The sequence below is a fragment of the Gymnogyps californianus genome, chromosome 6, assembly GCF_018139145.2.
Source record: "Gymnogyps californianus isolate 813 chromosome 6, ASM1813914v2, whole genome shotgun sequence".
NCBI classification, from domain to species: Eukaryota; Metazoa; Chordata; class Aves; order Accipitriformes; family Cathartidae; genus Gymnogyps; species Gymnogyps californianus.
In genome coordinates, this window is record NC_059476.1 from 34178231 (window position 1) to 34322409 (window position 144179).

At 40.4% G+C, this 144179-nt stretch overlaps 2 protein-coding genes across 4 annotated transcripts; one reads left to right on the forward strand and one right to left on the reverse strand.

Moving 5' to 3' along the window:
- Positions 1 to 5081: 5081 nt before the first annotated feature.
- CDK1 (cyclin dependent kinase 1) lies at positions 5082 to 14326 on the forward strand. 2 transcript variants are annotated; one of them, XM_050898980.1, is made up of 8 exons: positions 5082 to 5116; positions 6296 to 6346; positions 7795 to 7951; positions 9085 to 9208; positions 9601 to 9771; positions 10357 to 10520; positions 10650 to 10791; positions 13979 to 14326. In XM_050898980.1, the coding sequence occupies exons 2-8, from the start codon at positions 6310 to 6312 to the stop codon at positions 14090 to 14092; spliced, it is 909 nt and encodes a 302-aa protein (XP_050754937.1). In that variant the 5' UTR covers positions 5082 to 5116; positions 6296 to 6309; the 3' UTR covers positions 14093 to 14326. The 2 variants fall into 2 exon arrangements, with proteins under 2 accessions (XP_050754937.1, XP_050754938.1); XM_050898981.1 differs by lacking the exon at positions 5082 to 5116 and adding an exon at positions 5671 to 5724.
- Positions 14327 to 38257: 23931 nt separating this feature from the next.
- On the reverse strand, positions 38258 to 64326 carry RHOBTB1 (Rho related BTB domain containing 1). 2 transcript variants are annotated; one of them, XM_050898839.1, is made up of 10 exons: positions 64098 to 64326; positions 63636 to 63739; positions 50366 to 50551; positions 48188 to 48601; positions 47634 to 48118; positions 47086 to 47204; positions 44516 to 44666; positions 42677 to 42765; positions 41066 to 41171; positions 38258 to 40546 (listed from the first exon to the last, which is right to left on the reverse strand). In XM_050898839.1, exons 1-10 carry the CDS (start codon positions 64287 to 64289, stop codon positions 40377 to 40379), a joined length of 2016 nt encoding a protein of 671 aa, XP_050754796.1. In that variant the 5' UTR covers positions 64290 to 64326; the 3' UTR covers positions 38258 to 40376. The 2 variants fall into 2 exon arrangements, with proteins under 2 accessions (XP_050754796.1, XP_050754795.1); XM_050898838.1 differs by having other exon boundaries at positions 47634 to 48601.
- Positions 64327 to 144179: the final 79853 nt, after the last annotated feature.

Here is a 144179-nt window from a genome sequence, read left to right on the forward strand (position 1 = left end):
CTGCTGCAAAGTTCATGGTAAAACTTCCCCTGATTTCAAATTCAGCCAAGGTTTCCTCCAGGAAGATACAAGCCCATGAATAATCACCACACTGACATTTCCTTCTCTCTACAATTTCATTATTTGAAATGAAGGGATGGTTTATGATATTTTCATTATTGTAATCATATCAATGTTTAGGTTTTTTAGGTAAAGTGGTTTAGTGCATGCTACACACTATGCTACAAAAAACAATACTTAAAAATAATCTGAATCTAAATTAAAGTACTTTAAATGCATTTTAAATATTTATATTCATGCTTTCGGGAGACAGTGACAATTTAATTCTTTTTTCTTACCAGCTTCCATCCTTTTGCTTTATTTTCAAACAGTTCTCAGGAGCTTTTTGCTTTCTGGCATCCTGTCAAAATGCTAATACAGGATAGGTGCAACAGAGGAGTTCTCTATGTTTCTTGATAGTAGGAACTGTCCTGCATAAGAAGAGGCATTTAACAGGTTAAATGCATCACCTGAGCTATGCATTAAAGAGACAGCATCTCTCTAATATTATCTTCCTTTCCTAAATGGTACTAAATCTCTCCTACTGTACTTTTGCATTGTCATACTAACAAAATAATCTTTTGTTTTTAATAAATGTTAAAAGAAGCCAATCAACGTTTGTATTTATCTGCTTCTGAGTACAGTGAACACAACCTATTTCAGATACGCTCATTGGTATTCACAAGCCAGTTGACCTTTTTTAATCACATCATTATGTAAAAGACAGAAAACACTTTCTCTCTTCCTTACAGTGATGTTATTGCTGAGGAGAATATGATTAATATACCAAAGACAAGATGATATTGACTCTTGCAGCTGCCCTCTACTCAGCACAGAAAGAGTTGTTCAGAATATTACACTGGGTTCTTAGCCATGAATACAACTGTAATACTATAATCCAAGCTTGGCGTTGTAGGTCTGACCCTATATGCCTTGCACAAATAGCATTGCAGTTCGAGTAAGTGGAAGTTTTGGATGCCAAAGAGGTTTTAATATACCTGTCCTTTGCCCATTTGTATAAATAAAATGGTAATTAACGTCATATTGTCAAGATAGACCTAGATTCCTTTTCTGTTTGCCTTTGAGTTTTCCCTTGTGTCCTGGTTTCGGCTGGGATGGAGTTAACTCTCTTCTTAGTAGCTGGTACAGTGCTGTGTTTTGAATTTAGTGTGAGAATGATGTTGATAACACTCTGAGGTTTTAGTTGTTGCTAAGTAGCGCTTATCTTAAGCCAAGGACTTCTCAGTCTCCCGTGCTCTGCCAGCAAGCAGGTGTGCAAGAAGCTGGGAGGGAGCATGGCCGGGGCAGCTGACCCCAACTAGCCAAAGGGATATTCCATACCATGGAATGTCATGCCCAGTATATAAACAGGGGGGAGTTGGCTGGGAGGTGTGGATCGGGAACTAACTGGGCATCGGTCAGCGGGTGGTGAGCAATTGCATTGTGCATCACTGTTTTTTTTCTTCCCCCCCTTCCTTTTTTGTTATATTCCTTTTCATTAGTATATTATTATTATATTTCATTATTACTATTGTTAGTATTATATTTTACTTTAGTTATTAAACTGTTCTTATCTCAACCCACGAGTTTTACTTTTTTTTCCTCCTTTCCTCCTCCTCACCCCACTGGGAGGGGGTAGGGGGAAGCGGCTGCGTGGTGCTGAGTTGCTGACTGGGGTTAAACCATGACACCTTGGTTTTGTACTTGGATCCATGTTTTGCTGTAAAGGGGAGCAGCAGTCTTAGGGATTCCCACATCTCTGTGGGAACGTACATCTCTGTCCATCTGTGACTCAGTTGTCAGCAGGCTCACTGCTACTATTCCTTCAAGCAGAAGAGCAAATCCCTACAAACACCAAAGTCAATACAAATGTAGTTGTATCACTTGTCTCAAGCAGTATCATTAGCTACTGCCGTGTCTAAAGCAATGATCAACCCGAGATAAGCACTATCCAGTCAGAAAAGAGACATGATTTATATCCTAAGGATATGCAGACAACAGCGAGAGGGAGGAAAACGCTAGGTAAGCAGAACTGTCAGACTGATATTTGACAAATTAATGCCATGACAGCTCTATACTTACATGTACTCTGCCTTACAAGCAAGCTAGCTAGAGCTTACTGTTATACAGAGAGGGACAGAGAAAGTGAGCGTGGAGAGTGCGGGCATGGAGCACATAGCACCTCTGTTGGTGTACGCGGAGTTACGCCATGCACAACTGTGCTGTGAAGTGACAGGGACAAGCTGAAATCGGCATAAGCTGCTTTTGGTCAATACCCACCGTCACGGCCACTGAGCGCTCTTAGCACGCACTAAGGGCGAAGCAACCTCCACCGTTCTTGAAGGAAACCACTGCACACAACGGCATTCTCTGTTGCTATAAGGCGTTAGTACACAGCTGCTAGTCCACCGAACATGGAGATCGCGGCAAAATAATTTCCCTGAGCTGCTTACCTGTGATTAAGCCAGCACTATTTGTGCACTGAGGCAGAGTCGCAAGAGCAGACGCGAAGGCAGGGGCAGTTATGCTGGGCTTCAAGTGCAACGGCAATCAGACGGATCTCAAAGCCATCCACCTCCTAGGTTTTTTCTAAACGTATCAGAAAAGGCCAAACTTGTCATCTCAGGCACCAGTCAAGGGGACCACCGCCTTGCACAGATCACGGCGTTGTATGCCGCTGGCTTGCAGAGCGGTCTCCTCGTAAGGCTACCAGGCTCCTGTGTGAGAGACAGCTGTTCTCCTTTGACCAGCTTTCCTTCTGGTACCTTCTGGTCTTCACCATTCAAAACTCAGGAGAACATGGGATATATGGAAAAAGACTTATTCTCAAAGAATTTGAAAATTCAGTGAGCACTCTGACAATGAATGGTTAGTGTCCAACAGAAATGACTGTATGAGCACAACTAAGAAATATTTGTGTATTTAAACTAAAGCTGGTTAAAACTGGAAAAAAATAAAATGTCGTTTTCAAGAAAATTCAGATCGGTGTATTCAGTACTTTCAGACACAGTATATTTTATATATAAATATAATCTGTATATATTTTAATATAACTTATATTAATTTATAGTACTAAATGTTCATGATACTGCTAACCCCCCCCAAAGTTAACTAAGGTTACCATATGTCTGAGATTTCCCAGACATGTTTTCTTTTTATCTGATGGACAAGGTGGACTTTGGCCACTTTCCTAAGGTCTCTGGACAAGGATTAGTCCAGCAGAGTCAGCAGCAGTAGCTCCGGTCCTGTGCTGGCTATAGAAAGCAATCCCCCCAAAGCTGTCGAGCATGCACAGCCTGACGGTGCTGCCCGTGCAGAGTCAGGCCCGGGGGACGTCACACACACTTTGCCTGAGCTGTGCAGCCGGTCCACATGCTTTACTGAGCCTGGGCTGTCCTGGCTGTGTTGGACTTGTTACAGACAGAGGGAAGAGTTTCTCTGCGGCTGTGCAGGGCAGAGCGCGTTGGGCTCTTTTCCTATGAATTGCACAAGATGCGAGGCCGTATTGCCACCTGGGATTTCCCAGAGATACAAAGCCTTGTTCTAGGCAGGTAAATCTCCAGCAAATGCTGGGAATACACGATTCAAGGTAAACAGAAACCTGTGAGCATGCGCACCGTATGCTGCAAAAATTCCCCAGGAGGGAGGGGAAAGCGGAGGATTTTTACCCCTGAAATGTATGTGTGTTGGGGGGAGGAGCTGGACGGGCTGCCTCTTGCCTTTGCCATGGGCTAGCGAAGAGAAGAAGGAAGTGCACCATAAACAGTCCTGCCTGCTGGAACCGCCCTCCCACAGAAATGCTTTTAGGGGAGAAGCTGTACGTTTTTGTATACAGCAGCCTGCCCTGCTTACATTTAAGAGGAGCAGCAATGCCGTCCTTCAAGGATGTTGTAAACCAGTGCAATGAAGTAATTAAAAAAATACAGTTACTTCAACAATGTGGAGTGGTGCTTGTATCTCACTCCTGCAGGGACCGTAGGTTTCCACAGGAGCGTGTTGGCCCAGGACTGTCGGTGCTGATGAGAAACGGGTGCCAGAGTGGGTCAGCAGCATCACAGAATCCGCAGTGAAACTATCCTGTAGGGGAAAGACCTATAAAACTAGAAACACATTCACTTTGCAAATCTATTTAGCATTGAAGTTTCTAAGTAACACAATTTTGCAATGTTTGGAATAGTATTTTCCCAGGCTTTTTTTTAATATAAGTGTATTGCATTACTACTTCCCTGGGTACTGATGGAGTGAGGTTGCAACTGCCAGAGCACTCCCTGAGCAAAGCCCGCAGGTGCCTCTCTAGTTACGTCCCCGACTCTTCTTTCGGAAGCTGTGAAGCCCTTTCGGAAGCATAGGGACTAATTGTTCTTAACCTGGGAGCCGTGATACCAAACTTTAATTTGCTGACAGGCATATGTCCCAGCTTCTGGGGAATTAAGTTACCCAATGACCTTTTATTAATGCGTGTACTTTAAAACCAGCTTCAAAAGTCACAGCAGTACTTCACAGATCCGCACCCTTGCAGCCAGAAAGAATGAATTTATTCTTTGGCTGGCTGTGACGTCTAAATCTGCAAGGCTTGCTTGATTAAAAGGAGCAGCTGCAGCCACAAGCTTAGCTTGATCCAAATATGATTATATTCCCCATACCATGCAAACAGCCTAACGTGTTATTTGAGCAGCGACCAGTTCACCCATTAGCGCCGTCCCAGCGCAAGCCATTGCACGAGTGCCCTGGTATCTCACCATTTGGGCAAAAAGGCTTCAGACTATAGGGAGCCTCCCGCCCGCGCCACGAGTCCTGCCTCCCCCCGCACCGGCCGCGAACCAAGCGGACGCCCGGCGCATCCTCAGCTTGCCGCGCCCGACCGCGCCGGTTCTACCGCGCAGGCAGAAGCCGCCTTTCGGCCTCGCTTTGGCGCCGCCGGAGCGGCGCGCGCTGATTGGCCGCTTTGAATCATCTCAGCGCGGCGCCATTGGCGGGGGGCGGCGGCGCGCGGAGAGTTCGAATGTGCCGTGCCCGCCCCTGAGCGAGCCCGGGGACGGCCTTGCGGCAGGGAGCGGGCTCGGCGGCGGCTCCGCAGGTGAGAGGGGGAGCGGGGGCCGGCGGAGCGCTGACGGGAAGGCGCGGGGGCTTCAGCCCGGGCAGGCCGGCGCTGGCCCCGCGGAGGGACGGGGGAGCCGCTTTTCCGCGGCCGTTGGTGCGTGCGGCCGCGTAACGGCTGCGGGGGGAGGCTGTTTTTCCTCCTCCTCTCGCGCTGGGTCGCGGGCTGAGCCCGCCGCTCCCCGCCCGGCCCGGCAGCTGACGGGCTGGTGCGGGGTCGGGGCTTAGCCCTCGGCCGGGCGGCGGAGGGGGTCCCGCTCCCCAGGGGGGCGGCGTGCTGGGGCGCGCCGCGGCGCCCCCCGTCCCTTCCTCACTGGGGCAAGATCGCCCCCGAGACTCGGGGAGGGAGGGAGGTGGGCAGGGCGCCGGCTCCTCGAGCAGGTACTCGGGGCTTCTGCCTGCGCGGGGCCCTGCGCCGGCGCCGGTTTTGAGGTGATGCGACCCGTGACAGCGGGGCAGCAGTTGGACCGAAATGGAAGCGTGCTCCCGGCCTCGGTTGCGCGGTTAGCGGGCTAGGGCCAGCGCTCGCTGCCCTTCCTCGCTCGCTTAGCGGCTGCCTGAGCTCGGAAACCTCCTCTGGAGCCGCGGGTAACTACAAATTCGCTCGTTACCTCGTAACGCTTCCCAACCTGGTGTTAAAGTTCAGCTGCACTCAATGAAGGAGGTCAAGGGCAGCACGGAAGGTGTGAAGTGCCAGTCCCACCAGGTGCCAATGCCTCCTAGTATCTTGTGCCTGTTAACATAGCTTAGGTTTGTAGCTCTGAAGACTGCGCTGTGTACTTATCAAATGATATGGGGCTGGTGTTCCCTTACGTTGCTAACATCAAACCTTGTGATTTTAGATAGTAGGGTTCCTGCTAGTGAGTAACTACATAAAACTACTGAGTAGGGTGTGTGTTTTCAGTTGCTTGGAGGAGCTTTCTTCACAAAAGCATCTTTCTCCTTTGAGTTGATGCCTAATCATACTTTGCAACATAGTTTTTCTAGTTGGAACCCTGAATAAAAACCTGTGTTTTTGCTGAGGAGAATGGTAAGTGTTCCATGTTACATCTTATGTAAGACAAAACTGGCTTGCAAAGACCTCGCATAATTTCAGTGACTTGGCTGTGTTCAGGACAGCAACAGTTCACCCTCATGGTTTTTTTCCTCTTCATTTCAGGGATAACCATAGCAATGGATGATTACACAAAAATAGAGAAGATTGGGGAAGGTAAGTATAGAGAACCTCATAATGTTCCACAGTTTGAGTTATCAAGTGTCATAGAAGCTCTGTGCACTCTGGCTATTAGAGGAACTACTGAGATTCAACTAACTGGCAAAATAAGCCTGTAGTTAACTGCGGTAATTATCTCTATATGTAAAAGCTTTCAGACTGCCCTTCTTTTGAAGATGACATGGTCTATTTGAAACAACTGATCAGTGTTGAGAAGCGTCTGCCTTCAAATTGATGGCTAATAGTGTAATTTTCCTCCGGGGGGGGGAGAATGTTCTGAGGCCTGAAACAAGCTTTTCAATTTAGGAAGCTCCTCCATTCCTTTGTATATGAACTTGTGTACCAGTTGCTCCTGAAGTTGTACTGCGTGGTATACTTATTTTGCTTGGAGCTGCTGGTGAGGAGTAGTGGTTTGTGGATTGTTCTGCTTGGATTATATCTGGTCACTACGCTTGTCAAGGGAAAGAGCAGTTTGTAAACCTCTGGAGAAGTGAATTTTAACAATTAACTTATTATAAAGCACTAAGAAGATTGCTTCAATGCAGGTGTTAGTCACAACCCCCCTTTCACTGGAAATCCAGCCTATGTTAAATGTAGAAGTCAGTGTGTTTTATAATGCTTTAGCCTTATGGAGACTTGAGAATTTGCAGTGCTTTACTCTGAGAAGGTGCTCGCTAAGGTAATCGCAAAATGTATGGGCTTGGATCTTAAAACAAAGCTTCGTAACTGAAGCCTTGTGCGTGACTTTCTTCCTTAAAGAAACTAGTTTGTTTGAGCTTAATCTGAGGGATTAATGCTTCAAGAAGGGTGAAAAGAGAATACTTAAGCTGTCTTGGTTTGTTGAGGGTTCTACTTCTGTGAACACTGATGATTAAAATAGATTATTGATTTGAGATTTACTACTGGTTCCAATTTTAGCTTCTGCTGAGACCCACAGCACTACCCTCTCTCCTGCACTGAGGATTGTGCTAGAGGTATTTCTATAGATCTGACCAATGGAAGGATAGATCTCTCATTGCAGAGAAAGCACTACTTTTTTCACAGCTAAACCTTTAACCTTTTAATATGATGTATCAATGGCAAAAACATAACCCCTTGGGAATGAAGAGGTATAGTGATCTTGCCTGAAAGTTAATCAACCTGAAACTCAAATAGTATCTGATTTTACAACTATATCTTCCAAACATTCAAGTTTCGTATTTAGGCTACGAAGTACCCTGTTCTAACAAATGATACTGTTTATGGGTGGCATGCTTTAAACAAACAAAACTGTTGCACGGTTAAACTGCCAAAACTAAGTAGTAGTTCATAATCAAGCTAAACAATTAAACAAAAAATACTTGATTGCAAGGACTCTTGCCTATGTTAGCAATTCTTATTTGCAATGACTTATCTGTACCTGAAGCGGGTGTTTTCTATATGTGTTTCACTGTCTTTTTGTTCAGGTACCTATGGTGTTGTGTATAAAGGTCGGCACAAAACCACAGGCCAAGTGGTTGCAATGAAGAAAATACGTCTAGAAAGTGAGGAGGAAGGTGTTCCAAGTACTGCTATCCGAGAAATTTCTTTATTAAAAGAGCTGCATCATCCCAATATAGTCTGGTATGCATATACTGGTATTTAGTAAACTCCTTGAAGGGCACTAGGTCCCTTCAGATAAGGAATTATTTTTCCACCACTCCAGTGAGGTGAGAGCTACTCTGCTTTATACAGTGTCTGCTTTGCAGCAAATAGCTATAGTCCCAAATCCCACGTTTATGCCAGTTTTCTAATTAAGACTTCCTCAAGCTGCCTCTTCCCATTCTAGGAATATAACAAACTTTTGTTGATTTTTTTTTTTTAATTTATGTAAATTATCTTCAGAGCGGTTATTGTCAGAATGGAGACAGCATACCTCATGAGAACTGGTTGAAGCTGTTACTGTAGTCAGTCTCAGAACTTCATTTGCCACCTTGGAACAGACTATTTGACCTTAGTGTTCTTATGTGAGCCTCTGTCATCAATCACTTCCTTGCTGTTTTGTAGCAGAGATTTACGTGTTGTGTTATGATGCTGTCATAGCTGGCACATCTGAGCTATGAGTGAAACTTCCATCAGTGACTACTTGACATGTAGAATTGATCGCAGCTGTTGTCTTCCCCACAAAATATTTACTTGCTCTTTGATGCAGCAAAATAGTTTCTCTAATGCGCCTTAAAACTGGCCAAGTTCCAGCCACGTAGTGTCTCAATGTATGTATGCTTGGGTTTAGGAACCCTTATAATCTATTAAGGATGAAGGAGATACTTAAAAACCTGTGCAAATCCTGCTGTGTCTACTAGGTTCCTATTATAATATTCCCTTAAACCATCCTAGTAATTCAGGCTCTGCTGTAATAAGCCAGCTTCAAATGGAAGCTAGGCACCAAAACCCAGAGTCTTTTTTTAAAGGCAACAATATCTTTTCCTCAGACTTCCTGTGTCTGATACTAGGCATGAGGGAACATAAGTTTAAGAGGAAGCATATAGGTTTTTATCTCAGTCTGATGCTGATATACTGATACATATCAGATATACTTGATTTTTCAGATGACAGTGTAACTCGCTAAGTCTGTTAATCTTTGAAGACTGAAAGCTTTTGAAGACTTTCATAATAGGAACCTGGAAATGTCAGCTTGTATCCCTGCTGTGAGAGGGGAAATGTAACCGTGAGTCCATGCGTTTTGCAGTGGAGTTGATTGTATACTCAATTTTTAGTCTTCAGGATGTTCTTATGCAGGATTCAAGATTGTACCTCGTCTTTGAATTCCTTTCCATGGATCTCAAGAAATACTTGGATACTATTCCATCTGGCCAATATTTGGATCGTTCACGTGTTAAGGTAATGAGGAAAATTTCTTAATATAAGAGAGAAATTAATCTAAAGATGACCTACAAAGCTATAAGCAGCTCTTATTTTCAGTATAATTAACTCCTTGAGGAGAATGAAAGGTTAAAGAAGCAGCTGTGGATAACAAGATGAATGTGAGTTTTGCTCTCAAATGCCACTTCAAATTCTTTTAATTACTGAAATTAAACTGCCTTAAACTAAGCTTAAGTGAAGAATTAATTTGTGTGGCTTTGATATTAACTCAATATCTGCAATGCTTTGGATCTCCATTTCCTAGTCCTATGGGGAGAGCTAATGTAAGGGAACAGCTTTATGTTGCAGAACACTAACTTGTACTAAAGGTTACTCCTTTTCTTTTTTTCCTCTGACTTCACCCTTCCTAGAGTTACTTGTATCAAATCTTGCAAGGTATTGTCTTCTGCCATTCAAGAAGAGTTCTGCACAGAGACTTAAAACCTCAGAATCTCTTAATAGATGACAAGGGAGTGATTAAACTGGCAGACTTCGGATTGGCTCGAGCCTTTGGAATTCCGGTGCGGGTATACACTCATGAAGTGAGTGAGTTGGAATATCCTCTTGGTGATTTGGACAATGCTTACTAGCTTCCTGGTAATAACTGAACATGAAACAGCTAAAAAAGAATCACAGAGTTTTTGAAGTCATAAACTAACAGTACCGAAAAGTTTTATATTTTGGTTTAGTTTTATTCAATGGCTTTCCGTCTCCCTGACTGTGGTTTTGCTCTAAGGTTCCAAAGCATCTTATGAATCCCACTATTACCTTGACAATGAATCAGATGGGCCAGAACTTGTTGCTCAATGTCTTGTAAGGGCATTTTTACTTCACAAAGTACTTGAGCTTGTTTGAGGGTTTTAGTGGCTAGGTGCTAAAGGCTTCCTGCTCTTTGGGAAGTAGCGTAGGCAACTGCTTTGCTTGCAGTTGAAGCTACTGCAATGGTGTTTGTTATGCTTATCTGTAAATGAAGTTTGAAATTAGTGTTTTCCCTAAAACTTCTAGCACCGGCTGTTTTTTAACCAAAAAACTGTGAATGCTGCTTAATAATGAATGAGCCATTGTGCTTGCAGTCAATTAGAGGACCTCATTCTATAAACTTACAAAAAAATTTCCTTGTTCAATAGGTAGTGACACTGTGGTACAGGTCTCCAGAGGTGTTGCTAGGATCTGCTCGTTACTCTACTCCTGTAGATATATGGAGCATAGGTACCATATTTGCTGAGCTGGCAACTAAAAAGCCGCTTTTCCATGGGGACTCGGAGATTGACCAGCTCTTTAGAATCTTCAGGTATGTCAGGCTGAACTTTTCCTTGCTACTTGTGCAGCATTGCACAACAGTGCTGTGTGCTAATTAAAACCATAGTAGTGCATACAGATTTCAGACTAAACTGCTTAATATTTACTTATACTTGCATAGAGCTTTAGGGACTCCCAACAATGAGGTATGGCCTGAAGTGGAATCCCTGCAAGACTATAAAAACACATTCCCAAAATGGAAACCTGGCAGCCTTGGAACACATGTCAAAAACTTAGATGAAGATGGACTCGATCTGCTGTCTGTAAGTACTCTTTCTTAAACTGCTGATTAAGACACTGAACAGGTCATTCAAATACTCTAGAATACATAAAGCTGTACTAATCAGTCTTGGCTAGAATGAAGATATGGAGATCTTCAAACTATCAGCTGTGGTATGGGCTGTCATTCTTGTAGAACTGACACCTTCTGTGATACTCCTTTCATAAATAATACATGACTAGACTACTTCTCATTAAGCAATTATGCCTCAGCTTTTTTTATACTAATAAGCCAGGTACAACTTGAAAGTGAGGATGAGCTCTTACAAACAGGTCTAAGTGAAGGCTTCTGCCTACGAACTGTAGCTGTCGTCTTCTGGTGCCAGCGCTAATCGTGATGTGGCTGTATGACTGCTGATGCAGTTGGAAATGTTTTTCTTTTATGGTAGCATGTGGATTAATCTTGGTGGGCTCATCTTGGTTAAGCTTTCATGGTTCTCTTAACTGAATGATGATGGAAACAGCTGAATTTATTGATTAGCTTGAAACCAGGGGCTTAGTTTAAGTCAGTCTGTAGTGTCTGTCTCAATTGCCTTTAAATTTTGAGTTAAAGATTTTTGGCTGTGGTGGATTAACTTTTAATTGGTTATATTTTGTGTCTAGTGTGAGTTTACTTTTTAGTTCTGTGGCCATGCAGTTGAACTACCACACAGCTTTTATTTGACAAGCTCTTCATCAGGCTTTTCCATTTAGTGCTCTTCCAGCTCATGTGCTGCCACTGCAGAATAATTTAGGTAATATCTTAGGTGTGATCTTAGATGCACCTAAGTATAAGCATGTACCTTGGTGACTTATCCTTTGGCTCTCCTAAAGCTGCATTTATACAGTGCAGACTTGCATATGGGAGTGTGGGGTGGGTGCTCTACGTGTCTTAAGATAAGTGGAAACTTCAGAACCATCTTGGTACAAGGGGAATCTTGTACAGCAATTACCTGTGTAGCTGGCTCATGTTTTTAAGCAGTCACACAGTAGTTCGTTACCCATATTGGTATGGCTATGGCAAAATACTCTGAATGAAGCGGTGTTACCCAAGAAGCTCAAATGGCCACAATTTCTCGCAATTTTTCTTTGAGAACAGAGCCACAGTTCAGACTGACATCCTGAACAACATTTTTTAAACATATAGTTGTTTTGGATAGCTCTTGGAACCTTGTAGCAGTATTGTTTTACAGAGAGAACTGACTTAAGCTGGGAATAAGTCCTCTGTGTCCACTGACAGCATCAGTTTGAAGTAGAATTGTTACTGATTGTATTTATAAACTAAAATCAATTGAACAGGCAAGTGAATCTTGTTGATACAGTCATGTAACTGGCCTGCTAAGTACTCGTCTGAGCTTAGTGGTGGCTTCATTGTGTAAAACCAATGTTTTGGGCTGCTGCCAATAAAGGCCAAAAAAATTACTAGTTCCTCAAATGGTGTTAATGCAATACTAATCTCGAAGCATATTAAATTCTGTAAAATCTTGTATAGTTTTGCCTTAAATTAATAAATGTTGACACTTTAGCTTCCTATTAATGCCTGGTGACAGTGGTATGGCTGAATTCTTAGGCATCTGGAATCCATTTAAGTTTCCTATGGCACCTTTAAGCCTGAAGCAGTAATATAACTTTAAAGGCAACAAAACTGAATATTTCATTCTAGAGCACAAGCTCAGATGTGTCAATGAAAATGTTAATTTCTCCTTCTATAGACTAATGTAGATGGAAGTAGCATGTAAAATAGCTATCTTTGAAAATGGGTTACATATTTTTGTGTTAAGACCAATGTTTGAGTGAGGTTGTAAACTTAAGACCTTCATAAGCTAAATGACTTCTGTGGCCAGCATTTCAAAGCACTTAATGGCTGTCATCAAAAGCTTTGGTCTGTTGGACACTAAGCTGCAGGAAAAACTATTTTCCAGACTGCTCAGAGAAGAACTGGTCACTTAACCTATCAGCTGAAGTGCTGTAGTCTCAATGTCACAGCATCCCTTTTCCAGAGAAATTTCCTGCTTTTTGTCTGAGTCAATTTTAAGAGAACCTTTGATATCAGTATTAGCTATAGGATACTGTTGTTCTGGGCTATAGCTAATGGGAACCTGTCACAAGGTAAAATTGGACATGCAAGGTTAAATCTAGAGACAGCATTGCATTTGGCAGGAGTTCAGAGAATATAAATGCAAATTCAGTGGTTTAAATCAACTTGGAAGACTCCCTGTAGGATGAAGTCTAAAGATAGTTAAATGTCAAGACTGAATACTGGGCAGAGTAATACTGGTTAAGTTTTTTTTCTGGAAGACAAATTTGTGGGGATGGGGGAGAAGCAGCTGGTAGAATCCTGATTACTTGAATTGGAAATGTATTTTCCTTTAGTAAGGAGAAATAAAAGCAAAAAGACTTTGCAGAGACTTTGCCAATTTTAGGTCTAGTAGAAAACTGCTAAATGCTTCATTCCTTTGTGCTTTTTAGTCCCTCATTGTATGATATAATCTGTAGATGCTTTTTTTTAAACTGCTAGAAAAACAAATCTCTTGCCTGTTCTAGAAAGTTCTGGGGGCTATTTTAGGGGCTATGGCATGCCCTCTATTTGCTCTCATCAACTTTATTATTGAGGACTTCAGTTGAATAACTTATTGCAAAGAAACTCAAGCTTTAAAACTCTGGGTTTCTTCAGTTCTACCTGCTTGTATACTACTTTCCTGTTTGGGTTCTGTAACTGAGTGATCACTCTTATATTTTAACTGTAAACCGCTGCACCAAGCTGAGTAGAAGCAATTTGACATCAGTTTCTTCAATGTCAGTTTAACAAAACAAGTGTAAGACTGCTTGTCCTTGTAAGCATTTTGGGTTTTAACAGCCTAAAGCTTAATTTCCCTTAGTTGAGAAGCTGAGACTAATAATTATTGCCACTTGATGCCTGGTTCTGGATTTAGTTGAGTGCATACGGTACCCCGATACATTGCTTGGTTACTGAATGGGAGGATAAATGTGTTTCTTCACTTCCTGAGATGTTATGCACTACTACTGACTTGTAGGTGGAAATAACTTCTCCTCTATGTGAAATCATGGAACATAGGGGGAAAACTTGTCTTTATGGTTACTTGATTATTACTATGGTTAAACATCTACCTGTTTAACATGATTTTAGTTCCTGTTTCATGAGGGAGTAAATGTGTTTCCTTTTTCTTCCAGAAAATGCTAATTTATGATCCTGCAAAAAGAATTTCTGGCAAAATGGCCTTGAACCATCCATATTTCGATGACTTGGACAAATCCACTCTTCCTGCTAATCTGATTAAGAAATAACAGACCTTTGGACTAAATCAACCAGAGTGAAATAATTGTGATTACTTTTACTATTAAGTCTGTCTAACTTCCATGTCTGTCTTTCTGCTCTAAAACTGTGGCTGTGTTTTAGTTTGTTTTGGTTTAAGTGTTATCTAAATGTAAATATTAACCTATTAGTGCTGAGTTCAAATACAATGCAAATATTGCTGCCATTAATGCAGTGAACTTTCTATAAATAAAGCTTTAAATGCAGTGAAGGACTGAACTTACTTCTAGACTATGGGTGCTCTGCAAAAGGACTCTGTTTTCTTTGGAATGTGCTGGTAAGGTACCACTTGTCTAAAAAAAAAAAGTGGCTAACCTAAACTACTAAATTGCTGTTCTAGATATGATAGGAAATTCCTCTGAAGTTTGAGTTGTTTCAGTATAATGTCAGTTAAAATTTTACTTGAGCATGGCAATCAATGTGCCAAAGGACATGTAAATTGAGATATTTTGAACTGAAGAATTGCAGCTTACCACTTAAGCCAAGAAGATGGCCAAACTCATTTTAGGGTTTGAGTTTTTGAAGGTATTTGCAAATCAGCTTTTGGAAAAATCCTTGCTCTGTATGCTTTTCTGTAATCTTGAAGGCCCAAGAATTTACCTAGATGTTGGCATGTTAACTTGTGAATTGGCATAGTTCCAACTCCTGGACCAGTTAAGGTATGATATCTTAAATTTTACATGGACTGTCTATATATTAATATGTAACGGCTTAACAGGGCCCCTTCCAACTGCTAATAGTAATACAGTTCTCTGATTCTTATTAAAGGTAGAGCCCCCAGAATTACGCTTGAATTTGAAAACTAGTCTGCCTTCATATAGGAATAGTCAAGTAAGTGTTGACTTAACTTGACTGCTAGGAATTGTAATCATAGACTGAGATGCTACATGTCTATAAACTCTCCCATGATTAAAGCAGGAGCTTTATAAAGCTCCCCAGCATTTAACTCTACAGGTGAGTATTGTAAAAAGTTCAAACAAAATTAAAAGGTGTATACTAATAATTGATTGTATGTTAGATTTCCAATTGCTACCTCTGTTCTTGGCTTTCAGGTACATCAACAGGGACAGGGTGCACATCTGTCTTAAGTTTTATTGGATCTAAGCACTATGGTGTGCCTTTACTTGCTGGTTAGGGGCCAAAGCTTGCAGCAAAGTGTGGAATAGTAATGAAAGTATTTAAGTTTCTAAATCAGGCATGCGAAAGGACCAAAATGAACTCTTCGTAAACTGAGGTTTGTAAGAGCCCTGTCCTACAGCTGCTGAAGAGTGAGACTTTGAAACAAAAGCAGTGGAGATGATGACATCCTGTCTCTCAGCTGCTTATTGTGTCTATTGATGAGTAGCTGAAAGTATTAGTGTTAGACCTAGTTTTTGTTAACAAGTAGCATTTTTAGATGTAAATACTAGTTGGGGTGTTAGCATTGTTCTATGCAGAGTGGTTCTTAATCTCTAGAAGTATCTGGATACTGTCAGCTTAATGGAATCATTTAGCAGTGGAGAGCCAAGGAGCAGAGATTTTTTTGAAATTGCTTATACAGAAAGTTACTTCTTAATTGAAGGCAGAGGGGAAGAAGATTGCTATGGCTGACTCCTTTCTATTAACACCAGTGATAGGATGCAATTTCAAGACAAATTAAACTAGGGACCTAATTTATCTGCTTTTGAATGTAGTAACTTGACATGAGCTTTACAGCTGGTTACCTCAGTGTAGAAAAATGAGGGGAACCTGCTAGCAACTGCTCTGAAAATCAGAAGTTAATCTGCTCACACAAATACTGGGGACCTTAACATTTAGTGTCTCTTCATAGTGGGCAGACTTTTATTGAAGTTCTTTGTTTGGAGAAGAACACTTCAGCTAGGCAAACTGAGATTTTTTGTTGCTTGCAATACTGGTAAAGCCCTATTTTTGTCATGTAAGTACTGGTGTCTGTCTCAGTTTCGTGTGATAGGCTGAAGTGTTCACTGTATCTTAACTAACAGATTTCACTACTGAAATTTCTAAAGAAAGCTTCTTTTTAAACAATAATTTATCACAAGTCTGCAATCTTTCTTGTTTACCCAGGCACTGTTATGACTGGTGTTGTAACCCAGCTGGCATTGTAGCTCTGAATGAACTATTACAGTACTCCTAGCAAATAGGACAGAGAAAGGAACATAACACTGTCCATCTGTGTCTGAGGTCAGATAAGGTGGTGAATGTCACACCCAAAGACAGGACACACTTTAATAGTTCCATTCTGAAATACAGTGCAAAGTTATTAATGATGCAAATAACTTACCTTAAGGAAAAATACGTCATCTACACTTCATAACTGCCCTGCTGTCTAGACCTAGTATGTGGAAGGTTTGTGATGCTCAAGTTTTGGCCATCCGAAACTCCATTTTATACTGGTGAAAACTCGAGGTGCCTTGCACTTTTGGGATTTACCCCACTGGGTAATAATTGGCAGCCCTATTTATTGATAGTGCTTTGGCTGTGTATTGTGAGAACTGAATTGCCATAGTACATTTGTCCTTCAGTTGAGGCCATTGTAGTGCTTGGCAGTGTTTCACTGCCTCATAACTTTTATTAGGATGTTTAGACAATTGAATTGTACTAAACTAACAGTTGGATATGGGCCCACCAGGCAATGGCCAGCATATTTTTCATAGCCGCAGATGGAGAATGATTAGCTGAAAATAGAAAACCTTGTACCTTTTCTGAAGTGACTAGAAGTCAACGTATTAAGTGGTTCCCCCCTCCCCACTATATGTGCAGTAGACTTAGTACTAGAAGTTACATAGTAATGAAGTTACTAAGTGCCCACTTACTGTTATTACCAGTAAATAATGTAACTATGTTGAATTTAAAGTTACCTTTATGGGCTTCTGTAGTGATAGTAAAAGCTCCACAAGTTTGCAGTAGCTTTCTTATGAATGTTGTGAGAACTGGGGGTGGAATTACTTTATTTAAAAGCAGTCTGTTCTTGGTTGAAATAAAGTTCCATAATGTTGCATCAGTATTACCTCTGGTGCTATGGCTGCTGCTTGGTAACAAGTTTTCTACTAGAGCACAGGCAAACCCCAGCAGGGAATGATAAACTTAACTTGCTGTTTTATTTAACTTGCTTGTCCTCCATCCCATTAAAAAGTACTGCAGATGAAAAAGTTTGGTGTATACAAGAATGGGATTTTACACAGGATCAAACTAGGGTTTTGGTGGGTTTTTTTTTTAAAGTTTCCAAGTGCTAGCAAGCTTTGTTCTTTTCAAAATAGCAAACCACGTACTAGATAGTTGTAGACTGAGCTCAGCTGCTTTTATTTTACTCAGACATAATTCATTTCAGTGAGAATATGGTATTACTGTCTGCTGCTTTTAAAATAAGTGGCTCTTAAAAATAGAGATTTTACAGGGAACAAAGAAAAGAGGAAGAACCTTTACTTTCTAAATCCTTGAATGGGGTAAATACTGTAAAAGCTGGTGTAAAAAGAAACCTGTACCTCTTCATGTGCTGGTGCAGATGTCAGTGTCAGGTGGTCCTTCCTGGGCCAGTACTTCTAGCAATGCCTTTATGCTGCAGGGCTCAATGAATCCATCCTCTTTTTAATTTGAACAGGTAGAGCAGGGTTAGCTGATAAGCATGCTCTGCTGCAGGCTGAACCTGTTTCAAACAAAGTTTCATTTACAATCTGTTCTTTTCTAGTGACTTATCTTCTTGTGGGTGTTTTCCTATTATTGTTTATGCGCCTTTATGGCACCTGGAGATGGAACAGGGTCAGCAGATACCTTTTCCTGAAATTGCTGCTACCAAACATGCCGAACTCATCTCTTCATGCATTTTCCTTTTATCTAGATTCTTATTTGACAATCCCTAGCAATTTGATCATAACTGTGGTATCTCTTTTTTTTGCTTATTTTCTTGTCTTAAATATTTTCCCCGTCATACATCAGCCACTTCTAGAGTTGTGTTTGCTTTTGAAAGTGTAAGTCTTTTTAATTTTCTCAGAGGGTCTCATTCTTAAAACCCATTGGCTGTGTGTCCTGTTATAAATCATATTCTGTGAGTATTTACTGGGGTAGGAGATGCAAGGATTTTCATGAAAGAGAAAAGAATATGTTTCAGGTAAAGGCAAGTCCAGGAAGATTAATACCTAGCACTTCCCACCTATAGGCTGCAATGCTCTGCATTAGCATGTGCCATCTTAGAGTAGCAATCGGGCTGAGGCAGAGAGAGGTCTTGTGTTCTGTCTGGAGAACAAAATTTTCACTCTTAAGTCCTGTACTTCAACACAGTTGTGTTTTGTGGTTTTGTTTTGGGTTTTTTCCCCCCCTTGCTTGTGAGGAGAGCCAGGAAGAGTTCTTGGGGGGATCTGAAGGAGGAACTGTTATTGATTGGAAAGAAGGGGTCTTTCTAAGCAGGTAGGAGGCTGCTCACAGCACAGGACAAAAGAAACGCAAGCACCAGAAATAATGCAAGAAAAAAAGGGTGATCTGAAGGGAATGAACAGTGTGGAAGACATGAGAAGTTTCCTAAATACTTTTTCAATGGAGAAAGTTTTCAGTTTGAGACTCTTGCCGTCTGCTTTCTGGTCTAAACCTGATGTCAGAACCCTTCTAAGGGCAGTGTAGCAGAATTGATCTCTAATTTAGAAAAGAAAACCAGCACCATTTAAATCTTAGTGGGAGCCAGGAGGCACCTCAAGGAGGGAAGACTTTTTTTTTTTTTTTTTTTGCCTCTGGAAAGCAGAAGCTCCTTAGAGCTAAGTCAGGAACTTCTTCCTGTCCTGAACTGCCCTGGCTTTTGTTCACCAGCCTTGTGCTTTGCTTGTCCAAATGGGTCTGTGTGCTGTCTTTTGCACCCATGCTGCAAGGGGCTGACCTCTGCTCTAACCAACTAACTTGTTCCCAAAGCAGTGTCTGTTTAAGGCTTGGTCTGACATGACTGTTCTGAGCCTGGTCAGCAAGTTGCAGCTGACTTATTTGTAACCTGCTCTGTTGGCTCTACCAGGCCATCTGGCAACATTTGATTTAGAGGGGGGAAAAAAAACCCACAACAACCCTCACCCATAATTTACCTACCTACCCAGCTCTGAAAGAGTAAGGTTAAGCATGGTATCTCATAATCCCTATCCATGTCCCTCACTAGGTGGATTATAGTTGCCCCTGGAGGGTTTGATAATATCAACCTTAGGTGCTGTAGAAATACGTTAAATATCTGTCCTAACCTAAGTTACAACTAGTGGTAATTTGTCAGTACTAGGAAAGGGCTACTCTCAATTTGAGCTGCGAAAGAAAAACTTCAGCACTTAATGCAACTGCAGTTACTAGAACCAGAGAGCGTATTTACTGTGTCTGGCAAAGCTGACTCCACTGGAACACCACGCAATTTGCCAGGAAATGAGAATGTTACCTGCTGCTTTACACTGCGTGCAGAGTTAGTGCCAAAGGGAATAAGGTTAAGGTAATGATGTGTGTGACAAAAGGAAGGAGGTTAATGATTAAAAAAAGATCTTATTAAATGAAGGAAAATGCTGCACATCTCTGAACAATTAAAGTTGGAAAATGTCCCTTATGCATAAATCGGTTTCTGACTGAAGACTAAAGCTGCTGTTAACTAAATCAACAGAGCAGCTCAGGGAGCTACCAGGCTTTCAGGGGCTGAAGAGGCACTGCCTTGGGACAGTCCTGCAGCAGCTGGTAAATGCATGCTTGATCTAATTCCTATGGTGCCAAAAGAGGACTGACTTTAGCTTTTCACTGCTGTGTGTAGATCTGTTTTCAGCATCTGTATGATCAGTTTTCTCCAGGAGAGAGGGGATGTCAAGCTATTGTGACATTGCTAAAAAGGATCAGGTAAACTACCTCCCCCTCTATTAATTACTGAAGGAACCTCCTGTTTGTCCTGGAACATGCACTACAAAGTGCTCCTTTGCTACTTCATCTGTTGAAGCACGGGGTGGGTGTAAGATTTATATTGGCCCAGCGGGGATGGGAAATGTACCTGCTGGAGTCGTAAAGAAGATATCTATTCAGCTAGATTGCAGCTGCACTTGCTACACTTAAAATTACTTTTAAGCAGCAAATAAAACTTCTGCAGCAAATGATTGAGAACTTACTAGCGTTCTGCTATCAGTATCTGGGGTTACTTCTGAATAGCCAGTCTTGAACAGCAGTATTTCCTGCTTGGTGTCTACAGGCCTGCATGAAGATGTAGCACTACTACTGGCTCTATTTGATTTTATTTCACATCAGCTTTGTAAAGACGGAGCGAGAATAAGGAAACACTGATACAGAGGCCATACTTCATGAAGCCTGACTATTCATTCTCAACCAAGCTCCTTGCCTTATTTTCTGACAAGCTGCATCAATTTATGGGGTAATGTAAAAATTTCCCATTGCTTTGACCACCAGCTGCTCTGGCTTACATTTGCTGTGTCAATGGCTGATTTCAGGTAATGAAAACGCTTGGGTTTGTTCCCACTGTGTATTCCTGCATAAAGTATTGTCTCCTCACATGTAAACAGCAGCAGGGTACTAAGTGTTCACCTCTGTTGTTGGGCATATTTTACTTCAGCGTGGTCTGCTGGCTACTTCAATGTATTCTCATTGTGTTTGAATCAATAGCAGTCTATTGGTGCTGCTGTTGCTAACTGATTAATTGACTGATCTCAGACATATACATCCAGTATAGGTGGCTGGCTGCCTTTAATGGAAGAATTGGGAGTGGTAGCTGGTCTCCCCTAGTTGCTAAAATGACAGGTTTTATGCCTTTGGGCATAACTAGTGGCTTTACAGGATTAGTTATATTCAGTTCTTTGAATTTAGTAAAAGCCTTTCTGCTGACCTCTACGGTTTAGACTAGACTGTTGGAGGAGGTTGTTTAAGAAAATATTTTTAGTAACCTATCAAATTTAATTTTTAAAAGGTCCTGCCTACAACTCACAAAATATCCAGTATGTGCTAGGCAACGTGTTTGTGACAGTCAAAAACCTGTGATCTTGGTCATTTCCAGCATGGGTCCTTAGTCCTGGAGGAACATGCTTTTCCCATGACAGCTCAGACTTGCTTAGCAAACAATGCCCCATGGGCCCTTCTCATCCAAGCAGGGCCAAAGGAGCTTCCCTGGTTTTGATTTGCTCTGCACCTACTGCTTGTCTCTGTATAAGACCCATTAACTATCACTTTTCCTGCCAGTTGTTGGTCTTTCAGAAGAGTTATTTTTGCCTAAAAAAAAAAAAAAGAGAGATTTTGTGCCTGTATCTTTAAAAGTTCCTCGCTGCTATTCCCTCCATTTCCAACTGCCCTTTGGTGCTATTTTTCTTCCCTTCTGTTATCGGAGTCTAATGACTTAAGAGGCATCAGAGATAGACCTTTTTCAAGGCCATTCTCCTTGACAGTGATTAGAGGAAGAACATCATAACCAAACCAAGGGCTGGCTCTACCTGTCTTGCTTCCAGCGGGGACTAAGGACAATGAGGAGGGTTATCTAATACCTGAGGTTGTCCCATCTTGACTTTCATATCAGAGGAGAGCTCAGGCTCTAAAATGCTCCCAATTGGTGGCATGGGGGGATAAAAGGAAAGGTCAGTTCTTTTCCCCCTGTAGGCTCTCTTAATGGATCATACTGTGAACAGCTTACTGCTGTGACCTAGCAGGTCTTCAGACACCTGTGGGGATCAGAAAGGATTTGACTAGTTGAAGGCAGGCAGGGAAAAGACTAAATCTCTTGGTGTCCCTCTTCATGGGTCATCTTTGGTTGCTTCCCACAGGATCTTAACCTTTTTTGTGTTATCTCAGAACAGTCACACATCACTCAGTGTGAGCAAGTCCCTGAGCTTCTATGCTCCATTTCAACCCCTTGCTGTGTAAACTGTGGACAGTAGTGTAAATATTTCACAGCTGTTTGAACTATGTTTGCTCTGGGCTCTGAACATATAATACTTTGTATGACAAATGTGCCTGACACCTGCCAATTTTTTTCCCCCCAATACAGGCATGTGTTTCTGAAATATCTTTTAACTCACTAGCTGCAAAAAAGGAGGAGGGGTTCTCTTCTGTTAGATTTGTCTTGACCTTATTTTAAAACTATAATCTGAGGATGAGGAATTATAGCTTCTATGAATTGCCTCACCCAGCTCAGAATCTCATCCTGAGATGTACTGGGACTACTGACTTGCTGGCAAGTTAATAGTTACTCAGCATCCTTTGGTGACAGGGAAAAGGATAAAAGGAAGAAGGGAAACAGTGTAGAACATATAGAATTGGCAGATGGATGAGAAAGCTTAAACTATTTTATGTTCCCATAAGGGGAAAGAAAGATTTATGGGGAAGCCTTTCTCAAAAGTTGTCTGAGAAATAATCATAGTTTTAATAGTAAAATAAAATTTAAAAGACTGTGGGGAAATGTGATTTTTTTTTTTTTTTTTTTTTTTAAATCTCATTGCAGAAATTTGGTACTTTTCCCTGGATCAGTGATTAATACATCTTATTTTCTTTGTTAGTATTTGGGGCTTAGTAAATAAATGTATGCAAATAAAAACAATGGAGCTGTAGGAAACATTATTTTAGATGAACTATGACAAGGCATAGTAAAGTCCTGATGTGTATTTATTATAAAAACTGTATTCTCTTCTTATTCCTAAAGTTTCTTTGTTTTGCCTCCCTCTTGACCACGAGGTGTCACTCTGGTACCTCAGTACTGACAACCACTGCAGGGGGGGCAGGGAAGAGGAGAAAAACTGTATCAGACTCTCCTGGCTCCATGAAAAATTGAAGGGTATTTATTTTCTGGTAGGCAGCCAGGCTGAAACTACTATCTGAATTGAAAGCCTTTCATGAAACATCTGGGCAGTTAAATTTTGCTAACTTCAAAGATGTCCAGTACCATACTGACATACTGATTTCTTTCTTTAGTGAAGAATCACTTAGGCTAACACACAAAAGCCTCTGTAAAACTATTTTATGCTGAAATTAATGATCAGAATGACTATGCTTAAAGCAGCAAGTATCACAGAAGTGCCAGTCAATATAGTTAAAGTACAACAGGCTCATAATCAGTCTCACAAATCCCTATCAATTGTCCACAGTGGCCAGCTTTGCAGTGGATTTTTTGAAGTCTGCACACTTAATCTCTAGATTTCCCATTCTGTACTTGATGTGTGTGCAAAATTGTGCCTCTGTTTTTGTTTTGCAGCCTGTCATTTTCCAAGTACCTTTCATAAACTTGACTAGATTCTGTGCTGGTTAAAAAAAAAATAAAATCAAGTTTATAGCAGTTGAGAATCTGGTCCTCAACACTGACTTTAAATATAAGGTCTTGTTTTTACTTGTTGATATGGTGTTCTAAATACAAAAGCTTTTGGCTAAAAGCAGAACTATGTAAAATACTTCCCAGATGACTCTATCTGCTCTCAGAGGCATGGGACTATACAGTTACATGCCTGGTAAAATTCACCCCAGTGCTGCTACGTGAAGCATTAGGATTTTTTTTCTCTCTTCTCTCAATGTACAGGGTGATGTACAGATATAAAACTAACACAACTTTACACTAATAATTCTGTTCACTGAGCTGCTTGAGGCAGAAACGCAGGTGCTCATGTGTAGATGTACTTTGATAGTTATCCTCAGGAATGGAAAAATACACTAATCACTTCCCAGTTCTCATTCAAGTGCTTATAATATGGTCTAGGTAATAGTGCATTTTACACATAGTCAAAGAGCATAAATAAATGTAAATATACAGCAGGTGTCCTCTCTTATGACATGTGACCTTGCCAAAGTACTTGTTCTGGTAAGCAAGTGGAGAAAAATACTAATGCTGCTGCTTTACAATGGGGTATTTTTCAGTGAAAGAGATATAAAAATCACACATAACATACCCTTCTCCACAAGTAACATCAATTCTAAGGACAGAGATTGAGTACAAAGAAAAAGAGATTCTTTAGTAAAATCTGTCATTGGATTAACTCAGAGAGTCACATCATTCTTCAACTCGTGGAAACCCTGCCAAAGATCGACTCTATCATTTAACTCTTACTGCACATCTTCAAAATCCCAGACCATAAGCCAGGCTGTGCTCCTTTCCAGCAGGAATGCTAAACCTCACAGCTTCGTGTGTTCAGTTTGAGAGATGTGTTCTCAGTCACAATACGTTGCAATGCAATGAACACCACACACAAACTCAGATGCAGGAGAGGCACTAGCAAGCACTGCAGGTGGGAATGACCCTGTGTTTGGGGAGCTCAAGACATCACTCAATTTCTTACTGAAAGGCTACAGGAAAGAAATCTATGGAAGATGCTTTTTTCCCTAGGAAATGATTAGATGTATCCTAACTAGAGTCCTCTGGCTGCTCCTGCCATGTACAATAAAAACTAGGCTGGTCTCTTCAAAGCAAAAAAACTAGAGAAATAAGGTGGAGTTTAATTTGCCCTCTTGTCAGTAAGAAGAATAAATTTTAGCTCTGACATTATGGTCTACTGCAATTAAAAAACATTTTATATAGGTGAGTAAATTGCTATGTATAATCTTCTCACGTAATGCATGTCACACAGTTTGAAAATACTTTCTTAGTTAAGAATAGCCCTGGCTTAGAAAAAGGCAAGTTTATGGATAATAAAAAGCAGTGCTTGTCCAGGTTTTCCCTTCTTCAAGCTTTGAACAAACATCAACTGCTTTAATTAGCCCTCAACACCTCTATATTGTCATTTGAACTGAAATTGAGAGTATTCTCTGTATATATCTACCAGTTATTTTAAATAGAGTGTTTGCAAAGCAGAAGATTCTGTTTTGCAATCCTGCAACCAAGCAGCACTAAAAAATGTTTTTGCTTTGGTTCCACTGTTTGTTTGATTTGATTTCTTTAATTCTCAGGGTAGGAGTAAATGGACTTAAAATCCATTTGGTATTTTGAAATCTGGAGAGTATCTCCTAGCTGACGAAGCCAACAGTCTCAGTAGATGTGATTTAGAGAAGCCCCTTAGTGTCTAGGGAAGATTTACACTAGCTGTGAATTTGGGCTTTGGTGTTTCTAGCACCATTTCTTCAATGAATGAGCTTCATGTGAACATGGCTCTTTGCCTGGGGAAAGCCACAGTCTGGGGGAAGCTAAAGCAAAGTTGCAGGCTCTGGGCCTTCTATTTGTAGACCACACATGCCAATTTTCCTCCTAAAGCCTCATTATTACATTTACAACACAAATCTGAGCTGAAACAAAACTGGAAACTAAGCTGTTCAGTTTTACCTCCAGCAGAGAGCAAAATAAACACATTCCTGCAGTGTGCTTTTCCATGGCCAGACTCAAATTTCACATCAAACAAATCTAGCAAGTGACAGGTCACAACACATGCCTTTAAAATACCAGGCAAAGGAAAGCTTCTTCAGCAGCAACCAGATAAAACCAAACCAAAACCCAAAAATTCTGAACAGCCTCAAAGGACGCTATCAGCATATTCAAGGCAGCTGCCAGTTCAGTAACCAGACCACATTCAGCCATGGTTGGTTATTCTTCAAGTCATTCTTTGTGTTTGAATAGGGACTGTCTTGCTGTCTAGCTCTTAAGCCCTGCCCCGAAAGTATTCTGTTACTTCAGGTCTCTCGGGAAAAAAAAACCCCAAACAAAACAAAACCAACATGCCACTGCATTTCAATTCTGGCTTGCTAAGATTCAGGAGGAACACAGAATGAGGAATAAGCTCACAGGCTTCCTTACTTTACCAAAGGCATGATCAAATGAAAAGGTTATTCTGGGATGTGACATTACCATGAAGCAGCTGGCCTATACTAGGTGATATATGCTTTTAGCCTATGACAAATGGGAGGTAATCCAAGTTTAGTTCTTAAAAAAAGAAAAATATTAAAAAAATCAGTCTGGTCTAAGTAACTGAGCCTTCAGAAAGTTCCCTGACCAGCAGGGAAGTTTCTCACCATCTGCCCCTACAATTTCAAAGTGACAGGCTCACAGCATTTGCCATGATTTTGACAGTGCTTGACTTTGCCATTTTAATAAGTTGGCTTCCAAAGGAAAGCTTTTCCTGTTCAGTGAAATCTCTTATAAGGGCCCAAAAAACCTTTCACCTATTGTGGAGTTAAAGTCAGCTTTTTAGATCTTACCCATGGGATCGTGGAATGAGAGCATGGGACTTATTCAGAAGAGTTTCAGGCTATGGGAGTTATACGCAAGCTGGAGGAATTGGTCAGTGTCAGAAAGATTTGACATTAAAGTAAGTGAAGGTTTATTATTGTTACTTTATTATAATTATTTTAATAATTTCTGGCTATTAAATTATGAGCTATGTGATCTCTATTGGCCCCATAAGACTTTCTGACCAGTTACAAGAGCCAAACTGAGACATCAATACTGTAGGCTTAATGACCTATGGCTACATGGGATTATCGGTGTCTCTGCTCTCATTTAAAAGGCTTCTTGTTTCATTTTAAAGTCTCTAGGCCTCACAGAGGGACTGGAAGGCAAAAAGCCCCACCATTATAGTAACCAACTGTACTGGATTCTGGCTCGTCAGCCTGGATCTGCTGGCAGGACACGGCCACTGCCTTGTGCAAAGTGCCTCAGGTACCAGACTGACACGCAAACCCACGGGCCCACACCAGCCCTCTGCAAGGGCCCGGAGAGGAGGGCATGAGGCTTGGCTCAGCTGCCCCCATCCACGCGCAGGGACTGGCCTCCCCAGCGCTCTTGCTCTGAGGTTCATGAGCAGCTTGCTCCCAGCTGCCACCCTGGACTGTCTCGTGTCTGCCAGCAGCGGTGTGCTCTGGAGGTTGCTGCCCCACCGGCAAACCCTGCTTGTGGCAAGAAAGGAGGAGGCAGGAGCAGGCAAAGGGAAGAGACCCAGACAAATCCACACAAATCTGTTTTATAAACCGCCAATCACTTTCACAGCAGGAGGCACCTTCCCTACAGCAGGTAAAAGTACAGCACGAGGAGCGTTCACCTAGACCACATACCAGATTGACAGAGCATCCCCGAGAGCTTCATCATGCTGAAGAAAAATATAGCTCCAGAGAGTCTCAGATGAACACATCTAAAACACATGAATGTCCCTAATATTTTCTTTGCATATTTAGTCACATGCATATATTCCCTACAAAACTGTAGGCTGTTAACAAATGCAGCATGTATGATATGGGTAGATAGAGCACCAAAGGAAATGCTTTGCCAAGGAAGTGGTGAACCTGCCACCTGTACAGCAGGTCACAGAACAACTATGAAGGATTGTTTTCCTTCTATTGTGCAAAGGACAATAACACCGAAGCACACTTTTTCCTCACACTTTGCTGCCTAATGGAATAAAAAAAAAAAAAAAGGTTATACTTGAACAACTTGAGGAAAACTTCAGCTGGAGACTGAAGAGAAGGAGCAGCATACAGAAAAGGATTAAACACCACTCTCTCTCTCTTTTCTGGTCAGCAGAATTCTCTTACTTTTTTTCCCTCAAGATCCTGTTTGAGGCCCTCTTCGAAGTCCAAGCTCCAAATTTTACGTAGGGCTGTAGTAGACGACTCCTTACAGAAGAACATATTAAAGCTTATGAATAGATCTCCACTAAAAAATAAGCTTAAAAATATTTTTTTCATGTAAACTATTTTATCTTGCACAATGAAAGCAAAAAGACATTACTGTTCTTAATAGAACACAATTTCAGCAGAAAAAGATGGAAAGAAACAAAAATTAAAACCTATGCTGTATCTGAAATAAAGCTACTCTCCTAGTAGGTTAAAGCCCACTGAAATAAAGCCCAGGGGAGGAGGAAGAGGAGGAGGAGAGGCTGCAAAGGCCTCTGGGGGACAGGAGGGCTATAAAACCTGAAGCAGCAGCAGCAAAGCTGGCCACTTCAGAGCTTGTTGATGGAGGGGAGAAGTAGTACTCAGACCTAAAGGCAGCAAAAGGTAAACTGCTTCACACTTACCTGGCTTAAACTGATCTTTTTCTTCTGTTGTATAAGAAGTGTAAGCTAGAAAATGGGATCCATAGCTTCCAAGATCTATTGAAACCTTTCTTCCTTTGTATGAGATCTTCCATCCCATGACAAGTCAGTGGTTACTTGCTGTTAGCAGTTTAGGTCCGTTTGTTTAACTTGTATGTTTGCTCATAAACTGAGCTAAGGGTTCCTTACAGCTTCCTCTGTCCTGTTTTGGCATCCAAGACTGGTCTGCTAGAAACCTTCTCTTCCTGGTTTCACTGGGGCTGGCCTTGTGCTGGTTTGTAACACTGTAGGATGCCTCTTATAAGGAAATATTTGTAAGCTCCTATCGTCTTTAGACTTCAGTCTCTGCTCCCTGCTCCTATACTACACTATTGTGTGAAAGAAACAGGTGTTTAACTAAGGAACAAGTAGTAAAACATCTAACAACTGTAGGGATGAGTTGTCATGTGGGATATCTTGACCATGAATCCTAGCTGATCACTAATAGCAGGGAGAATGCCTTGTTCAGAGTTACGGAGGGTATTGCTGCTGTAGCTTTGTACAGTGATTGAGGACAAATAGGCGTGGGGCTCTCCATGCAGCTGATGTACTTACAATTAGCTTCCACAGAGTATTTTTATCTACTACTTTTTCCCTGTTCAGTGGGGTAATCTACCTACTTAAAAGTGGTGTTATGGTGCTAAATTAATTAATCTTAGTAATATGCTTTTATAGCACTGCCTCATCTACTACAGAAAAGTTAATGATCAGCCACTCCTATTGCTTGAATCAGGCTTTCAACAGCCCATTGAGCTTTTAATTTACCCTTTTTAGATGTTGTAATGCATTTTTTTTGTTTGATACATTTTCCTCTGCTCCTCGCAACCTTCAAAACCCTCAGCAGGTGGGTAAAATATCCCAAAACAGAGGAACAGAGCCTCATATTTATGAGGGAACGTGATGCTCTTTCACAACTGGCCACACAGCTATTTCTAGCTAGCTATACAAAGGCAGATTTGATCTGAGGCAGGCTTTAATATGTACAACTCAGCAGAAAGCAGAGCCAAAAAGAAGACATCTGTGCAGCTGGCATACATCCAAAGGGAATGGTGTAAAGGTTGTCCTAACAGCTCACCTGTGGTACTGCCTAATGAGCTGCTCCAGGGCCTTCCTGCAGCTGGAGGTCAGAGGGTGATGGTGCAAGAGGAAGGATTAGGAGCTGTGTGCATGCAGGCTTGCAAACACCCTTCTCAGCTAAGGTGAATGCAGGTGAATCCACTCATGGTGACAACTGTGCATGTAATAACAAGTCTTGGTTTCTCCTGGGGTTGCCTACCACCTACTCTTCAGCCTCCTCTAAATATTATTTTCCTTTTTCCTCTCCCCAGTCCAAAAGGCAGCGAAGTATGCACAGTATTTCCAAGGGCCTAGTCTGCAAAACAGGATGCCACTGATGCAGGGCAAGGACAAAAGACTGACTGACTCTCCCTGAACTTTAAATCCTCTGAACCTATTCTTAGGAAAAGTTGTGGTTTTTGTTAACCACCTTAGTACCAATAGACTCAATGTTTATTCTATTGACCAATATAAGTGTTCTGGCTGAGGTCTGGGTCTCTAGTAAAAAAACTGGCACTAAGCCTTACATAAACATAGTTCTCAGTTAGCTGAACCTGGGCACTTCCCAAAAGGCATTTATGGTAGATCAAGTGCTGTGCTGTGACTGCAAGCTGGTATTGGTATATCTGGGAGGAATGCGTTGCCCCTTTTTTTTCCTTTCACAAGAAATAGTGAGGACTGGTCTGTGTCTGATGGCTCTGACTGTGCCTTGTTCTGTTCTACCTGAAGTGCTGCACAAGCTCTCCATCACTAATGGCACTTGCACAAAACTGAGTGAGTTAAGTTTTCCCTGTACTCTCATGTGAGTATACCCAGTTATCTTTAATCACACTTAATGCCCACACTTTGCTACATAGCTTAAGAAAAGCTTAAGCTACAAGAGGGAGGAAGATGTATGGGGAGGAAAGAACCATTTCAATTTTAAAGGCAACAGTAGACAGAGCCTAAACTTTTAAAACTATATATAAAATATATGGATTAAAATATGTAACTTAAACTAAGGGCATGGAGCCAGAAAACCAAAGGACAGCAACTCAGAGGGACAGTTGCAGCTTGCTGTTTGAAGGGTCCTCAGCTGCTCTGGACAGAAGTGAGAAGCTCCTGCTGCAGGGAGGATGCCAGGCCCTATACTATGTATCTGGAGCTGAGAATTGAACTGGTGATTGAACTGGTGTGAGGTGGCAGAAGTCAGCAGGTTTGAAGCCTCATTTTTAGGTGAAAAACTGCACTGTGAAAGCAGAGAGCTACAACAACAACAACAAAAAAAAGGACAACACTGATCCACTAGCCAGCAAAGAACTCATCAGAGACGTATAAATACAACTTCACACACTTTAATGTGTAAACCACTCAACAAAATAAATTATGCTACACTGGCAAAGTGGTAAAAGGCCTTAAGAAAATTGAAAAAGCTTATAATAATGAAAGATTATTCCCAGTGCAATAGAAGAAATGTGTATCACACTGAGTGACAGTACTTTGTCAGCCTTGTGTGTGAAAATAAGCAAAGTGAGTAAGAAGCAAGACAAAGAGGGTAGGCAGAAGTGGTGCCTGGACACAGTATTTACCTTGGCTTTCTACAGTCAGCAACAGGCTGATGGCTACACTTAAGGTAAGACATATCTCCATATCTCCCTACTATCACTGCTCACATCAGAGTGATTTATTTATTTTTTTTACCTATGCTACTGTGCAACTCCAGAACTGGAAACTGATTAACTCCCAACAGTCAAAAGGGCCTCCTAAAGAGCAGGGCAGAGTAAGAGACTCTGGGGGTCACAACACAAAGAGCTGAATCTAACATGTTACTTAGGTACTTGATTAGGGCAAAATGATTCAAGATGCTTTAAAATCCCTGGCAGACACTGTATTCATGCTGTGTATTCTCATGTGATTTAGCATCATCCAGAACAATGACCAGTGTTTGCTGTAGACTGTGAGACCAGATTTTGTCATTAAGCATATTGGGCAGGACTAGTCTATCTTACTCCCAGGAGCTAGTACCTGGCTCTGACTCCTGCGCTCAAAGGGGCTTCTGTTTTGCAGCCTGTCTATAGACACAATCACTTCATGGATCTGACCTCTTCTAAAAGACTAATCCTTTGCACAGAACAATGCAGGAACACTATAATCTTCCAGGAATGGATGAATGATGAATTCCTCTTCCCTTCCCTCATCCCCCTTCGTGGGCTGAGCCTGTACTTGCCAACAGGTAAGTGATGACCTCTTGAACTGACACCAGATAGAAGACCAACCTGTTCAAATACAAGGGACTCTGCCTGCAGCACAGGGAGAGAAAGAGCAGACTTGGGTATTTCTGCAGTGAAGTAGGAGTCTCCTCAGTGAGGGTCACAGGAAGAGCCAGAAGATCACCAAAGGTCTGCTCAGCCCCAAATCCTGCCTCTGACAGTGGCCAACAGCAGATGCTTTGGGAAGCATAAAGCAAAGGTAAGCATGAAATGGTATTTGGTGGTATGCTCCCAACTTCCAGTGCCTTGGGCTTAAGTCCCTGAAGCAGAGGTGATGATCTTGTATTGGACCGCTTTCCTCCCCAAAGGTTTCTTTTGGGAGCTGTGTGAGCTTCCAGCCAGTGTTCTCTGGCAAGAAATTTTGCAGCTCAACTAACACTGGTGTGGAGAGATGCTCTGGACTGTGAACCTGCCATGTGCTAGTTTCATTTGATGCCATTCAACTCTCATACTATGGGAGTGCTTAGTTACTCCCTGATAGCCTTTCCACCTTCCATGAGTTTGTGCTTATCCAATTCCATCCCCCACCCCAGGCGGAACACAGCCCTTAATGTAATACAGATGTCTGCTGTCTTAGCAGGCTAGAAGGACTAACTCTTCCTGAAAAGCATTCTGGTTTCCTAGAGCATGCCACTGCCTACAAATGTGCAGACAACTCAGCACAAATACAGCGATTGTGCCAGCCTGCCCTCCCTATGCCCAGTTACAGCCTGTATCAAAGAATGAGGATGCTCATGAAATGTCAAGTGGCCATATCAAATGGTTTTGACTTGATTACTGCTTCACTCAAATGCTGTCAAATCAGAAGATGACAGGGTAGCTGACTGCTGAAGGGAGAAGGGGAAAATGTTGTGGCTGCATTTTTGTTCCTAGGTATTGCAATTAAGACCAAAAGGCAATTCAAAGAGAAGATCTGTCTTACACTGAAAGGAAATAGCAGTGGATGAAACAGTGAAAGAGCAAATTAGTTGAACCTGTAGCTTACACCTGACAGTCCATTCAAGAATTGATTATGATTAGCTGTGCACCTAAAGGAGAGAGATCAGGGGCAGGTCTTGATCACTTGCATGACCCTGGCAAAACCACTTCTGTTTTAACTCTGCTGCAAAATAAAGATAACAATCCAGAGCCAGTATGGTACAGCTTCTGGATAAACGTCCAGGAGATGTAAGGTGTGGTAGAGTAGTCATGGACTCTTGTGGATGGTGGATAGCCTGCCAAGATGTGGCTTAGTGAATGGGCAATAATCCCCTTAAGTGCAGGTAATTCCATTAAGTGCAGGTAGTGCAGTAGAGGCACACTGAGGTGCTGCATGTTAACCTGCAAAAAGCACAGGTGACTGATTTTTTTTTAACGCATGCTACCATCAATGCCACCTGGATTTATTATTGGCATTAAAGCAGCAGCATTAGATCATCATGAGAACTTCCAATAATGGAAGGTGATCAGCAAAATGGCATGGAAAGAACCCTATTAGATAGCTCATTGCAAAGCAGCACATGGATAGGTGGGAAAAGGTCCACCCTGCACTGAATCCCAACGTTTTTGGAGCATAGAGATCAGCAGTGCTGGGTCAGACCAAGGATTCATCTGTCCCTTATGCTGTCTCTGACAGTGGCCAAAACCTGATGCCCAGAGAAACAAAGAACAGTAAGTCCAGTTAGCGATACCTCTCCTGAAAACTCCCAGCTATTTGCTTGACTTTGGAAATTGCTTAGTCAGACATACTTTCTATGTATTTATTAACTCCCAGTAAACTTCTCATCCATGAACCTTTCCAGATTACCTGGGAACTCGTGCAAGCTCTTCACATCCCCAGTGTCACGTGGCAAGTTCTGCAGCTCGGCTGCTCTGCATGGGCAGCCTGGCTGACAATGACTGAAAAACAGCTTAGCAGGAATGAAAGTGCAATGGGCAGAACTGCTGGATTTCTCTTTGGTGTCTGTGTACCCAGGTTTAAGAAAACAAGCTTTTGAAGCCTGAGGGGAGAATGTAGTTCTAACTAAGAAGTTACCTCCCTGGTCCAAGTCTCACCCTGTGTTAATGGGTTGGGAGGGTGAGGAATGTCTCCTTGGTATTTTTTCCTAGAGAAAAACAAAAGCTGTGGAGCTAGAAGAGAACAGCAAGGTCATCAAATGCTGTCCCTATAGTTGCAGCTTATGCAGCAAGTGCCTGCCTTTTACAGGTGCATGGCACACGTGCTCCATGTACCACTACTCAGTGCGGGCCACAGAACCCTTGCTGGAGCCCTACAGCAAGCTCAGACCAACAACACCTATTGTAGTGTCTAGCCAATAGGTAGCAGAAAAGATTGAAGGTGAATCATTTTATGGCTTCTAACAAACTCTGAGGCACCAGCCTCCTTGCCCCTCTGTTCAGCTATGGAGGAGCAATCAGTTCTATTAACAGGAAAATTCTGCACTGTTGAATACCCCTGCACTGACCTTCAGTCCCCTCCTCACCTTCAGATGTACTGGAGAGGCCTAAGAAGAAAGGAAAGCAAGTCTTTAACTTGATTACCCAATTATCTTTTGATAATCAGCCAATTATCTTCTGATGCAGTCATTTTTATTTCTTATTCCTCCTAGCAAATTAGCTTCCACAAAACAAACCTTGCTGTGACTACAGCAAACAAACAGAACCCCCTGAGCAAATAGAAAACCCCATTAAGTGCAGACATCAGTCTCTACAGCTCATTACCACTGTTCCTTTTCTTGCCTTGGAAACCTGAGAAAGGAAAGGCTGTGCAGCTGTGGGAACTGCAGTTCTCCACCGACTGCAGCACCTGCCAGAGAGATGCACCGTGTCCCACGGCCAGAAATCACTTCAGTGTGCTCAAACTTTACTGTCTTTGGCCGGCTAAAATGAAGGGGGAACAAAGCTGGGGAGGACCTGCCTCTGCAGACCAGCCTGAGGAGGCAGGAAAAGCTCTGTGTACCCCTCGGACAGCTACAAAGTAGAGGCAAACCTTAATCTCCGAAGAAGAGTACTAAGTGTGTGAGTACTTACACTTGATTGAGGTTGTTTTACAGAGTGCTGTCGGATGTCTTACAGACCGCAGGACTAGTGACACTCGATCACATCCCCTGCAAGCCAACGCAGCTCTTCCCACAGACTCTGCTGTGCAGGAACGGGGAGAATTCACAGAGCTTCCCTGGCCTCGGAGGGTCCCTGGGGGCTCCTTAGAAACCCCCTTTCTTTATACTGCTTGTGGAAAAAGGCATCATCATCTAACAAACTTTCATCACATGATGAGATCTGTTAATTATTTAAAAATTAACCCCAGATACTCTACAATTGAAAATGTAGATGTGATATAATCAGCATAGGGATCTACAAAACTTTGCAAGCAGGCTGTAAGTCTAACTGAGGACCCAGGAGAGAAATCTAAAGAAATTTCTTTGTAATATGTAGTGCACAACTAGTATTTATAATAGCTGGGAGGCAGGGGCAATCACATCTGATCATCCAGTCAGAATGACCAGCTTATATTTAATGACTAAGATGCAAATTTAATCATACACTCTTAAACTGCTGCTAATCGTAGGGTTTGTTTTAACCTGTGAGGATAATTTGACTACTCAGCACTAATACCTGGAATGCCATGTAATCCTTATTATACAGCCATAACTTAAAAAAAAATTAATCTCCATGGGGAATAAAGAATCCTTTTTTAAAAATGTTAAAGGCAAGAAAATTTCTTAAGAAAATCCTCCCTGTGAAGGAGCCAGGTGACGACACTTATCTAAAACTTCAGAGCAGCCAGAATGGGGTGGGGGGAAGAGACAGTCCTCCAGTGTCACTGCTCAGACCGGTGCAATATGGAGGGATGGTACCCAGCTTGCTAATTTTACCTAATGGTGAAGGCTGCTTTTCTTTAAAGCTGAAAACCAGAGCTGCTGTCTACATACAGACAGGGAATCTACCCCTCCCCAACTTAGTATCTTTAAATGGTACCTGAAATACTGCTGTCCAGGCTGTCACGCAGCTGGTCCCTCTGTGTTCTGTGACTTGGTCTCTGACTTTCTAAGTGTTTTTTGAAAGTTGTGGGGTTTTTTGGTTTGGTTGTTTTTTTTTTTTTTTTTTGTCTTGAAATCCCTAAACAGGCCAATACCTGGCTGCCACAGAGCTTTGTTCTTCCACTATGTGCTGTCCCAGCGAAGGAGACTGGCTGGAGATTCTTCATACGTTGGGGTAAGGTCCTTGCTGTTCTGGAATATCCTTCAACATGAGACAAAAATAGATATACCATGTCCAGCAGATGGTACTGGGCTCCTCTGCAGGCCAAAGGACAGATTGTGGGGTACCAGTGCTGTACCGGAAAGGACTTGAGATAAATCAGCAATATAATATAACGTTTTCACTGTAACCTGTGCCCCCCCCCATGCTGTGGGGGTGGGATGCAGGACCTGCATCTGGGAACATTAGTTGCTGCAGAACAGCCCAGCGGGATGTTGTAGCTATATGGCCTGCTTACAAATGAAATAGTAAGGCTGAACAATTAGAAAGGAGTCATCACAATTCTGTTGTCCCATGCTAACTGCTCTCTGAATCATATCTTTATCTTCTCCGTTTGATTTTCTCTAGAGCTGGGATACATTAGCATAATCATTCTTGCATCTTCTGATGTTCAAATTTTCTTCTTAGCCTCCTGCAGCCTTGATCCAAAGGCTTTTCATTTTTCTACCAGAGATCAAGATTTTTATGTAAGCAGCAGTGAAGGATTTAGTTTGCATGTATAAATATACAACAGTCTCACTACTCTGGCTGCTAGTGTAAAGTGAATCCATGACATGGGTTACATTCTCCTAGCTAAAGGCAAAGGCATAATTTAACTGACAATGAATTATCCTATTGTAGAGCCTGCAGGATGGGGATTATTGCTGCTAACACACTGTCTTATCCTGCACGCAGTACACAGAGCAAACTTCTGTTAGCAGATTTGGAACACAGGCAAGTGATAACATGTAAATTCATTAGGTGGCACCTGAAAGCCTGAAGTGCGTGTGGTATCTCATCCATTTCAATAGGAATTTTGCCTGCAGGAGAAGTAGACTCATGCAAATGCTGTTAGATCATTCTAATAGACCAAAAATCTAAGGGGATTGAGGAGTGGCAAGCAGCCACCTTAAAGACACCTCATTGCATAGTACATACCTTGGATTCCAACCCAGAGTAAATAAATGCTGGCCTATTCAGTGACAAAAGTATAAAAACTTGATGTAGAAAAAAAAGGGACAGAATAGGGACAAAACTGTAATTTCATCTGACAAAGCAAATCTCTTCACCAGACTGTAAGCTTAAAAAGTCTGGAAGAACTGAAATATTTCACCATCCTGGAGTTTAGGTACCAAAATTAATCCTATTTAGTACATTAGAGCTTTACCTAAACTTCTTTGTACAGAAGATGGAAGACTTGGCCCTCAGTGAAGGATTTCCAAGATGCCTGCAGCTGGTCTCCCGTGCTTGTTACAAACCAAATGCTTCTAGGCATAAGTTATTCTTGAGGGACACCTGTGGGTAAGTTGCTGCAGAATTAGGGCAATAAAGCACTGTGCTGCTTTTCCCTTACCCCTTCTGGTACAATCTTGCTTTCAGTGCTCAGAAGGGATGTCCAGATTAGTCTCTTCTACTAGGCAACCCTTCTTAATGTACCCACATATTTAGCACTATCTAGCTTACCTTTGTACACTTTGAGGCCTGATCTGACTAAAAGACAGTGATGAGTAGGTCTTCAGTGAATGAAATTAGTGAGTTGTGGCTGAAGTCTGGCCAATCCCATCTTACTCACAAAACACTTCTATTCCTGGCTTTGGTGTGCTATTTGTGGGTGGGAAGCCACAGAAACTGGTTTGTGTTGTGATGCAGAGGAACTTGCTTGCAGAAATTCTGTCTTAAAGAACAAATAGAAAAACACTGTTTCTAAGAAATAAGCTGAATGAGACTCCCCAGAAAGAAATGACATGCAACTTTTAAATGGTCATAACATTTAAAAAACAGTACCCTGAACAGCAACAATTCTGATTTGCTCCTTCCTTCCATGCTAGTGGTTTTATCATAATCAAGAGAAACACTTTTACATCTAATGTCACCACTTTTTCTGTTAAGCCCATTACCTTTTCTAATGGTAAGTTCAAAGAAATAAAATTTTGCTTCCAAAAATAAATCACTGAGATATGTAACATTCTCATAAATTAGCACTTCAAAAAAAAAAAAAAGTACACTGTGTGCTGAATGTGCTTACTTTCAATGTCCTTGGCATTGCTTAAAAGCTTTAAAAAAAATCACAAACATGGCATTCTTTGCATGACATCTTGCAAAAATCCTCTAGGAAAATCACCATCTTTCTACCTCTATCAATTAAACAACCTATATTCAGGGACGTAGTTGCTGAGAGTCTACTAACAGGTAATGAGGGATTCTGTATAGTGGTTGACAACTAAGGCAGTGAGAAAGCAGGAAAAACAATGTTTGTACAAAGTTTAGAGCATACTGAAAACCTTACAGACTTCCTGCTGTTTACCTGCATTTTTCCTCCCCATGTCTGTCATGACTAATTAGTTTCATGTCCCTTGGGTAATATCACACTAATTAAATATCAGAAACCATGGGGAAAAGCGGTAAGAGATTTTTTTGCTATGCAGCTTAACTAAGTGACAAGCACCAACCTTCCACCATCGTATACAAACACTGTAGGATTTCCTTGTGACATCCCAACCATAAATCCTAATATGCCATGCAAATATCAGTTCAATAAAATTCAATGAATGATACCACAACTAGATGCTTACAAGCAGCACTAAAAAGGGCAGCACCTAATGCAAAATTTAGGAAGCTTCTTCAAAGATCTGGGAGACAATTTGTAACTAAACAGTTTTATTGACTTTTTTTTTCCAAAATAAAAAACACAAAATAACCACCAAGATTAAAGGCCATAGACAGCATTAACCAAATGAACCAGCCACTTGGTTATAGTAGCTGATAACTAGAACAATTGGATATTATTGCATATACCTCAGGTTCATTTATATATCCATTACAGTTTGGCAAGATTACAATCATACAGTAGCTTTGGTTGTATAAAACCTAGTAGCAATACTTACTTAAAATGTGACTGGTTAACATTTTATGACAACAGATATTTATCTCATCTTAGTCTTAACACACCTTCTCTCATTCATTTTTCTCCTCCACACTATACATTATCACTGACCAAGAATTAAGGAGACATATTTGCAACCATCATTTATAGCCCTTCTTTATCACCGTACGGTGATGAATCTTATAGGGGTAGGAATCTGTCACTTGCTTTCCTTATAAAAGTTTGTAGAGCAGCATCTGTTTCCATGCTGGGTGGCTTCTACCATCCTGTGGTAGCATCTGCCAAGAATTAGTCCATTCAGAATGCAAATATGTAGAGGTGTATATGGCTTTCAGTCCAAAGCCTTTCCTGACCTACAGTACTGGGGTTTGACTGTACTGCCTTGCCTTTGAATACAGAAAAAACCACAAACAAACAAACAGCTTTTCACATTGGTATGCTGAGCTGCCAGCACAAAACAATGTTAACAAACCTAATACACAATACTACCTTGGTTACAGAATTGTGCCTGAGATACTGTACAGGGTTGCATGTGTATGTTCTACAGTCTATGTATTTTAGTTTTGGTCTTTTAAAAAATGCTCTTATCCTTATGTAATCTAGTGTAACACTGCAGCTTTAGAGTAATGGTTGATAAAAAGTCATAAACACACAGGCTATTTGAAAACACTGGAGGCTTTTTCTTTTCTTGCACCATTTGTGCAGAATTCCTGCCTTTCTGCTGTCATTTTGCCCCCAGCTTTCTGGGAATACCTACTTCCAGGGGAAATATATCATCTACTCAAAAATAACCTAACATTTTGAGTTCTACCTGGGAAAAGCTATAAAAGAATTTGGATCAAACTGAAGTGATCTTGTGTGTGAAGACCCTTCTTCATTTACAAAATGCTGTAACACTAGATAACTCCTACTTGTTTTTGCAGCCCTTTCATTTGCTTGCACTGAAGCAAAAAAGAATTCGGCATGAGGAATGGCTGCATGGTTAAGATCCCACAGAACAAGGTAACTGCCATGCAGTAATTCAAATGCAAGCAGTGTAACTGCTTTTTGCATTCAGATCCATACTTGTATAAGGATATAAATTAATAAGCCCTTCTAAATGATTTTAGAAATATCCTCTCTGATCTAGACATATAAAACCTCTGAATACTTAGAATCACTAGATTTCACATGGCCCACATAGTCATAAGTATTTGCACTTACATGGCAAATATTAGAAATACATTTGCCTGCAGTTGAACAGGTAATTGCCTATTATTCAGCTGAGCAAAGATCAAGCACTCTGTATCTTGCAGTTATTGGATCTTATTCTAACCCTTTACTTTAGAAAGGGGAAATAACCATCTAATTATATTACCAGTGCACAGTACTTAGTTTAAAAAAGACAACCTATACTAGGCAACTAGATCTTTTCCTAAAATGACTTTTTATGAGATACTCTAAAAGCGGTCTCTTATGACTGAAGATTGTCTACTTCACTGTACTCGCATAGTAAAAATAGTTAAAATCTAATTACAAAGCTGCTACATGGTTATTTTGTGGTCCGTAAAATAAAACAGTATCCAGAATTTTATCTGAACAAAATACACCAGACAGTATAAAAATATTTCCCAATTGGAGATTGAAACATTAACGTTGGATTTTTTTTTTTTTTTATAAAAAGAAATGTAATAATGGTAGACAGTTATCTGCTTACTAGCCAAAAATACACATATGACTTCGAGGAGCTGTTCCAGGCTCACTTTCAGTGAGCTTGTGCTTTTGACCCTAGCAATAATAAATGCACACATGGAACAAAGTTTCCTGAAAACCGGAACTACATCTTATTTCTAACAATAAGACTAATTTCTGACACTGGCTATGGATTTCCACTCATTTGCTTTGTTCAGGCAACTACAGCAGAGGAATTCCAGAAGCACCACTTCCGCTTTGAATGGTGTTTATTCAGTGCAACATCTTCCTTTTCTCTTTCTTTTTTAACTCGTTGGTAGTGGTCTTCTTCCTTTAAATACCACACAGGCGGCCACCGATGCCTCTCAAAATATTCTTGATTATCTGATTAAAAAGAAACAATCAAAAAGCCCCCAAACAAGCCAATAAGGTACACAAATCCCAGAAATGTCTTGAGTGTCTGCGAAAAGCTATGCAGCTAATCATTTATCCAGTCTCTACATTAGCTGGCTTATCGGGGATTCACCCCGTTTCCTCATATGCCTTACTTACAGTGTGAAAAGACTTTGAAAGTGGTTACGCTCAAGATGCCTTAGTCCACCAAAGAGTGTAAAAAAGCAAGCCCTTCACAGAGTGTATTTTTCATTGTGGAGCCTGACAATAGCTCTGTTACTTTTAGCATCACTGAAATAGGTAAAGAACATAATGCTTGCCCAGGAATCAGGCTAATGATTATGACCTTTCTTTACAGATAAGAATTTATGAATGCTACTCAAGATAGTGCAGAGGTTCAGTCTCACGGCTTAGCTATCTGAGCTCATCTTTCTCTTCATGTTTAATCAACTGGGTGGGGAGAAAGAAGGGGAAACGTCATGAAAACTGGGGAGGAAAAGTTGCCCATACCTGAAGATTTAGCTTTGATTTCCTTGCGGAATTTGGAGCAAACGCTGTTGTAATTGGTGCAGATGTAGTGCAAGCACCAAGCTGCCAGCTGGTTAGCATTGTGAAACTGTAAAGAAAAAAAAAAAGAGCTTATTCTGTTTCCTGAGGTTATCATTCATTTTGCAGCCCAAATTAACAACTAAAGCTAGAATGGTCCCCAGCGGATTGTATCTGGCAGCACTCACCCAAGCATACAGGGGAGCTTTTGAGGCTGAAGTGGCCTCTAGATGCCCTAGACCTTGTTGCACAATTCTGCTGGAACAACCAGTGGCCCAAAAGGCTCATGAATAGGTACTTAGCATGCACAGTATCTGGCAAACTGCATTCAGTCCCACACAGGATCTGAACCCAAGGCATGCTGGACCTGAATTTTCTGGTATGATGGTACCAGTCATATATCCCTATCAGTTACTGCAAACCCTGCTCTGAAGCAACTCCCTGGAACACCATGCTCGTTGACAGAAATCAAGTATTACTGAAAGCTCAAAACAAAATCTTGTACAAGCTTCCTGTGGTCGTAAGGAAGCACAGCTGTAAGGCAAGTCAAATTCTATCGCATGTGTATCTATTTTGGCATTCTGACTGTCTACTATGATCTTGGGTTATAAACACATCATATTGATGTAGGTACTGGCCACAGAGGATATCCTAACAGGAATTAAACACATTACTTCTGTCTTCAACCAGGAGAAAAAAAAAGCAAAAATACCCTTCATAAAATCAAAATTAAGTGAAGCGAGCTGCCTTTTCTTGGAAGGGGTTCAGTCCTGGTTTTGCAACAGCATTATAGGTATTGCAAGAGAGGCACTTGAAAGCAGCTGCAGGAAATCTTGCATGGTGGCCAGCTTGTGCTGTATTTCAGTGCTACTTAAACCCCAGACTTTAAGCCAAGCTGCAGCCAGACTCATCATTAGTGTGAAATCAAGAAAAATAAAATTTTAAAAGTATTTTAGCTTGTACTACTGTATCTGGGAGACTGCTGTATCACTCCTTTTGGAAAACAGAGGTGTGCAGTTTAACTGTGAGCTGGGGTTCTCTCTTTTCATGGTTTCCGGGACTCAAGAAACATTGAAACATGTTTGAACATAAAGTAGTAGGATTTGCACTCACTCTGAACTATCAGATGACTGGCTCTGAGTAGCCAGCCTAAGTGTCAGGCCTAAGAATACAACAAATGTTGCCTTTGCAATACAGGTCTAACTATATCTACAAGAACTGAATTGAAAGTAACCCAAGAATCAGTCACTATTACAAAGCTGAACAGCTTCATTACATTGCATTTCATGTTACTGAAGCATGGCCATGAGAACGTGGAACTTGGAAGCTCCACAATCAAGAAAAACTAAAATATATATTTGAAAGACAACTCCTCCGAGATTATTTAAATAGATGTTTCACCTTTGAACTAACGGAAAAACCTTCTTTAAAATAGAAGATAAAACTAAGTTTTATTGTCAGTCACTCTCAGAACTGCAGACTGAGCCACTTAGAAGCAATGCTTAGAACCAGTAAGATGCTAAAAGCAAGTCCTGTAGTTGGCCAGAATATCTTTAAAAAACAGTGCACACTGACCTGTGCCAATTCCAAATAGGATAGTACTTCTCCATCTATTGCAATACCACTCATCGAGGCTTTTGTCAGCTCTTGTACTGCATGATGTTCTGTCAGAGGAGAAAACTCATCACTCACATGGGAAATGGTCACATACCAAGGTCAGATCATTCACAGGTAACAAAGAATCAAGAAGGCATGTCCTTCCTCCTCCTAGTGTTAACTCTAGCATTATGCAAGTGGCACATTCACCCAGGTATCCTGAGCAACTTCAGATCTGGGTGAAGTCAAATTCTGGCCTTTAGAGTTGTGGCTGGAGATTCTGCATTACAGGTACAAACTGTCTTGCTCCAGTGGAGCACAGTCCATATGAGCATTTGCCCCTCTGCCTCAACCCAAACTATCTATTTCTGGTTTCACACACAATTCTTACCTCTTTCTTACAGAAAGCGAGCCTGCAGTTAATAACCACTTATAGAAGGACAAATTTCAGCAGCCACTAGTCTCTTTCTGGCAGAATGGATGGGTGCCATATTCAATATAAATTAGAAATATGGATCAGCTGTCTCTTTTGGGTAATCCAAAAGCAATAGCCAAGTTTTCAGGCAACAGTCCACTTGCCATTGCATTGTGGATTTATTAATGAGTATACCCACAGCACTGATACAGAAAAGTACACTTCAGGCCCTCTTCAGGGTCTCAGATCAGTCGTTCCTAGGGATCCAGATGAAGGCTGACCAGTGCTCGCAAAAGTCACTTCAGTTCAAGAGTCTCCTTTTCCTAGAACCATTTCCTAGAATCTTAGAGGTGTGAGTGTTTTTTGGGAAATGTTGTCAGCTGATTTGATTCCACTGGGTTCAGTTGTTGGCAGTAGCCTTTGGACTCAAAATTATTTCATCAAGAATTAAATGGAATGAAATATTCTTAATACTATATGTATGTTTATGCTGCAACTACTTAAAAAATAACCAAGACTTCAGTTAAAATGTGCGTATAAAATCAGGCAATAAAGACTTGGTCTGTCAGAACCAGTGAAGACAAGGTACACAGTCCTGACGCACAACTGCAGGAGAGCTAGGATTTGGTATGTGATTAAATTTTGCCTAAATATTGGCCTGTAAATATATGTAGCTTTGCTTCATCTGTCTCTGAGTTTTGGCCTTGGCCATGTCTTCAGAACAATGCCAAGTTACATACATAGAGACAAACAAATAAACAAAAAAACCCCAAACCAACCCTGGAGGTCTGGGGTGTGTATGGATTTAATTTTAAAACTAAGTAGTATCCTATCCTGTAATTTTTCCCTAAATATGTGATTGAAAAGTTTTTCTTCCTGAAATGAGGGTTGAATCCCCATGTATGTACCAAAACATCCAATTCCCATCTAGGCAGTGAAAAGGGATCCAGACAGCATTTCTAAAAAAAAGATCATCTAGATCAATTTTGAATTGGCTCAGTTACTCTCTTCGAACAGAAATGTACAATAGAGCACTTCATTCATTACGTAATGGAAAGCCTGGGGTCCATCCTGTTTTCAGGTAAATTAGCAACAACAGAACGGATATTACGAACCACAGACATTATTATAAATGCTAAAGAGAAGGTTTACTCTCTCTGTTTTTAAAGCACAGAATACTTCACTGTTCTGAGCTCGTTTAGCACAAAACTAAAAAAGGCAAGAGAAAGGCAAATACATTTTTCTAAGTGAAAATATCAATTTGTATTACAATATCCCTTTCAGAAAAAAAAAAAAAAAAAATTTCCCTGACACTTGAGAAAATCCTGTGCGTTCCAAAACCATTAAAACATGTTTCAGCCATTGCAGAAGACACTGCATTGAACAAGGCCACAAAATCTTACCTGCTAGCGCAACCAGGTGAGGAAGGCAAAACCTATTTGCCAATGCAATTAACTCAAGTGTGTCCAGTTCCTGACTAGAGGACAGTTGCTTGGTATACAAGTAATCTAAAACTGCTTGCATGGAAGTCTTGTTTATGTTGGGAAGAACTACCTGGAAAAGATATTTAAGAAAAGAGTCTCTAATAATTCAGGAATGTTCATATAGAGGCCATATTTCACTTCTGTCACTTTGCTGGACTGTCTCTTTTCAAGTCATTTTAGAAATGCAGGGAAAACATTTTTCAAAACAGAAATTTCCCATTAAAGTTCAAGAAGCTGCCAACAGGTAAGCATACCTCCAGAGTCAGATCCTTTGGCAGCTTACGTACAAGCAACTCGGTACCAACTTGCTGGAATTGGATCCACATCAAACAGTGAATCTGTTCAATGCTTTCTAGCCTGCAAATGGACAGCTATGTGGGATACATAAAAGCCACTAAGCTCTTCCCATGCCAAACCTCCCTTGGCAGACTTCTTGAGGAATGTAATCTATCTGCTCCTGGCAAAGGATATTCTGGGGATTCTGAGAATAACAGAAGCCAAAGGATAGAAAAAACCCACCCCTCTCAGCCTGTTTATAAATAACCAAATTATCCAAGTAAATGATAGTTGGGAAGGGACTGAGAACTGAAGAAATGAGGCAAAGAAAACGTAAACCATTTCTGCCACACACGTGTGATTAGTGTAACCACCACATAATGAAACTACCAAGACTAGGACAAAAGCTATCTAATTTCTCGCCAGCACAACCCTAATTCCATTGCACTGCAGTGAAGCCTAAAAGAAGAGGAAGGAGAGTTAGAAAGCCTCACTGTAACCTATCACTGTATCTTCTCAACTACAGTTTGCACACATGATCACACCTCCAAAGAACAGGGTAAAACTGATTCTTGCGGGGCTCAAGGTTGCGGCAGGTAAGTCTGCTTCCAATACACAAGCTAGTCGATCCCGTTAATCAGCAGTTTGTAATGTACATCTTCATAACTCAAGAAAGAGATGCTGGCACTGAAGAAGGCACTCTGGTATTCTGAAGAACTTGCAGTAAAAAAAAATGGCAGAGCAGAAAAATAATAATAAAATTATGATGAGGAACTAAATGTACATGCAACTTAATCTGACTGCTTGGAAGCAGTCAGTACGTACTTCCTGCTAGAAGGAGGTTAATCGTTGTCACGTAGCTGGTTGTTAACCTTTGGGGGCTTGTGAATTTTTCTTTCAGCTCTGCCTGGATGGGTGGGATTCAAACCCAGATCTGTTAGTGCTAAAGCACGAACCTCTTATGCATATCAGCCACTCTGGGAAGTAGCTCAGTTCTCCAAGTAAGAGGAGCTAGTTGTGAAACTCATTCATTATTAATATATTTTTGTTAGTGCAGAGAACAGTAAATTCAGTGAATGAGTTTATAAAATCTGTCCCAAACACAGAAAAAGTAATAAGTAAAAAGTAGATGGTTTTATTTTTTGTAAACCAAAGGAAACCATTCAATTCATATCTACCTATATTTTAAAACTTTCAAAAGCATTACTGAATGCTTTAAACTCCACAAAATGGAAGCTAAATATTTTAAATTGGAAAGATGAGCTAAGACTCTTAAGTTAATAATTAAAAATAGGCTGGAAGAAAATAAATGTATATTCTTCATTGCCAAATGTTGCTTACTAGAATCAAACTATGTATTTTTAATGAACCACTTGTTGAGCATGCCTCTGGGAAAGGAATTATGTTTACAGCTGTATTAGAAGAAGCAAGAAAAATCTAAGTAGAACACAATCTTCCAGAATATTAAACACAAAAAACTTGAACTTTTCTTATGAGCAAGACCCATAAGTATGGAAAGGAACAAGAAAATCAAAACAAAAATCAAAACAAAAATCAAAACCTGGGTATGGATAAGACACAAGAAAAAAATATCAGCAGTGTTTAGAATTTGAAAAACAGACCGTGAAGGCACCTGAAAGTACAAGGCTTCTGTTGCAAAATCTTAACTCAAAGCATTGAGATCTTTTATACTGTATTTCATACCTGCTTTACTCAAGAGGATGAGCTGACGCACTAGAGAATCTGAGCTTAGTTTCTACTGAAGTAGTGTGAAGCCAGCTCCCTTTTCTAGTTTAACACTCCATGTTCTTTAACCCTTTTTTCCCTTTAATTCCTTCATCAATGCCCCTGCCTCAAGTATTCTTTGTAATGCTTCTAATTGTATAAATACATATTCACACAACTTTACAACTTAAAGAAATTCACAAATTCATACTTAATTTTTTTCCCCCCATATTTAATATTTTAAAGGATTTCAGGTTTAAACACATGCTCCAGCATTGGAGGAAGTCTCACGCCTTGCAGAAAATATGTTATCCTCCTAGGCATCCTAATTTAATGCCTTAAGAAGAAAAGCATCCCAGGTCTGCAAGGGAAGAATAAAGAATCATTCCAGGGATTACTGCAACCTTTCAAATACATACAGAATGATGCTTCCATCACCCTAAATCCATCAGACATTATGAGCAAAATGGACAAAAATGGACAAATACCTCACTGTTGGAGCTTTCAATAAATGATCCTCCAAACATAGCAGACATCCATTCACAGCTACAGATCAGCAGTGGCTTGTGGGCATTTATGGTTCCGTCGTCCAATTTAAATGTCACATCTGCCATGGGAACAAAGAAACAGGCATGCTGCAAGTCTGCATTTAAAGTGAAACTGTCTCTCAAGAATGTATGTTTCACTTGCACATTGCTAACCAAGGACTTCTTTCACTTCCCATGACCTCCACCCTGAAGATAACTCTAGCGTTTTATATACCTTAATGAAAAGCCTCACTTAAAAGGGGGATATTGGATGTTCAACACTTTGGAAAATTGGGTAACTTATTTAAAAGCTCGTGTGTAGATTTTGAGAATTAAACTGCAGAATCCCAGGTTGGAACAGTTGGCCAGTACTATAACACTATAATATTGGGCTCACCCCTCCTCTCGGAACAATGTAAGCCGTCACAGTTTTTGAAGTCTGTGAAGCGACAGTAACATGAATGTGAAAAGAATTAGTGCTTTTCTTGTTAAAGCATGTATTTACTTACCAGAAAATGTCCCTTTGCAAAGGCACTCTTTTATCCGATTAGCTTTTCTGACATGAAATGCTTTAGTAATCTCTTGATTCATGAAGGCTTCTTTATTCATAATATTCTCCACCATCATTCGCAAATCAAATACTTCCAAGATTTCAGCAATCTGAGCCAGTCTTGTGAGATCTTTTTCATTTTCATCCAGTTGCCCTGTGTATAAAAACTGCAAAACAGTTTTAAAAGGTCCGGCCTGCACAGATGAATCCATTTTTACCACAGTTACAGGACACATCCTATTCGAGACAGGATTGACTTGCATTTCCTTGTGCACACTAACAAACCCCTTACCCCAGGATGACAGAGGTCTTGCTACAGAATTTGTTTCACCAGGTTCGGGTTCTAGCATGTTTAAAGAGTCAGTACTTTCTGGTGGGGGAATTTTAAGATCAGCAGATTTCAAGGATGTCTCATCACTGTCACCATTTGTCTCAAGGTGATTTGTCAGAACATCCTTATTTGTATGTTCTTTATTACACTGTGTTTCATCCAAGTCTGCACTTTCCTCACATTCTGTTAAGAAAAGATCATAAAACTTTGAAGAGGAGGTAGCTAGGTAAATCTTGTGAGCAAAAATGTAGTCCTGCTCCTGGAGAACAAACATAACATCTGCACACAGTGGCCTGTCCAATAAATATCCGGCTTCATTCATGCTCGGTACGGGACACTCAGGAATTTTGATAACCGGAGGAGGGGCTTTTGGAGGTAGGAATGGAGCCTGAAGCAAAGGTTTTTGGACCTTCTTCAAATGAGATTTCCAGAACTGCAGGTGTCTTCTGGAGATCAGGGCAGCTCTAATTGCATTGTCAAACACATCTTTAATCCCAAACTGGTCAAATACACTGGTTTCATAGTATGGTATCCCAAGTTCCTTGGCAACCTCTCTGCCTCTTTCTGGTGGCAAAATGTCTCCTCTTTTTATCGGCCTAGGGTTAAACAAAAAATAAACCTTCTCACACACAACAATCATCACAAAGTTACTCCAGAAAGCATAGAATTTTACAAAATGTCTCAGCACCTATTCTGAGATAACTATCATTCAAATGAAACAAAATAGAAAGCCTACAAAGAGCTTTGGGAATCTACAACCATGATGCCAGAGAGTTTTAGAATAGCACATACTTGTAATTTTGTTTAAGTTTGGTGGTGTCTTTGCAATGTTACTAAAAATATGTAGAAATCATTTGCACAAAATGGAGCAAGCCTTCTCTCTGTTAAAGGGAAATTTACTGCAAAAAATGTTGATAGGATGCTTGAGAACATTCATTATTTAAAAAAGTTCCTAACATCCCTTTCTACTCAGATATTCTGTCAGTATCTTTCTTTGCATCCATCATTTAAACTCAAATGGAAATTCTCATGACACAGAAATGCCACAAATATAGCTAAATATGAAATGAGAAATATTTCTTAAGCTTATGCTTTTTAAAGAAAATCATAGTAGCCTGTGACAAAAGTGTAACTGAACACACACTTCAAGAGAGGCCTGTTTTGGCTGTAGAAGCCTTATGCGGGAACTCATGAATTTCCAGAGCAGAGCAGCTCTAGTACATGACGTAGGGTAAACAAACAAGAAAAAAGTCTGGGCTAGGATCCATTTTCCCAACAAAAAAAATCATCTCATCAGAAGACATGACCCAACAGTGTGTTCTCTGAGCATACCATATTGGGCAGACACAAGCTGGCACAGACTTAATGCACTCCAGACAACAGCTTGCTTTAGTCACCAGCTAGTAATCAGCTCAGGTGGCAGAAGTCTGTGCTAGACATGCAGAGTACTGATTCAAACTTTATTAATGGTGAAATCAGAATGAAGGACTAGGGCAGAAGGAGGACTTTGAATTTTGAAAAAACATTTCCTTTTAAAGAGTCAACCAAAAGGCCCACCCCACCCACACAATGGAGAAACGTTTAATAAACAAACCAACCTATGAAAATCATATTGCCGAGTCAAGAATTCGAACGCAATGCAATGCAAAGTTTTCTAAGAGCCCATGAAATATTAATTCAATCCCTTTACGGAAATTTGTTACAATACAATCTTTAATTACATGATCATGGATATTATTTCCATGAATCTGGTCTCATTCAAATTCACATAAAATGAAGAAATTAGAAGTGAGCAGGTAATTGTGGGATTGTTTTGCCCAAACATGTGAATGCTTGTCTTTTGAATCTGGGAAAAACAAAGCTTCTCCAGAATGACCCCAAACTCTCTTTTAATCTCAGAACTTTAAAAAATTTAATTTGCAACCACTTTATTTTCTGCCATGATCTAGGATTACATTTACAAAAAAATAATTGAGAATTAAGAAAACTTGAGTAGAATCTGTCAGTTTAAAACAGTACCTGACAGTAGTGACAGGGTAGGACATGATACACATGTTCAGATGGAAAAAGCCATATATGAAAACCTCCAGTAATCATTATTATCTCTATATTATCATAGTGTTCAGGCACCCAAACAAGTTTAGACGTCCAATGTGCAAAAATATTGTGGGAAACATATAATAACTGTGTGTGTTAAAGAACTAACCAACTGAGACAACAGAATTAAAAAGAAGAAAGCACATATATTATCTTATTTTACAAAAAAAGGAAACTAGGCTCTATCATTTCTCTTTTGAAAGTACTGTACCTGATTACCAAGGCGATTTTTTTTTTAATTCTTATTTTTGTTTAAACTTTACCTTGCCAAAGGCCGTCTGGCTCTGTTAACAGCCTCAAGATCTGCATAGCGGAGATCTAGTTGGCAGCCCACCAGAATGACAGGTGTGCGAGGACAGAAGTGCTTGATTTCTTGATACCACATCGTTTTCACATGATTCAGGGAATTAGGATTAGCAATCGAAAAGCACAGAACAACTACATCAGACCTAGAAAGGCAACAAGAAAATATCCAATTAAAACCCAACAAACATGCTTTCCACTGCAGCTTCACCTATTTTCATCACTCTAGCTTAAAGCTACTCCACTCTACACTTTGAAAAATGCGCTGACACCCAGATGTCAGAATACATGTGGTTCGTGCAGAGGTTTGATAGAAGCTACACATTTCACTGCAAAAGCATGGGAGCACAAAGCCACATACCTAGGAAGCACTGCCCCTCTATGCTGAAAGATGATCCCTGCAGATATGAACAGAGCGCTAAGAAGAGAGGTAGGGCTTGCCATTCCCTACTTTTACACTACAGTTATTCACAGGCTGTCATTGCTCAAGAAATAATTCTGCCGACTGGACACCTAAATTGCAATTCAAAGATCATTGGTGTTTCGGAATTAGAAAGGAGTTATGCAAAACTTCAGAACAGGCAGACACAGATCACTTCTGAACTTGTCATGGAGAAATACCTTTACTGCGCCGTTTTAGATACTGAGCTGGTCTCCTTTGCAATGCACTTTGCACAGCAATTCTCTAACATCTTTAATAAATAACCTGTTAGAAGGGCAAATTACTGCAGAACGACCACGTCTACAATATAAGCAAAAATAAACGTTACAATGAAAATAAGGTCAGTAAAGTGTAGAATAGGACAGTGGCTTAAATCAGAGTAAGCATGACAATATTTGCAGGACTTAAAGGTTTTAAGAAAACAAAAAGAACATCACTAAATGAACTTGCTTTATAAATGGTAAGTATGAGGATTAAGGTTGACAGTTCATCCTCTAAACCACCACTTAACTCTTGTCAGAGCTACCACCCTAAGGCAGAGAAATGCTCGAATACTTGTCTCAGGGCATTCCTAACTTGGGGCAATTTCATTATTCATAAACTGGGATGGGATGTTACAAAGCAGTTCTCAAGCTCTTGGGTCTCTCATGGGAAAAAAAGAAAAGAAGAAAAAAAGTTGAATTGAAACTCTTGAGAAAAATTGAGGGGAAGGGACATTTTGAGGAGGCAACCTATTGCTACAGAATCGTCAGCAGGATAAGCTCAGCAATACCATGTCTATCTCACTTCTATTATTCTTTAATTTAGCACAAATGTGTTGTGTCTGCAGTTTGTGTAATGTATAAAGCAGCAGCAGTGAATCTTAACATTCACCTTTTAAATAATGAAATACCTCCTCAGTACTGCTGCTTTCTATATTTCACTGAGAGCACAGATACATCCAGCAAGACCGTTTCTAAAGATAGCTACATACAATACGGGTACCGCTGTGAGCATAAATTTAACGCAAGAGAAATGCTCCTGCTCCAAGTTTGTATCTTATATAAACTGCAACACATCTGTCATATCTAAAAACAAAGCCTTTTCAAACTGGAAAGCTATCTACTAAATAGCAAAGTACTAAATAGCTGAAACAGCTAATATACTGGTCTTCTATATAACTGAGGCAAACACCCTTTAAACTTAAACTTGCTCTATTCAAGGTCACATAAGAGTAAAACCTAGGCCCCAGCAGACATTTGCTTAGCTCCCAGAAAGGAGAAATCAATGTACAGCTAAGATAAAAAAATTTGTGTTACACATATTCTAATCTGGTCAATTGTTATTTAATTCAAGATCATCAGGACTGCCGGAGCAGGAAGCATTGGCTGTCTGGCTGGTCCTAACTACGACTAAGCATCTTAGACAGACTGTCTTGTGTCCTTCAGAAATTAACACCTAAGCCAAGTAATTGCAGTCACAAGTATCCAACCCTCTTGACTCTACAAACCACAAGACACTCATCACATCTCTCAGAAAACCAAAAGGAAACAGAGCTCCAGCAGGAGTTCACAGGCAGGAGATGACAACAGCTCCCCCATGGTGCTGCTGCTGACTGATGCTGGGCTGGCCACAGACGTGGGCTCCTGAGAAGAGCCAGTGATGATCTGTTTCCTTGGACAGGACAGGCCCACACTGTCCAGCAGACTGGCCCCAGCACAGCCCTGCATGCATTACAGCCCTTGCCAAGGGAGTCTCACATTTTTGCCAGAGCTGCATGTGGTTCTTGAGCAACTCTGACCTTCCCTGGGCAACCATAAAACTGAGCTGGGAAAGCTGGTTTCTTTACCCATAACTCACAACACACATAGCTTTGCACTAACAGGACATTTCAGTCTTACTGCTTTGTGAATGAAGTGAAAAACAGAATAAAGAGGTAAAAAAAAAAAAGTGATTTGCGTATTATTTATCCTGTGTTAAAACCAGGACTTCCCGATAAAATGAATATCCCGAGAGCTGTACTGAACGGCCCTGTGCCATAAACAGGACGGATGGGAAATCACTGGGTAGTGACAGAGTTCACACGCTGAACCAGCACCACAGCTGGGTCTGCTAGCTCACAAAATACATCCACCTTATCATAATAAATTAAGTTTTCATTCAAGTCATATGCATGATTTGCACTATTAGTACAAACTGGAGACAGTAATATATGAGGAAGATTAACTGTCTACATAGGACTGTGAACATTTGGGGAAAACAGTCCTTTGGAAACTTTAATTAAAATACCTACAATTCCTTTTGATGTTAAAGGCACATTTACAACTTGCTAACGCCTCAGTATAAAGTTTGGTTTGACATTTGTTCATAAAAGCCAGAACCTGTCAGGTTAAAATAATGCATTAATATTTCCCAAACATTAAAAATTTACCAATGTTATTTTAATATTCTCAGGGAACATAAAAGGATAGGATTTTTAAAAAAAGATAATCTAATTTATTGCCATTTTTGTGCGGTTTGGTTACTTGGAGAACAAGAAAGGATGAATCAGGTTTACTTCTGCTTTCTTCTTTCTCTCTGCAGCAATATATTGACAAATACAAGCTGCTTTTTTCTAAAAAGAAATTTCATAACCATTTCCCAGTAAAATTCAGGAATGATTCAAGAAACACTTCCACAGACTTGAATACAAAAAGTGCTTTAGAACTTCTCCATCACATTCCTCCTAGAGCACCATCCAATTGAGATGGGTAATAGATAAGGCACTGTGTGCATCCACCTTTGTTAAATACAACAAAAGTGTATGATTCCACTTACTGCATATACTGATGTTTGATACTGAAGTATCACAAGAAACAAAGGTAAGTATTACAAATAACTCAGCAAAGAGAAACAGTAGCTTGGATATCCAACACATTGTCTTGTAGATTCAGTAGTACATGTTGGAAATGCATAACATCTATTTTTATGTTCTGCTTATAGGTTTATCAGAAGAAATTGTGAATCATCTACTCTTAGTATTTGAAACATCTGAACATATTTAAGTATCACCAAACCTCATAACTTCTGTGTGACTTGCTCTAGCATGTGATCAACCACCAGTGAAACACTCTGCATCACCAATGTAAGAAAACAGGTTTCTTTCTACTCACTGGGGCTCCAAACAGGGGAGAACACAACATAGATGTGTGGGACTTGGCAGGTGGAAAAGGGGAACAGATTCTCTCAGCTGTAGGCAAATCAACCACCACTCACAGGTCTGTCACTTCCTGGCTGACCAGACTCCTGCACTGGAGTCTCTCATTAAAGCGTAAGAGCAGTGTAAGAGCACTTCAAATGCTCCCCTTGGAGCCGCAGAAGTAATTCTTAATGCAAAACATACACACCTGAGGTCAGCCCAGCTTGGTCTAAACATAGCTATGGACTTCCTATAGGAGGCTCCTGTGGGCAAAGAAAGAACCTTACCACCATTCTGAGAAGCAATACATCTACCTAACGTAGCTATTACCTCAATGCATTCAGCGATATTTTCCCAAACTTGGATAAGAAGAACTTTTGATGGAAGCAACTACCCCTTTTTAGACTTCAGAGAATGAAAAGAAACCCTCTACACAACCAAATCTCTGGCAGGAATCAGCACACGGTGTGCTGCCACCCTTTGAGCTCCTAGTGTGTGAATTATGAACTGTATCAGATGTACAGAGAGCAGTCCAAGTCACTGCTGAAAAGCCAGCAGTATAGCACTGACAAAGACAAGACAACTTTAAATTATCAACCTCAGGCTTCAGCAGTAGTCAAGCTACAGGTAACCATTGTAACCATCTGGAAGTTACTCTGCAATCACTACAATGAGAAACTCGTGAGGTGGGGGAGAAAAAGCAGTATATTAGCTACGTAACAAGCTTTTCTGATGGAGCTGTTAGAAGCAGCAGAGAAGTTAATGTTTTCTAACTAGAGCCATTTTGTGTAACAGAGCACTCCACTGGTTTGGGACTGAGATTTTGAAAGACTCATCTGCTTACATGCTATGTGTGTTCCAGAGCTGGCGTAATGAGCTGCACTGCAGATGTATCTACACACCACATTGCTGATCCACCTCTCAACAAGAAACTGCTACATATTTTCCATCTTCACTAATACTCTTATTTTAGACAGACCTTCAAGGAAACAGCAATATTAAATGATATCTCATATATTCCATGGCAAGTGTGTTTAAAAGTTTAATGTTTCATAATCTGAATCTAGAGTTACAAACTGTAGTGCTGGCTGCAGATACGCTAACATGGGTTTATGTCTCATTAAAGAAACAGGCTGCCTTCTGAAATGTACACGCTGCATTACCTAGGAAGAAGTTGTTCCCTCTAGTTTATAATTTACAAGTTACTGGGAAAAACTGCTGCATGCAAGAATTGCTGGTCATGTGTAAGGGGTATCATTTGCCATACAGTCATAGAATAATACTGTTGGGTTTGGAAAGGGGAAGAAATAAAGCTGTGAGGAATACAGAATGTGAAGAGGAGATGTCTCTGATCTAGAAATCAATACAGGGAGTGGGAAAGAGGAAAAGGAGGAAGACTGAACTGTATTGCCATGCTATATTATTATCTTTCTAGAGGACAAATCAAAAGTACGTATTTTGTTTCAGAGAGCGTAAATGAGACGCAAGAGTTATATCTGACAGTATCAGTTTAAGGATAGACAAATTATATTTTGGTTGACAAGAAGTCTGTTGCACATATTTAATCAAATCAAACTTTAAGAATAGACTTGGGGGGGAACCCAGTGGAATTCTCCTATTATAGTCTTTATTTTTCCCTATTTTTAGATATCAGCTTTCTCTGAGAAGCAGGGTTGAAGTAAGGGAGTCTATTAGAATTTTACAGAGCAAACAATTTGGTAGAGGTTCATCCAAATTGTTAGACTCTCTTGATTTTACCAGAACAGCTAATCCTTAGACACTTATTCATCAATAAAAAGTTGTTTTGCTTTTACTTCTTCTGCCCTCATTTTTTTTCCTTACACACTTCCCATAATTTTCCCAAGATTCCTCAGAGACCTGCATCACAGTTGAACTTATCCCACTTGAGACCAGAATTTGACAAGAGCTATCTCTATTGTCCAACTGCATAGTCCTTCAACCATCTGAAAGGAAAGATTGTGTAGGGCAGCAGCCTGAGTGCAAATACCAGCTCCCAGGTTCCAAAACACAGTAGGTTCAGGCAGTAGAAGGCCCTCTTAAGAATTGAGAATCTCATTTATGGCTGAACAAAATCCTGCTACATCTCCATGTCAATTCAGATACATTTTGAAAAAAGAGATTCATTCAGTTATGCAACATTTTTCATGCATGCATCTCACTGACCTGAAAAAAAAACAGTGCAGAAAAGCAAGGCTGATAATGTTCTAAGTGGACTCAGTTTTTAGTAAATGCAGTTGCAGCCATCACATGAAATGAGAAGAACTTCATTAAGTGACTGGTGACGATAACAAAATGACCTGAAGACACAGGACTTATGTGCACACACTCGAAACAGATGAGAGGCTAGGAAAAGTAAAATGCAGGGGGTGCCTGGCATGTGAAGAACTGAAGATATCCAGGTAAGGCAGGGCAAGACCATGCAGTGCCCTGGATGTGAGCAGGAGAATCAATTAGTTCTATACTTTACCGACAGCAGTGAAGCTTCTTAAGTACTGGTGTAATGTGCGAAACTGTCAAAATGCCCTGAAATATATTCAGATTTTGTGGTGAGTAGCATGCAGATCTATTTCTAAAATTTCTGTAATGTCATCTTTAGTAGAAAACAACAGTAATAAAAAGAAGATAAAGCTACCTTTAAGAAAATTGCATATTTCAAGACTGTGCTTCAAAAGTGGAAAGAGTGTTCCCATACATTCCTTACAAAAAATACATCATTCTTAAATGTTAAGCATTTTAAAATCTCTTCTGTTTCCTTTGAGGTACTCATGGGAAAACAGTGGTGCATTTACAGAGAATGACAAAAAATGTTTTGATATCACAAAGAATGGTTAACATATCTCATTTTCCATTGCAGAAATGTGTAAGAACTACTCTTATTGTAAAAATACCTGACCAGCAATAGTGCTAAAAAGAATGGCAAAGTCATGTGGAACAATGTAACACGAGGAAAACAATTTTATTTTTAATTTAAAGGGCTGCTTACACAGTCTTGGAATTTGGTTCATTTTATTGCTGGCTATAAGAAGTAAATTCACCCATAATTCTGGTTCAGCATTTACATATGAAAGATTCCATCTTAGTGCTAAATAGAACTTTGCAGTTGAAACAGGCTGCCTGCAAGGTACCCTAGCATGATTCTGGGCCAAATTTTGCCAGTAGACTCAGTAAAACTCTTTGGAATCAGGTATGTTTGCAGTATACACATCCACGATAACATACCAATACATGCCTTTTTCCCTTCCCTGGAGCAGAGATCTCGATTACTGCATTTCTAACACAGGAACAAAAATTCTATGATAAATAGAATTCTAGAGATAGTTAATTGAGGCTGAAATACTGAAATATTCTGTGTATCACATGCAAAGTCGGGGTTTATAAAAGTAAGACACAAAGCCTGAACACCAAATCAATGGAGAAGGATGAAAGAAAATGCTAGAGCAAGAGAAGGTACAGGGCTAGCTGCAACACATCTGATCAACCCGGGGCAAACACCAAAATGCACAATATCATGCAAAGGAACTGATAAGAATATAGCTAAAAATGCTTTTGTAAGACATATCAGCTGACTGCTGTCTCCAGACAGCAGTCAGAAAATAAAATGAGAAATAGATTCACAAAACAATGGAGAAACCAGAAACATACGGAAAGGTGGGCTTTTCAAACTTATTTTCTGTTATTGTAAGGAGGCAGCTTACAGATGAGAACTACATGCTATCTCTCTACAGAGAACCAACTAACTTTCATCAAAGATACTGCAGAAGAATAAACGAAAGAAGAAATGAACCCTTTCTTTACTCCTGTCCCCATCCTCTAAAAAAACCCAGGAACCAATGATCAATCAGAAAACCATGAGTTTAAGAGAAGAAGAGATTTAGTTAAAACATCACTTGAAGCAACATGTTTAGAAGAAAAAAATTATTTCTAAAGTAGGGGAGGGATGTAAGGATGGAAAAGAAAAAAAAAAAAAAGAAAAAGGAAGACCCAAAGCTAGGTCCCAAAATTCAGTAAAAGCATGATTCCTTATAAGTACTGATGAAGAACACAGATAGGAAGCCAGGGACAAGACAAAGAGGGAGGTAAAAAAACAGAGAAGATGAAAGAATGATAGGGTTTGGTTTGCATCCAGTATGAGAGTGACTTCTGAAGTCACAGAAGACATAAATCTGAACATTAACATGCTAGATGCATCTCTTTCTCTGGGGAGAAAATATGGACTTTCATATTTTTTGCTTTCTTTGGGCTATCACCAAAACCAGTCTCCTCCTCTTTTTTTTTATTTAAAAAAAACCGTCAAGAAATTTTAACTGGCAAGTCGATGTCACAAAGTTATCGATAAGAACTCAGTTTAAAACAGTTATATCTGGTTGTGCAGAGTGGTTTTCATATTCTGACACACGTATGAGGAAATCCAGACTGAGATCCTGAGACCCTTGGAGTAGAAAACAGCTCAAGAAATCCACCTAGCACCTATTCACAAAGAAATAATTCACTAAGGTCAAGATTTTGATGGAAAGTCACTTCCCAGGTTTAGCATTTCCAAAAGATTTTGATGTTGCCTTGCAGTCTTTTAGAATAGAGCCCAAATGCCCCCTTTCCACCCAGCCACTCAGCCACTGACTTAGGAGAGAAGGAAAAATGGAAAACTACATAACACCACAAATAACATTTGATACATACTTTTTCACTCTAGTCAAGGAAGGCTTAAAACATTACAGGTGCGTCTCTATTATCGACAGGTTACATATACATCAAGTTGAGCCTCAGACCCCACCAACAGTCATTTGGCCCATGCCTTTTTAAAGAAGGAAGGATTCCTAACAGCAGTTCCACAGCAACCTCTTTCTACTCACAATATGGAACCACGGTGGGATGCAGAGAAGAAAAGTAGTAGATCTGCATTAATTTCACCAGTTTAAGTATACAAAGCATATACTTTCCCATTGACTGAGTGAAAAAGCCTCAAATGTTAATGTAGATAATGAAAGAAGAAAAAGAAGTGCATACACACACCATATCAGAACAAAATTACTTGAGAAAGCTATCTCTCTGTAAACCTCTCTGCTTATTCTTGTCTTTCTTGGGGCTGATCTGACTCAAGCGCGAAAGAAAAAAAAATCATAACAAATATAAAAAAAATGTTTTTTACAGGAATTCTTCAGGATTGCTTGATGAAGAACCTGAATAGCTTATAAACCACTGTAAAGTAGATGGGGAGGCTCACAAATTTTGGTATTTGAAGATGATTCGAAGATACTGCATATCACTTTTTGTTGCAGCAAAACATAGCAAAAGGAAGCAGCCAAGGTGAGAGACATCTGAAAACAATTGGATCCCCCATCAGCTGACTCTTTGTTAACAAAGCAAAAGACTGTCTTATGTCTGTTAAGTGCTACTGCTGTGAAGACACATCTCTGATGATCCCCTCCAACCCACGCCAGTAAATGGCTCGTAAGGCACATGGAAGGTGCAGAATTATCGTAACATAAAAACAAGGATAGCAAGACTGCAGGGGAAAGTGTGGGCTTTCATTCAAAGCAGTTCTGAATCCTTGGACCTTCTCTGAAGAAAGGAGAGGAGCTGCTGGCCCATTCTCAGCGTAGGCACAGGCAGTGAGTGACAGAGGGCACTAACCTACCTAAAGGCCAAACCAAGGAACTCTGTGAAGACACCCACCTCACCCTAATCTCACTGAATTTGCTGAATGCAAATACCATTTTACATCAAAGCTACCTGGGTTTTGTTTTTACAGAAAAATCATCATCCCTGTCCTTTAAGAAAAAGAAACAGAAAACAAAACAACCCTAAAGAAATCGGTGGAAGTCTTCAAATATCAGTGATAAACCGCTGTTCTCATGGACCCTTTTCAGCAGCATTCAGAAGGTGTACTTCTATGGATTCAATTACATTGAAGTAACTGGTTAAGGGAATTGTAATCACACAGAAAAAGATGAATGTATGTGTTCCTCTGTGTACATACAATACCCACAAGGCTTATGAAATCCATTCACAACAGAGGAAATACTCTAAACATATTTTAAGAGGCTCTGTCAGCAGTCTCACAGCAAGCCTCATTCACATTTGTAAGTCATGAGGAAAAAGCTGTTTTCTGTCCATGCTGTATGAACAGATTTTGTTTGGTCTACAGCTCGTATTTAAGTTGCAAGTAAATAAATCATCCTGGCTGAATTAGCTGACAAACCACATCCATGGTATTGAGAATAAATATTTGATTGAGACTGAATTAACTCTTTGCAGGTTTGTGCTTATGTTTACACATACTAGAGCTGCATGTATAAAAAAACAGGATACATAGGATATTAATAAAATTGTAGTCAAACATGTTTACCTGAAAAAAAAAAAAGAAAGAAAAGGATGCAAAAGGAAAAAAAGTGCAAGCCAGTCCTCTTCCCATTTTGCTTTTAGAATTAGTTTGAACACGATGATATGTTGACGCTCTCATTCAAAACCAGATTGGACATGAGGATAGAGGATAGTGAATCCTGACAAGTCGAAATGTAAATTAAGATGTTTTCCTGTCTTTACACATGCAATTTTGTGCCTCCCAGGGAAACCGGTACATAATAACAACTTGAGCTTTATATGAAGTTCCCACCTTATTTGCAGGCTTAGAGAATACAATAGCACTGAGACTAGATTGTTATTAAACAAAGAGGTGACGAGGAGCTGGAAATCAATACGCTAACCATAACAAAGACATTGTCATTTTACAACATTTTGGAGTAATTTTGCATCAAATGAAACCCTGTGGGACAATATCAACAAATGACTGTTTGGCAACACATAGTGCCTAAGCTGAACTGAACAGGATACTTCTAGAACTAAAGCACACCCTCTAGTTTAAGGAAAAAAAACCATGTCATGCTATAAACTGCAGCAAATATTTCCACAAGTCCCTCCAGCCACATCCCCCTCCCTCCCTTAAGCTGTCAGAAACTGTTTCCCAAAGCTCCCAGAGGATTGTGATTATTAAACTAAACACCACACAGTAGAATGCAAGCTGGATCTCACTCTCCATACTCCCATTTTAAAGGATGGCAGTAGAAACATTAACTATTCCATCCTCAGTGGCATTCAAATATGCTTCTCTCTTTCTGTCACACAAAAATAGTGGAAAACACATTCCTTTTGTCATTCTCCTTTCATGTTTCTATCTGTGAAAAATAAAGAATTAAGAAGGATTTATCTTTACTGCAAGTCCTATTAACTGTTCACCCTGTCATCTCTAGCATAATCTATTTACGTAACATTTTGTAAAACTGTATGGAACAATCTTTTCCAACGAGCAGGTGAATTAATGACCTGATGGTTCTTGTTACACCACGTTTAGGACAATTAGAGGTCTTGGCTGAGTGTTTGGCTGAAATAAGCCTTCCCCTGCACAAGGGGCATATGCATAAAAAAATTTTGAAAGGAATCAAAGGGTTATATTATTATATGATCCTTCAGACAATCAGAAACATGGGGCACTTGTAGGCGTAGCCTTGAGCAGTTTGGCATAAAATACATCTTTCGCTGTACTGCAAGATTTGACTTAGCTATGAGTAGACTGTAGTTCAACGTACAGAGGTGATTTAAAATAATTTCCTATAAATGTGAACATTCAATATTGGAAATCTCTTTTTAAAATGCTAAAATAGATAAAATACCAAATGGTTCTAAATGAAACATTAACACCTTTCAAAACAATGAAGTATGTAATCAGTGCTTACAATTAGGAATTTTTACAACTGAAATTCTATTTATAAAATAGTTTCTTTAGAGTTTCCAGTTACTTTCTGCATTAACAGACTTGCAGAAAAACCACTAACAGAACAGCAGGTTTCCAGAACAGCCTTTTTAAGTTAATCAGGGTATAGCAAACCTGATTGTACACAGGTTCAGTTCTGCTAACATCACAAATGAATCACTGATTCATATGTTTAATCCCACGAGATCTCAAGTTATTCACGTCCTCCTTGGCGTTTGCAGGATTAGAATCTAAGTATGTTGTTTCCCCCCTCTCCCGTCCTGTCAGTAAACGTGGGATCAGAGCTCAGAACATGCCTGATTCTGTTCTCCTAATCTCTAGTAATCTTCTCAGTGACACAGTATCTGTTGCAGGATATCAGGAGGCCACATCAGAGGAACAGTCAGTGGAAATGTTAAGTTACACCCATATTTATCAAAGTAGGGTCCATATGCTGCCAAAAGGTAAAACAATATCTATTCACATACTCAAGTAGCACTAAATATTAAGGTCAATATTACCTTAAAGTCAGTAACTTCCCTCACTCACAAAGCTTATTTACAAATGGTACAGGTTGTGTAGCCCAGATGTGTTGCTACTTTAGCTCCTGACACAAAATTCAGGGTAATTCATGACTCTGTGAAAACACAACTAACACAGTGCTGGATACAAAGGAGGGTTTGTACAAACTGCCATACAGAGTTTTACAGTGAGAAAATTTAACTGGTGGATTCAACCAACAGAACCCTCTCCAGTGGTTCCAAGGGGTAGAGCATAGAAAAGACCGTCATCCTTCAAAGTCACTTGTTTCATCAGGTAGCACAGAGAGAAGGAAAAGAGTAAAACAGTACATTTTGGCAACATGGAATCCAAAGCTGGGACAGACTACAAAGGGTGTTCCCAGCTGGAAAAAAAATAAATATCTGTCTACGGAAGTTTTATCATCTGCAGTGACTGAAGCAGATATGAAAAAGGTATGAAAATGTTCAAGAAGGTGAAAAAAAATGCGAGGACTGAGACCTCGCTCAAATGTCAGCTATGAAAGTATCTGTCCAAAATCCATCTTCAGCTCAGTATTTGCCCAATACAGGTAATCTGTTCTCATTATACGTGTATTCAAACGCTTGTTACTCAGCTGTTCTGCTGCCTGTACTGCCAGAAGGCCAGATCTAATTACTGTTAAACAAACAGAAAGACTATCACTGGCTGCGGTCTTTGTTGAAACTATGCTGAAGCTATACATGCTGGAAAAATCTAGATTACATTCTTTTTTTTTTTTTTTTTTTTTTTTTTTAGAATTTCTAGGGTTAATCATTTCACTAGCAGACCCTTGATATTTATAGAAGAAAAACCTTTCCTTTCCTCAGCTTTAATTAAGAAAATACAGAAGAGCCTCACCTTTCATGAATTTGGCTCTGCTCTCAAGAGGTTAGCTGCCCATTCAACATCACAGGCTTTAACAAAATAAATATTTCATTGAGTGAGAGTGACAACATCTCTCCTTGTTAGTTGCTGGTTAGGCAATTACATCATACTTTGCTTATACAGGCAGGGAATGCTGATGTTCAATTTTGTAAAACTACAATCTTATTGTGGGGAATGTTGTTTAAAATTCGAAATAGGACAACAATTGTTAACAGCTTAGCAGGCTGTTCAAGGAAATGTAGCGTAGTAAAACTATGCTGCTTTTTAAATATTTATATCTTTTTAATCCTTGCAGCAGATAATCCTCTTTGCAGTAGGCAGGAATATGCATACCCTTGATTGTTTTTAAGTCTTTGCTTTTCAAAATTAAGATTTGCAATTTTTTTCTGCCCTAAAATTGTACAAGTACTACTTAAAATTTTGCTTGGATCAATTTACCTTCCATAAGCAAAGCGCCTGTCTTTGTGGTGGTCCCCAAACGTATCCCACAGCCTGAGAGAAACACTCACTTCATCCACAACATCTCTCGAGCGTTCAAGGACCTAGAACAGAACACACATAACATTCTCTTTCCCTCCATCAAACAAGTACATTTCTAATTCGCCCCGTAAGAAGGTCCAAAGCATACTGGACCAAGAGTCTATCACATACAGTTTTCAGCAAATGCTGTATTTTATAAAATAGGCAGAATACGCATCTTCCTAAGAATAGGTTTGATAAAAAAAAATCGCTTTGGAATGAGAAACTTGGGGAGATGCGTATCAGACCATGGCTGCTGTAGAGACCGCGCATAAAATACTTGTGAGCTCATTGCTGCATCCTGACAAAGAAAGGCTTGCCAATAAATAATAGTACAACTCACAGCATGTGCTCCATATTTTGTACACCTGCAGTCCTTACCTCTTGGCAGACACGGTACTGATCAATGGCCCAGACAGTTGGTACGTGAGTTGCCAGCAGCTGATACTGAGTCAAGGTTGTATTGCACGCTCTTGCACAAATTAGACGAGTCTTTCCCACTGCATTATCTCCAACCACCACACATTTGATAGTTTCAACGTTGGGTCTTTCGTAGTCCATGTCAGTGTCCATTTAACAAAAACTGTAACAAGACAGTTAAACTTGTTTTCTACTACTGTGCAAAAATGCTGTTTAGAATCAGAGCCTTCTACTTCCACTTCTTGAGAGATGCCTGAAGATGACAAACTCTTAAAGAAAAGCTTGTAGTAAACTGTACCAAAGCAAGCTAGCCGTTCCTTTAAATACCACACAGTTATGCAAATGCACAACTATTTTGACCGCAGTGGGTTTATGCTGTTCACATGCTATTTTCACTTCGATTTCTGTAAACACAAGCCTGTTTGCAGAAGATAGATCTTGGTGAAACAAGGACAGCTAGCACAGACTTACCTCTTGCTAATACTTTTTATGCCAAGAAGGAAAAAAGACTGGACATCAGTGGGTTTAACCTGTAGGATACCAGTATAAACCTGCCTTCTGTAATCTTGCCCATTCAAGATTTGATTTAGGGCTGTCCAAACAATATTACTAACAGCAAGTCACACAGATGGTTTTAGTTATATGCACACAATAAAACTGACTTGTAAGATGACTCCAGAGACTCTGTTCTCTACAAACCACAACTCCCATTATATCCTGCATGTATCACACACTCTTAATTTTCCAAGGAGAAGTTTGTACAGATCATGGACTAAAATGAAACCAAACAGCCCAGCAGAAACTTGCAAATATACTTATCTATACCTACAAATTCTTTTTCACATGACAATGGAAAGTGAAGAGAAGGAGATTCTTGAAGATACTATCCTCATGGAAAGTTATTATTGAAAATATTTACTTAAATATTCTATGGCAACATATTGAACAAATGCCTCGATACGAATGTAAGCTGGAAAAAATGGGTATTTGAAAAACTAAAAACAACTCCTGCATGTTTACTATAGTCTGTCATTTTCATATAAAGGAATGTGGGATTTTCATATAAAGGAATGTGGGATCATAGTTTGATATATCTGATTTTGGTTTTCTAATGTCTAGTAGTCTGCTGAGCAATCGGGTCTCTGCCAGGGAATTGTAATCAAGGAGGGAGAAAAGGGAAAATGCAAGGCACGAACATGTTCAGGAAGGCTTGCGTAATAATTATTTAGCAAGAAACCTACAGCAATTTAATTGACAAAACACAGGTCATCATCTGGAGTGATGGTGTCTTTTTTCCTGAGAAGAAAGCACTACAGATAAAGAAACCAAATGATTTATTTTAATACCTTTTTTAATATTCACATCTCATTCGCACATAAATATAGAATATATATTAACTGTCAGGCTGTTTAAAATAATAGATACAAGCTGTTTTGGTGTCCATTTTTCACTGTCAGAGGCACTATGTTCTGATTTAAGAAAAAGCATGTTTAGTAATTACTAGCCAAACACTAATTTCAACTGCATTCTTTCATTATTTAAAGTGATGTAAACCAAGAAACAAAAGTCAGTGTTAGAACTAAATGTTACCCATTTATTTAAAATTTTGAGCAAGGACTGCATGCTAATAGCTATAATGGCTAAGGTACAGTTATAATCTTTATTTACTTGTGGACAGGAGGAGTTAGGGACCACACAGACAGCAAGGTGCAAGGGTGAGTTTATGCCACTACTGTGTCACACTGGTATGTTTTCGCAGACATTGAACGCTTCTGGAAATGCTACAGCACAGACTAGCATGTAATCCATTTTAGAGAGTTGTCCTACACTAGACTGAAACATGGGCCCAGAAACTCTTCATCCTGGCACAAGTACACGGTTGCACAACTAGAGCTTTGCAATCTGCCAAATGTAGAGCATATAACATGGCTTCAAATGTACATGCACAATATCTACTGCATGTAAACCCTAATGGCCTTGCGATACCAACCTGCTATGTCGGCACAGAGGTTCTAGCTGATAAGGAAACAAAGCTATTAAGATATTGCCTTTATCCCTTCATCTGAGTTGTAACCTGCATCCTCAAAGGTTACTAGTCTTGAGGTAAAGGACTACAGTTACCTGTCTGCGATTCAACCACAGCTGCTTGTTGGATGCAAGCTCCCATGAGGCTGATACCTGGGATGGCCCATGGGCTCTGTACCATCTTCGTGGGTTCAAATACAAGAAGAGAAATGAGAGCTAACACCTCTTTCCTCCTCCGCATCCTTTCCAATAATACAGTCATGATATAAATAAAAGTACAAAAACAATATGTTTTTTTCCACATTACAGAGAATGAGACGTATTTGTACACCACGGCTGCAAAGGCAGGGCCCTGAATGAGTAGCAAAAACCCAAGAGGTTTCAGTATGTGATCTAAAAAAGTTTCATTTCAAGTCTGAGAATAAACAGCAACCCCCTGACATAGTATGTGGTATTAAATTACTTCATATTTTATTCATGCATGGACTAGACATCACAGATGGAATGTGGAAATGTTTACAAGGCTGGAAAACAAAATGAAGGAGCGTGGCTAGCCAGTGTGTCTGGTTGGTTTTAAAATACCAAGCAGAGAGATGCCAAACCAATTTTTCTTCCAACCCAATATTCCATTAAAATGCTGTTACACAGATTAGCTGAGGTTTTATATAACAATCTAATTTAAACATTCTTCAAAAGTTCTTAAATGTTAGTTTGGCAAAAATGCACTTCAGTCAGTCACAAAATATGTATTAAGTACAGAGTTTGGAATCTTAAAAAAATTTCCAAGAGGATAACAAAGCGAGTTTAAAATTAATAGGCAAATCTAAATACAAGTAACAAGAGAAATCAATGCAATTATTTAAGAATCCTAGAAAAGGAACACATGAAAATAAAATTTAAAAATTATTTTTTTTATAAATTTCTGATATACTTACTAACTTAATTAAAGCAAAGTTATCACAGAACTCGGACACAGCATGCCCAAATGCCCTGTTGTAGATCAATAGCAGTCTAATGAAGTTATTTTTATCGTGACTCAATACTGCACAGGACAGATATTAACATAAACTGGGAATAAAAACAAAACTAGAGCTTTGTGGCTATGTTAAGGAAAGTTCTTAAATCCACTCCAGTGTATATACAGTATCTATGTATTAAAAATGCAGATCACTGTAATATTGTTCACTAATTTTCAGAAAGGGATTAAAACAGAAATAGCTCCTGAAGAGACTGACAGACAGAAGCCTGGACAGAGAGATGCCTCAAATAAAAACAGATGCTAACAACAAATTGCAGTATAAACAATTAGCAAAACGTGTGGATTAAATGCTTACAAATGTAGCCAGAAGCCTTCTGGCTACTGGAATTATTAAACCCAGGAATATGTGCAAGATCTTAAAAATACAGCCACGGTTAGTTTTTTTAAGGTAGCCTGTAGGTTAAGCTTGTGCTAAACCTATTATATAATCACACTGATTAAAAATGCTAAACATGTATTTACAAAACTTAAATTAAAAAAAAAAAATCTAGATTTGAGCTCTGAAATTCTGGTAAATCTGGGAAGACCAACTGGAACTGAAACAAAACTGGTTAGACAAGAGCAAACCAGCGTATACAAAGCTTAATTAAAAAAAACAGCATAAAATTCCAAGACCAATGAAAAACTTGCTAAAACCAACCTACAACCTGCAATAGTTTAGTTTACCAACAAAACAAAATAGGGTAAAGTACAAGGAAAGTTACTGGAAGTGTGACCAGTCTCAGAGAGGATGCTGCCAAAAAAGCCAGAGAAAGACAGAAAGGCCATCAAATGAGGAGCAGCGAGAAACCTACTAGGGGAAAGATCTGATCAAATATGGCTGTTCCCAAAAGAAAGCAGCAAAAGATTCAGCTGCTTAATCCAGTTCTAAAGAAAGATGAGCAGATGGATGGAAATTAAAAGATACCCACAAGAATAACACAGAATCTCAAAAACCTTTTAGGATGTTTCTATTTTTACATTGTCACCTGTGATTGTTTGCAGATGAAGAGGAGAGGCAGCCAAAAATCAGGAGATGTGAGTAGCCTCAAGATCTAAGATAAAGCCATTTAATTAATTCATTTGATTAGCAGAAAAGAACTATTCCAAATAAAGCTGCTTTATTTCCAAAGAAGTATAAGGTTACTGTTATGAACCATAGCTTGCAGATGGTTATGGTCACTGATTTCTTTCTCTGTGGCTTCACCTCAAACTGCTGTAGGGTGCTTGGTTTTTTGTTTAGTTTTTCCTCATTGCTGAATGAGTTGTTATTATTATCACTAAAAAACAGTTGTGGTTGCCATAGCATGCAGATCCTTCTGGCTAGTCAGCCTCAGTAAAGAAACACTGCCTTTCTAGAGAAATTTTCCAAAAGATCTGTAGATGAAGCATATCACTTGATTATCTAGTCCACTGGTACACAGATTAAACACAATAGACACACACAGTCTCTCTCTCTATGTATTAATGTAGGTGTATTCATATACAAAAGATAACCAGATCCTAACCATGAACTTGTCTTGTTTTAAGAATGCAGTTTAATATATTAAAGCTATAATTGCATTTTTCTCTGCTGGAAAGAAAGTGGGTAAAGATCCAAACCCAACAGTGAGTTCCCTGTGCAGGATCAGGAATCCACCCCTATGGATCTCACTGCCTACCCGGCTAACTGCCCATTTTGAAACTTCCAGATATTTTAAATCATCACTTAGCATATACAAAACACAACCAAGATTTTTTTTCAAAGAGCTGTAGCTAATTATCAACCCTTTTCTCTTCAGCAAAACACCATAAACAGATCACTAAGGGTGTCTACATTAATCAGTGATTATGGAGTGATCCTGCAGGCATTTACTTCTTAGCTCAGTACTTAAACACGTCCTTTAAGACTGAGATAGCACCTCTTAGCATGAAAACAAGCAAGCATGTTACTTAGTTCTTGTGTTAAGAGCAAACTCTTCAGCTGAAGGTTCAGAGTGACAGCATGTAAGAACCTTGCCTGCTCCGTGAAGTTTTTCTTTAAGTTATTCCATGGAAAAAAAATTAATAATTCCAACCTGTCTCAAGTAATCTGACCAAACATGCAAACCAGGAAGTCCTTCAAACGAACAGGTTGCCAACCACAATTACAACGTCACAATTTTATTAAAGGAATCTAATGGAAAGAGACACCAAAATCTACCATTACTTAATACGAATGGTGTGAGTGGGAGTTATTTGAAAAACTCAGGCCACCAGTAAGGCAGTAAGATCATCAACATTTATCCCTGAAAAACACTCTTTGGAAACTATATGAAAGAGCATTTGTAGGTACTCCATATTTCAATCTATTGTGGAGATGTATTTTTGAGTATAGATTTGGAGTGACTCCTTCAGAGAGCCATTATGCAATAACATATCAAAAGCAGTATAAAAAAATTTATAAGACTATGCAATGCTCTTATCTCCATCCCCAAGTTGCAAAATTACTGCTTGCGACTATGGAAACTGGAAAAGGAGATGCAAAATGCCAAGTTCCTCAGGCACTGAAGTTACACTTACACTGCAGAATCCCAAGGCACCAGCACGCTGGCAAGGACCAAAGAGCACATAAGCCAGAACAAGCGTGTGAAATGTTCATTCTCAATATATAACCTGCCATGTGTTGTTTCAGAATCTTAATGGATCAACACACATATGCCAGAGGAAAAAGCAAGGGGAGTTACTGTTCATTTGTGCAAGAGCATAGAATTCACAGACAGCTCTGATTTGGGGAAAGGTTAAGGGCCAAAAGGCTGTTTTGTGGTTTGGCTCAATTTAATCAATGAATTTAGGCCCCCACCAAGTACATTTGTGAAATAAATCACAACATGGTATCAAGTAACAGATAAACTATACCAGCTGCTGAAAGATCACCACAAAACATTTTTCACAAGGTATAAATTAATATTAGTGTTTTATTAAATTGCAGGAGGGCTGATGGGGAGATTGCTTTAAAAAGAAAAACTATTCTTTGTCAGCATCAACGAACCAGCTGGTGACAAAGGGTAATAAGACTCAAGGTGGGATCAGATCACTAGGTCACCAGGGGACAAAGATGGGCATGATGCATATCAGGCTGGATTCTCATCCAGGATGAAGAGGCATTGCCCTATTGCCATTATCTAAAGTTCTGACAGTTTACATGGAAAGACTGAAAAGGAAGAGACTGACACAGGAGGAAGAAATTCAAGATTAAGTCTGGAATTTTTCAACTACTTGCCCTACCTGGCCCATCAACAGAACTCGACAACAGATACAGCCAATGACTGGGAATGGAGAAAAGCCCTTATATTCTAAAGTTAACCTGATCTTATATGTGAGACCCTTGGATCTACCATGGGTAGAAAGAGAAGGGTAGCTGACTGAGATGTTGCTTCACTGCATGAGGTGATAAATGAGATAACCCTGGCTGTTGCTGTCCACCAAAGGAGAGCGCATGTCAGCAGGAATGCCTTTACTTCCACAAGGGCAGAACCTGGTTCTACCCTTTTTCAGCTGTTCTGGTATAGTTGGGGTGTTTCAGCTTAGGGCCAGTATCAACAAAGAAACAAATCCCACAGAACACAGCTAAAATTTGATACAGCTGGAGAAGGTAAGTACTGAGGTTGTCATCAAGACAGACTCCACTTGGCTTGCCTGAACCAGCTTCTTTCATGACAGCTTTTGGCCAGCAAGCATCAGATTTAATCCTGCATGCTACCCCTTACTTTGTATTACCTGCTGGAAGAAAGAAGTTCTCAGAAGCCTCCATTCAGCTGCCATAATCCCTGCTCTATCCCACAAGTTTAAAAGGGAGCAAAAAATTGACCATGGCCACACACAGAAATGAAGGGAGCAGCCTCTAAGGAAGATGTAAAGTTGAAGATAGAACAGAAGTCTCTATGTTTACCTAGAAAACTTCTCAGTCATATCATCACCATGACCTTTGTAGAAACTGTAGAGACAGGGAATAATAATTCATGGCTTATAGTATCAGAAGCCTGTCAGTCTGCTCTTTCTCAGCATGCTTGACTCCAGATTTGTTTGTATCTAAAGGCCAGTTATTAGGACCCTTTGTCAAGCCCAACCTACCTCTGTGATGACACAACATCTTTTGATCAGTAAGAATGAGCACTTCCTTAGATGACCAAAAATCAGAGATACTAGCAAAATACAAATTTGTCCTGGTTTCGGCTGGGATAGAGTTAACTCTCTTCTTAGTAGCTGGTACAGTGCTGTGTTTTGGATTTAGTGTGAGAATGATGTCGATAACACTCTGATGTTTCAGTTGTTGCTAAGTAGCGCTTATCTTAAGCCAAGGACTTTTCAGTTTCCCATGCTCTGCCAGCAAGCAGGTGTGCAAGAAGCTGGGAGGGAGCATGGCCGGGCAGCTGACCCCAACTAGCCAAAGGGATATTCCATACCATGGAATGTCATGCCCAGTATATAAACAGGGGGGAGTTGGCTGGGAGGCGTGGATCGGGAACTAACTGGGCATCGGTCAGTGGGTGGTGAGCAATTGCATTGTGCATCACTGTTTTTTTTCTTCCCCCCCCTTCCTTTTTTGTTATATTCCTTTTCATTAGTATTATTATTATTATATTTCATTATTACTATTGTTAGTATATATTTTACTTTAGTTATTAAACTGTTCTTATCTCAACCCACGAGTTTTACTTTCCCCCCCCCCCCCCCCTTTCCGCCTCCTCACCCCACTGGGAAGGGGGAGGGGGAAGCGGCTGCGTGGTGCTGAGTTGCTGACTGGGGTTAAACCACGACAGCCTTCTTCCCACATTACTGTATAAAATGGACTGCCCTGAAGCTCAATAGCTGAGCATGAAAACATCCAATTTTAGGTACAATAACTGATTCTCTTGAGCCTCCTGAAAATGTGCAGTCCACAAGGACCTGTCTTTGTGTTATACACACTCACAGTCTATCAGACCAAATAGAGATCCAAATGCAAAGCTCAGCATTAGACTTGAACTATGTCAATTTTCTGACAAGTTCTGGAAGACCTGAAGCACAGAAATCAACAAGCTGATTCCACTGAGCAGCTTACATATTATTTTGACCTGAGATATCCTTTGTGATGAGATCATCTCTCTTGAAATCAATCCATACAGCAGGTGAAGGACATTTAACCGTTTCAGAACCTCGTGTGTGAGAATCTGGGATGAGTGTTTTCTATATGGTGGGAGAGCCTGCAACACTGCCACCCCTCCCTTCACCAGTTCTTCAGAGTCTACCTCAAGAACAGGCCACAACACAGGGCAGTCCCTTGTGCCTCCTTTTGTTTCTTCTTTCTTGCTGCGCAGAGAGATGTGAGGAAGGGTGACAACACTGGACCCAGCCCTGGAAAGAGGGAAGTAATCCATAGCTGGTACATGACTGATTTAAGGCTCGCACTTTGGCTTTGCAGATGCATTTTGTTAGGATTCTGGGTACACCTGGCTACAACTGGCTGCTCTTTCTGTTTACCAGAGATGACCACAGCAGACACAGGGGACTAGGCAGTGACCAAGATCTGGCATTGCTGTGGGTCATAATCTGTCATATCATCACAAACTGAAATTAACTGTGGCTGACATTAATAAAAGTGGCCAAGAACCAAGTAACTGAAGAACAGATAATACCCATTGATGGTGATAACCATCACCAAACAGCTGGTACTTTATAAAGCAGCCACCCATAAAATGCCATTGTGCACTGAGTCCTTAGACTAGTCCTCCTCCTGCAACAAAAGGTTACACTGCAGGAGCGGATTAAGGGTGCACCTCTACTAGCATTTTAGTTCAGATCAAGAATACATTTTTGAAGCAAATATCCCAGTCGTCACCCCTTACCACGCTTTGGTTCACATCAGGTGCAGCCACAGAGTGCACAAACTGAATTCCTTTCAGATGAATCTGAAGTGAAAGATGTGCCACCCACCACTAACGAGCGAGCTTTCAGTCCATAGGACCAGATTAAAGGTAATCTGAAGTAACACCCTTTGCCCCTGAAATGTGTGCAGTGTAGACACTGGGTCCTCAGCACCAACTTTTTCATCCCCAGGTCCCCTGCTACTGCTTCACATGACCCACTAATGTAGACAGAGGATCAGATGCTCTGGCTCCTGGTTTGTTATTTGGATCAACGTAACTGGGGCAAAGTTGCAGCTGAATCCTTAGTGACTGCGATGCTCAAGAGTATCTGGGATAACACATAAAACTCGAGATTAAAGGGAGAAGGATCACTGGAAAAGCCTGATTCAACACTACTGGGTTTCATGGTAATAAATTCCATGAAATCCCTGATTTTACTCTTATGTAATTAAGAGCATCAGAAGCTTGTACAGCATTAAAATATTGATACTGTAGCATAGGTTGTCACTGATTATACCCATTTATAAAGACAGGTGTTGACATTGTATGCTCTGTTTGGTAAGGACATTATTCTGAGCAGTGTTCCCAACAGTACAGAAGGAAAAAAACCCAACAACAACCACCAAACAAGGCATTCTCCCAAGTTTTGCGCATTTCTGTGGGGAAAATATTTATCAAGTTTTGCTAGAGCTACAAACAAAGAAAAATATTCCAGAGACACTGGTGACCTTCTAGCACAGAGCTGTTGAATTCACTTTCTGTGCTTGTTTTCCTTCTGAAAGACAGAATCAGGCTCTTGTTTCTTGAACTTTATGTGACATTTCTCATGCATTCTCCTCTTTGTTAATCAGTGATGTTAGAAAGATGTTATATGTGATTTTATTCACTCCCACGTGATTGCTACAAGGAAACTACACAAGGAGAGTGAGACCTCATAATGACAGCAGGTAAAAACCCCCCAAAGACCTAAACACTGACTAGAATAGTAAATACTTCAGGATGGCAGACTTCAGATAAATGCTACTTTCAGATCTTGGGTCAAGTTCTGCATTTACGTCTCAAATGCAAATCCAGTGACATTAACTGAATTGTGCAGGAGGCAAGTAGATGTGGAGTTTACTTGTAATGTCTAGTGCCACACAGAGACTCATTTGCGAAGAAAAAAAATTAAAAAAGAAGAGAGAAATTGCCATCTTGTGTCTTTCATGTCAGACAGAAAGAAGAGGAAAACAGAAAAGTGGAACGGTGTTGGATGGGAACCAAAGGGAACGCATACTTTTTTTTCATGAACCTACCCCTAGTAACAAAGGGCCCAACCATCACCACACGTACTGCAGGCTGCACCAATTCTAGCTCACACATCGTGCCACCATTCACTCGTTCAGCACAAGGTTTTGAGCTCTTTTATGGAAACCCAATCAATGATCCAAAGGTATGTTCACACCAGTCTGACTAGTCTTGCTATGAGCTGCTCTGCAAGCCTGCTGTATGCAGCAAGGGCTGCTCAGCCTTTCCTTTCCCTCCCTCCCAAGCACATACTTCATTCTATAACATTTGGGTATTCTTCTGGCAGGACAGAGGGGAGCAAGAGAGGAGCATGTCAAAAACCTGTTGCTCCTTTGCTTCTCCTGCTTCAAAGCTTCTCTGCCTTTTCATCTCCTTCAGCACAGGGCAACATCTGGATGCAGGACTTAAGCGTTTTTGCAGCGAATAAAATGTATTAGCAAAGATTCAGACATCGGGATTTACTGGTCAAGTGATCAGCTCTTCCTCTCAGCCTAATGCTCTACAGTATTTGTGAAGCATGGAGTTTTAAAAGGGCAGGAGTATTAGAAAGCTCCCCAGAGCTAAAATTGATGTTTATTTCTTCTTGGATAAAAATACTTCTATGCATCTGAGCCTGCCCCAGATCTTATGCTCCTTAAGTATTATGTCACTTAGATAAAAACCCTAGTACAAATATTGAACTCGCCAAGTTATTTTTTTTTCTGTTAATAGTGTATAGATACATTGTATACCTGAAACATAGAATCAGGCATACAAATCCAATGTGCATATAAAAGAAAAGCATAACCCAATGGGAGAGGACCTCAGAAAAATACTGAAAAGAAATTAAGCTGTTCTGTTCCCGTGTACTGTGATTCCCAATCCTGAAATACAGCCTGTACAGAGATATGTGCCATTCCATTGCTACTTACACTGAGCAGTCATATGGCAACTCTTTAAAGTAGTCCTAACAACAGTGTTTTTCTCCCCACATGTTTTATTTTTGCCTAGAAAGACCGGTAGCTTAAGAACTCCCCTCGAGCACACTGAACAAACTAATTTCCACCTCAGTTTCTATTACAGCTCAAGCTGAACGTTTGGCTTTGAGTCAGCTGTGTGTACTGAAATAGTACACAAACTGAGGATGAACAAAGTCATTGACAATATTCTGGCATCACTTCCTTGCTCTCGCTGTGACCATATGCAGACCTTCAAGGGCTTTCTTTTATTATTATCATTTTTTAAACAAGTATATTGCTGCCTTCAGAAGCCTGAGTAGTGCCTTGATCCATAGAAGGCAAGTCAGAGCTCTCAGACTAGTCCGCCTCAGTCTGTCCAGTGACTGATTTCTCGTTGCTCTAGATGTTGGATGCCACAATACCCACTAAAGGTTGACTTAACAAATTAAAGTCTACTACTGTTTGTCTCCACAGCCCCTTTCTATGGCCCCCAAACAGGTCCCGACACAGACACAGCAGGATAATCTGTGTGCTGCAAGACCCCCCAGCAGCCTCCTGCTGTTGTCACAGCAACCCATAACAGACTCCACAGACACAGCAGGGGGAAAGAAGGGGAAAAAAAAGAGGGAGAAAGAGAAATCCTTCAGGTTTTTAGTTTTTAGTAAATGACACTCAGAAGCACCAAGCGCCAGGAGGTTTCTGCTTCCCGCACACATCATACCCCTCTATTTTTGCCTTACACCTTGTGGCCTCGCTAGAAGAGGAAGCCAGACAGAGCTGCTTCATCAAGGACTCAGCCCTCTCCGTCCTCGGGGGAGGGCAGGATGCCTCCTCCTCTCTCTCCCGACGAGGCGGGAGCGCACCTGCGGGGAGACGGGACACGCAGGGCGCCGCCACCCGCGCCCTGCGGAGCCGCTGGCTGCCAGCCCGACCCGGCCCCGCACACGCAGCCTCGGAGGCTGCCCTGGCAGGTCGGAGCACGATCGCGCCCGGGCGACGCGGGACCTACCCGGGAGGGCGGGATGCCCGGCAGCCGGGGTGCACGCAGCGGGGCTGGCCCCCCGGCCCCGGGGGGACGCGAGGGGGGTGGCAGCCGCCGCCGCGCCCCCTTCCCGCTGCTCCTTATAGCGGCGGGGCAGCGCCAGGAGCCAGCCCGACTTGGCAGGGAGGCAGCATGCCGCCGGCGCTGCTCGGCCCGCCCGCCCCGCCCGGCCCGCCCCGCGGCGCTGACTCGGGCGGCGGCAGGGCCGGCGGGAGCCGCGCGCATTGTGACGTCTGCAGCCCCGCGTTCTATTTTTAGCGCGGCGATTGGATTTCATTCATGAAACCGGGGCCGCGCGTAAAGGGGCGGCGGCTGGAGCCGCGCCCGCCGCCTCCGCCCGGCCCGTCTCACGGCGCCTGCCGGCAGCGCAGAAAGCGCGCAACCGTAAGCTGGGGGCGGCCCAGGGGCGCACCCTCCTTCTCCATCCCGGCACTAGCACGCTGGGGGGGCTTTCTGCCGCGGCCTCGCACGGGAAAAGGTCGGACACGAAACTAGTCAAAAATAAATGAATACACCCCCCCCCCCCGTATATATACACTATAAATACTGTGTATGCATAAACAGTGCAAAGGTCCTGAAGGCCTCCCTGGGTAATCCCCTAAATTGGGTGCGCAATTTCTTAGTGCAGCTGCTGCTGTTATGGTTTGAAATTACTTCTCTCCATTTTCACTAATATTTGAACCCTTCATGTAATACAGACATGCACAATTAAACCACAACCCCCCCTTCTCTTAAGCCGACAATCTAGACTTGGAGTTTTCTAACCAGTGAAAATGGTTCAAGACCCTATCTGTAACTGGGAAAAGCACTCACAATTCAGACCAGGCTCCCTGCTAAAACACTGCTCTCCGGCTCTTCTATTTACCACTTGACATCAACAAAAATGTAACTAACCAGTAAGGGGCATGGGCACAACTGCTGCAGCTAAGGGAACTTTTTTGACATAGTTGTGACTGCTGGAAAGAAAACATTCTCTTACAGCAACCTGGACTCACACACTGCACAGTCTTGTAGCAATAATACAGCCATTTTTTGGAAAACATGTTATAAAGTTGTTTTAAAAACACCACTTCCAATAACAGTTAACAGTACCAATAACAGGTTAACAGCATCCAACTGCATTTGGTTATAGCCAATTACTTACATTTTTCAAATACCCAGAAGCCAAACTCACATTAACCAGGTCAGACTGCAACAATCTTCAATTGAGTACATCTATGTCAGGAAAAATTACAGTTTGAGACTTCATATCACAGGAGGCTATTAGAAGATAGCAGAAGAACAATGTACATCATTGCGAATATTAAGCGTTACTTTCCTAGCTTTGCACAGAGTTTGGATGGACAAGACAAATGCATCAGAAACTAAAACAACTCTCACTCAGACATCTTGCAATCAAAGAAATATTGAATTGATAATGCAGACAACAAAAAGTGAAAAAATGTCAACAGATTTAAAATTTATAGTATAATTACCTTCAATTTTTTAAGTTTCAAGCTCTACATGAACTATTTTTTCCTCCACAAATGAGGGCTAAAAATTTTAATTCTATGCAAGAACAACAATCCCTGTATTCACTTGTTTCTAGGACATGCAACTTTTAGGAAAACAATAAGGCCCAGGTTCATTCCACTTAATTCAGGGGGCTGAGCAAAGCACGGTGATTAAAAAATGGCACGGTGATAAAAAGGGTATTCCTTTTACTGGACTGTTTCAGTATGGCAAATCTTAATTTCTTACTGGTACCTTTGTTTTACAGTCTAAACGATCACTTTCTGAAGACAAATCACAGAGCTAGAACCCCATATCTCTATTAAACACATCTAGACTATCACTGCTGCAAACAGAGTGAATGTTATTGTCAGAACAGGTAAGTTAGCGTCATGTGGGAGAAAATTGATACAAAGCAACCAGACTGCTCTGATACTGACTCAAGAAGTATTGGACTGCAATAAAAAAAAAAACAACCAACCAACCCTTTAGATCTGCTTGCAAGCTTGTTACAGAGCTTTTCTACAGGAATAAAGGAAGAGGGCAGGAAGAAGGGAGAAAGTGTTATTTTTAGTGCACAACAGTAAATTTAGCAGAATACAGCAATGACAACAATTAGTCAGGTGGTTAAAATGGGAAAAAGAGAAACAGGGCTTTGCTTTTGATGGGGTTAAAGAAAAGGTCTCAAGTTTCTCTCTTTTTTCTGTTTCATCAAAGGGTACCCAGAGCCTGAAGGCTTCTGCAGCTGTGGAAACAGCTACATGCTACTATGTAGTCTCCATTTTAATGACCATCTACAGCAACTTTTACCACTCAGTGCTTTCCCACCACAAACGTGTAACTTCTTATGTAATTCAGATTGCAGCTTCTCCAGAAAAGCATAAAACAAAACCCCAGGACAGCTAGAAGCTCTCTGTTTTCTGACACATAATCCTATTGAACCATATTTACCTTTTTCCAAACTTTTAAACAAACACTTGAGTTTTGACGATAAACTTGAGTGACACACCTTGAGAAGTGGCTGGAATGCATCTCTGACAGGGTGTAGAGCAACTGATAGTTTCTAGGCTTTGATACAAGAAAGCACAGTAATAAACCACAAGTATTCCCACTGACTTTGCATAAGCATTAAAAATATATGAGTGGTAAAGCTTTACTCAATTAGATGTTTAAGTATTCCAGGTAGCCAGCTTGGATTTTTCTTTTTCATTTGTTTGTTTTCAGGGGAGAATAACAGCTAGAGGGAAAGGGAGAAAGAAATAAGTTCCATCTTTGCAAGCAATCCTAAAGGACATGGCACTGGACCATGGCTAGCATTTAACTACAAAGTCTGCTTTTGCCAAGTCCATACAGCTTTCCAAAACATGATTACGGGCTGCCAAGTGTGCCCCATCATTGTATCTCCATTGTGTGCTTTTAACACTATCACACAACTTAGAGAATAACTGGATAAAAAAGAATAAAATAATAATTAAAAAATGCATTCACATCCATGGAGAATTCTACTTAGAATTATTTTAGTTTTGCTAAATCACAAAATGCATTTGGAAGTGCAAATGTAAAGGTATATTCCCAAATGCTCCAACATCTTATTTGTTACTCTGGGGCTAAGTTAACCTTTTGTTTTTGAGAATATATTTCTCAGGTGATTAAAAAACACCAGGAGAGAGCATCAGTTGTGCATAAACCATAACTGAATTTACAAATAACCTTTCTACTCCTGGATCTGGAGAGTTAGTTTAACTTCAGAGGCTGCTGCAACATGCAGTGTTAGTAGAACTCCTTAGGGAGCTTTCTACCAGCTCAGAAATGCTGAAGCTCAGTGCCCTCAGGCCCTTCCATCCCCTGCACTCCTAAGACACCAGAGAGAGGCTCAGGAGTAGATAGGTTGAAAAAATACCAGTCAAGGATAACAGCAGGTGCAGGAAGAGCGACTACAAGCATTTATTTCAGCTTCTTTGTCAAAACTCTTCTAGAAGAGGAGGAAATGGACTAGCCTGTGCTTCTTACCACCCCATCATAATCTAAGTCTGCTCTGTCTGCAGAAGAATGATAGTCTAAGCATGGTAAGTCTGGGGTTTAGTTTTTATATTACTGTTTACCAGCCTTCTGAGAAAGTCTACATCCCAGACCCATCCAGACTCGAGGCCATGTGGAAGCAAGGGGTTCTTCCCTGTATTAGAGGTCTAGGTAGGGTCTATCACAGATGCCTGCCTAAAAACAAAACAAAGCAAAACTAAAAAAAAATCTAGTGATGTGGCCCCTTGCTCCCTCTGAGGACCCACTCAAGCTTTTAATTCAGGACAACTGAGATTATTTCCCCTCTGTTTTAGGTAGAAACACCCAAGCACGAACGCAGTTTCCTAAGACAAGTTACACACACTGACCACAGTCAGCACGGACAGTTACAGGACTGGGCTTGAGTGTGCTCTCAGAGAGGGCAGATCTGACCTTTCAGAGGCAGCCTGGGACAGTCCAAAACTGAAACTCAATAGTACAGGACAAACTAGAGTTCTTCTGTCTCCCTTATCCCTGAATGCAAGGGCCCTTCATACTAGAAGACTTTAAGACCATGTTAAGATTAAAAGATTTGTTAGTGGAAATAAGTTTAAATGCACAAGGAATTCAGTAAAACAAAGTAAGTTAAATTATCCCGTATAGGCTCCATGTTGCATATGGCAATCTCACAGGGACAGAAGGTGCTCTCTACAGTCCATGAAAGCTGCTTTCAACAATACAAAAGAACGTGAATGAATGATGTACAACCAAAATAAGGAGACATGTGGTACTTCAGTTATGGACTTCACCATCCACCCATTGTATGTGATATACGTAGTCTCAGCCAACTGGCAGCATGTGAATTAAAATATCAGAATTACCCAGCTCCTGTCATTGAAGTCTACTTTTTCCCCACAATTAGGCTTAGAAGCTTTAATTATGTGGGTAGATCAAAATAATTTCTAACTACTTCTGTAATGGATTAGGATATATTTCATTAGATTTTATCCATAAAAAATTCATAAAGAGAATAAATGCCTTGAAAAAACTATGTAAATGCATATTCTATACACATTGAAATAAAATTCAAGTCATTTCCTGTCAATACAATTTTTGTATTAATGGGTTTACAGTTCTGAATGCAATGTACCCATGCCAAATGCTTATGCATTCACAATTAGCTTTCTTTTCAAAACTATTATATATTGTATGCAGTCCTTTTATCTCTTTGGTGTAATAAGGACAGAGTTTAGCGTTTGACGTAAGGTGCTTCTATTTAGTGATGTCAACATCTATTCTCAGCCAACTGTGCAAATTGATTAGGCCAGTTGCATCCCTTTTCACACTATCCCACACAATTGTCTCAATTCTCAGAGACGGAGACATGTAACTTATACAATGATATCTTCACTGGGTGTGCATTAGACACTAACATAGACCACTATGCATTTATTTGTTAGGGTTTATTTCAGTTATTCTCTGAATGCTAAATATAGTGCAAGACCATCATCACTTAAGAAGCCTGCAGCGCACCAGATTTTATTAGAGCATTCTACAAATGATATATAGCACCAGTTGTTTGCCTTACGAATTGTATTTCCACATTCTTTTTCACTAGCAGAGGGATATAAAATGCTTAATATATGCATACATTTTAAACAGCTGGGTAAACAAGAAAGGGACTATCTAGAGAAGGAAAATGCCAATACTTGTAATTTGGAATAAAATTAGATACTTACCACTTTTTCAGAGGGTTATATTTCAACAATGCTTTAGTTTTTAGTCTAATCACGTGTAGGATGTTGGCTTCTGCCTTCCCCCACTTCCATATTTAACCTGTTAATTGTAAGACCCTGCTCTCCCCACCTCATCCCACAACAGAATCGCAATTTAGGTGAGAAGGAGCCTCTGGAGGTCATCTAGTCCAACCTCCTCAATGCACAGCTAACTTCAAAGTCAAGGTCAAGGATGGTAAGTCCACAGTCTCCAACCTGCCTGTTCCATTGCTTAGCCACTCATTATGAAAATGTTTTTTTCTTCACACCCAGTGAGAATTTACCTTGCTGCTACTTGTGACTGCTGCCTCTTGTCCTTTTGTTGTGTAACTGTGAGAAGAGTCTAGTTTCCCCTATAACCCCTTGTTAGGTACCTGAGATAGTAATTAGATGCCCTCTTAGCCTTCTTTTCTCCAGGCCAGATAAACGGCTTCCTCAGTCTCTCTGTGTACATCTTGTGTTTCAGTCCCCTAACCATGGCAGTGGCCCTTCATTGCAATCTCTTCAGTTGGTCAGTCTCTCTTCAGTGCTGTGAAGCCTGAAACTGGACACAGTACTTCAGATGCAGCCTCGCAAGTGCTGAGTAGAGGGGAATAATCACTGCCATTGACCTCCTCGCTACATTTGTCCTAATGCAGCCCAGTATGCGGTTAGCCTTCGTTGCTGGAAGGGCGCTCTGCTGACTCTGGTATGTCTCAGCCTGCTCACTTGCGCTGTCAGAGTCTCTCTCATGAAACCTTACAAAACTCTATTACTGCCTTTGCTGCTGCACTTCTCTTTCTACAGGCTGCATAGTCTGGTCTTAAAAGGGAGTGGATTCATTTGAATAGTCCCAGTTTGCAAAGTTAGGTGTACCAGGATACAATTAAGCAAAATAAAATTCTGGCTTAGTATGAAGAACAGCAAGAGAAACAGCTGAGCGGTTACGTAAGAGTCTCCCAAGGGAAGAAGTGGCAGAGTTATGGCTCACTGCATTCGCAACTCAGAGAGGACAAGGCTGTATTAAGAATTTGTTGTACAGCACAGTTTTGTATTAGATGTGTAATTTTTTTAATGGTAACAAGTTTGCAACAGCTTGTATTTGCTATATTCCCTGCTTCTAGATCCTCAGAACTACAACATGGGTAAGAAAGATTTAATCAGCTTATAAAAACAGTTTCAAACAGAAGGTAAAGGGAAGGAACTGACTAGTAGGAGGATTTTTTCTTGAATGTGTGTCATTTTGCTGTTTGGCAAGAGAATGAAACTGGAAGTGATTGCACCAAAGTGTCATAAGACTTCTTCCTAACTATCCAAAATACGCCTGCTTTATCAGCTATTTCCAGTATTTAAGGGGTTTTCCAAGGTACAGGAGATTCATCTTCAAAATCAATGGTTTGCCCTCTATGGCAATCTATTGGAGTGTTATATTTTATAAAGCTCACTAACCAAAATTAAGGGTAATGCTATGCTTAATGCAGCAGTGAAAGTTTGACTAATATGAGAAGAATTATTCTAATATCTTGACAATTCTGTCCCTAGCTACTGCCTCTGTTCGCAGACTGGGACATACCATAAATATATTTTCAGCCCAGAATAACTCTTTATTGCCACTTCACAGGACAACATTCACACATATATGAAATGCTAATCCCAGGAGCAAATCCTTACCTTGAAGAACTGATTTCATATCTGTACTATGTTATCCAATTATCTCACCTATCGTGCTGGCATCTGCATAACTGTTCAGCGTTTCTTAAAATGTTTCTGCCATCTAATCAAATGTTAATGGAATGGAAAGAACTTCTTTGAGGAATGAAATGAGAGTCATAGCAAACAGTCAGCTGGGGAAGATTTTCTGTCTGTCTGACCTTCTGGCTAGCTGTCGATCTCCGTCCTTCCTCTATGTAGATCAGTCAAAATGCACTTCTGTCCAAGTACTGAGCTTCAAAGAGACAGTGATACCTTGGAACCCCTTTATACTACAAGAGGAGGTTTTCAATGGCAAACACAGTCTTTGCTTCTCACTCTTGTTCCGAGCTATTGAGCTTTAAAAGCCACATATAAATGGATCAGCTCTCATTCTTTAAAGCATTATAAATGCTCTCCCTGCCTTTTGAGGCTTGTAAAAATCACCTAATGTATTAAAAGCCTAGTAGCTTTATATGCAGAAGGATACAAAACGTAGACCAAATTTTAGAAGCTGAAATACTGGTCAAAGATTGCATAAATTCTACAGGAGCAATACATAAATAGAGATCTCTGCAACGACATGCTATTACTGCTCTGAGTTGCTTATACTGGTGCTACAAAGAGATCATGAGGACAAGTCTCGAACACAGATCTCTAATTACAGGAACTGGAAGGTGTAGGGTAGGGGTGGTGAGGGGAAGAGAAGCAAAGTGGATTTTCTCTCCTTTTTCACCATTGCCAAAGTCTAGTATTATTGGTCTCTGAATCACTGCTTATATACAAGAACAGCAGCCAACAGGCATATTCTGATCTTTATAGGGTGTCAAACCAACAGAGCAGGATTAAATAGTAGAATCAAGGGCAGCTTAATCTCACCATCGTTAATCTTTGAGAAACAGCCTTATTAACTACAACTTACTCTTCTGCAACTCTGTCCCATAGTTAGCTAGATGTGAAAGTCAAAGACCCCAATTGTGGTTTAAGAGCCTGATATAAATCCTACTGAAACTGATGGGGAAAAGCTTCCATTGACTCCTCTGGCCTTCATTTTTCAGGTGATAATTCAAGAAGAAAAAGTCCACAGAATTAGTTGCAACATGCCTATCTTAGAAAGATGAAGACATATAGCTTAAAGTAGCTGAAACAAAACAGCACTGAATGAAACACCTATCACTTTAATATTTTTTCCACTAGGTTGTTCAAAGAATGTACTGGTTTGGATTACAATTCTCCCCGCTGCCCCCCCCAAGATCACAGTACAATTCTTCATTTATTTTGAATAGTGTGATTCTGCACAGTAGCAACACTGTGGCTTTAATCATTCAAGATCCAAATTCAAGTCTGAAACTCCTGTTACATTCTGCACATTCTCTACTTTTGAACCATAAAGCTTTTCCAGGAAGGTAAGACCTTGTGCCTCTTGCAACCATTTACACCAGTTTAATGACATGATTTAGTTACACTAGCACAGATTGCCTTGCAAAGACTGCACTTTTGCAACACAAACTTAAATTCAGCAGGTTAGACTGGATTATATCAACATAAGGTTTCTACTGTCCAAACACTGCTCATATATTTTAGCGGTTTACTTCAACATGTCTAAGCAAATCTAGTTAGCACTTTTGTTTCCCCAATGAGTCAAGGCCTTAGATCATATGCAGAAAGAATATTACCAGCGTTGGTTCTGCTGGACATCTTTCTCCCTCTGAAACACTTTCTATAAATTCTAGCAAAACTTCATAGCTGAAGGATAACAGTAATTGCAGAAATTGCAGAGGAATGCACACAAGTGATCCATACAAGCAAATGCACACAAGTGATTCCAAGTCTAAGAAGCAGGGAATGAAGACAATTTGCATGTTTCACTGCAGGCTGTTTGATGAGACTTTCCCAAATTATGTTTATTAGGAATAGTTACCAAAAAGGATTCTATTCTTTTTAATGCTACCATTCAAAAGCCATCAGCCATGAAAGCACATCTTTTTTGCACATATTTGCAGTTTTTATGGAGGGTGTAGAACACACCACCTCCAGGAGCAGTCAAAGTATCATTGTTACAGGCTTGAAATACAGATTAAGCAGAAGACAGAGAGCTTAAAGGATTCAAGCTACTATGTATACTGTGTGATTTGCAAAGTACGGAGAAAAAGACATCACTTTCCAATTACACATACACAAAAAAATAACTGCAGCATTTAAATATGTCAGGAGCAGAATTTACCTTTGTAAAATTAAAAATCAACTAGAACCACCAGCAGTGGTTTTGAACTTAATCAGGCATTCAGGGAGCTTGAACAAAACCAAAAGTATTCCAGTGCCTTGAAATTTCTCATGCACTCATTGCTTGGAAGTCATATTGCCAAAGCAACATGAATTCTACTAACAGTTTTTTTCTTTTTCAATAAAGTAGCAAGGCATGTAGCTTTTTATTTTTAAAGAACCCTTTACAGTCTTTTCTGAGTCAGGCAAGAGTCCTTTTCCTGGGTAAGGGCAGAAAAGAAGAACTACAAAGGTATTAATCTATTTGGTCCCATACATATTGGCAAAAGTGCTAGAGCAGGGTGCATTTTGTAGCATTACAGAAGCCTCAAGTGACTTGAATGCCTCCCCCAACTCATCTCCAAAATATTTTTGCAGGAAAAAGTATGAATTATTTACAGAAGCAACTGCCTATAAAATTTTGTCAAATTGTATCTGTTACAGAAGATAAACATTTCTCCACCATTCCAACTTAAAATAGGTGAACAGCACGTATTTTTTACATTAGGCTTCTAGCTGAAATCCAGAACTACAGCTAAAATACTATTGTACTATTATTGTAAGAGAAATATTGAGAGTTTCTTCATCATAGTGTTGCCAGTGGGAACCACTGTTGCAAACACACAAAGAAAGGAAGATTAAAAGAACCAAATTCACCCCTGGAGAAGTTCCAATAGAGATAGTTGCATTGCCTCAAGAAAAGCCTGACCCACAGGCATTTTCCTTAGAAGACTGGGAAGTATTTTTTGAAACATTCTTCTTTATGTAGTGACCAATAATCTACATATATGCCTAAGCACACATGACAGTCAAAAACATGTATCTGAAATAGAAGAGCTAAATTTGAGGAGTTCAAGTGTTAAGCAATAGCCATAAAACAAGAACTGAAATGTGGATAGTCATAAGGGCCACAACATATATATCTGTCTCAGGTGTAAATGGTATCTGTTGCTCAGGACAGTTATTGGAACATCTGCCCATTTAGGAGCCCATGTAGAAGCACATTTTACCTCTCACAAAGTGGTGAAAACAAGCAAGTATCTAAAGCTCAGGTACTGTTACCATACTAAGTATGTTTTTATAGCTGCAAATCCTCATCTTGAGAGTGCTAGGCCCTTGCTTCCAGAAGTGTGAGACACAGGTAATTCCAATTGGCAAGAGGATGTTCTGGGGTGACTGCACTGCTTTTATATCACAACTTGGACTTCTTGTTTCGGGTACCTTGTTGCTTAAGCTCCCTGAATTAATGGACATTTCAGAACTGCATCGTTCCTTTCTTCATTTCTCACCTAACAAAGAATTGTTTCCTGATTCTGCATAGGTGTTGTCAGAATCATTTGTTCTCCTTTATCAAAAGCACAGGAAATCCCATGATGAAGTTAGAAACATGCTTAATACAGGATTTCAACAGTCTGTGATAGACAGTGCTAGAGAACATAAATTTAATTACAAAGATTAAAAGCAACAAACAGCAACACTGCCCCTTCCCCCGACACCCCAACCACAGACACACAGCAGTCCCCCAATTTTCTAATCTCTAGTCACAAGCAATCATAAGCTTGCAAAGAAGTAGCTCAAGCAGTTTTAAAATTTAAAATTTGCTCTGCTACATTTAATTCTACTGAAGGTTACTGTTTCACATACCCCCCCCGCCCCAGCTTTGTTGGTTTTGCACAGTCGAGAACTTTGTTTTTACCTGCCTGAATTGTCAGCTAAATTAAATTGCCAGACTCTGCACTGTAGTGGCTAACATACACGTACCTATTTTATTCCACTGACTGTGGAGAAAGTAATCTCTGAGAGAGCAGTATCTTCTTTAACCAGAGAACTAAATTTACTACTACTCATCTCATAATGCCTCAAGTGACACAGAAACCCATAAGCAAATAAGCTGTGACCAGGATATTAAGGAGCAAATAACACCTCTACAAAGACATGCCTTCCACAGCTGAAGCATTTTCTGACTCAAACACATGACAATCCATCAGTTAATTTTTGTCCAGACCTGCAGATATGTTCTCTTCAAGAAGTGAGACCCAATCACAGAAGCAACAGAAACTCGTGTGGAAACAGTGAGTTTCCAAGAACATTATTCTGTAACTTAGATAAGCTATGCGTGTTACTCAGAAATTCATTTAGAGACAGAAAATCAGGCTGGGAAGTGAGACTTGACACTGGGAGCAGACATGAAGAGAGAGATTGGGGTTCTTAGGTGTGCCATTTGCCTTAATAAGTACTTTGTGATGCTGAGATCACTCTTAGTGTATATTAAATAATTCATAGCATCACAACTTGCATACATGTAATATTATATACTGGCTTTCAGGAACTGCATTACCTATAAAATGACTTCTATTTTTGTTCACAAAGTATATGTTTGTCTTTGACGATGTGCTGGAGGGGGCTCATTAAATTACTAAAGTAACTATTAAAGCTATTAAATTACCAATTTTGAGGGATCAATTCAAAGCACATTGAGATAAGCATAAATCCAAAGTAAACCAAGTGTCTCTTCACTTCAGTGACCCTCCTATGAGGCTCTGAATGCTGAAATCTCTTTCTCCTGACAGCATTAACCCCTTCTTTGTATGACCCTCCCTGGCCAAAACACTGAAGTAGTTATTCCTGGGGCTCACAAAACATTCTGTTTGGTAGTACTTAATGATAAGGGGGGGAACACTTGGTTTGTGGTTATTTTGAGAGCCCAGGGGAGAGATTGCTCCCTAAGCTTCCTGACAAGATGCTTATTTTTATTCACATTGTCACTATATTTTCCCATGAACAAATATTTATACTTCAGAGGAATGTTTCAGTAACATGTATCAGGCAGGATAAGCAACGTGTTCACTTCCCTACCCTTTATTATGAGAAAGCAATTCTGTTTACATGAGAAAGTAAATAAATAGATTCCATAGAGATGTCTGGGAAGGGGTCATTCTTGCAGGGAACCCATCTTGAAAATATTGGCAGCATGTCACTGTGTTAGATGACCTGTAGAGGTTTCATTTGTCATTGCAAGAAATGAATACATCAGAGATTTATTGTTTCCTTTGTTCAGAGCAACAGATCATTCATGTACAATTCTTTCTTAATTAAAGTATTTTCCCTTCTGACAAATTTTAGTAGCATGTTATGTTCCTATCTGCATTATTATCATCTACATTTAATACATATGGCAAGATATAAATCCACCTTTTGTTAATGCTTCTGAACATAGACTGGGAAGGCCAACAGGTGCAAACGACCTAATTTCATTGACTACTCCAAAATCTGAGCAGGGGGTTGGTCTATATGACCTCCTGAGGTTCCTTACAACTTGAATTTTCCTGTGACCCTAAATTAAAGGAGATGTATTTGGTTTTACTAACTTACATGTTTACTGTATGAACCTGTAAAGATCTGGGTGTGGGACTTTGCAAAAACATTATTAATATGCACCTGTAATTCAGGCTGGCAACAGCCCCACCTTTTTCCTAGGCTGCACAGAGCAGGAACAGAGAAAGCTGCCTGGTTGCATGAAAGAGTACCTGTGTATCTGTGGTACAAATTCTTTCTTCATCCCAGGATCTCACTCATTTCCTGCATCTGCAGTTAGTCTGTGTAAGTGTTCACTCTTGAAAATTAGACTTAGCAGCTTCCGTTTCTTTGATGCTTTGAAGAAAAGCTTGACATTGGGTCAAAAGCTACTGTGTGCAGAAGCCACACATTACACTAACTCTGCAACAATGCAGATCCTTTATACATTTGTTTTTATCTACTGGAATATCAGAACAAAGCTGACTAATCCTGTAAGCGAAAGGATTAATTCTAGGACTTCTCAGTTAAGACTTTCAGTACAAAGTTCTCCAAGTCACAGATGCTATAACTTTAAAATACCTGACCAAAGCTGCTGGACAGAACAGCAACGGTGACAGGCATGAAAGTGAAATGAGTCAGTTTTTCTTTTTTCTTTTTTTTTTTTTTTAATTTTTATTATTTCTCCCTGGGAATACTTACCTCACAGGAGAAAATAATGTTCATATCCATTTTTAACGGCTTGATCAAAAGCAGATTTCCATTAAAGATATTTCATGTCTTTCTCTTACTGTGGCACTCCTGAAGGGGAAAGGGGGGGGGGGGGGGGGGGGGGGGGGGGGCGGGCAGAAGGAGAGAGAGAGAGAGAATAAGCCTTACTATTTTCAACCTAAAATTACAACACATGCAATACCAAAGACATCTCTTATGATCCATTTCATATTGTAAAACAGGCCTGCTTGGTCAACAAAATAGTCTTTCAAAGTTTCAAACAGGTAAATTTAATATCTGCATTAAAATACTGACTGTTCACTCCAATGCACTGAAGAAATCACAGGTAGATAGATGAGCTTTTGAGCATAACTGGAGATCGACACAGCTCTGTCAAATAAAGCTTGTTCTTGAATAATTTTCCTCTGGATTTAGATAAAAAAGTGACCTTACATGTCAGAACCAAACACTGCTGTATCACAGTTAACGAGCTCTTCATAGGTTAGCTAACAGACTCTGAGGAGGGGGGTTTTGCCCACCTTCAAGAAGGTGACAAGACTCCAAAAGATGAGCTGACAGCCTGATAACATGTGAACTGGGATTTCTGTGTTGCTTCCACCTTTGGTCCCAAATGAAATTAATTATAGAAGTGCTTCGTTGGGTTTGGTAAATGTCTGCATTATTGTGGCTTGGTTCCCATCCAGGAGCAAGGCTGAAGTTTTCCAAGAATCTAAGGTGGGAGCAACATTGATTTCACCTCAGATGCTGCTCTAAAAGCAACATTCAATGATACAAGTAGCTTTCAGAGGTTTCATGCTAGCTTGAAAAGCAGAAGTGAAATGCAGATTCTTCAGCTGAAGAGACTAGCAGCCTGCTTAGGTTTTCTAGGCATTTCTCCCTCCTTATCAGCAACATTTCAGAGTTGAATTTAGGACTGAAGTTAGTTTCTCACAGAAATTCCCACCTTCTGTAGATACATTGCACAAGACAACAGTGAGGGCGAACATAGAAAATGAAGTAACATCTCATTACACCTTTGTGGAATAGGCAAACCACTGGAATTGACACTAGAGCTAGAGGCACGATCTTTATATCCCTCTAGAAGCCCTTCGCTTCCTTAGAAGCACCTTTGCTACTTATCCATAAGCGTTTTAGTGGCAAAGACCATATCAGTTTTCCTTAACTGCCATGTTTCATACAGCTACGACTGTTGAGAATCTTCTCACCTTCTTTTCTACTGTCTTCACCCTGACTTTCTCCAAGGCAGGCCCTTACAGCCTCCACACGTAGCTCCCTTTGTGAGCCCTACAAATAACAGCCTTATCCCACAATGAAACAAAACCCCAAATAATGAATTAAATAGTGGTATTAGCACACACAGGGCTCTCAAACTGTTTAAATACTGTTTAAATATGTGATACTGTACCATCATTTCCTCAGTACTAATGGCAGATTAGAAGTTATTTGTAGCTTCTTTCAGCACATCCCTTTAAAAAAAAAAAAAAGAAAAAAGGGATCTGGTTTATCTGATCATAAACTCAGAGCTTTCTCGGTTTTTATTTCACTAAGATCTCCTACATTTCAACCAGCCTTTCTCTGCTTTGCCCTCATTAAAATCCACAGACATGGCCTCCACAGATACATGGAGATCCTTCTTACTCTCAAACAGACATGTAAAGCCCTTCCACCAGATCATTCATAATTCTTTTTCAGAAATCATTAATTATTTACATTATTGTCCTATTAAAGGCCACATTGAGACTTTCCTGCTTGCTGAAGATTTTTTTTTAATTGTGCTCAAAGTCAGACCAGTTGTTTGAAGAGTGTAAACAGATAGAAATGTAGTTAAACCTGATTTTCATCATTACTACAGCATAAGCCTAAAAGTTCCACTTCACAGGAAAAAAAAGTTTCTGGCCTCCATCCCCCTGCCCCTCAATCTTACTTCCGCTTTCTGGTTTTGAAGATAGTTGGGACCACAAAAGAAAGGTTCTAATCTTAATTAGCACTGTGCTGCCTGATTACAACTCCAAATTGTAAACATCTTCCCTACTATGGTAGTGGAAGCAGATCTTCTACTTCTGTGATGATCTGCACTCAGAAGAATAGAGCAGCTAAAGCTTACGTGCAGCTTCCTTATCTGAGTCTTGAGGAGCTCACAGCTGAAAAGGGAGCTGGCTTTATTCGATTCTTACCCTGTGTGCCTGCACCAGAGATCATCAGTTCTGGCTGTGGCAGTGCAATTCCTTCTCTCTCCCATCCGCTCCTCACCCAGGCAGGCATTACCTGAACTTATGCTCATCCACAACAGCAAGCACACTATGGTGCTGTCTGCAGGACATGCAGTAAGGTCACAGTAAGCTGAGGGAAACTAAAGCCAGATGGAACAAAGAGTAATTCAGTGAGGGATGTACTTATATGGTCTAATTCTCCGAGGTGGGGAACTTCCTTTAAACAGGCAGGAAGGGGAGGAGCAGGTGGTTGTCGCCACAGGTTGGCAGGCGATACAATCGCAGTGCAAACCAGGCCCAGAAGGAATGCAGATGAGACCATGTGGAACACTGGGCTCCCTGGACGGCTCCTTGGGGCCAATGCGTAACCAGTCACGTGTGATCTGGCCTAGGAGCCTCTTCTGCTACGGACAAGTCACTCCTCTAACACAATGACACTAGAGAAAACTCAAGGAAAGCTCAGCCCAATTTTCTCCTCAAATCCACCCCAGCTTCACCCTTGGGTTGTTCAGTAGCCTAAGTTGATCCAGTCTTTTTTTCTCCCCCAGTTTTTTTTGTTTTTTAAGATTATTACCAAACTAACAATATTGCAGAATTTTATCCTCTCAACCTACTTAAGAGCTTCCTTTTACTAGCCTGTCATCTCTATGTATTGGTTTCATGTTTCTGTAACATCACACATTTTCAATACATCTGCTCAAAATCTCTTCAACAAACTTTGAGGGATTATGTAGAAGAAAAGTAACTGCTTATAAGCATGATTTTCTACTTCGTTTAATATGGTCTTACTTCAAACTTTTGCCTTTAAAAATTCAAATACTGGAAGAAGTTCAAGTAAAAGAAAGAGCAGAACCTTAGTTCACTGTTGTAATCTTTACTATGACACACCTCACTGTACATTACATGGTTGAACAGACAGTAGAAATTTTATTTCCAATCATACCTAAACCAACATTTCCTCTCAACATATTTTCAAACCTTTAATGTTCCAGAATCCATAGTAAATGCAAGTGTTTTGCCCTGCCTACTTCAGTTTAGGCAAGTGTGCTTTTTCTGGGGTCTCCCTTAGAGATAAAGGAATTTTTTCCTGTATTGATTACACAGACAAAAGTAACTGATGACATGTGATGTAAATACTTTTATTTAACTAAGTACAAATGACGGCATTTGGTGAGAAGTTGACAATCAGGTTCTAAAAGAAGACAGGATACTATGATTGCCACTAACCCTAACTTAGGAGCACCCACGATGACTCGGTTAAACAGCTGCTAAACAAAAGTGTATGTACTAAAGCTCTAATTTCCTATGCTCCCCAACTAGGGAAAAGTTTTGCCCTGTTCTCGTTCCTCTTTTCTGAGAGCTGCAAAAGAGCTGGGCTAGGTACAGCCCACTGCTTCTCCCCCACAGGTCCTCAACAACTGTAAGGAACAGAAGGGGCTCTCTAACTTCATCCTCCTGTTAGTCTTTTTGGAGAAACGTCCTTCTTCATAACCAGCTCCTCTTGTATGCGGTTCTCTACATGCATTTGCACTCTGTACCGATTGCAAACTTCATTCATGTAATGCAGAGATCCATTAATAATTTAAGATCAAAAAGGAACCTAAGTGCAGGAATATTCCATTTTTGCTCATGCGATAGATATTACTTTGCTAGTACGTCAACTCAAGTTATCTTTGTGCATGCTACGTTAATTCAGTAAATAGCTTTTCAAACAAAGTGCATTCAGAAAGCGCCTGGAAAACCTATATGAGAGGAAAGTTTAATTTTTATGGCGAATGTGCCAGACCAATATCCAGAAAGAGAAACACAAACAGATTTTGGTTTTGTTCATCGAGTTTTCAAAAAGAAGGGGTAGCCAGAATAAATCGTTTAAAGAAGCCCTCTGCATGAACAAGTAAAAGTCATATCAGGTGTAGTGATAAATATCCCAGCGCACTATTTACACCGTGTTCAACCAGAGAAATAATAAATACATCTAACGGTATTTAATAGCTCCATAGCGTTGCAGCGGGACCGCCTGCACACCCAAGGGAGCTGTCAGCATTTTTAGCCTTACCAGGGAAGGGAAGGGGACACCAGGTCGGGCCAGGCAGGTGCCGTGTCTCCCCCAGGGGCGGGACGCGGCGGGCCCGCTCAGCGGCCCGGAGGAGCCGGGGGCTCCTGTCAGGATCTGCCCTCGAAGAGGGGAGGCAGCGGCCGGCGCCCCCCGGCCCGCTGGGCAGCGCCGCCCCGAGCCCCGCGGTGCCCCAGCCGCCCGCCGCTCCTTCCTCCGCGGCGGCTGCCAGCGCCTCCTGCCCCGGCAGCTTCCCGCTCCCCTCGGGTCCAGCGGAGCTTGCCACCCCGTCCGGCCCCGGCCCCGCTAAGTCGCCCGCGTCCCGACGCGCCCGGCCCGGCAAGCGCCCCGGAGAGACTCAGGCAGCGCTTGACAACGGCGCCTCCCTGCCTGCCCGCCCGCCCCGCGGGAGCGCGACCGGGGCCGCGCTTCTCACCTGAGCGCGGAGCGGGACCCGCTGGGGACAGAGTAGAAGTGCCAGCCGCCGCCGCCGCCGCCCGCAGCGCTCTGCCCGGCGCGGCCCGCCTCCTCAGCGGCGCGGCGCGGCGCGGCCCGCCCTGCCCTGCCCTGCCCTGCCCTGCCCTGCCCTGCCCGGCCGGCAGGGAGCGGAGCGGCCGGCGCGCCCCAGGCAGCCAACCAGCCCCCCGGGGCGGGCTGTGCCGGGGCGTCACGTGAGCGCGCTCGGGCACGCGGTGCCGTTACGGCCGTTGCAGCCGTTACAGCCGCGCGCGCGGCGGCGGGAAGCGGGGGGGGGGGGGGGAGGGGGCGGGGCGGCGCGGCGCGGCGCGGCGCGGCGCTGCGCTCTGTGGTGCCGCGCGCCGCCGCTCAGGTGAGGTGCGACGGCTCCTGCGGCTCGGCGCGGCTGCGGCTGTGGCTGTAGCCGTGGCCCCCGCGGGGCTCTTCGCCCCCGCGGGCAGCGGGCAGCGGCGCGCCGCCCTTCCTGCCCTCAGGAGAAATCGTTTCCAGGGATGGAGGGGCTGCCGAGGCAGGAAGTCCTGCGGGGCCCTGTGAGGGGAGCGGCCGCGCTGGCGGGGCCAGGCTCGGGCGTCCCCGCAGCGGGGAGGTCCCCTGTCCCCCTCTTCGGTATGACTTGCAAGGACACCCGCGCTCTGTGTAAGCACACGCATGCTGAAATGTTGAATCCGATTGCGGGATCAGGGTCTGTATGTTTCTGTGGAGTGTGTATACTTCTGTGTTTAACATTCCTGTCTGCTGAGTAAATTACGCTGCACTGTTCACTTCAGTTTCCCCACAAAGAATTTTCGTGCTCAGTCGTAGCTAAAAAGCAACGTTAAGCCCATTTTCCTACCAGGATGCTTCCCATTTACACTGTCCTCAGGGTGTCTGACCTCTGTGTCAATAATACACTAACAGAACTCTTTAAAGAGAACAATAGTGGGAAGTCATAAGTAATCCAGTGCTGTACAGTATTTAAAAGGGTTGTACAGCATATTGCTGAAATGCTTAGGTAAAGTTTAGGGAATGGCCCAGTAGCCTGGTATTAAAGGAATTCTCTGCTTACTCAGTGTCTTGGACTTGATTTTCTGCCCTGGTCTTTCTGTGTGTGGGTTCAGGAGGAGTTTGGAGGACGGTGGAGACCAGGTACTCAGCCTTTGTGGAGTTGCCAGTGCTTCATGTCACTCAGCAGTGACATTTAATATTGGTTATGGAGAGTTTCTGACAACATAGCTCTTCTAGGCTAAAGAAAAAGTGATACAGGGCCTAAAGACAGTAGGAGCTGGCAGTATTGCAGGTAGAGGCAGGCTGGGCTTGCTCTCAAAATGCTCCTATTTGAATGGCAGAGATCAGGCATCGTGTTTAGAACTAATGAATCTAGCCCCCAGATCATGAAAACCAGAACAAAAGTGGGGTTCAATGAATTTGCTTTCTTCTTTTCATGATTTTTGTTTCATGTGCTTTCCTGTGGAGTCATGAAGGCCTCAAATTTACCTGCTATATACTGTATCAATACTGCTGTATACATGCATACTGTATCGATCCACGCTGTAATAATATGCTGAACTGCGCAGCAGGGTGAATTAGCCTGTGTGGAATTCCATGCTTCCGTGGATAGACTGCCTTCAGCACATAAATCATCGCTTTCAAGTACTGTCAAGCACTGGCATACCCTGTGCTTCAACTTTGTAAAAGAAATGTGGGAGGATAATCACAGGATTCCAGGAGCTGGGTCTTTAAAATAAATGACACTTGGTATTGTGAGCCCCTCGTTAAGGGAACAGAAAGAAAAAGTGTTAACAACTTGGCTAAATTTTAAGATTCTGAATAAATCCTGAAAGAGAATGACCTTTGTTGCATGTGTTGTACCAAGGGCAAAGAAAGATTGCTGGGCCATAGTTAGTCCCTAGGAATGGAAGGATTATTTTGTTTGGGAAAAGTTTATTCAGAGTTCTGGTAACTCATATTTAGAGCCTCCACAGTGCTTCCACAGCATTTGCGTGCAGAAGCGTATAGTTGTGCAATTTAAATTAGTACAAACAAACTGTCTAAATTCCTGTAACTTGTGCTGGAAACACACTATCATTTGCAAGGCGATTGGAGCAGACAGCTGAGCTCACAAGGTTATCTTCTGCGTCTGTTCAGAAGATGGCCTCAAACCTTGTATTGGCTAACATTTTTAGCTCTGCTAACTAAACCCACATGAGATAAAAGTCAACCCATGCAACAGGTTATATAGTTTGCTTTAAATCAGCTGCGTTTTGTGAACACTGAATGACTTGCTTCTATTATTTCATGTATTTCCTTTAGCACTTCCAAATAAATTTAGGTTGTGTGAAGGATTCTTGATTGACAGTTTCAGAAACTGAACTCCCCTGTCTAATCCCAGACTGGATCCAGCACAAGGAAGCTTCTCAGTGCTACCAGGGAGGAGACTTTGCTAGGCTGAGGATAGTCCCATTCACTTACTTTCTCAGGCCAGCAAAGGCAGGATTTCCTGTTTCTTCACTGCCCTGTAGTTACTGGGTCTAGGATATTTTTGTTACATTAAAACTATGCCTTGGATACTGAGACTGTGTGTTTAATTCAGAAAAAGCAAGTATTTAGTAAATCGTCTGCATTTTAAAGTATGATTATTCTGTTTCAGCCTTAAATTAGGTAGTAGTATGGAAAGCTAATGGTCTTTACAGTACACTTGCTCTGTTTTCACCAACTTTGATTTATTGTCTTTATTGATTTTTGCAAGAAAATTCATTTATGCTTTTAAGATGCAGCTTCTTTTTGTGCAAAATTGCAGGTGTTGAAGCTATAAGCAGAGATGGAGAGTGTGATATTATCCTTCAAAGTGCACATGGAATAGATGAGGAGAAGCTGTGTAAGTTCTAGGCTTCCAGGAATGGATGCCAAAGCATTTTATTAAATTTGCTGTTAAGAACAATTGTTGGCTGACAGTTCTGTAACTTTTACGTCAATATCTCCTGAACCCAGTCATAAGACAGACTGATACCAGTCATGATGTCAAGACTGTGATTACATTGCTCCCCATTCACAGAAGATACTGTGGTGACAAAAATGTTTATGGTTGTGGGTCTTTTCATTGCTGCACCATTGTAGATGAGCTGCAGTTACGTTATTCTGACTATAGTAGCCCCAGACGACTCATATCTTCAATTATACATCTGAGTTCTTAAAGGATAATAGATTTGGGAGAAGTTTTTGTTCTGCAGAAAAGTGATACAAAATCTGTTCCGTGATGGTTGGTGCATTTGTCCTCTTCAGCACCCACTAAACATACAGGATGGAGCTAGACTGCCTGAACTTTCTGAAAGTCCTAACACCTGTTTTCAAACAGTGCCTCGAAGCATTAGGTCTCGCTGACAGTTAATAGAGCATAGGCCTTTGTGCTGTGGTGGAATAGGGAGTGTTCGTGCACTCAGTTCTGCTAACTGAGCTGTGGTGACAAGGGAGGTCATGTGGGAGGTGGCGATGAGCAGGTCCCTGGCCTTTCCAGATAGGCCTGGAAGCCAATGGCTCATTATGCTACAATTTATTGAGATGTTTTTAATATTTTACCCTCTGTTGTCACAAATAGATGCTTTTAGTATTTTACTCTCTATTCTCTTAGGGTTATGGCTGTGGTTACTGTAGCCTTTTACTGCCATGTCAGACAGGCACACGCTTCAGATAGTGGCATTCCATTGCTGAGTATTCTCTGACTCTGCCCACAGCCTCCAGCAGGCTGTGGCCAGCTCTGGCTTACATTCCTGTTCCCTGTCATTTGGTGTTAGGGCAGCTGGAACTCCTGTTCTCCACATCTCTGTGTGGCAAAGACTGTACTGGCCTTGTGGCTGCTTCTTTGTCCCAAGAGACATCAGAATCACAGTGATGTAGCTACTGAGAGCTTTCAGAGTCTTTCTTAGAAGACCTTATTATGGCTTTAAGCTGTAATACAACAAATCATTCCAGAGTAGCGAGAGGTTTTAGTTCTTTCCTATGAGGTTGTGGCAAGCCCACACCTAAAACACTATAGATAGTTCAGTGGGAGTTGTGAGCAGGGCAACAGCTGAATAAAACGTCAGAAGGCATGCTATAACCTTTTGCTGAAAGTTTACATCATCTTTATGGGCTGTTATAAAAATAATACTCTAAACACTGAAGCAATCACCACTGTGAATCACTGTGTGTTCATACTAGACAAATCTTCTACGTAAGACTGGCAGAGGTTTGTCTGGGTAAAGATACTGGCTTGGAAACTATATGAGAGAGAAAAGATTTCACCGGCAGATTGTTGTAACAGTGAAATATTTTAGCCTGAGCAGAAATACTAGTTAGGTTGTGGAAATGCCAAATCTGTAATACGCAAAACTGATGCAGAGGGAATCCATTCCTAATTTTGGCAAACCTACCTGAATCTGACATTGCTTTGGGGCTCAGAAATAGCAGGAGTGAAATGACAGCAGAATTCCTGAGCTCTAGTGGTTCTAACAAATAAACTTTTGTTAACTCTGCTTTGGTGGACAGTTTCTGTTTATCCAGCATCACTCCAAATGGGGTCCTCATACAGCTCCTTCTTTTAAAATAAAAAAGCTTATAACCAGGTTGGACAGACCTATGAAGAATACACTCCAAAGAACACTGGAAAGCACAATAGTGCTATGGAAGGAGGATAGAGAAGACAAACCTTTTCCCTCCTTAATTTCCACAGTTTCATTAAACATAGTCAGTGAATACATTTAGCCACACCCAACTAGTCTTTTGGAAAGCACAAAATTCAGCAAGGAAAGCTTACATGACTTTATAATTAAACCAAATTGATCCAGGCAAAAAGGGATCATGAAGTAATGTAGAATGTTAAACTGTCTGAAGCTTATCCATCCTTGTGTTCAGATCTAAAACTGAGACAGAGCAAGAACTGACCAAAAATTCCTGTCCTATCCTTTTTCTACACTGTAACTACAGAGCTGAGGGGTGGATTTGCTATGGGGAAGGAGAAGGGACTAGGTCCCTCCGTTCGTGTGGGGCTCTGTGCTCCTGCAACATGCGGTAGGATTGTGTCCGTACAGTCTTCTGCCTTGCCTGAGCTGCAGAATTTAATCCCTGCTTGAAACCAAGGTGGATTGCAACAATGCATAGTGTGTGCAGTTGTTTACTCTGCCAATACAGAGGATTTGCAGCAATGTAGCTGCATGCCTCGCAAATCCTCTGTGTAACAAGCCAAGGCCTGTGCTACCACCTAGACTTAGTTCTCAGCAACCTTTCACCATAACCTTTCACCATGCAGTGAATGTGAAATGCTACCAAACTAGAACAGCACAGTTTTACTCTGCTTTGGAAAGCATGAGTGGTCAGAGGTAACTAATGGAGAGCAGGCCTCTTGTGAATTAAATGCTGTTTAGCTGAAAATGTACATTGGATTTAATCAAATTACTTGTTTGCTGCCACAAATTCTTCTGGTGACCATCAGTTTCCAAGAAAAAGATAAAATTTTATCTCCTGATACAGACATTTAGCACAATTCAAATGTCAAATTGTTTTGTGTGCCTTCACTCCTGATCTTGAAGTCTGGAACCAGTGAGGAAGATGAGAATGAGCATACTACCTCCAACCCGTATCATCTAGGACCAGACTCCCCTTGTGTAGTATGTGTGGGAGTCTCTCTTAAGCATCACTCTCACATAAGCATAATTTTTGTAGTGACTGTATATGTCAGTTCAAATGCTGGTTGCTGTAAAAGAACTGTGGATCACATACTGGAGCTGCCATGCTTGCTCCCTCCTACCCCCCATTTATCCTGTTCGTAAGTTAGAACAAACAATTAAGGATATGAAATATGACTTTGCTTCTATCCTCACAAATACCGCTCACAGTACCAAAGGACTTTGGCCAAAACAAGCCAGTCTGTATAATTACAGGAAAAACAGTGCCTTCTGATATCTCAGATTATGATGTGCATGCAAAAACGGATATACACATATCTGAAATGGCAACACTGGCAATTTTGATAGTTCTCAAGTTGGTACAATATGTTACTGTAATTACGTTTAGTTGTTGAGTGTTTGAACCTCATGTAAACGTCCTTTTCCAGACCTGGTAATAGGCTACCGTCCATAAAAGGAAATTTAGCTATTTCTTCATTGGTATTTAGTATTTAGAAGAAATTTAGTATTTCTTCATGCTGTTTAATTTACTTACTGTCTGTTTTCACTTCTTTGTTCTGTCTCCCATTTATCAGCTAAAATAAAATGTAGGTGATTATATAAAACTTTCAACAAAAGTTTTTGCTTTTAAAAAGGCCCAAACCCAAACCTCAGGTTTATGTACTACCTTCTGCCATGATCTGTAAGCATCGGAGTTCCTCAGAAGCCAAAGCCAACACAGCACAAAGCCATCTCTGAGAAGGCAGAGGACCTGAGTGTCGAGTAGGCCTTCTCCTTTGCTGCATGTGCAGTTGGAATCCCTACTTTGCCGTTAGCTTATGAGACCCTAACAAGCCTTTGGCTGAGAAATCACCTTGCAGTGTATCACTAGGCTATGACCAGTGGAGACCAGAGATGTCTTGCTGTAAATAAGAGATGTCTGCTACGATGGCAGTTTCAGTAAGCAGTCCTTGTGTCTGGATTCAGATTCTGACCTCTTTGTTCTAGCAAGATGCTGGATCAGATGAATGCCTCTAAATGGTCTGGATTTTAATTGTTTGTGGAGCTGGAGAGCAAAGGAGGATCAAGAGAGAGAGTTATGATTCTTGTATTACCTCTACATTTGAAGATTGTGGTATACTGCAGGAAAATTTTCTCTGTGCATTTTCCAACAGGAGAGACATTGAAAAGATGTCAGATACATTTAAATGAACCCATTAAAAATATAAGAAAATTTGAAAATATGGAGAAAAAGAAAGGGAAAATTGAGTATTACTTTCAAATTTTCAGATTTACATTTTAATGGAAATAATTAAGTAAATAATGCCAAACTAGCATTTCATCTACAGAGAGCTGCACTTGGGCTGGAGGTCTATATGTCTTGATACCCACAGAAAGGTTGTTTTCTGAATACATAACTAGCTCCTGTAAACATTGCATACTGTACTTGTAGATTAAAAAAGAAAAAGCATGAAGACATTTTTAGTACAGATAGAAAATTCTGGCAGCCTCCTGTGTTTTGTTACCAAGTACTTACTCTTTTCAGACTGAGTGCATATGCCACTAAACTCAAGAAAGTTTTCCATTGTCCTTAATGAGATCAATCACTGTCAAAGCTCCATCAGTGTTTCTAGATATTGATTGCTGCTCTGCTAGAACTTTCAGGAAACACCAGAGTGTTTGAAGAATCATAGTTTGAAATATTCCAGGAAAATTCAGATGCTTTGAAATCTGAGAAAGGTACAGACCAGTTGGTGTAGGCAATGTTGTTACTTGTTATTTGACTACCAGCTCTTAAGCAGGTGCACTGAAGTAAACTTTCATCAGTTTGTAAAGAGTTAATATACATATTCATAAGTACTTAATATTTTGGTTCAGCCATTACAATTATAACTATTGATAATACTTTTTTGTCCATGACATGCTTAAAATGTATATTAATCATTCAATGAACTTTTGAATATTGTATTTGTATTTCTATATACTTCAGAAACTATGAACTAATTTGGTTTTCTTTTAAGGATTCTATAAATTTAGTGATAAATTTCTGAAATATGTTTGCCCCTTCAATTATAGTCTATTATGAAGAACAACACTTTTAATTTCTCTGTTCCTTGTCCAGTAGACCTCCAAGCACAACTGTTGCCGTTTGACTGACATACACAGTCCTAATATCTCACCAACCTGAGTTTTGAAAACTTCTTGACAACTTCTGAAAAAAATTCTTGACAGTACTTCCATGTTCTGAATGATCCATGAATGATCCTAAAAAGGATCAATGGATGCTTGTGTCTCTCAACACGAGTATGCACCATTTTATTCTTTATATCACAGAAGATATAGGGGAAACTGAAGAGTTAAATCTGGCCACAAATACTGAAACAGCAAAATAATTAAAGAATCATAGAATCATAGAATCATAGAATCATAGAATGGTTTGGGTTGGAAGGGACCTTTAAAGGTCATCTAGTCCAACCCCCCCTGCAGTGAGCAGGGACATCTTCAACTAGATCAGGTTGCTCAGAGCCCTGTCCAACCTGACCTTGAATGTTTCCAGGGATGGGGCATCTACCACCTCTTTGGGCAACCTGTTCCAGCGTTTCACCACCCTCATTGTAAAAAATGTCTTCCTTATATCTAGTCTGAATCTACCCTCTTTTAGTTTAAAACCGTTACCCCTTGTCCTATCACTACAGGCCCCACTAAAAAGTCTGTCCCCATCTTTCTTATAAGCCCTCTTTAAGTATTGAAAGGCCACAATAAGGCCTCCCCGGAGCCTTCTCTTCTCCAGGCTGAACAACCCCAACTCTCTCAGCCTTTCCTCATAGGAGAGGTGTTCCATCCCTCTGATCGTTTTTGTGGCCCTCCTCTGGACCGGCTCCAATAGGTCCATGTCTTTGCTGAGGAATCTGAAAGAAGAGTCCTGCCAGTTTAGATGGCAGCAACTAGAGTTGCTAAGAGAAGTTGTTACAAGCTGTCTGCAGAAACCTCAGTTATTCCCAATTTCCCTAAATAAAACTTTGTTGACACAAGGCCAGAGGGGTTTTAAGGGGTTATTTGAGACACAAGGCCAGAGGGGTTTTAAGGCTGTCAGTGAATCTTCAATACACTGTCAGACTCACAGCTTCAGGGATGAAGGCCTAGCAACCCTGATACTACAATCACCAGCAGAGCTTACAGAGCATCAAGATTCAGTTCTATCAAAAGGGATTTGAACTTGCAGTGGTGCAGTGACATGCGCTTTCCCTACCTAATACAGAGAAGGAGCACTTCTGCAGGGTCTTATTTTGAGACAAATCTTTTCATCAGCAGGTCACAGACCACGTTACTGGTAGCAAATCAGTTGCATGGACCTACCCTAGCAAGTAAGTCATACATAGGAAATCAGTGTCAGTACTTCTGACTGCAGAAAGTTTCTTTCCTTTCCACCTCTGAATCTATTTTGGCTCTTTGAAAGATAACATGGCAATCTGTCCTGTCATCTGTTCTATCACATCACTTGTACTGTTACATATTGTGGCTCCCAAGAACAGAAAATACAGTGGAAAAACTTGACAAAATCCATAGTTAAAAGCCAGGTTATTTTTAAATTTTGGGTTTGTTTTGTGGAAAATATATGAATTTTTCATTTCTTAGGCTGAAGTTGATCTCTGAGGTAAAAAAAGCTGTAGCCTCAGTGACATGATTGGCTTTCTGAATTATTTGGCAAGGGCATTTGTATTTTGCTATCAATCTGGGCCATTAGAAAGAGAACTAAGAAGTCGTTTGTGATTGGCCACTGTAAAATTGATTAATAAAGCACATGCATTCATCTGAAAACATTTTAGTTCTTAGGCTGTATTTCTGAGCTTTCAAGCACTCTTGTTAATTATTCATTGATAATTGATCCTGCTGGGAATTAAAAGCAAAGAGCACTGCTAACTGGATAGTGAGAATAATATGGATTCATATCTACTTTTTAGTGGCAGAATGAGGCAATGAAAGTGAAAAAGCCCATGGCACAAATTGGTGGAAATCTGAGAACTTCTGCAGCATGGGGATTTTTTGTCTGGAATGGGTATCTTTGATAAACTCAATGTCTTCAGTAGTTGCTGTATCACACGCCTGGAGAACAGAGCTGTAATTTTTGCAACTAGAAGGCTACCAGGAAAGGAAGTAAGTGAGCACTTTGGTGGATCTGCCAGGGCACTTTGTCTAGTTTATTTCTCCTGAATTACAAATAGTTCTGCGAGTAGTAGAACTGAGGAAGATCCAATTTCACGTTTGCATCTTCTGGTGATCTAATAGTATCTGCACTGTGACCAAAATTTTCCCCACAGTTGGGATATTCATCGGCTGAAATTGGCTAGATACTAGGATGGGACTGGGTGTGTGCATATAAAGAAAGTCTCATGCCATAAGAGTGATTGCTTTTTAAGGGGTTCTTTTCTTACTAGCCTGGTTTTCTGTAAAATATGCTGTGTCTTACTTCTCTGCTGTGTGATGGATTGGGGCTTCTGAGCTAAAGCCCATTTGTTTTTTGTCCCCTGGAATAATGCAGCAGCAGCAGCAGCAGCAGCAGCTGCCTGCCAAGTAGTTTAGCTATCAATAAGGGTATTGCCATAGGCTCAAATTGCCATTAGCTCAAATGCTGTCTTGGGCCGATGTGGTTACATTGCTTTTTGTTCTGGGGCAGCATAAGCTTCCTAGGTATGTGTGGTGCTGATCTCCTGTCCATGTTCTGTGGGAATAACTGGCCCATTCGTAGGGCCATTATTTATGCTGATGCACAGTTACAGGCATTTTCTCAGCCCTAACAGACTTAGCAGGACAGCTTCCTTAAGGAAAGATTTACCAATATGAATAAATAAAATACATTGGGTTTGTAAGAATTCATACCTAGACTTTACAAATGAGGTGTGATAAAGTCACTGTGGGTTGAAGGTAAAATAAGGTGTATCATAAACAAGGACTTTGCTGTTTTGCAATGCCTGCATATATGGAACATTTCAGTTCAGTTCATTTTAAGCCCTGTACTTTACTTTGCTCCCTCACTGTTCGCTTTTTCCCTACCTGCAAATCATAGGGTGACTGTTTGAAGATCATGTGTCAGAGTGTGCAGGTGAATGGAAGGTTAAATATTTTGACTAGCATTCAGGTGACTCTTGTGCAATCAATCCCAGTGATACGATAATCAGTCAAAAGAGTTAACAGTCATGAGGAGAAGAAAAGGGAGGAGGAAGGTGAAGGGGAGGCTCTTGAATATGTCTTCCAATGTTACATTGATAAAAAAAGACTTGGGCTTTGATTCTTGGCTGCAGCTGGGTCCCTAGCAGGTATGAGGATGTGCTGAGTGCTTGCCCAAGGGTTCAGGAATGCAAGGGAAAGGGCTGGAACCCAGAACCCCTCTGTTCACATTCTTCCCAAGGTGGCAGGCAGATGGGGAGAGCTGGGACCTTGGCTGTATCCTATAAAATAGTGACTGTTTCCTTGCATGGTCATAGAAGGGCCAGATATATTTGCTTTATGCATTTTGTACTCTCTTGCAAAGCAAGAGAGCTTAACAAGAAAGAAAATCTGGTTCTTTTTCTTCAGTAAGATGCTGAAATGTGTCAAAGATTTTGATGTTCATAAACACACAAGATAGCCAATGTGTAGATAGTCCAAAGATGATGATAAGGGTGATTTAGAGATTCTTTTCAGCATGGAGCTCAGAGTTTAATGGGCTGGTTCTAGCAATGGTATCCACACAGGTATCATTGTATGGTAGCTAAAAGAAATTAGTTTAAACCTTAAGCTGAGAGGCAGAGAATCTCTTTGCATTCTTTTCCAGTTCCTGTTTCAGTGAAGTGCTCTCAGCATATTGGTAGCCACTTAATAGTTTGCACAAAGTTCATATTCTTGCCATTATGATTGGAAATATTTTTTGTTTATTTTGTCTATGACATTCCTGAGAAGCACTCAGTCATGTGCACTTCCAATTACAGGTTCGTCCACAAACCACATTTGCTGGCTCACTATCGAGGTTTTCTTGTGGTGCTAGAACATTGGTTTTCCTGAAATGACTGGGCTTCACCCAATTTCTGTTCTTTCTGGCTGCCCTTCATGTAAAATTGGGAAGCAATATCCCTTTTTGTAGTGTTGTACATCCAAGGTATATAGGTGAATGCCAATTTCTGTTATCTTGGAGTTAGTGATATTAGTTAGTGACATTCAAAGTGTAGAATGTCTAGGCTATTTCATAAGGTAAAGGAATGTCTGTTATCGGGGGCAGGAATTGCATGTTGTGTCATTATATAGAAGATACCTAGGTGTAAATTCTTTCTTTTGGACATCTGGGATATATGGTGTTTGTGCAACCTGGCAGTTACACATTAAAAACAGTGTGGCAGAAAGGAGCAGATCAAGTAGTTTTGTACAAATAATGTTTACAAATGTATACGTGATTGGGAAAAAAAAAATCTTTCTGAGGGAGAGGAGGTAGTGGAAGGTGTTAATAGAAGGGGCATGGGACATGAAACTTCATGTCTCCATAGGCCTTTGGAGGGATTCCAAGAGTGATTTAGAATCTGAGGAGAGGTGGAACACAGAGGCAATGAGGCAGCTGTGGATGGCAATGCATTCCTAAGCAGTTCTGCAGTTCTGTACAAGGAGTAAGAGATACAAAAAGAAAGGCACGGAAGCAAAGGGATATATAATCTGGTACATTATCCTCTTAGAAGTGAAGGATAGCCTGTGCTCTCCTTTGCTTTCTAGCTTGCTGCAGCAGAGAGTGCAGCTACCCGAGTACTTTTGCCGTCACACCTGACAGACAGTTACTGAGAGAACAGTCGGGCTCCAAGGTCATTGCACACCAGACGCTGAGGAAATGTAAATACAGTCTATCTTAGAAAGACATTAAAAATGGCTTGCACCCCTCAACCTGCCCTGCCCCTCCCCGCCCTCCAATAAACCACATACTTTTTTAGCACCACATACCATCACAGAGGGAGGTCTTTGATTATATTTTTTATTTAGTTGCACACAATAACTGGGTGCAACACAGCAGAAAACAGATATAAACTAACTAGGGGAATAACATTATCCTCCTCTGTATAGGTCTAGTGACATCTGCTATAGTTGTTGCTGTATCATGATTCTAAGGCAGCTTTATGAAAAGTTCTGTCTACTCCAATGGACACAGCAAGGGAGAGAGTTTCCTCTAAATACAGATGCTTCCAGCCACTAATAAAGATATCTTATGTAGAATTTAATTTAGGATTTCATAGCCATCAGTTTCCTTACAGCTGCCTCTTCCTGTACAATCATTAAAACACATATGTTTTGCAGATGCTGGCAGGGTTTTCAAATGCCTGATGCAAAATGGAAAAAGGACATTTGCCCTTAATGTAAACAATCTTTCTTCTTGGAATAAAGCACTTTTCCCAAGATTTACTGGCTCATTGCTTTCAGTGGCACTCATGCTGCTTTCTTTCTGAAAAGTGTGGAACACCTGTGCTTTGAAAACCCGGTCTTTTCAAGATGTCTCGAATTTGACATCCCAAAATTAAGACACTCTTCAGAATCCTGACTATTATCTTTACTCAGCTCAGGTGACCCCACATTGCACCATGGGGAATTTCCTTATGTCCTGGTTTCGGCTGGGATGGAGTTAATTTTCTTCTTAGTAGCTGGTACAGTGCTGTGTTTTGAATTTAGTGTGAGAATGATGTTGATGATAACACACTGATGTTTTAGTTGTTGCTAAGTAGCGCTTATCTTAAGCCAAGGACTTTTCAGTCTCCCATGCTCTGCCAGCAAGCAGGTGTGCAAGAAACTGGGAGGGAGCATAGCCGGCGCAGCTGACCTGAACTAGCCAAAGGGATATTCCATACCATGGAATGTCATGCCCAGTATATAAACAGGGGGGAGTTGGCCAGGAGGGGCGGATTGCTGCTCGGGCATGGGTCAGCGGGTTGTGAGCACTTGCATTGTGCATCACTGTTTTTTTTTTCCTTGAGTTTTATTTCTTTTTTTTCCTTTTTTTTCCTTTTTTTTTGTTATATTCCTTTTCCTTACTATTATTATTATTATTATTATTATTATTATTATTATTATTATATTTCCTCATTATTATTGTTAGTATTATATTTTACTTTAGTTATTAAACCATTCTTATCTCAACCCACGGGTTTTACCGTTTTTTCCCAATTCTCCTCCCCATCCCATTGGGAGGGGGGAGTAGTGAGGGAGCGGCTGCGTGGTGTTTAGTTGCTGGCTGGGGTTAAACCACGACACCTTATCATGAATTTCTGGTTAAGTCTTAAATCTCTCTCAGGCAGAGCTGTTATTATTGTTCTATTCCATATTAAAATTCAAAACCACATTAGCCAAACCTAAGGCAGTGCTCACAAATCCAGAATGAACATGGCAAGTTGACTCCATAAGCTTGAAATTACATTCCAAATCCAATTTTTCCCAAATGGTACTCTATAAAACAGCACGTAATTTCCTTACTTACACATTTTGTACTTTGTGATCCTGGGCAGAAATAATGTTACCTGGAAAGAACTTACTTCAGAATAATAAGAAAAGGAACTCTTGCAGTAATAGGTCAGAAAACACTTGTGGCTGTGGGGATCTGTTATCAACCTTATTTTTCCTCAGTGTTATTAAGCTGGATAAAGCTAATTAAATATCTTAGCTGCACTGGAGATATATAGAACACATACGTCTTGTACCTTTAGTAGCCTTACCTAGCTCCTCACTTGCTTAATTACTGATACTAAAGTATAATCCGTCAGACTCACAAAGACCGTTTTTATGCAAAATAGTGAATTACTTTGAGCCCAGGAGCAGAATGAGTGAAATACAGTCCTACTCCAATAAACTGTGGCCTTTGGGATCCATTAGGAACAGGAATGTCAGACTGAGAAGAAGACAGCTTATACTTCCCTTGAGATGCAGGTCTTGCATCTAATTCTGTTAGGACTTAAGATGACCATCTTCTATCTCTGCCATAGTGAACAGGCCATTTGAAAGAAGAACGCTGAATGTGGTCATATAATTTTCCTCCACCATAAAGCCTGGCTGTGTGATCCCTTGAAACTGATAGAATTACTAATTCCTGGGTGTGATTCTTAGGGTTTATCCTATATACCTGGCTCTGTCAGTCTTTGTGTATGTACATACATGTTCTATGTATGCCTGTACGGAATATCCTGCTGTATTCATTTGTGGTTCCACTACATACACTGTTATGTAGAAATAGACATACCGTAAGATCAGAACTACATTAAGCCTTTAAGGGGAATGATACAGAAAGACATAGGTCAGTGAACGGGCAGTGGAAAATTGAGCTAAATAATCAGATCAGAATTTGAGCGTTGTGAAATATTAGTGTGTAGCTGCAGATGGCAACTTCAGCCAAAAAAACTACATTTAAAGTAATTATGTAATGGAAAAATAGATCCACACACAGAGAATCAGTTGCTTCCTGGAAAAAAACACCAGCAATGCCACACTTTTCATGTGCAGATTTCTATCACTGTACTCTGACTGTGCAGGTGTGCGATAAATCATTCCTGACAATCCCACCTACTATGATTAATATCAACTGAGTATAAAAGGAGAATTGGATATTTGGCAACTTGCACAGATGTTGCAGCAGGGTAATCCACAGTCTGGTTGAGGCTGGTGGAAAGCTCCACTCTGTGGCTGCAGAGCTGCGGCCATCCCAATGTCAGGCTGGTCACTAGCATACGTGATAACAGCCTTGGCCCTTGGGATCTGTACCAGCAGAGAGTGCACATTGCCTTCTCCTGTCTGTGCCTCTTGCAATAAAAGAGGCCCTTTGGAGGAGATGATGAAAGAAGCTACTCTGGCAGCTCCATGCCCTCTGAGAATTTCCTCTGTACAACAAAGATCACTCACATAGTCAAATTCAGCAGACTTAAGGATGCTTTGAGCATCCCAGAGAACAAATTGATCAGTGACCCAGTTCTTCCATTCCATTTGATTGCTTTATTGAGCCAGAATTCCTGATGCCAAGGGAATCCCTGGGGTCTGATAAATTTGGTGTGAAAAGAGATGTTAGAATTAAGCACTTTATGGATGAAGAGGGCGCAACAGCTCAAAACAACTTTGGCTATTCCTGCTTCTATTAAGAAACTGTGGTAATATTTGGAGTCTGCCTGCAGGTTTTAAATGGAAAGATCTCCTTTCTCTGCTGTAAAGTTTAATACATAATATATAGTGGGCATACAATGCATTGCTGATACTGTTATGTGTAAATCACCCTCTGTATGCAGAGCTAAATAAAGGAAGTTCCTACTCCCATCAGGCTTGTAATTCAAAGAGTGTCCAAAAACTAAGAGCAAAAAAAATTTGCAGGCCTATGAGTGGAAAGTAGCTGTAGGAGTGTGTCCTCCACACATGTGTGTCCCTCACATGGGATTTGAGAATTTTTCATTTTTTTCAAATGAGGTGAATGATAAAGCTTTGCACTTGTATTAGTGATGCCCATATTTACTGAACAGTACTTTTACTGGGTTTATTTCTGGTGGCAAATATTTGTGTCTTATTATCGTAGCCCCCAAACATGGTTCATTATCCCTCGGTTCATCAACAACCCTCCATTTAAAAGGCCCCCTGAAAGCCGCTGACACAACTGCTGCACTTAGGAAATTTTGTTTTTCTTTTCTCTACCTCTATTTGTACTGTTCCCTAACACTTAGCTCCACTGAGTGTAGACTGTTGCTGGTATGCTTAGGAAGTAGCTACAGTATTATGAATGTTACTGCAAACTACTAATTTCAATTAAATCCTCAATCATTCAAATGCATTAGCAACCTTATGTATATAAGATGAAAGTAGTCCCTGTTGAGTGAAAATAAGAAGTCATAAAAGATAAGAGTCTAGTGAGGTCATTCACACATATAAAGTGAAGGTGATCATGATCATGATCACACACAACCTCAGCTTTGTCAGAAGTTCATTGTTCTGCCATTAAAAGCTATGAATGCATCCATAGTAATTTTCTGCAGCAAGCACTAACAAAGACAGCAGTTTGGAAAAAATTTGGCTGAAAAGCCCATTCTGCATCTTGGGAATGTGAGAGATTACATCAGTCTGGAGGTTTCTGATGATTACACTTAACAATTGGAAACCCAAAACTTAAAGGTTAATACCAAGTTATTAACGAATCACAAATGCTCATTGTTGTCAGGCTTCCCTGTGTATTGCTTACAGCTTCCTCTAATTCTTCAGGACTTACTCATGGATGACTTATAACTCACATTGGAACGAATACCATGTACAGTAAATTACGTAAGAAGATTGCACAAGGTGCCTCTCCCATGATGTAACTTACATTAAATTGTTAATCATAAACCCAGGACTTCTCAGCTTTAAATAGAATATACAGCTGTTGTACAGCCAGATGAAACATCATCTGAGGAGTCCAGTGGAGTTGCTCTGTTCTTACTGACATTTGTTGGAAGCCATACTCTGCACGTAAACCAAGAAGAGAGCAAAACCTTGCTTCAAAAATAAAAGCTTTGTGTATGGGAAGGATGCTGAATTTTGAAAAACTACTTTATTTTACGAAGGACGTGTTTTTATTTGGTCTTTTCTGGACACAAGGCAAAACCTAACCCTAAGGGAAATCATTTGCTACAGCTTAGTGGTGTGTTGTATTATTCTCTGACAAGATTCGTTTGCTATGTCAGTTTTAAAAGCAGTTTATAAACCAGTCATGTAGATCAAAACCAGAAAACTAAAACGTTCTTAAACATTCATTGTGAGAGATGTTTTTTCCCTTAAAACAAATCCTCTTTCCCTTTTATTAGCTTGACTAACGCAAACTTTTACTATAATGATGACTGGAAAAAAAAAGATAATCTTTTAAGCTGAAGTTGCGCGTCAGCTGGAGTGTACCATTCCCATAGTGTTATGAATCATAAGCCAGTCTATAAAACAATACTATGTTTCTCTGCATGGGGTATGCTAACTAGCTTGCAATTTCACTGTTTTTAGCCTAGCTTAGATTCTCCAGTGACATACATCTTCAAGTAATGCCTACTTCATTCCAAGATGTGTGTTTATCACATCACATCTTTTGTTTTATTGCATCTTTTTTCTGCTCTTTTGACATTCTTGTCCTACTGTAGGTAACTGTTATAGCATGCTTATGGAAGGCAAATGAACAAACTGTGTACTGTTACAAACTACCATGCATGTTACAGTACAATAGTGCAGTACCTTACAATATAGGGAATCATGAGAAATACGTAGGAGTGGTCTGGATCAGTTCCTAACAACCTGTATGTGCTGATGTGAACCTCATTAGATAGTAACTGTTTCTATATTTACTGATATCACGACCAAAAATCTTTTCTTCCTCTTAGATTCAGTGCTTATGCAAAAAATTTTTCAGGTAAATTTGAAATGGTTTAAAATCTTTCAGGCATTTCTAGGCAGATCTGTACATACTGGTTCACCCTCACTGACACAGTGACACCTCTTTATACATATTTGGGCTTCTTCAAAGCCAGCAATACTTTTCTTTATGCTGGTCAGGAAGGGACCAGGTGTAATTGCAAAAGAGCAGTACAGTGTACCCTCTTTATGCACAGTGGCTGTGCATGCTTTCTGCCATTGTCAGATGAGGAGCAAGGTTTGTATTGTGCATCATGCTACACCTGTACAGTAGGCTGAGTGGACGACTAATAGGTCCAACTGTTAAAGAGAGCTTCATATTATGATATTCTGTTATGGCCTCATAAGACAAGAAGACATGTCGGATGTGGAGGAAAAAAAAAAGGACTGGATGAACAAAATAACGTTTCATTAAATCTGTAGACCCCAGGTATTGGGGCTTGGCAGTGAAAATGAAATGAAGTGCAAAGCAGTTACACTTTTTTTTTATGATGCTCATGACTACGATCAAACTGGTTCCATAATTCACGCACAGAATTGTACTGAAGGGAATGAGTGTCACACGTCTCAGTGATTTACATAACACCTTAAGAAAGGAAGAAGAGAATTCCATTTTGCAATGTAATGCTTCTTTATTTGTGACTACTGTGCCAGCTTTCAGTTACAAAATGGGCAAAGATGTGCACCCACCCCTATGGAGTTTCTACTGTGTAGGGGCCAGATTCTCCAGTCCAGGTGCTTCATGATGCTTTGATGACATAAAGGTTGCAGGTCAAAATTCTTTGCTAATGTGAATTTTCTAAAATGTCACTTCACTCTCCACAGCAGGTCCTCCCAAGCTGTGCTGTTTATCCCACAGGACTACAGGAACTAGTTTGAAGTAGTCCATGGACAAAATCTCTCTGGCTGTATTTCTCTGAAGGAAACTGGCAATAGCTGATGGAGCAGTAGATTCTTCATGAAGAACCACGTCTGCTCCTGTGCTTTGCAAGGCCTGGTAGAGAGCTTGGAATTCTTGTCTCTGCTTTCAGGATGAGGATATGGGGAGTGGGATAAACCACCTCCTCCTCCTCTGTGCTCACATAGCCTGGCAGAGAGTTGAGCACAATTCTCTTTCTATGCTGGCAGTACCCCAACTAGCTAAATTCAGAAATCAAGGATTTTAGAGAGTAATTAAAAACTCTTGTGCAATAAATATGTTTTAAGAATCCATTAGTAAGGGGAGCAGCTTCCACAAGTTTTCTATCAACAGTTAACTATGGTTGAAACTTGCTATTTCTCCTTTCTGTCTCCTGCTGGGCATTGAGTCTTCTTTGCTAGCACACCCTTACCTGTCAGTCACTTGCCCAGGAGGCTTAGGCAGTGCTGAGTCAGACCTTGGCTTGCAAGTCCATGTCTAGAGTTGTCCTCTGTGTCCCAGCCCCCTTTGGCTGGCACTGGCACATTTTGCCTGGGGTTGCTGGTGGCTGAACTCTGTGCTTGATGACATGGTGGAAAGAGGCTTAAAATATTGCAGTAGGTGCAAAAGCCAATGTGTCACTGTTGATGCCTGTAATTACCTTACGTCAGTGTAGCAGTGTGGCATGCTGCACTGTTTTCCTCCACTGCAGGCCTGTTACACTTTGATCTGCTCAGCAAAACAGAATGGATTCCTTTTGTCTGTAACCAGCAGCTGGGTGAAAGGAAAGAGTAATGGAGCCTGAAGGTATTTGATGGATTGGTGCTAGCTTTGTATATATTCGCTGACAAGATAACAACCCATATGTGTATTGCCAATGTCAATTTGGTCTGTACTCAGTATTGCTTCTAGAGCGCAGTTGTGGTCTAGACCAATCTGCTCTGATTTCGCCTTGCGAGATGTGATTCTGGAAGGAAAATGTGGCGTGGCTAAACTGGTGTGGTGTGCTTTCCTGTGGCACTCTCATCACATGAGTTATTTCAGATAAGACTCCCCTTGTTCTTGGCAAAAAGGATGTATTCTTTGATGGGTAGCTTGCATGTCCTGTTACTTTCGAAAGTGGATCTTCACATTTAAGGAGTTCCAACTATGCAAATGGAGCTGTTTTGTACCATTCATCAGATGCAAAGCAGACTTAAAATGAGCATATGGAGGCATATGAAAGGCTTGCAGTCGAATGTGTCTGAGGGTCAAGGAGGGCCAACTAATTTAGAATAAATACTTGCATTTTAAAACATCTATTCTTGAGCTGGGGCAAGTGTCCATGAAGCATGATAGATAGCATCATCTCATCCTACCTCATCCCACATTTTCTAAGCAAGTGTTCATGGTTCACATCTGCTTTATTTACTGTCTGTTAGATTTACTGCATTCTTATCATATATTAGAAAAGAAACATATCTTCAGACAAACATGTGGTTTTAAAATGGGATTATAATTCCAGGGCCTTCAAACACTCATGTTGCAATGAATAAAAGCAGACTTTCCTGATTCATTTTGCAGGGCAGAAATGGTTGTTACATGGCTCATACTGTATAAAATGATATAGAGCAGTTCTCTCTGACTATTAAATCACATACTTAGTAACAAGCATAGATTGTGAATGCAAAATTCATAACTCTTACAGTAAAGTGTAGAGTGTGAGACATATTAAAATTCTTAGCATACCAAAGGGTGTGAACCAGATTTGGAAATCTGATAGTGGTTTTTAACACCTCTTTTAAAATGAGGTAGATGCAGAATAATCTAATCAAGATGTGTGTCCAAAGTGTGGAATGAAATCTATTCTGAACCCAACTTCCTGCATTCAGGAACTGCACATCCATGAAGCTCTCAAATAAAGCAATGTACAACCCAGGTTTCTTCCTCTTAGTGGGCAGAGAAAATGTGAGATATTTAAGATTCTAACAGTACACAAATGCTGTGTTTTTGCAAAATCCTGCTTTAAAAGTAAACATTGAAAGCAATTGCAAGCGCAGAAGCAAACGTGCCATCTCATGTGCTATCCATTCACATCAGGTCAGCTGATTATGAGTAATTATAAACGTGCTTTTTATTGTGGTGGAGAGCCAAGCCTCATGAAGGCTTTGTGTGGCTTTGTGGATTTGCAAATGCAAAGTGTTTGAAACCACTTTTAGTGACAATGAGACTGCTGCAGGACACAAACAAAAATTGTGTTCTACCCCTGTGAAAATAAACGCATTCCTCAGCTTTAACATAAGTTTGTTTTGACCCTGGTTAAGTAGAGTGAAACAAGGCAAGCTCTTTCCTTAGCATCTCAGGTAGGGAATGCTGGGGAGAAAGGCAGGTTTAAGCATAGAAGTGGTAGGGGAAAAAGGCCTCCTTTTGCCTTAGCAGAAAAAAAGGAGTTACCTTCATTGCTTTCTGTGCTTTTCTCTGTCTTGTCTTTACACCATTAACCTGAAAAATCTTTGAACATTACATAGTTCACTGTTTTTCCTGTGGCTGAATTTTCTCTCATTTAATATTAGCTGCTTTGAGTTAGATGTCTGTCGCAGGAATCAGTTTCCTAAACAAAGACATGTAGTGCCATTTCAGATGCCCTACAGTGTCATTTGAGATGCCCTACATTTTGTAGGATACTGACATAGGGCTGGCAGGTATGACACAGGACTTAAGGCAAATCTTTGCTCTTCTGGAGCTGCAGTGGTTATGCTAGGGCATCTCACATGGGACTAGACCCTTGCATTTAGTCCATAGCCTAAACAAATTGTCTTGGCTCCTTGTGTGGTCAGAGAAGAGAGAGGCTGGCTCTTTCAGAAGATGATTGTGCATGCCTCTTAGGCATCTAGACAAGTCAGTCATCTCCTCAAAGTATTTGTCTCTTCTTCTACCAGGGAGCCCAGGTGACAAGGTAAGTTTAGGATTCTAATTTGTGGATGGCCGAAGTTAGTTATGGTAAATCTTGTCCTTTGTGAACAAAAAAATACGGAAATTATAGGCTTTTAATATAAAGAGTTTGATTTAATAGTGTTGCTGAGATTTATCACTTACAGATGAGCTGTGGGAAGTCCTGAGGATGAAACTAGCTAAAACTCATGTGAACTAAAGGTGCAACTGAAAATCTGAATTGTAACTTTTTTCCTAGAATTAGTTGGTATTTAAAGAAATGCAGAAAGGCTTTTATTTGTTTAATCAACCAGGGGAACTTTACTTCACAGTGTTATTGGAAGATATACATGTATCTTTTCATATTAAGCCATTCCTCTCAGTTTTAAACTGGCTTGTTAACTGTCACCTGTCTAAAGTAAATTTGTTGCAGTTGTGATGGTCTGGGGATACAAATGAAGCATGATTTGTGAGAGGTAACATTATATTATCTTTTATTAGACCTGCTACTCTAGCAGGAGAAAACAGAAGAGCATTCAGCACACAACCCACTCCTTTAGGTTCTGCAAGCTTCTCTGTTTTCTTCCATTATTTCAGTGCGGCTATTAAAAGATACTACTCCCCTTACAAGACTAGCCTCATTTATTGCTGTCTTAAGGAATGCAAATCTATTAATAGAGGAAATGAGGTAAGGAGGTCAGGATTGTGAACAGAACATAAGATATAACCTTTAGAGTTGTCCCTGTCTCACTTCAAATTAGACTCGAAATGATAAAAAAATTCCTTTGACATTCTAAAGCAGCACAGGAAACACAGCAGTGCAGTTTAGTGTGATACAGTTTCCAGTGCCATTTGAATGCCAACAGCACAATTCTGAGGTTTGGCCAAGTTATTCAGCACAAAGCTCCAAGAGGGAGAAAAGAACTATTTATGTCACTGTCATATATCCCGATAGATTCACACAGGTTGCAGGGTGAACACACGCATCCTGTACCAGCGAACAGTCCCTACACTGTCTTATGGTGGAAGTGGAGGCCTGTGGAGTGCAAAGCATAATAAAGTCCAAAACTGGAACTTTCCCAATTATACAGGTATAACTTCTTGCTTAATTTTATATCAGCTTTGTTTGCCCTTTTAAATATTCAGGCATCATTACTGATACAGATCCCCTGCAGTAGTTTTAGGGGATTCTAGCATTTTGAAACCAAATGAGAATGGAAGCAAATATATTTCTTGGCTTTGAATTTAAAAACTTAGGGACCCTTTTTTAAAATAAATTTTATAGGAGTTAAGTGACCAGCTTTTGGGTTAGATCTGCCAATAAAGAATTTGCCGCTGAAGAGACTGAAGGCGTTACTTGGTGAGGCTCATCCTGTAACAGTGGAAAAAGTCTGCAAAAAGCCATCTGTAGGATATTAGATGTTAAAATGAGGTTTAATCAGCATGTAAGTGGCTTAATAACTGTCTGTTGGGATCTAAAGTAATTTCCTGCCCCTTGGTTGTTTTGACATTGGTATTTTGACTTCGGTATTTTAAATATATGCAACGATAATGTTATTCCCTTCGTACTGGAAAATCTTGTGCATAATGGCCACAACCTGCTAAACTATGAGTATTTATTATGTTTGTTTCTTCCTCGTACTTCTTCGCTTGCTTCTTTGCATGTGTGGGAATATGTATGCATGGTTTCTTTGTTGGATTTCTTTTGTATTCTTTTCATAGACTACTTTATGATGGGTTAGTGGTCTGCCAGTGATCTCTGGACCACAGGGTGAAGAACATTTTGAACCATGAACACAGTTATCTATGTGCTGCTGAAAGGCTGGAAAACATAATTTGTTCTGTTAAAATGAATTTATGACATTATTTGCTGTTGAGAAATCATAGTCAACTAATACTAGGATTTATTAATAAAGTGCCAAAGTGTGCAAGGTAATTAACAGATGAGACAATAGGATACAGTCTGCTGGAAATATCTCGTCTGAGGACTTCTTTGAGGATTTTATGCCATATTCTTCTGTTGAGGTACTAATGATGAGGCTAGAAAAGACATCTCCTATTGTACAAACTGTAGGGTCCAAACAAATAGGAATGAAAGATCTGCAGAATCCCCTAGAACTCGCTTCAGAGCTGGGCCATAGCAGCCAGTGTGTGAGAGACATTGGTGACTGCATAGGACCACGGTTTCGGTAGGCTGTTTGGTGTCCCAGGACTCTGTGTACTTAAATGACTATTATAGAGAGAAGGTTAACCATAGTTCCTTATTTTAAAGGTTCCCCTGGGAATACTGAATTAATTAATTATCAAGGCAACATAATGTTCCTAGCCATACTAAGCAAAGTAACTGTTGATTAATGTTTTTTTCCATTGTAGATCTCGATCTGAAGGACTTCTATAATGCATGATCCAACAATGTATGTTACTGATAAGGTATGTGATATCATCTTGATAAAATTTTCAATCACTTTTCCTTAGCTACCAATGTTTTCCAAAAGTACATATGTTTGTTTTGTCAGCTTTGAATACACAGAAATGCTGAGGCATGTCCTCACAAAATAATTTTGTACATTAGGTATGAATTGCTTAGTTTCTGTTTCACAATGTGCTAATTTTTTTATGGTGATCATAAAATTAGAACAATCTGATACTACATGTGCTGAGGTTTATGACATTCCACATTCCTTGAAAGATAAGTTTGCAAAAAATAATGGATGATAAATTATTTGATTTAACTTCTGGAAACAAATAGAGAAGTTAAAAAGTTGAAATTTATTTTATTCAGAGCTCTCATACCTGACTTTTATTTTTAATTTCAGTGAATAAAATTATCTTAGCCTGATTCAGCTAGGCTCTTAAAGAAAGGTTTATGTTTTAGAAACTTGTAACTTCACAAAAAAGTGGATATGGATTACTTGAGGACTATTATGTCCTGAGAGATTCAGTAGAACGTGTTCTCACACTTGAGAAATCTTGGATTAGAACATGACCAAATGTTTTATGATCTCATTCTCCATCTTCATATCCTAGTTCTTTCAGTTTCTTATCATTTGAAGAATTTCTTCTGTCAATTCCTACATTCAAACGCTGCAGCTGAAAGACTGTTTTCCACACATAAGCAAACTTGGGCCTGATTGATAGATTGATTTGGTTAAGGCTTAGGTTCAGATTAGCATTTGTATGTATTAGAAGGTTAATTATTTAGGTAACAGATCAATTATAAAATTGGTTCAGTTCTGTGAAATGGAGAAATTCAGAGATTGCTTTGAAAAGTATTAAAGGCTATAATAATTTCCATTTTAAATAATAAATGGAAGGTATGAGTATGCCTTATGCACTGTATCTTTGAGGGCAGTAGAAATATGCAATTGAGAGGACAATATATGGCATCTTAAAGAAAATATTACTTCCCTAAAATCTGCCGTAAAATAAAACATTGTTTATTATTTTTTACCTAGCCATTTACATGGCTATTTATATTTATTTATATTGCTGTTTCCATAGAAGAGAGCTTGTCACCATATCTGAAGTACAACCCTTAGAGAATAATCCCTGCTGTGGAAAAAATTTGAGAAAAGTGATATATCTTTAACATGTAACCTTTTCAGGTGAGATCAGTGCTGTACATCTGAAAAGTTTTACAAATTCATTAAAAACAGTAATGTAGAAAAATGTTTTAGGTGCAATAATATGTAGTATTTTGAATAATAAAATAATGATGTAAGTTTTCTGGTCTTGTTATTACTTCCTTGCTTTCTCAAGCCGGCACATCTGATCTCATTGATTTTTCAAAGAATGTTGCCTTTCTGGTGAAGTCTCTTCTTGAGCATGTAGCTGTAGTGCTTCAAGATGTCAGGAAAAACTATATCAGGCCATGAGAATTTATACACAGCCACTCTAAAAGGCCACTTCAGAAAAATCTCTCTGTAGCATACATGGGGAACAAGTATAGTGCAGACTTGCTGTGGCAGGAAGGGGTCAAACCACTGAGTAGTGACTGTGCTCATACAGTTTATCTTATGAAAGTCGGTAAGTTTTGATCCAAGGATGGTATGACTATTTGCATTATATGGCTATGTATATATACAGCATAACCCTGGAAAATCTGCTACTTGTATCTGAATGTGTTAAACTAGCAGTTCAAGCAAGTTAAAAACAAGTGGAATAACAGATTTTCATTGCATATGTATAAACCTTTGTCAGATTTTTGTTTTTAATGCTTACTCAGTGACCTCAGTCAGACAATACAGTGAAATCTGCAGAAGTGTTGACATTGGTTGTGTATTGCTTAGGTAATGTTAATTTGCTGTCTTTGGGAGAAGTTAATAAATTAGACCAATGGCCAAATGATCCTAACACATAATCTGCTCATAGCCCCTAAAGAGCTATGTGAGCACTTGATCTAATGCACTTTCCTTCTAATCCATGGTCCTGTTTACAAAGGGTAAAGTTGAGCAGAAAGTTTGAGTTTCTGCAGAATCAGGCCTTTATCATGCAACTAATATGTTTTTCATATATATATATATTTACATTCATATATATACACACACATATTTAAGTTATTTTACATTTTAGAATGCTTGAAATGTATGAGAACTGATATAAATATAGTGGCTACTAATACTTTTTGTGTCATAAATATCCGTTGGCACAAATAAGATCTTCATCTCTTATTGCAATTTCTTGGTAACAAATGTATCAATTAAAACCTAGGAGTCTTCAACGAGGTTTTCTACTCCTGGAAGATGAGAACAAATGTATTTCTCTGATCTACTGACAGTAGAAGATAACTCAACAGTGACACTGAAGCTATTGTTATCCACCATCTTCATCCAAGTCTGATGAGGAAAGATTTAAGAATCAATGACTTTGTGAGCTGGAAACAAACTTTAAAAATGAAAGTGAGCCATTTATAGTAAAACGCTAAGTAAAGTGATGGATTCTCTACCTCTTGGTATATTTAATCAAGTCTGGATGCCTTCTGGAAAATATTTGGACAAACACCAGTGTTGTCAGCAATATAGAGGTAGGATGGGGAACTATATGATGTTTATTTCAGAGACCATATTAAATGATCTTTGACTCCTGCAGTCATGAATATTATATACATCAGGTCAAAGAATAAGTTAAAATTCATCTGGCTATTTTTATCCATATGGCTACATGTAAAATGCTTGTGACTTAGTGATTCAAGTCCATAAAATTATAAAAGTACTGAAAGCCTTCAAAACCCTACCATCTCTTCAGTGAAGAGTTCTGTGGCAGACTTGGGTGCCTGCCAGTGACCATGTCACAACGCAGCAAGGGTAGATAGGAGAAATGGGACTGGGCACAGTGTGCCCGTTCGTTCACACTGCATAAAAATGTGCGTCTGGGCTCACCTCCAGGGTAGAACAGGACATAGCATGCCTTGGAGCTCACTGAAATAACATGGGTGGGAGAAGAGCTTAAGCTCAGGGATGGGTGTGAGTTGGAAGTCATGCCCCAAATACAGTGTAGATCTGCCTTATGGACTTGAAGATTCTGTAGGTTCTGGAGAACCTGGAGTGGTGAACCATCAGTGATAAAGTCTTACAGCCTAGGATTTACAAACTGCTGTCAGGCCTTACATTTTCAGAGTAGCCATTTGTGTTTATGGTATGTTTATCTTAAAGCATTACATATCTGACTCTTTGTAGTCTGATGGGCAGCAGTCCCATGCCAGGTTCATGGGAGCTGTATAATTGCTTGCTGTCTCTAGTTTCCTTCACAGACTACAGAAAATAAAAGATGGGTTTGATAGCGACATTGGTAAGTCATGAGGTCCATCTCCTTGCTTGAAAATGGCATCGACTGTAGCAATGACAGCCTTAAGAACCATGGCTGGAGAATTACTGGCTGAAAGTAGGATGAAAAAGTTGTAAAATATCCAACTATCCTTTTTGCCTTACAAAAGGTATTGAAATCCACATTCAGACAATTCTGCATGGCTTAGAACTGGGGCAGCTGCATATGCAGCAGCAAATTTGATCACAGCTCTGGGCTTGTTTACTCAGTTGCTCCTGGAAAGCCATCAGCATCTGTAAAAATGCACAGTAGTACAGCAGATAATATCGCAGTACAGGGCACCTTGTTCTCATTCACAACTGAATGTTCCCATGTATCATCATCAAAAACTCATGGGCATAATAGGAATAGCAGGAGTCAGAGCTTATCATAGCACAAAACCATGGTCTTGTGGTCATGACTAATAAACAACCTGTATCAGAGCATGTGAGTCATATCCTCTCCATTTAGCTCTGCAAGATAAGTGGTTGTTTGCATCATAGCAGCTATCATATAGCCAGCACAAAATAAAAGAAGGTACAAATTGGTCATCTCAACCGCCACTGGAATAATGGGGGTTTTTTGATATACTGAAGGTGTCAGTAGAGCTGCGTTTAGGTGAAAAGTAATAGATTGTGACATGGAAGGCAAGACTGGATGTAATTACTTTATTTAAAACTTATGAAATATGAAAGGTAGCATCAAAAGCTGTTTATTTTCTACAAACAGCAAACACGTTCTCAATCTGCCTTCATCAAAACTTTCATACGCTTAATGCCAACTGCTAGGCTACTGGGCTGGTTCTAGCAAAAGCTATGTCTTTTTCTTTTGTGTATGATTTGTGCAGATCCAGAAGTTTTCCAGAGAAGTTCTTCTCCATGGTGGCATGGATGGTTTAGTGGCTGTTGGCCTTCATGGCATTGCTGATGAGATAAACACTGTTCAGGCAGACTTCAGATAGCCCATTTTTGGCTTTTGTTTCTTAAATTTGTATGTACTCTCTGTTTTGTTTTTCTTGCTACTGGCTGGGGAAACTGAACTTTTCCGGTGACAGCTATGTTGGCTGGAGGTTGTTGGCTGCCCCTGCCTGAGATGCTTGCACAGTGGGGCTGGAAACTCAACATTGGGTGAAAGTCTCCTCAGTACTTCAAAGGGAATTTTCTCTAACAGAAAAATCAGATATTTATCCCAACTTTATGCTCTCCAGCAGAGAGTCCTTGGAGAGGGAGTGAAAGTCTGCAAGACTGAACCAGTACTTCATTTGCTTTCATTTTCTACACGAGTGTAGAGTTTTTCAGAAGAACAGCCAAAGACCAGCCACATAATAGTCAATGGTGCAGGTTCTTAGGGCATCCTCTGAATTATTCCTTGTCCTATAAACAGTACCCTGTCTCCTTCCACAACACCATGCTTTTGACCAAAGAAATAGCATACTAGTATAGAAACAGTTCCAGGAGCTTACTAGAAATGGCAATTTTTTGATGGCTTTAGTAGTATGTTCACAAGTTACATATCTATACAGTTGCTTTAGCCAGTGGCTTTACTTGGCTGCAGCTTGCAGAAGTAAAGATTGTTGAACACTATGCCAAGTATGTTTGAATGAATTGCTTTCTCTAAGGGAGCCATCTCTGTATTTATATACAAGAATTGAACCAAACTTTCCCATAATACCTCAATAAGAAAAAATGCTATTTCTCTGCTTATTGTCCAACTGTAAGTTGCTAAAGATGGTATTTGCAAGTTTGTGTATAACTCTTGCCTTTAGGAAAATTTTCCCCTCTTTTTTCTGTTACAGAGCTGAGAACCATGAAAAAAAATGAAGAATACATTTTGTATCCATTCACGGCTACTCAGATATTCATTTTTGTAACATGCCACGTTAATTCTTAAGGGTTGGGATTCACTGCACTAGCAAGAGCTGTTATAAGTGTACTTTACTGAGTAGTTATTATCTCTTGTATGGATTTCATATGCGTAGATGCATATGCAGTATGCCTATGTATGAATTATGACTAAAGTATAGATGCCCTGATATTTGTTCAGACACTTGGAAATCCAAGGAAAATCGTGTATTCCTAGTAACATTACTTCATCTGTTTCTGTGCCTTACAGTAGATTGTTTTATTGTTGGTGTTCCACATTATGAAAACAGTGTATATTGCTTAGGCAGCTATTGCAGAAATCAACTAAATGCAGATCAAACAATGACTGTCCTATCTAACTGCTAAATAGTAAATAAATGTAGCCTAGTGTCGTGGGTTGACCCTGACTGGATGCCAGGTGCCCACCAAAGCCGCTCTATCAGTCCCCTCCTCAGCTGGACAGGGGAGAGAAAATATAACGAAAGGCTCGTGGGTTGAGATAAGGACAGGGAGATCACTCAGCAATTACTGTCATGGGCAAAACAGACTCGACTTGGGGAAATTAGTTTAATTTATTACCAATCAAATCAGAGTAGAGTAATGAGAAATATAAACTAAATCTTAAAGCACCTTCCTCCCACCCCTCCCTTCTGCCCGGCCTTAACTTTACTCCCGAATTCTCTACCTCCTCCCCACCAGCGGCACAGGGGGAATGGGGGTTGCAGTCAGTTCATCACACGTTGTTTCTGCTGCTCCTTCCTCCTCAGGGGGAGGCCTCCTCACACTCTTCCCCTGCTCCAGCGTGGGGTCCCTCCCACAGGAGACAGTCCTCCACGAACTTCTCCAACGTGAGCCCTTCCCACGGGCTGCAGTTCTTCATGAACTGCTCCAGCATGAGTCCCTTCCACGGGGTGCAGTCCTTCAGGAAAAGACTGCTCCAGCCTGGGTCCCCCGCGGGGTCACAAGCCCTGCCAGCAAACCTGCTCCAGCGTGGGCTCCTCTCTCTCCATGGGTCCGCAGGTCCTGCCAGGAGCCTGCCCCAGCACGGGCTTCCCTCGTGGTCACAACCTCCTTTGGGTGCATCCCCCTGCTCCGGCGTGGGGTCCTCCAGGGGCTGCAGGTGGATATCTGCTCCACCGTGGACTTCCATGGGCTGCAGGGGGACAGCCTGCCTCACCATGGTCTTCACCACAGGCTGCAGGGGAATCTCTGCCCCGGTGCCTGGAGCACCTCCTCCCCCTCCTTCTTCACTGACCTTGGTGTCTGCAGAGTTGTTCCTCTCACATCTTCTCACTCCTCTCTCTGGCTGCTATTGCGCAGGGGTTTTTTTCCCCCTTCTTAACTATGTTATCCTAGAGGCGCTACCACCATTGCTGAGTGGCTTGGCCCTGGCCAGTGGCGGGTCTGTCTTGGAACTGGCTGGCATTGGCTCTATCGAACACGGGGGAAGCTTCTAGCAGCTTCTCACAGAAGCCACTCCTGTAGCCACACACCCCCCCCCCCCCCCCCCCCCCCCCCCCCCCCCCCCAAAACCTTGCCATGCAAACCCAGTACACCTAGTTAAGCAGTATTTTGGTAGAAGACAATATTAGTGTTGGCCTCTGGTCTTTAATTTATTTATTCTTGTTTTACCAACAGACTACACATCAGAGAGGTTCTCTCCATGCACCATCTGTTTCCTTGCAATTGGGAATGGTAGAATAATTTTCTGAAGAATTGCTGACAAGTTGTGGCAAGGGAACAGTAATCCATAAGGACAAGATTTCTCATTAAAGTCATTCAGCTCATCTGTGATACAGCAAGCTCTTGATTTACACTGGTCACCTCTGAAGCAGGGACGACAGTGACTGGTAAGTTACATTTTTTATGGCACAGGCTAATGGTGAGGTTCTTGACAGTAACTAGGATTGCTGTCAGATCAGTTCTCGTGGCACAGACACACTTATCTAAGTGAGATTATTCTAGTTAGACAGTTTATCATGATAACAGATGTGACCATAGATGCCTCTTGACCTTAGTTACTTCATGATGTCTTAATGTTGGCTGGCTGTTGTCATATCATTCCTTAGGCTTTTGCTAGGAAGGGCAGATGGACTGCACAAGGCCCCTCATGAATTACAGCAGACCTCTCTTTTTGGCTTTGTGGTAGAGATCTTAAATTTTTTTTCCGTGTGTGCCTCCTGGTCTTCTCTCATGAGCAGAACCTTAGTGCAGATTGCTGCTCCTGCTCTTGCTGAGCAGCCAGTTTATGGCATATTGGCACAGCTGGACATGTCATCCAGCTGACAATAGTTGCAAGCAGACAAGGGAAATTGCTCTAGGACAATTTAAAAATTAAATATCTGCCATAGAAACTTGGATGGGGTGGAGAGGGCAAGGAATAATATGATGGAAATGAGAGACAGAATCACAGACGTGGTTGGAAGGGATCCCGCAGGTCATCTAGTCCAGCCTCCTGCTTAAAGAAGCACTATATACCTTGGGGGGCTGAGACCACAGGGGAGCATACATAGGTAGGAAGTATACCTGGACTAAAACAGAAAGAGGAAATGTTCTCTTCCAGTTGAGGAACCATGTCTTTCCACAGTAAAATGAAAGCTACTTTTAAGTTATGATCAGCTCTTCCCCACCCCTCTATTTCTATACATCAATATTTCACAATAAATACCAGCTGTCTTTTCAAGAGGATCCTCAAAGTACTTGAAAGTACAGAGTAAACCTCTATATAATGTGAAAAAAGAAGAATCCTATATAATGTGAAAAAAAGAAGAATCCATAATTATTGTGTAAATCATTGGCTGGAATAAAGGAGTTACTTCTTCTCTGATAAAGGGCAGCTGCTTTGCTCATTTTTTATTCTTAGTGTATAAGGAGCCTTGGGACAGAGATCTTTTCCTGCCTTACACAAATCTGAGTAAAGAAGTGTAAAAGCTAGTCAGCTTTCAAGCAGAATCATATTTAGTCTTGAGCTGCCAGTATTGCCAGGTGAATTTCAGATCTGTAAGCCTGTGTTACTTTTGGCTTATCCATTGTTAACAGGAGAAAAACAAATGAAAAACCTAAGGTTGGAATTTCAGCCCAAGCCCTGAACAGACTAAAAGATGTGCTTAGTTTCATGTAGAGATGTAGTGAAATGAGCTCATGACATGATTCCAGCCCAATTTATGTGGTTGGAGGAGCACTTCCTTAATTATCCATGCTGATGGTTGGTGATGAGATGCTATATGGTCTTAATAGGAGTGACAGTCTGCTATTTGTCTTACCTGGCAGATCTGAAAAATAAATAATTTTTCATGTTTCACTCCAAACTTTGCTTTTAACAGTGGTTATTATACCCCTTATTTCTCCCAGATGCTCCAAGAAAAATGTGAAAATGCAGCTGGAGACTATAAGAAAATCAAGATCACAGCACAAGGTAGAATATCTAATCAAAGTAGCTGTTTGGTAGACAAAAGGGTACATGCCTTCAAGCAGTGAGAGCCCCAGCCCTGTCATGAGGTGGTGGGTGTACTGGCCCACATTAAGGCATTCTGCTTTGCTTCCTGGCAATGCACATTTGCTTTGGTTTTGTTGCAAACCCTCTAGTTGGGTTCCTCTGGAAATAGAAGCCTAGAGGAACAGCATGATTGGCTTGAAAGATTATTTTGTTGTGATTGCTAAACCAGCTGCACTCTTCCACCAGCTCACCATGTCAGATTCACATAAGCATGCTCCAGTGCATAAGCACACTTGTAAGATGCTAAATTCAGCCAACCGTCTCTTCACTCCTCAAGGGCTGAGATAAAGAGGAGTGTGAGTGGCAGATACTGGAGGAAGAAACTAGCAGATCACAGAAAACCAGACTAACTGCTGAGTTCCGAGTCACTTAGTCAGAACCACTTAGTACCGCCTTAATAATTCAGTAAGACTAAGGATATTTTGAGCTCAATGAATAGAAATGGAAGATTCTAGAGTAGTCACCCCAATATCCCTCTCACAAATATGAGACATTAGAGCAAAATCTGGTTATTTCACTCCAAGTAACTCCTAATGAAGCAACGTAAGAGTAGGCTCCAGAGAAAGTTCTATGGTCCAACTATCTCCAGCATGGTCTTTCTAAGATGGTTGCTGCTGCCTGCCTGTTTCTTGTTGGCTCTTCCTCCAAGCAGACAATCTACATATATGTGTGACCTTAGTCTGGAATCTATGCTGGCAGTTTTCTAGAATACAAGCTCCCTGCATTGAGATTCATAACTCTCTTACAAGATAATAATACAAAACAGCTGAGTCAGCCCAACAACTTCACTTGGCTAACACCATGTAAACAGAAAAATCCATTTCTGTTGGCTGCAATATTGCCAAGGTTCATTAGAGTCAGTGCACAGACACTTGAACGTGCTGGTAACATGTGGCTTTGAAAGACTGGCAATTTTTTGAACAAAAAAAATGCAAAATATTTGAGATATTGTATATGAAGATGAAAGATGCATGGTTTAAATTGAAAGCTATAGTAGGGGGTGACACTGGAATGAAGGTAATATGTCTAAAGAATGGATTAGTAACAAATGATTTTTGCCAACTGTTTGTTTGACTTTTTTTCCCAAAGTGAAAGGCATAACTACCTATTTGCAAATGCACAATTCTAACTTGTCCATAAATGCAAAAACTGTCTATGTAAATTAAATATGGATTGTTCAAAACCAAATTCTCTCTGTGTCTTTGTTCATTTGCATTTGCAATCCTCAGTATTTCCAGTGAGTCTGCTAAGGAAACCTCTGTCCTGAAAGAATATACTTGCTATGTTTAAACTCATAATTGTGAAGTAAGAATAAATAAAAAATGCTCTATACTTCTGAAATTTAACCATCTTCAGATTTTTTCATCATGGACACAATCTGAAAATTTACTACCTCTTATGTGATCACAGCTATGTGTATATTTGCAAGTTACATGAGGTCTCAGCAGCCTTGAAATCATCATACTGGTGAAAGTTTAAGAGTAAAACAGTGGTCACTGACAGTGTATTTATCATCATGGATCCTTTTGCTATTTCTTACTTGTCTTGCACAGACAATGAAAAGGCTGAGAAGAGCAGCTGGTGATTTCTCTTCATCTCTGTACCTGGGCCCCTCGTCATGACAGGAGCCTTATCTACACAGAAAGAGGGGAAGCTACCACTGTTACAAATGTGCTCATTAAATTAGGCTGATGCTTTCATTCAAAAAATATTTGCATGTGTTTGGATGTTTTTCTTGATATATTTTTGCCATCTGTGTTGGTGGATGCATGCACACAAATACATGCAAAGCTTAAATGCACTTAGGGAAATGCAAAGCCTACAGTTTTTGAAGCTAGATGGTAGCGTCATATTTGACAGCAAATATTTAGATATATACTGAAAAGGAACACATTCACATTGCCTTTCATCTTAATAAACGTGGTCCTTTTTATCCTGTGTTTTGTGATGACTATCAAATGATAAGGGAGTCAAGACAAATGTCTGCATTCTGAGAACGTGCTGAATAACCAATGCAAGAAAAAGCACTTTTGAAAAGAGATTTGCAACGGAAAGGTCACATGGCAGTATGGCAACTTGTTTAATGTACCAAGAATAAGATAATTTAACATGCTTCTCAAGGATTCTGAAAAAAGGCCTAGTGTTCCTCTGTGCCCGGTGTTATGGCATTGTATTTGGAGGCCTTTTAAAACACACAAAGACCTACCATTATTTAAGCAAAACTGTCTCATCCTGATGTTCACCACTAAGACAACATAGAGGGTGACATCAGAAATTGATGTTGACTAGAACAAGCATTTAATGTTTATGTAGAAGGCTCTATCTCATACCAAATGTGTACATTGACAAATATATTACAGTATTAGCATATTAGCACGCATCGGCAGATATTGGAGTTTGGGCTTTGATAGCTGTTGGAGAGAGGGAGTCTAGCTATTTATCGTCTCCATAGCAGAAGGATTCTGAACGTTACCTTTGGCACTTGCTAGGGCATTGAGTGGCTCCCACTTTGATAGCCCATGCAAGACAGAAGGCATTTTTCCCATGCTGCAGCTTCGCTTAGATTCTCCCAGTCCTTCAGTTTACAGTAAGAAGGCTCAAAGGGAGTCACAATTTGCTTTTACCTGAAAATGCCTGTAAGAGATTTATAATGCCTTTCTCAGGTATTTTTTTTTTCAAACCATTTTCTCAAATGAGTGGGGCAGAGGATGTCTTGCTAAATAGTAGGATAGGAAAAGACTTTACCACAAGCACAGGTTAAGTACAACTTATTCATTTAAGCTCTTGCCCCAAGGTTAGAGACTTTTGTTTGAAATGCACCTCCTTAGGTTGATCTTGCTAGACATCCTTAATGAGTGTTTCCTGGTCAGACAGTCCCCCTGTGCTAGTTTCATTGTTGGGTGTGGGGACTGAGATTGCTTGCACTTTGCATAATAAAATTACAGTTATTTGCTGAGACCAGAGCTGTAGTCTTTACTCATTGGCTTCTCAGTGGCAGCCCCAATTAATCTCTTGTAGAGATATGCCATAGAAATGAATATAGTGCCAAATAGCAAGAGAGAAGTTACGTGGCTGAGGCAGAACATTTTAGTTTATTACAGGGGAATCTTTCAGAAATCAAATCTATGTACACCCATGAAAAATACAGAATAAGGTAAAGGACCACACCTCCCATCAACTAGCCTTCTGTATACTGCTTAAAATCTTATTTTCTCTGCTTTGGCAAAGAAGTATTGGCAGCTCCTGCTGAGTTTACAGCAGAACAATAAATAATAGTGTTGAATTAGCAACGATGGTCTGAATGATACCATGGAAGGCACTCTGCAGCTTGAGCACTGTAGAACTTTCTGTATACAGTATTTTCTTCTTAGTTGTTCCACTGGGTGGCACAACTCCTACATTGCCTTTTTCAAACATATCACTCAATATTTGAATATGTTGAATTATTTTGCTGTATTATTTTGTGCTGGCAGCTGCAGCCTCGAGTTATGATTACATTGCTTAGCCAGATGAAATAGAGACTTAAGCTAATTGGAAGGCAAGTGCCACTGTACTGTCTTTAATCCAAGACAAAAACTACCACTCTCACCCCTCCCGCCCCGTTCTTCCAAACTGTAGTTATCTGACTTTGAACAAAATCTAATGTGTTAGAAAAACATGTAGCTCAGGACTTAGGAGCAGCTAAAGCTTTCCACAAACAAAGCATTTCGGTTTCAGGAAAGAAAACAAAAAGTGTCTATTCCCTTCATGGGAACTACTTGATGACCTGTATTTTAAAAAATTCTTCTGAGACCCTCACACTTCCCAGGGTGGAAGTGGTAAGGAAACTGTCCTTCAGGTGGATCCACCCACAGTCTTTTATTAAATCCTTGCTAGTGGCAAGGAAGAAATCTAGACCTCCAAATCCTGTCTGCTCAGAGAAATGTCAGCTAGAACTCATGATAACATTTCTCTCCATGTGGTTGCCTTGCTGATGAAGAATATCTGGGTTTGGCCTTCAGTGTTACAAAATGCTCTGACTAATGAGACCCAGCTACTTCACAGCTCCCCCAATTGTTATTTGCTCTCCAGTCCTTCATCTCTTTAAGACTTTTTCTTGGGAGAAAAAAAAAGATTCACCGTATTCCCCACCAACTCTGCTCTGAAAGGTAGTTGAGCCCACTGCAGTCCTCATGTCTAAACCTGTGAAGACCTTCAAACCTTAGAACTGGTTGAGTCCTGATGTGACAAGGCTAGCCTGTTACCTCAGCTTGTCCTCAGACAGAGGACATACAGCGGCAATAACAGCACAAGCATCTCCTTTTAAGTCACATGTTTGCTGTCTCTCATTGTGTATAAGTATGGTTAAGGAAAGAAATTCTGTGATGTTTAAATGAAGTGTTTTGTTATAGTGACAGGGGTTCTGAGGTATTTCCAGGTGTTTTTTTTTTTTATTTGCAAGTCTGGTGCCCAAGGAAAACACTTCCATAGCGTAGTGGTTGTCTCTCTGTCAGTTCTGCCCCTACCTCCATTTACTTTTGAGCCCAGGGGTTAATTTCAGTGAAATCTGAAAGAGGAATAGGTAGGACTCACAGAGGTGTCTAAATGGGTACAAAATTTGGGAGAACTGGGCTGTGACTAGAAGAGAACTGTACAAATGAAGATCCCCGTGAGAGAACTCCCATGTTATATGTAACATTTGGGTGCAGCTAATCAGTCAAAACGTACCTGACCATCCAATTAGCATTTGTGCACTGTCAGATCAGTTATAACTCTGCTTTCTAGCTGTCTCTTGCAGGATGCAGCTGGAAATATTGCTGCAGGAACTGGGTCATGACAGTAGGGGACAAATCTGTAAGAAAACCATTTCATTAGTTATGCTGCTCATGCAACAACTAATTTTAAATGAAGGAAATGTCTCAGTAGTCAGGTTCACATAAATCTTTTGTGCAGGAGGCTTATGCTTTTACCTTTCAATACACTGTTTTTTATTTTGCAAATAAATGTATTTGGGTTTTGTAGATTCACTTCTCTTTTGCTAAAATCCTATTATAGTAGGGTTAGCTCCTTTGTAACTAGCTGTAACGGTATTCTATACGGCAGGTGACAGCTCCAGAGCAGTAAATCAGGATCACTTACTGCAACTCATTAATTTACCCATATAAGCAAACTTCTACACCTCATTTTTTTGTCTAGAGTGCTTCAACCTTTCTGCTTTCTTTTTAAGCTACAGCTGCTATGCCCCCAGATCTTTATACACATGGGATAAATTCCCCTTCACTTCAGTAAAGTTCTACCAGCCAGAAATTTTGCTTCTGGCCTTCTTTAGGACTCAAATTGTGTGTGTTGGAAGAAAATGTCAGATTAAACTCAGGAGAAAAAGAAATACGAAAAATACCCACATGTCTAAAATATGGGCAGAAAAAGGGAAGTGGGAACTGGTGCTGGATTATTTTCATTTAAATTACATTTTATATTTGCTTGGAAATTCGAATATGGCTTTAGCTTTCCCAGGTTAAATAACATATCTGAAGTATTGTTTGGGACAGCAGGCACTTAAGAGAAAGCTGATAGGAATAGAAATTTTAAGAGTCTTTTACTGCTAAGTGTTATTGTGTCCTAAAATAAAAGATGGCATTTTTAGAAGAAATATGGAGGGCGTTTTTAAAAAATCAGGTTTTCCATACTTAATTTTTTCCCACTTGTAAGGAAGTTTCAAAGGACAACTTTAACTTCCTTTTACAGAAAAAAATATGCTACAAATGTGAATTATCTTGCTAAAGAACTTCAGTTTCTTAATTGTATTTAATATTTGTGTTGCTTCTGCAGTTCCAATTATACTGATGTATCCTGATGCCGTGTGTGTAAATCAACGTCCTTGCTAGCACTTACATTATTAGTTCCCCAGTTCTGCTGCATCTCTTGCTAAAGTGCCGTGGCTCTGCTGAGGGCTTGCCCGTAGTTAGCTTGCCTTTGCAGATGCCTGGCAGAAATGAGGTTCTGTGAGGGCTCTAAATGAGAAGGGGGAAGTGACAGAAATGAAATTGTTAGGATGTATGTGTCTGTGCAGTGCTGGATGATTAAAGGGTGAGTATGGGGTAGGGTGGATGACACCCTAACTCATAATGTGTGTCTTTCAAACAGTAGCTTGTCTGGGTTGCCAAGGGATTGTGGTTAGGAGAAGAGTGTTTCCCCTGTGGGCGCTTGGAGGCTGTTGATACTCTGTACAACCTTGTTCTTCATTTGAAAGCAAGACCTGTTAACTATGTGAGCAACAAGAATGTTTGTGTGAAAGGAGAGGTTCAAAGTGAAGCTGTGTATGAATGAGAACCTACAGGTAAGGTGAGAGTACTCTTGCTAGGAGAATAGTAAAAAACAGGAGATAAAGTTGCTTGTCACATGTTTTCTTTTCTCTATTCTTTTCTGTTCTTTTCTGTTCTTTTCCCTCTTGTTCTTTTCTCTCTTATGCTTTTCTGAGAGGGAACAGAGCTTATGCCCTTCATGGCCCTTATTTTTCAAAATGCATTTTTCCTGCTGGCAAATACCAGCTCTGAACATGGTTGTACCAGTAGAAACCTCCTTTTAGTGATACAGTTTTTCACTTTGTTTAGGGAACAGATGGAAAGTATGATGGCCAAAACACTTTTCCCAGGGAAAGGTGTGTCTCTACTAACTTACCTTCTGAGCACTTCCACCGTCAGCTTAGTTTCTTCCTTTAAAATCTTTGTTGGTTTGGAAAGGAGTGTCAGGCTTTTGGTTATTGCATACAGCAATCCTAATGGCTGTAACTTGGAACTTTACTTCCACTCTTAAGAAAATGAAACATTTTGTATTATTTACTACACAGGACATTTTCTTTATGAACTGTTATCTAAAAATAGCTCGTATCTTATCCAAAAGAACAGCAATGAATGCTCATAAAACAAAGTCAGAGTTCATGATTATTTGTGGCTTCTCATTAGGGTGTGAATCTAATCCTTTAAACCCGAAATTGTTGATTTTTTTTTTTCAGGCTGTTTCTCTAGCTCTGATGCTAGCTCGCCTAGCTAGATGCATAATTAGTTTCAACATCAGAAGGACTTCAAATAGAACAGTGCTGTGAACTGGGTGGTCTGGTTCCTTTTAAGTGCTTGCCTACTGCAAAACCATTAGACATAGAAAGCATGGGTTTTTTTCCTTCAAATTTGAACTTTACACCCTTGCTTGCACAGGTAGCTTTGGTATTAGTATTAAAAAAGAAAAGCAGTAGAAGATTTAAAATGTTTTTTAAAGAGAAAATTACACAGCATCAAACTCTGTTAGAATAGTTATCAAAGTGCTTTTGGTAGCTAGTTCTGGGTAAGCAATATTCAACAGGGGAATTTGTATTGGTTACAGATGATGAAGAAAGTAACAGAATTTTCATACAATTAAGAATAACTGATTTTAGAGAACTTTCTCCAGTGAAGTGAATCATTAGCTTACTAGTGATCTCTTGGACTGTTCTAGTGTCATCTGTACGGAAGGAGGCCTTGGGGTCCAGGAACGTCTGTCATGAAAAGTGACTGTTCAGGGTATGTCTGTAGGGTACGATGGATTTGCTGTTAATGTGTAGAAATTTCTGCTATTGGGTCACTAATACCGTTGTTCTTTGGCCCATCTAGCTCAAAGCTAGTGCAGATAACTTTATCTACATTGTGTCTTTGATGGCAGGCGTTTCCAAGCAGCAAGTATATTTCTCTGCAGTAATAGAAGTACAGGCACATACATAAGGGGAACTATAAAAGCAAAGAAGATAGAGAAGGGACATGGTGAACCTTGGAATAAATCCAGCCTCTGTTGCAGCCAGCTGGTGGCATTTAGATATCTATCTATCTGTTGCATTATCCTATAGAATGCTTTTAAGGCCTGCAGCTTAGCAAAGTACATAGTGAAGACTGAAGCAGGGCCGTGGCAAAAAGTCCAGCAAACAAACAGAGGTGGTTAATGCTAGCCATAAAGGATAAGGAATATGGAGATTGTAGTGATTCAGGTTGTGTAAGAACTTGCAGACAGAGATACAGGGAGGAACTTTACAAATGTCAAGGGACAGAATGTACTGAAGACAAAATAAGCCTTGAATGATTTTGAATGAAGGATTTGATGTTAATGACACCAGAAGAGCAGAAATACTTAGCTTTTGCTGTAGAATTGGTTTGGGTAGGGTTTTTTACTGTTTTTAATTAAAAAGGTAAATAAATGTATTAGGGATGTTGAGAAAGCAGACTGGTGTGGCAAGATCTCTGCTCATGTCTTGGGCAGGAGTTCCAAAACCAATATTTGAAGGAACAAGAGAGATCTTTGTTGAGGTATGTTCTTTAAATGAATGTCACCTCCAAAGTACTCACACTGGCTTGTGAGTACTCACAAAGAGTTAAAAAATTCCAGACTGCTGAAGAACACAAGGATAGTCTCCAGAGGAATAGGCAGTAAATGAAGTGGGACAAAACTCAAGCAGTTTGTGCTGGAGTGAACTCCTTCAGTCCTGAAGTTAGTCATGTAATTGGTGCTGTATGTGGATTCAGTGGTTTTCCTGTACATATCAGCTTGCAAAATGGGGATGTGAATGATCTAATGCCCATCTTCTATTTCAGTATGTTCACATCAGTTTAACTACACCATAACTCACAGAAAGGTTTTCTCCAGTGCTGTTCCCCAGTGGCATGACGACACATGACATTAGATGTACCAAGTAATATCTTTTTGTATCAGTATATTAAGTAAACCTGATACTTTCTTTAAAGAGGGAAAAGTATGGGTGAAAGAACCATGAATTCAAGATGTTAAGGTTAATAGGTCAAAATCTAACCTAAATAAAACTCTCAATGAGAGTTTTTCCTGGGCAAGGACTGTGGGATTTAGCCTTAAGAGAATTAACAAGGTACATCAGGTCTCTTCACTGTTCTGATTGCCAGAAGCCTGTCTGGACTGTGTCCAGAAATACATTCTCAATCACAGCAGATTAAAGCAGCTAATACAGGAAATGATGTGTACTGTTTCACATTGTCTGTTCTGTTTTTATCTAGACAGGTACAGTAATAACTGTACAGAGGAATACAGAGAAAAGAGGGAAAAATGCTGAATTATTTTAATCAGCTGATGTTTTTCTCATATACCTGTTTTCTAGGAAAGTAATTATTTTCAAGTAATTGTAAGCTGACTTTTAAAAATCCTGTTATAGTTCTTTCTTCACCTTGGGAATCCTTTTTGATCTTTTAAAGCTGTTGTGGGTCCCTCCTCCTTTAAAAAAAATCTCATAAAATGTTTACAAGTCTTGTTTATATTCCCATAACATTCTTCATTATGCTGTGACAGCTCCACTGAAAAATTATTTTAATTATCTCAAAATGAATCGCACAAAGAGGGAATATGAAAATATAAATCTTATGTCTGACTATAGTTTAATTGCTTCAGCTAATGAAAGAGGCATGAGATATCTACCCAATGTGAAAGCTAAATTGCATGAACAATATAACCAGTATTAGAAATGTGCTGAATCTGTAGTACTCACTGTGCTTCAGTGGGAAGATATGGGGACTGTACCTGTTTTGCAGTCTTGTTTTCTGCTCCTGATATGGCAAGCTAATTTCAATGGGAAATGGTGTTGAAAACACCTAATAGTTATCTCTTCTGTTCTCTAGGTCAGCAGCATGGAGACATTAATCAACAAAACAAAGTAAATTTATGTTCCAGAAGCTGTGGGCCCTCTCCTGCCAACCTATCCACGAGAGTTCAGCTCTGTGAGTAGTTCTTACGTGACAGTGTAACGTGAGCCAATGCCTTGTATATGTTATTAAAGCAAAATGTCCATTGATTATAGTAAGTAACCTATTCCTACAAAAATGTCGATGAAGCAAGATAAAAGTGGGCACCAGCAGACAATAGAATGATTTTAAATATATACACACATAACAGGTCAAATCTGTAGGTCTAAGTAGGTATTGTCTGTTCCCACAACAGAAATTTTTGCTTCAGCAGTTCCTAGCCTTGTGATCTTTGACTGAATTTTATCCAAGACATTGCACACAGGCATTTTACTTTTACAGACTTCTGAACTTTCAGCTGTTTAGAAGCTATTGGTTGAAGGTGATGAATTCAACAAAGAACAAGTGTATGACAGAAAACCAGTGTTCGAACTGTTACTTTGTCAGTCACTGTTCCACTAACATAATGCAGGAATGCTGCAAGGTTATTAACCAACAAATCTCTCCTCTGTAGTCTAAAAATATCTCCCAATTGGGTGCCTCAGTGAAATGCCATGTGTTATAAATGGCAAAGCTGATTTCCAACTTATAGGGATAGTGAGGAAGGACTGCAGGAGCTTTGATATTTAGCAGAGTGGTAACGGACATGTTGCTGTACACGTAGCTAGCCCTAAGTAATTGTTTTCCTCCCTTAGATTAGATGCTTCTTATCTTGTGATAATGTCATAAGTCAAAATCCTGCCATTGCTTACCATTGTCTTCATAGGGTTGGTTTTTTGGTTGTTTGGGGTTTTTTTTCCTTTTTTTCAGTTTTGGAATAATAATCTTTAATAATCTTTAAATCTCAAAGGGTTTTCCTTTGGTTCACAAATATTGTACTGAGTTGTAAATCTGTGTGATTAGTGACAGGCATTAAGGGAATTCGCTGACTCAGGAAATTAGTAATGATTAGGAAAGGCTTTCACTTAGGTCAAATCAGCAGTGCCAGGACTGTTTGTCATCTGATGGCTATTTTAGGTTCATACTGGCTCTGGATGCTTTGAATTTGTATAGCACACTGCCTCTTCTGCTAGGATGTTTTACCTTCTGTGTTTTCAACAGTAACAGTTTTATCCAGTGTAGCAGTGGGCCAGATTTGTCGTTAGTATAAATCAGAGTGATACTACACTCTTTTATGCCAGCAGTTCATCTGATTGTGTATATCTCTAATGCCATGACATGGGGGCATCAAGCCAAAACTGGGAGACTTTTTCTGGAAAAGCTAATCTATGTGTTGTCCATGGGAGAAAAGATGTGGACATTTGTAATTAATGCTGTCTTCTCACATGCAATAAAAACATGCAGGACAATCTCAGTTTCTCACAGTATATAAACTAGCATGGCATACTCTGTGTCCAGGGTATAAAGTGTGTTCATACCCAGCTATGTTATTTCGAACTGTTAAATATTTTTCTCCTAAGAATGTCTTTTCTAGTTCAGATTCCTTTGTCTCTACTTACCACCTTGCGGTCCAGCATTCTGTCACTTTACTGTATTGTATTGACCTATGTTGGGCAGAGTGATAATCTGACTCTTTGTCCATATGAACACCCTTGCTACAGGGGACATCATTAGCTTCCCCTCTTCCATGGTAATGTGATCCCTTGGGAGTAACCTCTCACATTCTATTGAAGCAGTGCTCAGGTTGATAATGGATTTTCTTGTTATTTTTTTGGTTTAAAAAAAAAGAAAATTTCAACTATTATAAATACAGAGTACATATACAAGTCAAATGAACAGGCAGCAATTTCAGGGGTTATGTTGCAGACACCAGTTACACATACATATCAGAGAAACCAGCTGATTTTTACAATGTCATTGCATGAATACGAGTAGATTTTCCTCAGTTGAACATCTACCATGTTGAATTTGTTCCAAGCTCTTGATTCACTGTCGCGGTTTAACCCCAGCCGGCAACTAAGCACCACGCAGCTGCTCGCTCACTTCCCCCACCCAGTGGGATGGGGGAAAGAATCGAAAAAAACCCCCGCGTGAGTTGAGATAAAGACAGTTTAATAGGACAGAAAGGAAGGAAAATCATGATAATGATAATAATAATATGACAGTAATAATACTAGAAGAATTAGAATATACAAAACAAGTGATGCACAATGCAATTGCTCACCACTTGCCGACTGATGCCCAGTTAGTTCCTGAGCAGCGATTTGCCCCTCCTGGCCAACTCCCCCCAGTTTATATACTGGGCATGACATCATATGGTATGGAATATTCATTTGGCCAGTTTGGGTCAGCTGTCCTGGCTGTGTCCACCCCCAGCTTCTTGTGCCCCTCCAGCCTTCTTGCTGGCTGGGCATGAGAAGCTGAAAAATCCTTGACGTAGTATAAACACTACTTAGCAACAACTAAAACCATCAGTGTGTTATCAACATTATTCTCATACTAAATCCAAAACATAACACTATACCAGCTACCAAGAAGAAAATTAACTCTATCCCAGCTGAAACCAGGACATTCACCTAAGAAATGTCCCACCAGTGAGCAGCACCTCTGTATTCTTTCTAAATATTTAAACTAACTATGTATTATTTCATACTCATCAAACATTTCAAGGCTGTATAGTCTTTCTAGACTGTAGTTTGAAACAAATAGTTTGGAATCTGTTATTGTGTGCTCTTGCTACTAATTCTGTTTCACCATAATTGATGTAAGTGTTTACTTAGCTCCCTCCAGTGACTTGATGAGCAAATAAGTCCGTAGTGTGCTGTCATTCTAGATACTGCAAAACAAGGTACCACAAACGGCAAGTTCAGTTCTTTAGATGAGATTATATGTAGCATTCTGCAGCACAATGAGTAAATGCTATGTGCTAAACCCATTGTAGCATATAATAAACAGAGCATCTGAGATTTACCACATAATTCTACTATTATTTATTATTAATACTTTCTTATACTTGGCAGAATTAATGAGTGAATTTCAACATTAAGTGGGAGTGAAAATCTCCACACTTCTCAAAAAGCATTACTGTTGTTAGGAGAAAAAGGAGCAGGTTCAGAATCTGAATTCATTTTGTAAGCTGTATTGAAGATGCTCCTTCAATCTTTGTAATAATATGCAGAAAAACACTAGCTATAATCAACTATGGAAACAAAAGTATTATACACTGTATCCTGAGGAAAATCTGTGTGCTTTTACTAATGTTAGATGGAACAAATTTAACTGAGATGGGGTCCATTTGTGAAAATTGTACCATTTTTGAAATATATTTGAAGAACAAAGAATACAGTTGTTTATGAGCTAAATTGAATCAGGAAATGCTCTTGGAGCTGAAAAGCTATGGAGAAGGCTGTGCAGATAAATTGCTGTAGTATTCATAATAGGAACAGGAAAAATGACAGTATAAAGAAAACTGATTAGATACTCAGAGGGAACTTTTAGTCCCATTGAAGTAAATAGAAGTTTTGCAGCTGATTTCAGCTGTACCATGGTTTAAATGTGTCAGAATGAAGCTTTTGGAGAGGTTCTTTGGGTTTGTGCCTCCATCACTGAAAATATGTCATTAAAGACTTTCATTTTAGAGGATTGCATTTGCAGTGTGAAGAATTATTTTTTAAATTTCTTAATACCCCACCTCAATTCCTTAGGTATTTCAATAAAAACAAAACAAAACAAAACAAAAAGCAGTGAAATTGCTCTTAATAAGGTTCTTCATGTTGAGACACATTCTTAGTGGTTATAATCTGTTATTTGTTTTACCATAGCATCTAGGAGGTCCCCCTCAGGACCAAGCTATCATTGTATTAGGCCAAAGCCCTCATAACATAGTGCCAGCTCCAAAGAATTAAGAGAATATGAGAAGTTAGTATAACACTTCATGAACTGAAGTCAGGCTGAAGGCAATGACAGGAATTGAAATCCTGGCTAAGGCTGTTGGCATCTTATTTTTACCAAAAAAAAGGGAAAAAAAATCACAAATCCAAGAAATTTTAATTTTAATTTTCTTCTTCACTTCTCTTTTCTACACTTTACACTTTTCTCCTCTGCCCTACAATTTCCTCTGCCTTCAGTGGAAAAAGCAATGAGGAAAGCAGAAAAAAGAATGAGGAGGAGAGGAAAAATGTGAAAACAAATTTAGATTGTTATCTTGAAATTATAAAAAGATGCCAAAATTGCTAAAAAGAAGAAATAATGTTTCCACAGGAATATAGCCTGTGGGAAAACACAGTTTCAAACAACTCCAATGCACAGAAGTTGATCTATAATAACAAGCCTGATGTGTACAGCTGTAGAGCTGGCACAGTTGTGGTTCAGTGTATGGTGACACACAGCAGGCAGAACAAGGGCAATTCCCTGACCACCTAGAAGGAAAACTTTTCCCAGTATGTTTATAATTTACAAGTACCAAGGCCAGTTTTAGGTGGTGGGAAAAAAGCTAGTGAGCATCTTCTACAAAAATATGCACCTTCTTGTGGAGATTTGATAAAGCAAGTTTAAAAAATTACTGGAGAAAAATTAACTGTCAGGAAATGGAATGTCCTGAAATCCTGGGACTGGATCTTTGTTTCTTAAGGGTGCTTAATGGTAACATTGCACCAATTTTATGTACTATGAATTTTATAGTATAAATCATTTCCTTATGCGCCACATAATTTTTCATTGTGCGATAAATTAATGCAAATTACAATGTATTCCTATTACAGCTGACAGTGAAAGAGTATGAGGGGTTTTTTTTGTCTGTTCCTGCGTGGGGGAAGGGGTGGGGGAGTGTGTGGAGGGGTGGGGGGTGGGGGGGGGTGGGGGTAAACCGTGACCTCTAGTTCTGCTGGAAATACACTTATTCGTCATGTGAGGTATTTCACCACAACTGCCATGGGCCTGCATAATTTTTACCCAAGTTGAAACATTGTCTATCATTTCTTGTTATTTATGCAATATGTAGAAAATTAAGCAGGAAAAGGTGGGTCAGAGAAGTTGGCTTTGCGCTGTGTTGTGATCGTGATGGGAGTACTGCTCATTTGTATCTCTGGTTCCAGAGTGAATGTTTTTCTGTGTTTTGTGTTCAGTTATTGTTCCTGGAGCTAGGGAGTCACTGCAATGCTCAGAATATCTTCTAGCTTTGAGCTCCCTACAGTTGCTACTCCTGCAGCTCAGTCTTCCCTACAGCTGTAAAGGCCAATGGCAGCCACAGCCAGTGTGATCTTGACATATTTGCTGCCCCTTCCAGGAATGTTGAGGACCTCTTTCTCCTTGCTTTCTGGCTCCTGCTCTTCTCCTGTCAGTTTATTTGTTCAGGCAGGACACAGCCGATGCTGGGCATTGTACTTGTGCACTGAATGGCAGGCCAGGGCCACAGAGGCTCATAAGTATGCAGAGTTCAATAATATGGCTCTCTAATCCATGAGGCACAAGTCTGAAAATCAGGTAAGTGACGAAGTAGCAGTACACTCCGTGGCTCAAGAAGGAAACTGTTGTCTTCTGTACTAGTTCACGCTGCAGTCCCAGAGCAGGTGGTCTTATTCCTGGGTAGAATGAGGAACTTCAGTGGAAGCTCTGTGGGCAGGAGCACCCATTATGTATAGCCAGGTCTGGGTCAGATGATATGAAAGCATAGCCTTTCAGTCAGCAAGTGAAGAAAAATAAAAATGGGCCTCCAATAGCAGACCAAACTACATCTTCTGTGTAAAAAAGAGCATAAATGTTTTAGTTCATTTGGCCAGTGAGACAGAAGAATTGTTTATACTGGAGTTGTTATGGAGAAGGGTTTAGGTATTTTTTTTTCAGGTTGTCAAGTCAGAAATGTCACCCATCTGGAGTATTAAATTTTGATCACTGAATCAGAATGTCGGAGTCCTTTTGCTAGGTCCTCTGAAATTAGAATGCTGCTCTGTTGCTAGGCTAGGTCTCTCTCAATCTGGGTTTGTGCTGTTTATGTTATGGTTTGCTCATGATTAATAAAATATTAAGTCTCCCTTTCCAGGCAGAAATGAACAGATGGAGGAATCAACTGATCTGATAAACTCTGTGTGTACATATACGCAGTCAACAAATAATCAGAAAAATAGGAAGGATCATGCTCAGATGTTACCTGTTTAAAAATATTTATAAAATCATATACTAAATATGCTGCCAAAAGGGTGGATTGACTAAGGAAAGTTTATTATTGTATGCATTATTTATCTGCTCTTTCATTCACAACAGGTTTAATTAAAAAACTGCAGTTTTTCTAAATATTTATTCAGGATGCAGTTATTAAATGTAAATGTGGCATTTTGCATAACATCAGTGTTAACTTTTTGGATTAGAATTTTAAAGAGAAGTAAACAAATCATGAGTATTTCTTAGGAAGCATTTATGTGCTTTTCATTTCAATAACACCAAGTCAGCTGGCAAAAATGTGTAGAAAATAACTATCTATGAGAAGTAAGAAATGGCTCTGGAGCATATTCAGAGTCTCTTTGGCATGTTTGGGGTTGCAAAACCCGGCAAACCCCTCACATAAAAATAGCCTGAACACAACAAAAGACTAAAACCAAAATAATCCTCAGCTGATAAAATAAATCTGTGTAATTACCTAGTTTACCCATTCCCCAGCTAGTGACTTCTGCCAGTGTTAGAGGTGAAATATCTCACAGAGCAGAGTCCAGCACCTGGAGCAGAGTTGCCAGCCTTGGGGAGAGTGAATGAGCCCAAGGGAGTTGTGAGAAAACAGAGGCATAGGGAGTGAGGTATTCCCAGCCAGGGCTCCCAGACCAGGAATGACAGAGAGTCATTAATCCTGGATAGCTCTCATGCAAGCAAGGGCGCTTTAGGTTGGTGGCTGTACTGAGGAAGCAGGCCTAGACATGGTTCTTTGGTACAGAATTGTACGAGGCAAGAAGATGATGCCTAAAAGAAGTCAAAGTGGCTCAGTGCTACAAGAACACTGCAGCCCACTTCAAGCCCACATCAGTTTGGCTGGATGTTCCCATCAATTCAGTAATAGATGTCTATTCAATTTTGCCCTCAACAGAGGGGCAACATTCAGTTTTGCCCCTGAAGTTCCCCAGGTGCTAGCAGTAGCAGTTCTAAAGCCTGACCTTGTGTGAGTCTCAAGGACGCACCACTCGCAGCCCTGTTGAGTACTCAGGACTATAAAAGGCAGATGTCCAATAGAAGATATGCATTCCTGTGCATCACTCGGTAAACTATGTTTGGAGGACCGTGACCGAAAGAAGGAAAGCTGCGTT

Excerpts from the sequence above, each read along its gene's own strand:
- CDK1 (XM_050898980.1), top strand. The coding sequence starts at position 6,310 with ATGGATGATTACACAAAAATAGAGAAGATTGGGGAAG. Across the intron at positions 9,209-9,600 it reads TGGATCGTTCACGTGTTAAG|AGTTACTTGTATCAAATCTT; the intron begins GTAATGAGGAAA and ends CACCCTTCCTAG. Across the intron at positions 10,521-10,649 it reads CAGCTCTTTAGAATCTTCAG|AGCTTTAGGGACTCCCAACA; the intron begins GTATGTCAGGCT and ends ATACTTGCATAG.
- RHOBTB1 (XM_050898838.1), bottom strand. The coding sequence starts at position 64,289 with ATGGACACTGACATGGACTACGAAAGACCCAACGTTGAAACTATCAAA. Across the intron at positions 63,740-64,097 it reads AGTACCGTGTCTGCCAAGAG|GTCCTTGAACGCTCGAGAGA; the intron begins GTAAGGACTGCA and ends GTTCTGTTCTAG. Across the intron at positions 48,602-50,365 it reads GCCAGACGGCCTTTGGCAAG|GCCGATAAAAAGAGGAGACA; the intron begins GTAAAGTTTAAA and ends GTTTAACCCTAG.